Genomic DNA, 136,401 nt, shown 5'->3' with positions numbered 1-136,401 from the left:
CAAGATTTGGCAGATCCCAGTGTGGGTAATGAGCAGTGTGGAGGAACACTCAGGATGGGCTGCAGAGTTTTTGGAGTGCTGTGGATTTACTGCAGGGCTGCTATGAGCAAGGAGCCAGATCCAGCTCTGAAGAACTGGCACAAGGTGGGGCAAGAGAGCAGGATGGAAATCCAGTGCACTGCAAGAACGTTGGGGAATCTCAGGCAGTGACTGGAAAAAGGGAAGAGAAATCCTAGAAAAGTAGTTTAAGTAAAATTTCTCCTTCCAGAATCTCCAGGCCAAGTGCAGGACCTTAGAGTGAGCAGTAGTGACAGCACCAGCGTCACCTTGACATGGAACAAACCTGAAGTTCAAGATGGGAATGATGTGAAAGGCTACGAGGTGGAGATGAGGCCCTGTAACAGCTCCAGCTGGACCAAGTGCTTCACCCTCCCGGCAGAGAGCACCTGCTGCAGGCTCCAGGGGCTCCAGGCCGGGGAGAAGCTGCTCCTGCGCGTGACAGCCCTCGGCACCAGCGGCCACGGGGAGCCCCTGGAGCTCGAGGCTCGTGCTGGAGCTGCTGCTCCCGTGGGTGAGTCTGGGGCTCTGGCCTGGGAATGGGGCCCTGCCCTGGGAATGGGGCCCTGCCCTGGGAATGGGGCTCTGCCCTGGGAATGGGGCACTCTCACAGGATATGGGATGTGGGGTATGGGATGTGGGATACTGGGATATGGGATGTGAGATATGGGATTTGGGATACTGGGATATGGGATTTGGGATACTGGGATGAGCTGTGCTCCTCCTCACCTTGGGGTTATCTGCTCACCCCAGCAGGACAGTCTCAATATTAACTGATATTAGATATGCAGTGCACAGTGTTCAGCTCATTTAGAGACTCCTTTTGATAAAACAACCTCAGAATTCCATTTTCTCCTTGGACTTACATTTTGCCTCCTGTGCAGAGCCACACCACAGTCACCAGACAGAACCCATATGTACTTTACTCCTGCTTGCTCACAATTTTTTATGCTTTTTTTGGATACTTTATTTTACTTTTTAACCGTTTAGTTTGAAAGTTTTCACCATTTTCACTTTTCCATCTTCATTTACAATCTGCAGCTCTGTTTTCTTCCTGCTCTTTGGGAACATTGCAGAATTACAGATATGAGATAATTCTGTGAGGGGTTCCTCTTCCTTAACTTGGATCCTAAGTGAAAATGTCTATGTTGGCATATGCCTGGAGACCCCATTTATCAATAAAGTAAATAAAAAATAAAATAAATACATCTAAAGCAGGTATTCAGTTCCATACTGGAAACACTAAATACAGTTTAGCACTACTGTATTTGGTATTTTTAAAGCAATACTAAATGCTGTAGTATATTGATGAAAAAAAGAAAATATTTTAAATGCTAAAAAATGCTATTTTAGATAAACTCTGACAGCTCTCCTGTGGCTATTCCATGCTGGGTATTGCATGTATATTTTATAATTGTCCATTGGAATTTCCTTTTTCCAGACACCATTTAAACACAAAAGATGAACCCTGTGATGCAATAAAGTGTGGCAAAGGGACAATTCCTCTGTGACTGAGACATCACATGAATGCAGAGATTGTTGTGAATGTATTTTTACATCATTTTCCCTTGTTTAGTCATAGTGATAAATAAATAGCAATGAAATTCGAAAGGTATAAATCTGGGACTGAACCAGGGAGATTTTTCCCTCTGTGAATTCCTTACCAGTCTCTCCCAGCTGGAAGAGGCATCAGGGGGTGGAACACCATGATTGTCACTAGTGACTGCACCAACATCCACCTTTTGGGAGTAATCTTTGTGTTTTCCAGTCTCTCCCAGGTTTCTGATAGATGACACAGTGAAAAGCTTCCTGGTTATAAAAGCAGGGAATCCCATCCAGGTGAAGATTCCCTTTGAGGTGGGTATTCAAGGCTTTGGAGATATTCCCTGCCTGGTTTTATGATGCACTCAATAGCAGACAGGAAATCTGAGACACTGGTTTTTTGTCATGGAATTTTGTCAACAAGTCCCTGGGCAAATAATTTGGCTTGCCTGTGCTGTTTAGACTTTCAGGGTGAGGAAAACAAGCCAGAATTGAGCTGTCAGTCTTGGCATTGGTGTTTTCTGACAATGTGGTCATTCCTTAACCTCTGCAGACAAGGCTCATTGCTGTCCATTATCAATGTTATCATCATCTGGTACTGCTCTGTCAGACTTCCCAAACCAGTGATTGCCCTGTGACTCCCTCAGGAGGCCTTGGGGCACCATTTCCAGCAACACCTGCACTGTGCTTGTCTCACCAAGCAGCAGCACTTGAGCTCTGTGACTCGAGAACTTGGCAGGCACTGACAGAACTCTGCTGTAAGCTTGGAACAACACAGGCTTTTCCTCATGGAAAGTGTGGGCAGGCTTTGGAAGGGGCTGCCCAGGGAGGTTTGGAGTCCGGGTCCTTGGAGGTGTCCAAGGAACAGCTGCATGTGGCACTCAGTGCTTTTAAGGTGGGGATGGGGCATGGGTTAGACTTGATGGTCTTGAAGGTCTTTTCCAGCCTTAATGATTCCATGATCCTGTGAAGTCTGGGATACCAAAGGAGGGTGATGAAGTGTGTGTATTTTCTGGCCTTTCTCCTGATCTCTGGGAGAAGAGACCAAAGATGGCACAATGGAAGTAAAGACTTAGAGGATGCCTTTTCTTTCCAAAAATAACAGATTTTTTTTTTAAAAGCAGAAAATATTAACTCCTGAAGTTATCTGTCCTTGATCTGGCATAACTTGTTTGACAGTTCTGAATGCTTTACTGTGATAACAACCTTAAAGGACAAAAAGGAAAAAATTCTTTAAAGAAACTGTAGAGCAGGTCAGGGCTCTCAGATCCATTGTGGATATTTCTAAACATTACTGTGTCATGGAGATACACATTTAGGGTAAGATAATGAAACTAAAGGCATAAGACACAGTCTGGAGGTGAAACACGTGGCTGTGATGTTGTTTCCAGGGATCTCCTGAGACGGTGGTGACCTGGTTAAAGGATGGGCTCCCCCTTCCCAGCCGGGCTGCCGTGAGCACCAAGGATGGAAGCGCCCAGCTGCTGCTCAGGGCAGCTGAGATCAGTGACAGCGGCACCTACAGCATCGAGCTCGGGGATGGGCTGGGGAAAAGGGAAACCTTCAGCTTCCAGCTTCAAATTACAGGTAACTCACTGCCATCCATACAAATCTACCAGGAACTCAAATCCTAGGGAATGAAGGCACTGTGAGCAGCCCTGGGAGAAGGACTTGGGGGTGCTGGTGGGTGAGAGCTGGACATGCCCTGGGCTGATCCCCCAGCATGGGCAGCAGGGCATGGGGGATTCTGCCTCTGTGCCCCACTCAGGTGAGACCCCACCTGCAGAGCTGCCTCCAGCCCTGGGCTTCCAGCAGCAGAAGGAAATGGAGCTGCTGGAGCGAGTCCAGGGGAGGCCACAGAGATGCTCAAAGGGCTGGAGCCCCTCTGCTCTGGAGCCAGGCTGGGAGAGCTGGGGCTGTTCACCTGGAAAAAGCTCTGGGGAGAACCTTAGAACCCTTCCTGTGCCTGGAGAGGCTCCAAGGGAGCTGGAGAAGGACTTGGGATGAGAGCCTGAAGGAATAGGACAAGGGGGAATGGCTTCCCACTGCCAGAGGGCAGGGTTAGATGGGATATTGGGAAGGAATTCCTCCCTGTGAGGGTGGCACAGGGTCCCAGAGAAGCTGTGGCTGCTCCATCCCTGGAACTGCCCAAGGTCAGGTAGGACAGGGCTTGGAACAGCCTGGAATAGTGGAAGGGGTCCCTGCCCATGGGAGGGGGTGGGACTGCATGAGTTTTAAGCTCCCTTCCCACCCAAACCAGCCTGGGATTCCATGATTTACTGTGAATAGGCAGAAGGCCACAAAGTGAGTTTGCCAGGGTGAGCTCTGATGCAGTTTGGCCGTGCAGGCAAAGGGAGAACCAAGGTACAGTCTTCTATGAGATTGTCTGGGCACTTTGTGATCTCACTTGTCTGCAGGACAGAGCAATCCACTGACTAAAACTGAGTGAGGGAGGTCAGCACAGGCTGTGGGACACAGCACAGCTCTCCCAGCTTCCCCAGGAGGGGAAGCAGCTCAGCTGTACAACCTCCTCTCCCCACTAGCAAGTGCAGATACTGCGCAGCAGCAGCTCAGTTCATAGCAAATGCATTTGTGTGCCTGGAGAAGGAAAGGAATTTTGACCAGGACTTAGCCCCAGACATACAACAGGTTTTTAGGGTTCTGTGCCACTGTCCCTTACAGCTGTGACATTGTCCCTCCCCTGGCAGATGTCCCTCAGCCCCCTGGAGCCATCCAGCTGGAGGAGAATGTGCCCAACACAGTGACAGTGACCTGGGACCCCTCAGCATCTGAGCAGTGGGAGAAGAACCTGTATTACACTGTCCTGAAACGGGAATCCCAGAAGGGTCTGTGGCATGTGCTGGGGGACCTGATCTACAACAACAAGTTCACCTTCACCAGGGTGGTCCCAGGCAGGGATTATTACTTCAGGGTTGTGGCAAAAAATGACCTGGGAGCCAGTGATCCATCAGAGACTGTGCAGCCCTGGAGGATCTGGAAAAAAAAGGGTAAAACATTTTCAGGTATTTCTCTGTGTTGTGTTTTGTTTCTTTCATTGCTTCTAGCACCTCACCCTCAAATGGGTCTCTCCTCCTGGGAATATTCAGTTGCCCAGAACAGGAATGCACAGAGATGCCCTGAGGAATTCCAGCTGGGCAGGGAAGGTTTGTCCTTTTTCTGCAGGGACATTGTGCAGACAGACCCTTCATTCCCAGGTATTATGACATGAAAATTTGCCCCAAAATGAATTCCCAGCAAAGTCTAAGGCTTCAGTATTGTAGAAACCAAAATTTCTGACTTCAAAGTTAAATGCTGGGTAATCCTGAGAAGCAGAAGAGCTTACGATCTATAGGTGCATGGGATCTCTGGCAATTTGCAGAATTCTAGACACTGCACAAACAAACCCCTGCAAACCCTGCGGTGCTGGGAGCAGTATCTGAGAGTGTGTTTGGTTTATTTTTCACAGCTGAGGTTCGAGTGCAAGCACAGAAGTACAGGGGAGTTAACCAGAACCAGCCCCCGAGGTTCCTGGTGCCGCTCAAGTGCCATGTCGTGGTGACAGGCAGCGAGTGTCGCATGAGCTGCGCTGTTGGGGGCCATCCCCCCCCCAAAATCAAATGGTACAAGGACAGCAGAGACCTATCCAGAGATCCCAACTACTTCTGCACCAACGACTTTGGAGTGTGCTCCCTGGTGGTGCTGGGGGTCACCAAGCAGGATGAGGGGGAGTACATGGTGGAAGCCAGCAATGAAATGGGCCGTGCCTTCAGCAAAGCCTTCCTCGCCATCAAAGGTAACTCTGCACTGCTGCTTCCCTGCTGGATCAGTCACTGCTGCCCCGGGCCTCAAACACGGTCCCCAAACAGCTCCACCTGCTGAAAAGAATGCTACATTTGGGCTTACTGAATTCCTAATTATGGTACTCGTGATCGAGTACCACAGAGAATAGAAATGAAAAGGCAGATGGGAAAAACCACTTGATTTCTGCACAAACCAGAGGTTTTGGCTGAGCTTGAGTAAATTTTTTAGAAAGAACAATCCCATCTTCATTAGGTAGGATAATACCAAGATTAGATTTCTCTCCAGTGCAGGAGCTGCAGAATAAAGACCTTGGCAAATGTGCTGAGAAACACTGAGAGAACCGCTGATGTTTGGCCAAAGCCAACACAAGGGAGGAAACACAGGGGGGAAAGAGAGGGACATGGTCAGAGCTATTGGGATCCCGATGTGGATGGAAGGGCAGTGGAACAGGCTGGGGATAGACTCTTGGATATACTTATGGATAAATATTGTTGCTGACTATATCCACTGAAATATCCTTTACTTGGAGTCAGATATTTTTCTTGAAATGCAGATTACCTCACTGGGATTACAGGAGTGGCAAAATGGGTCAGTTAAACCTCTCTCACCCCCTTGCAGACTTTTAGGCCCTGTAACATTTCAGCTCCCCTTCCCAGGGAGCCTTTCAGACTATTTTTGATCTCACTCACTACAACCCTGAGCTGATTCTCTCTTGCTCTCACTTTCAGACTCCTCCCTGTAGCATGGCCCTGCTGAGAACATCCCTGCATGGCTCCCAGGATGAGAAGGTTTGGGTGAGGACTCCTCCATGTGAAGGCTGTGCATTTATGGTCAGATGTTCCTCATAGTCTGAGGGCATTATTTTTCAGATCCAATAATTGTACTTTGAACATGATGCTGCATTGTCATCAATACTGGGAGAAAAAAGCTTTAAGAGCACTGTATTTTATTTTTTTTTAATGATCAGGCTTTCCATGAGACCTTTAAAACACAGCTTAGAAGCTTCACGAACACAGAAGATGAGAGGAAAAATAATTGGCCGAAATGAAACTTTCTGTGGAGAACACAGATGGAAGAGATCATCTTGCCACACCACTCACCCACAACAAGGACATTTCTGGACATCAGGGGTCTCTGGTCCTTTCACATATGCTTTTTCAAGCCAAAACACTCACTTTGGATTCCATGTGATTCTCTGCAGGTTTCCCAAATCTGGCAGAAGCAGTTCTGCATGTGTTCTACTACCAGTAACATCTAAATAAATTATCTAACCCCTAAGTCATTTTGTCTGGGCAGGAGATGAAATCTCAGACCAGCCTGGCATGGGGTAGCTGAAATTCCCATTGCAAAGTGGGAAGGACTGTAAGTCTACAAGCAGTGTGTGAGCAGAGCAACTCCCCAAACCCCCAGCATGTGCTGTACAAAGGCTGTGCCAGTCCTGAACCACCCCCAGCATCATCCTGTGCATACCCCCGTTCATGGCACTGCTGGGAGCCTTTTGCCTTGTGCAGAAAGAGGTGAAAAATCCTTCCTGTCTTACCAGAAATATGAAGGACCCTCAGGAACCTCCTGCAGTGGCCAGGGATTTCCAACACTGGGCCTGGACAGCAAAACGTTCTGCTGGCTATAAGAGGGTGTCACAGCCAGGGCACGGAGGGTACTTGTGACAGGAGAGAGCAGAGCCAAACACAGCTGTGGGGCTGGAATGTTCCTTGGGATTACATGTTGTACAATGCTGTACAGATGTAGCAGCAGTAGATAATTAAATTAAACCACAATTCAGCGAAATCTACCCTGAGTCTGTGTTTATTCTGGAGGAGGAATCCCAGTCAGTTCCTGGATCCCTGTGTGCCGCAGTTTCACATCTGATTGCTGTTCACACTCATCCCTCATGGAATCCTCCAGCAGCTCGTCCTGCTCCTTGGGGCTGGAGGCAGGCGGATCTCACCTGCAGGGCAGATTTGCTTCTTGACTGATAAACACAAGTCCAAGATTGATGGAAATTGGAACTGGAGCTGAGGGACCTCGGGACGCTGCGATTTCTGCAGGTCCCGCTGAGATGTCTGCAGCAATTCCAGCAAATCCTCCGCTGCTGCTTTACCCTGTGAGCTTCGATCCCAGCCCAAGGGGGATCCCCTGCCGCCAATCGCCTCCGGGGTGGAAGGGCCGCTGTTTGTCCTGCAGGGCAGGACGGGGCTGGGAGCACCCCGGTGTGCACCCATGGCAGGGGCTGCACCGGCCCGGGTCTGTGGGTCTTTCCCGGGAGCCCAGGCCCGACCGCGGCTCCGGGGCTGCGAGCGAGGCCCAAGCACGGAGCCCCCGCCCGCAGAGCACTGGGCTCTCCCGGGCTCCAAGCGGGGCTCCCGGCCTGAGGGGAGCGGCGGGTCCTGAGGGAGCGGCGGGTCCTGAGGTGAGCGGAGGGTCCTGAGGGGAGCAGAGGGCTCCGAGGGGAGCGGCGGGTCCTGAGGGGAGCGGAGGGTACTGAGGGGAGCGGAGGGTCCTGAGGGGAGCAGAGGGCTCCGAGGGGAGCGGCGGGCTCCGAGGGGAGCGGCGGGTCCTGAGGGGAGCGGAGGGTACTGAGGGGAGCGGAGGGTCCTGAGGGGAGCGGAGGGCTCCGAGGGGAGCGGCGGGCCCGGAGTGCCGGCTCTGTGCCCCGGAGCGTCCCGCGGCTCTGCCCGAGGCTGCTCGGACAGCGAGCGCTGCTCCGGGCACGGGAAAGGCGCGGGCACCGGCCGATCTCTGAGGGAGCGCGGGACGAGACGGGCCCGGGGGAGCCAAGCACCGCCGGGGAGGGGCGAGAGGGCGGGGAAATAACAGTAAAGAGAAGGAGAAACGGACAGGGGTGGCGGTTCGGGCGTGGGGCGGCAGCGAGAGGAGCTCCGTGACCGCGGGTGGAGCGGGAGCGAGGTCACCGGAGACCGGAGCCAGCACGGCCGGGAGTGCTCAGGGACGGCTGGGGCCAGGCACTGGGCACCGGGGATCCCCTGGCCGGGGGCACCCCCCTCGCCGTTCCCTCACCGGCCCCAAGTACCCCCGGGCCTGGTGCCGCTCCTTGGGACGTTCTCCTGGGGCGGCTGCGGCCTCTCCCAGCTCCGGGAACGGTCCGAGTTCCCCCAGAGCTCCGCGCTGCTGCTGGAGCGGCCGGAGCACCCTCGGGATCTCCTGGAATTCGTGGTGGAGCGGGGATTCCTGCCGGGGGGAACAGCGGCGGCTGTCCCGCGGGCGCTGCACCGGGACAGAGCGGACGGCAGCATCCCCTGGGCCGGGGCACCAGCGCAGCTCCTTGGCTTGGGTTCCAGCACGGATGTCCAGGACCTGCTCCACACACAGTTTGTGGATAAATCTTGGGGATGCTCCCGGTCTCGGGCACTGGGTCCAGCCTGGCGGACAGCGGAGATTCCCCCTTTGCTGAGGGAAAGGGATGAAGTTTTTGGCCAGTGCAGAGGGGAACGGAGGTAGAATTTTCCCCAGCAGCAAGTGGGTTCATTCCTCACCCAGGGAGGTCAGGTCTTTCCCAGGGTCCCACTGTTCTCCAGCACCGGCAGCTTCATTTTCCAGCCTGGAGTTTGTAAACCAGTTAGGTGTGGGGAGAAGGCAGGGGAGTCCCAGCAGGGCAGCTCCTGCATCCCAGGGTGATGGGGTGAGTGTCTGGGAGCATCCACGTGAATCCCACAGGGACAGCGGTGTGTGTCCCATCAGGATCCGCTTCCAGCACCGCCTCGGGCGGGCAGGGACGGGCTGGGTGTCCCCTGCACCCCAGTGGCTGCGTTAGGTATTTCTTCATCCCAGGGGGATGGAACTGGTTGGTCTTTAAGATCATTTCCAGTCCAAATCTTTTTAAGATTCTGTGAGTCTGGGGGGCTGCTCCTCCTTTCAGGAGCTATTTGTAACGGCCAAAGGATGTCCCCTGACCTGTGGCTCCCTGTCACCAAGGTCCCAGTGCTGCTGCTGGGGTGTGGCACTACTGCAGCCTCTGCTGGCACTCGGGATCCTTGGGAGCCACTCCCCAAAATTCCCATCCCATGAGAGAACAGCAGTGCCCCATTAGTGGAGTTTGTGAGCACCCAGGAGAGAAATGCACCCAAGCTGGAAGGGAGGGATGAGCTGAGCTTGGAGCCCCCACCCCGTGCAGGACAGGGTGTGCTGTGATGTGCTGAGCCTCTGCCAGCGCTGGGAGTTTTCCCCGTGTTCCTGGGCTGGGTTTGGTGTCACTGCTGAGGTCAGTGCCTGTGCCAGCCTGGCATGGACAAGCTGGAGAACAGGTTCCAGCATCATTACAGCAAAAACCCCTCTCAGCCCCTGAGTAGTGAGGGTGGATCCTGCTGGGGCAGGAAGGAGCTCCAAACACACGAAACTCCTGGGCTTGGGGTATTTGGCTCGTTTGCACCAATCCTCCCCCCCACACCCCGAATTCCTTTGTTTGGACTCCATCTGACCTTTGGTGACTTGGGGAGCAAGGTCAAGTCTGGCCATGAATCAGCAGGGTTTTCCAGGCTGTTTTCTGAGTGCTGAAATCTCACTCAGGAATGCACTGGACCTTCTTTGCTTTTAAATTTTCCATTCTTAGACCCTGCTTAGGAAAGGCTTTTCTCCATCCAGCATGGTGACCAAGGCTGTGCCTCCTCACCCTCTGCGGATTCCTGTTCTCCATGTGCTGAGAATGTCCACGTCCATGTGTTTGCCCTGTTGAGTTGTGTGTCCCAGTCCCTTCACTCCAAGACTCAGCTCTTGGTGGAGCCTCTCTGGAAGGAGCTGCTGCTGGATTCAAGAGGAGTTTGGATGCTGGTCTGGTTCTGCTGGGAGCAGGAGTGGAGATGAGTGGGGAGTTGTGTGAGCTCATTGGGGAGCCTTTTGTCCCAGAGAGCTTCAGTGCATCCCTCAGTGTGGAGTCCTTCCCTGGCAGGGCCTGGCTGTGTTGGTGGCAGTCCCCAAGCAGCCCCTGACAGTGAATTTGGCTCTTTTTCCCTTTGGGAGGGTAACACCTTTGTGGTGCAGGAGTCCACAGCCCAAGCTCCTGGGCTGGATGGGCAGGACGGGTCCGGATTGACCCTGGGCAGCATTTGGAGCAATGGCAGCCGAGTTTTGCAGCCATCTCCTGGATCCAGATGCCTCCGGATCTCGCAGAACTCGGCAGGGAGCGCAGCCTTTGGAGCAGCTCCACCCTGGCTGCACAGCCCATCCCTCCCCTTCCTCTCCAGGGGGTGGTGCTGGAGCACTGCGGAGCTCCCTGCGGCTTCTGGGTGGGTTTTGCCATGCGGCAGGCTCTGGAATTCAGCTCCTTCCGAGCCTGGAGACGCCTGAGCCCCCGTGAGCCTCGTTTAAGAGGGTTGGCATCACTCACCTGGAGCTCTTTCCTGGCTGAGGAGATTCGGGCAGGAGCAGCTATAAACCTGAGGGTGCAGCTGCAAACCTGCTGAGGGATCCCTTCCTGTGCGACTGGAGAAGACATTAAACACCGCTGGTCCCAGCAGGGCCCCCGAGCAGTCCTGGGGCAGCTGCTCAGGCCGCATGAGAGGAACTCATTTAACTAATTGATTGTATAGCACGGTCTGTTCCTTAGGGAGGTGATCCCAGTGTCCTGGAACACCCACACTGGAAATATCTGGCCAGGGAGGGATGCTTTGTGCTGGAGGAAGCTGGTTTGGAATGTGGCCCTCCTGGGGAGGAAGAATGGGAGCCCAGCGGGGTCCTGGGTTGCTCCATGGCTTGCTGGGGGCAGGGTTTGGAGCATCCCCTCTGCAGGGTCAGACCTGCTTGGTTTGTTCATGGCAAGTGGCAGGAAATGGGTCTCCTCCAGCACACCTGGACAGAATGGGACAAGATGGGGACACAATGGAGCCTCTTTCTGCCCCTTGGCTCTGGATCTGCACTGACTGCCATTCCCTCCATGTGCAGGGATGATGCTCCCAGGGGGGAAGCTCGACTGTTAGCAGCTGCCAAGCCCTTGTTGTGTGTTCCTGTGGGTTTGGATACCATGGCAGTGGGGGTGTCCTCCCTGTGCCCCCCTGGCTGGGGGTCCTGGTGTGAGCCCTCAGAGCTGGGTTCTCTTTCCTGCACAGGACAGGGGATCTGTGGAGGCTGGAGGGGGACACTGACAGCTCACATTCCCTGGCACCCCAAAGGCTCCAGCTGGAAGTGCTGCCATTGGCACAGCAGGGAAGGAGACCTGGACAAGTGAGAGGTGTTCCCAAATCCTCTACAGTGTCCCAGCAGTGGCTCAGCTGTGCTGGGAACCCAGCCAGGCCCAGCTCAGTTAAATCTCTCAAGATTTGGGCAGTGGGTACAGAGCTGCAGCTCCCAGGACACTTCCCACCCAAGGCACTTTTCCTGCAGGGAGCGTGTCTGGATGCAGGAGCTTGTCCAGCCCTGTAGTGGACCTGTCAGAGCTGCATGGAGGTGCCCACCAGACCACGATTTGCTGCCTAATCTTAATTTGGGGGCTGGTGACATGAAAGACAAACCAAGGCTGTGCAGCAGGGTGGTGTCAGCCCTGCCCTGCCCTGCCCTGCCCTGCTGAGGGCACATCTGGGGAATGCAGTGGGGGCTGGATCCCCGGTGTGAGGATCTTCATGGGACACAGCATGGGGGCCACAGTGTGGGATTAAACCAAACCCTGCTGTGCCTGGTGGAGCTCCTGGTGTCCAAAGAGTTCTCCTTGAAGCCAGGATGCAGAAGGCAGCACCAGTTCAGTGAAAGGTGATGGTGTGTGTGACAGCAGCCTTGGGAAGCACCTTGATCCATGGAAAAGATCCTGTTACACCACAAGGAGCTGTTTGATAAGGAAACCATCTCCACATCTGGGTAACTCAGCTGCTGTTTTTGCTGTGTAAAGGGACTTTTCAGTTTTATTGCTCTGTGTCCAACCCTGGCACTGACAGGGGGTCTGCCCAGGAGGGCAGAGGTATCCAAAAACTCAGAGAAAGGAACATGCTGAAATTGGAGCCGTCCAGCGTGGAAAAGGGAGGGCTCTGGGGAGAACCTAAAGGGGCTCCAGAAGTGCTGGAGAGGTTCTTGGGACAATGGCCTGGAGGGACAGGACAAGGGGGAATGGCTTCCCATTGCCAGAGGGTGGCATTAGATGGGATATTGGGAAGGAATTTTTAGCTGTAGGGATGATGAGGCCCTGGCACAGAGAAGCTGTGGTTGCCCCATCCCTGGAAGTGTCCATGGCCAGGCTGGAGCAACCTGGGATAGGTGAATGTGTCTCTGCCCACAGCAGGGAGTGGAATGGGATGAGCTTTAAGGTCCCTTCCAACCCAAACAGTTGTGGGATTCTGTGAAATGAAACGTGAACAATGTCACTGGGAGCAGCAAACTGCCATTGCTTGCAGTGGCTCACACTGGTTTCCCTCAGCCTTCCAGTGACTTGGGCTCCTCCTCGCCCTGGGCAGGCTCAGCCTCTGCAGCAGATGCAGATTTGCATGACAGACCTAGAGGCTCTCACCTGGGAAGTTCTGTTACCCTCCACATGACATTTCCTCTCATTTCTTCGCTCCTGTGTGGGGAAGCCTTGCTCTGACCTGGCCCAAAGCTGCAGTCTGGGTAATTCCATTCCCTCCAGGATGGTCTTGGAGTAGTTGGAGGTTCCAGACATGGTGGCTTGTGCAGCATTTTTTTTTCCTGTGCCCACAGCTCTGCCTTTCTCCCCTCTTTGTCTGTGTACAGCCCCTTGCTCTCTGTGTGGTCCTTCTGATGGGATGGTGCTGTCTCAGAGAATCACAGCATCTCATGAGCTGGAATTGATCCACAAGGACCATCCAGCCCCTGCCCTGCACAGACACCCCAACAATCCCACCCTGTGCACCCCTGAGAGCCTTGTCCAAACACTCCTGGAGCTCTGGCAGCCTCGGGGCTGTGCCCATTCCCTGGGGAGCCTGGGCAGTGCCAGCACCCTCAGGGGGAAGAACCTTTCCCTGATCTCCAGCCTGAGCCTGCCCTGGCCCAGCTCCAGCCCTTCCCTGGGTGCTGTCCCTGCTCACAGAGAGCAGAGATCAGAGCTGCCCCTCTGCTGAGGTTTGAGCTCAGTTCTTTCTCTCCAGCTGAACAAAAGAAGTGCCCTCAGTCACTCCCATGTGATTTCTCCTCCAGACCCTTCCCCATCTTCTGCTCCCTCTTTGCCTGGTGCTGGTGCTGCTCCTGCTGCTGTCACTGCTCAAGGAGCCCCAGGATTGTCTGCTGTCATCCCCCAGAGCTCAGCCTCTTCCCCCTCATCTGCTGCAGGGCTGCTGAGGGGGTTCTGCTCACGCCCTGCCCACACCCTGCTCCTCTGTCATGGCATGGCATGCGCTGCTCTCGGGGAGCAGATGAAAGCCGAGCGTGGTGCCTAATTTATAACCAGCTTGGAAGTCAGCTTTGGCAGGGCAGAGCACGCCAGGGGATGTGGCAATGCCCAGGGAGCTGCGCTCACACTGCTTATCAAAGGATGGTTGAAAGGCTCAGCAATGCAAGGGGAGGGTTGAGTTGCTTCATTCCATCAGAGGATAAACTCCTCTATTACAGGGACACGTGTTTGGGAGAAGGAGCTGAGAGATGGATTTTAGAACTCGTCCAGCCAGGAACTCACAGCTTCTGAAGCCTTGTCCAAAGGGAGCCAGGCTGAGGAGAGGGCACCTGGCTCAGCAGGGCTGCACCACTTCCCTGTGCCACCTTCTGGAAAAGTGCCCAGAGAGCAGCTCATTGCCTTTAGCACAATCCCAAATGTGAGTCAGTCCCGTGCCGATGGCTCCGGGACCTGTGGGCAGCAGGAATTGTGGCCAGCACTGACCTGCTCCTCTGTGCCCTGAGAGCTGAGCCCTGGGCATGTGTCAGGAGCCAGCAGGGACCACAGGTGTGTTTGGTCACATCCAAACTGGTCACAGAGCAGTGTCTGGAGCTTCCCTGTCACCCCCTGTCTCTGCTGTGAGGCACCACTGTCCTGGCTGCTGGCTCTCTGTGCTGCAGGGGATCTCATGGTGCTTGAGGAAGGGATTTGAATGGTCCAGGATGGGAGGGAAGCACAGAAAGTCTCCAGATCCTTTCCCTGCTCCAGTGCAGGATACTGTGACCCCTCAAAAGGGGGGGGTTTCATCTCCTTAAAGGCTCCAGTGCAGCAACTCCATGGGATAAAAGGCACTTGCCTTAAATTATCAGCAGCTTTTTTCTCCCCTCAGACCCCACCTTTTCAGGGATAGGAAGAGTCCAGGAAGTGTTCTCCCCATGAGAACACTAACCCTAACCCTAACCCTCCCGAGCAGCCAGGACAGGGGAGAGTTCAGGTGCAGCCTCCTGCCCACATTGGCTGTGAAAGGTTGGGAGCACAGGGAGCCTTTGGGACACTCCTGTTCCCTGTGGGAATGGCCAGGCACTGAGGGAAGGTGCTGTGCTGCTGCCCAGGCTGTTTCAGCAGCTCCCTTGGGCTTTTTGGGTTTCTGTGGGCAAAAACTGTCCCCCACTGGATCCTCTGCTGGTGGCTCGAGTGTGTGACACCCCTGTCCTGGTGTCCCTGTGCTCCAGGGAGCAACTCCAGCCCAGCCCAGCCTCCTCCACCACCAGCTCCCTCTCCAGTTTTTTCTGAGCTGTTCCACCCAGTTCTCTCCAGGACAAAGCCTGGGGTTTGTGCTATAAAAAGCCCACCTCACCTTCCATCCAGTTATTTCTGACACAGAAAAACCTCTCTGAGAATAATAACTATGTCACCAGCCACCATGAGGGTCTGAGACATGCTCAACCCATGACACAACCTGCTCTGAGCAGGGATGTCCCGAAGCAGGATGGCTGGGAGCCCATCCACAGATGGATGATGGATGGGCCAAGGACCCCAGATCAGTCTCTGCCTCTTGTGATGGCTCTTCCAGTGTTGCTGAGCAGGGCAGACCCTCAGGGCACCTATGGGTGGGTAGGGGTCCCCTTGGCCAATGTTTCCTTGTCCCAGCCACTGGGACAGGACTTCTCACCCTGGCCAATGTTGGAAAAGTGTCCTAGCTGCAAATTTGTCCTCTTTGTCTTCCCACAGCCAGGGCAAATGCTTTGGATGCCATCTGCTGTGCCAAGAACAAGAAGTTTCTCTTCCTAAGGAGGTTCCCTCCTCCCAAAGCTTCTGCTGGGCTGCAGCAGGGGGCTCCTTCCTCTCTTCTTCAGCTCCCCACAAGGGCAGGAAAATCCCAGGACATGAAGCCTCAAGTGGATATGGAGTAGAAGTGTCTGGAAATCTTGTGTTAAACCCCGTTTCTGACCAGAAGGCTCTAAATTTTATTTTGCCAAATCAAGTTAAATCAGAGATTAAAAGCCATTCAGGACAGCTGCTACTCCATCACCTTCCTGGTTCTCCAGAGCAATCATTGGACAAATGTCAGCACAGGAGGAGCGTGAGGCACTTTGATCTACAGCAGCAATGTGAGATTTCCTTTTCAGCCACCCCTAATGAGGTAATTTTAATGGAATTACCTGTGGATTCCAACCTCAGCAGCTGCAGTGTCTGTAAAGCACAGAGAAATTGCTCCTTGGTGCCACAGAAGGGGTGAACCTCTTCTGCAGCCTTGGCAGCTTCCACTGCCCAGCAGGAGCCTTGAGTTTGCAGAAATGGCAAAAAACCACAATAAGCCCCCAAATCAGCCATGTTTTGCTGTCAGGCCCCTCAATCCCCTCTCTCATAGCGGGGTTTGCAGTCCCCTGGATGATGTTTGGAGTTTAAAATGGCTCCACTTGGCCAGTTTTGGTTGCATAATGTTCACTCCTGGTCTGTGCATGGAAGCTCTCTCTAAGTCCCTGGAATTGTTGGTTCATTTGCTTAAACCCCCACTTTTCAGGGAAGACCTTTGGTGCCAGGGGAAACCAAACCCAGGGCTGAGTGAGGAGGTGACTCCAGCCTGGAGAAGCAGAGATTGCGCAGAATTTCCTCAGAGGTTTCCTTATCCATCTGGGGAAGGCCCAGAGCCCTGGAGGGTGCTCTGGAAAAGGACAAGTGTGCAGCAGCTGCAACAGGGACAATTCCAACTGTCCATAAGGAAAAAGCTTTTCCCATGAGAGCAGCTTTAGGATGGGATCTTGTCTGAGAACTTAGCGGGGCAAGGACTGGAGTCACTCGAGCTGGCCTTACTCTGGGTCCTGCTCTGAACATGACCTGGGGCTCAGGACCTCCCACAGCCCTACAGTGACAATTCTCCCTTGGCTTTGGCAGCCTGAAAGCTGAGTGTGGCCCGAGCACCCCCTGCTTTCCCTGCCCCCAGGCTGTGTGGGACATTCCTGCACAGCTGACTGGATCAGTCTTCTCCATTCCAAACAGAGCTGTGTGCTGGGAGGGCAGGGATGCACTCTGCAGCATAATCCTCCTCTGCTTCTCCTTGGCTTTGTGCCACTGTCTTGGGGGTTAGGTGTCCTTCCTTTTGTTCCTTCTCACCTATAGAATTTTCCCTGTTAGTTGGGGGACAGGGGACACCTGACTGCTGGTACTTACTGGGTGTTTGAGAATGCAGAGTTTGGCTGGCCCGGGGAGAAGGGAGGCAGGTAAAAGGGAGGGCTGGGGCAGCTGCTGGGGCTCTTTGGCTTCAGAGCAGCACACACTCGGAGCTGGTGTTGCTTGGGGAAAGGAATTCACCATCACCCAGACAGAGCTGCTGCTTCTCCTTCCTGGTCTGTGGGCCTCACCACCCCTGTCCTGCCGGGATGTGGCAGAGCCACGGAGCTGCTGATCCATCTCAGCCACCGGGCTGGGATCTCAGCTCATCCCTGCTGTTCCAGCTGAGTGTTCCTCAGAGCCCTGCAGGAGCACCAGCACTGCCCCAGGGGTTTGTGAAGCAAAGCCTCTCCTCCATCCCTTCCTGTCTCACTGAGAAAGCTGTCACGGGGTCCCTGGTTCTGTTTTGGTGTTAGTGCTGTAGTTATTGTTGTGTGCCTCATTATACACACTAGTAGAGAACTGTTATTGCTATCCCCAGATCTCTGCCTGAGAGCCCCTTGATTTCAAAATGATAATAATTCAGAGGGAGGGGTTTACATTTTTCATTCCAAGGGAGGCTCCTGCCCTCCCTAGCAGACACCTGTCTTCCAAACCAACTCACATGGTCAAACACCAGACCCTGCCTGAGGATCAAATGCCTTTTGTGCTTCTGACTCCCCTTTGGATTTGCCAACGAGTGCCACCAGCTCCCTCTGCAGCGCCTGGGGCTGCTGGGATGTGGAGCAGGAGCTCAGCCAAACACCTGGGAGATGGAATAAATCCCTAAGGCAGGGCCAAGGGGAGGTCACACCTGCTCTGAGCTCCTCCAGCCAGGGCTCAGAGCCCAGTCAGGCTGTCCCAGCCTGGGCTATCCGTGCTCTGGAATGTGAAGCCACAAGGAGAGGGGCTGCACTGGCAGTGCTCAACCTCCCCTCACACACAGAAACAGGACTGCAGAAGTTCAGCCTGCTGCTTCAGCACATTTCCAACCCAGAGGAGATTCTGCAAGGACAGACCTGGCAGAAGGAATTTGGAAAATCAGCACCAACTGTGCAGGAATGACCTGGATGCTTGGATGCCCCCTCGGATGTCAGGGAAGCTCCTTGTTCATCTCTAGCACTGTTCCCTGGTGATGGTTCAGGTGCCAGGTCACAAATTCTCTTGGAAAATCTGTTTCCCTGTTCAGTTTGAAGGTGAATATGTGGATTCTTGTCCACCTTGCAAAGCCAATCCAGGGTGGACTGTTCCTGGAAAGCAGGAATGAAACAGAGAAATCTGCAGGCTGTGCTGATTTGCCTCAAATGTGATCTCTAATCTCTGGTGCTGGGTTTCAGTGTTAAAATAAAAGATACTCTTCAGTAATCATGTCAGTAACATGATCTGCATACACCTATGGGGTGGTTCAGAGTAGTTTTTATTTAACAGGGTTTCAGTGGTTATTTAGAAAACAGCTTTCAGGTTATCCTGTTCATCCTTTCCTGCTGGAATGATCACCAAAGTCCTTCCCTCCAGCCCTCAGTGGGAGCCAAGGGAGTAAATAAAACCTGGGAGAAGCAGCTCTGCCCCACACTTGGCATCCAGTGCTGTCTTCATCCCCTCCTCCTTGGGTTTGCCCCCAGCACCACAGGACCCCCAGTTTGGAGTGGGATGGAGGACAGGACCCATGGGCCAGCCCTGCTCTGTGTGTCCGACCTTGTGAGAGACCCCAGAGTGATGCTGCCACAGCCCTTGGCATCCGGAGCTTTCCTTGGTGGAAGTTTGGTGCTGCTCAGTTGGTCCTGGGAGTAATTTGGGAATCTGTCTGTGCTCTCTTCTCAACCATCTTTTCTCTTCGTTTTTCCAGGGCTCCTCATAGCAGCAGAGGCTCCTCAGGGATTGCAGTGGGATCCCACAGGATGCACACAGGAAGAGGGAAGTCCCCATCAGCATGAGCTGGTGCACCCCAGGGAGGAATTAGGTGCTGTGCAGGAATTCCCAGTGCAGACAGCAAGGAGGGTGGAGAGGCAAAGTCCTGGAGCAGCTGCTTTTCCAGAGGAGGGGATGATGATGGATCCAGTGATACTCATCTCCCACGGCACGTCCTGGTGGGCAGCAGTGCCAGGCAGTGCTGGGGCCAGGACACGGTGGGCACGGGGTCAGCCCAGTGTTTTCATCTGGCAAGGACTGACCTGTGTTGGCAGTGGCAGAAAAATCTTCCTGGACTTCACGAGGAGGAGGCCAGGCCTGGAGATGGTGTCACTGTGAAGCTGTGATCCCAATGTTCTGCTCCTCCCTGTGACAGGACAAAGTGACCCTTGCAGCCTGTCATGGGGACCTGCTGAAGGGCTGGCATGTCCCCTTGGGCAACCACAAGACCCCAGGCCTGAGGGGGAACCACAAGCGGGCACGTGTCAGACCCAGACACTCAGGGCAGCCTCCCACACTGACCTCCCTGCAGGGCCCACGTTCAGGGGATGCTCTGCAGCAATCCTGGGTAATCGGGCCCCAAGAACAGGCTGCACCCCCTGACCGTGCCACGAGCACAGGGAGTTCCTCCTTGCACCATGTCCTCCCACGTGTCCCCTCTGAGGATGTCACACCCTGCCACGGAGGTGTCTCTGGCACCAAGGAAGTCCCTGGGACAGGGCCAGCTCCAGGGACCCTGAGCTGGGCTCTCTGCAGTGTCCTGGGCTCAATCTGGGTCTTTGTTCCCAGACCCAAACTCCACCTCAGGCTTTGTCCTTGGGCTGCTGGGCCAGGTCTGTAGTAGGGGGGGCTTTGCCAGCAGGGTCCCTAGGTGAGTCTGGGTGTGCAGCATCTCCCCCAGAACTGGGACAGGAGCCAGAGCAGGGGAGCTGCCCTGACTGGGGCACAGCCCGGGCAGAGAGGACTGGGAAGAGATGGGAGATAGCCATGTTCTCCTTGGCCTGTTCTGGAGAGGCTCCTCAAGTGAGATGAGGACACAAGGAGATGAAAACTGGGTGGATTTGCCTTGTCCTGGAGGGGAAGCAGAGATCCTTCCTGCTCCATCGCCATCCTCCCTTCCCAGGACCTCTCTGGGGCCTGCCCTCCCTGGCAGCTGCATGGCCAGTCCTGGTGCCAGTTCCCAGAGTGACCTGCTGACCATGTCCCATCTTCCCTGCTGACCATGTCCCATCTTCCCTGCTGACCATGTCCCTTTCTCCCTGCTGACCATGTCCCTTCCTCCCTGCTGACCATGTCCCTTTCTCCCTGCTGCCAGGCCGACACAGCCTCTGGAGCTTTGAGCAGTTTAGAGTTGTGATGCTGTTGCTCATCAGAGGTGGGACCTGTTTGTCAGGGGATGTCTGAGCATAGGGAGGGGTGGAGGGGACAATGTGTGTCCTCAGCCATGATCTGAATCTGGAATCTGGAGCTGCTGTTGTGCCCCTGCACTCAGCTCTAGGGGTGCTCTCCAAGCCAGAGCCACCCTGTCCTGCCTGGTGTTCCCCTGTCCCCTACAGGGGCAGCAAAAGCAGGGAACATGAGCCCATGGAGGTTCAGCTGACAAGGACAAGGGCTTGGCCTGCCCTGCAACCACAAGGTGGTCAGAACTGGAGGAGACAAAGGAGAGCTGGGCTAGCTCAGATTAGAGAAGGGAAAGTTTGGAGAGATCTTGCAGCTGTCTGCAACCAATTAACAGGAGCTGACAGAGAGGATGGAGCAAGTTCAGAGGCCATGGAGATGGGCTGGAGCCCCTTTGCTCTAGAGCCAGGCTGGGGATGAAGACCTGGAGAGGAGAAGGCTCTAGCTTAGAGTTCCTTCCCCTGTGCCTAAAGGGTCTCCAGGAGAGCTGCAGACACATGTGGGACAAGGGCCTGGAGGAACGAGACCATTCCCAAGGGGGAATGACTTTCCTCTGCCAGAGGGCAGGGTGAGGTGGGATATTGGGCAGGAATTGTTCCCTGTGAGGGTGGGCAGGCCCTGGCACAGGTGCCCAGAGCAGCTGTGGCTGCCCCTGGATCCCTGGCAGTGGCCAAGGCCAGGCTGGGCAGCGCCTGGAGCAACCTGGGTTAGTGGAAGGTGTCCTTGCCCATGTCAGGGGGTGGAACTGGATGAGCTTTGAGGTCAGCTCCAAGTCAATCTATCCATTCTGGAATTCTGTGAAGACAGAGTCACACCTCCTGAGGTTCATGGGAAGAGGAGAGGCAACTGGAACAAGCTGGGACGTGGCAAATTCCTTTTCAATACCTGAAAAACAATTCACCATGAGGACAGTTGAGTACTGGGAGAGAGGCCTGAGAGGCTGTGGAATCTGCACCAAACCTGCACTGGACAATGTCTGGAGCACCTGGGTCCTGACTTGGTTCAGCCCTGCTTTGGGCAGCCCCTTCCTAATTCCCACACTCCACATGTCTGCAGGGAACCCCTCTGTGATGTTTCTGGCTTTTATCTCCCTTACCAAGCCCAAGCTTTCAGCTGGCTGGATGCAGCTGCTCTGTCCGAGGCATCCTTTTGTTTTGGGGAGAAATCAGGGATTTCCTTTCTTTCCAAGCTCCCATACACACTGGGAGATCTCTGGGGCTGGAGAAGTGTCCCTGCTTTGCCAAGGGCCAGTCCATGATCTGCCTGGCACTGTTGTCTTGTCCTTGCACAGCACCACCCCAAAAATCTCTCAGAACCACACGAGTGCAAGGAGTGGAGGGGAGGCTTTGTTCAAGAACAGCCACAAGTCTCAGCAGGCTTCTCACAGTGGAGGCTCCACGCTCCCTTCCAGCTGTATCTGTTGCTCTGTTGGATCTGAGCTCTCCACCTGCCCCTTCCTATGCTACTTTCTGCTCCCACAAAAGAGACACTTTCAAGGCAGACAGAGTGAAACCAAGGTGTCCAAGTCTGAAGAGCAGGTTCCCTCCTGCAGAAACCTTGCAGGGCTCTGGAAAGTCTCAGCTGTGCTGGGGGGAGGATGAGTCACTGCTCAGAAAACAGCATTTTCCTGGGAAATACAAGAAATTCCCAGCACCTCTGCCCCTCCTGGCGACCACCTGCCCAGAGGAAGGGTCAACCCCTGGTGCTGAAGTGGTCCCCAACAGCTGGACTTCCTGACACCGGGGCTGGGGCAATTATTCCCCCCAGCAGAACTGGAGCTCGCCGAAGACACTTCCAGCTCAGGAGCGCCCGACAAGTTCGAACAGGGAACCTGCGCCTCTCTGGGAGCAGCATTGGGCCAGCGAGCGCTTTGATTGCGATCAGGCAGCTGGCAGGAATCCCAGGAACTCGCACAAAAATGCTTTGAAGAGCCCAGATGCACAGGGCGTGTCCCGGAGTGGGTGCGGAGCGTGAGTCAGAGCCGGGCCGGGCTGTGCTGGGCAGCGCCGGGACCCCCGAGCCCCGCCCGCGTCCTCAGTGACACCCACGGCATGGACCCCCCCTCCTGCACATGGCACCCCGGGCTCGGCAAGGGGCTGCGTCCCTGACAGCCCTGTCCTCGCTGCCGTGAGCTCCAGACACAAAGGGAGAAGGGAATTTGCTCGGGGCGCTGCTGGATGACAGCTCTGCTGCTGTTGCTGCTGCTGCTGTGCCGGGTGATGCCCCCCGTGCCCCCAGCCCCGTACCAGAACAGCACTTCGCACAGAACTGCAAGAAAAGCCTTTATTTAAGCACCTTTTGCTCTTCCAGATACTGCTGCGGAATCTGTTGTGGAATCCCGGGAGATCGCCTCCCTTGGGCTGAACCGTGCGAGCTCGTCCCAAGAACGCATCGCATTTGTTTCCTGAAATCCTCCCGAGCTCCCTGTCCGCAGCTCCGCAGCCCCTCAGCCCCGCAGCTCCTGAGCTCCTGAGCTCCTGAGCTCCGCAGCTCCTGAGCTCCTGAGCTCCTGAGCTCCGCAGCTCCTGAGTTTCTGAGCTCCTGAGCTCCTGAGCCCCGCAGCCCCGCAGCTCCTGAGCTCCTGAGCTCCTGAGCTCCGCAGCCCCGCAGCTCCTGAGCTCCTGAGCTCCTGAGCTCCGCAGCTCCTGAGCTCCTGAGCTCCTGAGCCCCGCAGCCCCGCAGCTCCGCAGCTCCTGAGCTCCGCAGCCCCGCAGCTCCCGAGCTCCTGAGCCCCGCAGCTCCGCAGCTCCGCAGCTCCTGAGCTCCTGAGCTCCGCAGCTCCGCAGCTCCTGAGCTCCTGAGCTCCTGAGCTCCGCAGCCCAGCTCAGCAATTCGGGCGAGTTGTGAAAGCGGGGGATGCCGGAGCTCAGCGCCGGGATGCGATAAACAGGCGGCTCTCCCGCGGGGACAGGGCCAGGGCTGTTCCTCGCCCCGGGCCAAGTGACATTACAGGTTTGCGAGAGCTGGCACTTTGTTGTGTAGGAGCCACCTGACGCTGACAGCCTGTCATTGATTTGCGAAAACAGCGCTTGGCATCGATATCGAGCTTTCAGGAGAAACAAGTGGGGCAGGGGAAAACAACAGGCGGGCTCTGCTGCTCCTGCCTGCGCCGGGAGAGCACCCCTGACCCCAGCCGTGAAACGCTCAGGAGCAGCAGGAAAGGAGGGCACCCACTCACTCCATTCACCCCATCCCCCTGGGCAGCACCCACCCGGCCCTGGGCAGCACCCACCCTGCTCTGGGCAGCACCCACCCTGCTCTGGACAGCACCCACCCTCTGGGGCAGCACCCAAGGCTGGCCTTGCCTGGTCTCAAAGTCCCAGCAGTTTGGGTGATGGAGCACAGTAAAGCCTCTGCATCCCTTGGTGAGGCATCAAGAAAAGTGGGGAGAGGGGACCAAAAGCAAATAAATAACCTCCAGTTGCTCTACTCCTGTCTTATGGACAAAATCTGGCTTTCTACTCTTGGGTTTCATGGGAGGAGTATGGAAAAGGACCGTGCACAAAGCTCATCTTTCCCAGGAGCCCCCTCTGTGTTTTCTGATGCTGCTCTTGCTCCTACAAAACGTGAAATGTGGACACAAAGCACCGAGGAAACACAAAACCTGACAGATGGGAGTGAAAGCACCAGGTCAGACCCTGGGCACTGCTGATTCTCACTGGAGAGAAAATCCACACATCCTTTCTCTCTCAGCTGATCCTGGCAGCACAAAGGGCTCTGCTCCTCTGAGTGTTGGCACAAGCAGCCAGGTGGGTCCTGGTCCAGCGAGCCTCTACCCTGGGCATCCTCTCCTCAGCCTCCCTCCTGACGGGGACTGCTCCTCTGCTCCTCTATCAGCCTCCTGTGGCTTGGCAGGAGCTTTGTCAGCACTTGCTGTGACCTGAAACTGGTCACACCAGCAGTGAGGTGCTCGGTTCTCTGCAGACGAGTTGCTGCAGTGTGGCTTGGCAAAGGGAGAGCTCTCTGCTCCATTCACAGCCCAGCGAGTCATTTCTTGCACAGCCATTTTATCTCCTTTTCTTACTAAATGTCCTCTTTTCCTCCCTGCTACCCCGAGCTGTGTGCAGAGATTGCCTCAATTGCCTGATTTCTCCTCAGACAAGTGGGACACCCTCTGGGGAGAGGTCCCTGACTCTCCAGGGATCCTCGGCAGGGCCCTCCGTGATCCCTGGAGCTGGTGCTCTGCAGGAATCCTGCGTTCCTGGGCTCCGAGGGGTGGATTTGCAACCTGTGCTTGCGGAGTTGGGGTCTGCATGGGCACCGTGGCCAGCACTGTTCCTACAGGCGAGGCCATCCCTGGCACCGAGAGCCGGGGTCGATGCAGTTCGGGCTGAGGGAAACACTGGAAGCCAAGAGCAGCCGAGTGGGAGATGCTGCAGCCCCCGGGCAGCCGGGGAGCGCCGCTTCCTACCCAGAGCCACAAAGCCTCAGCCGGCCCTTCTCAGTGCTGGCCATGGGCAGCCCTTGAGCCCCCTGGTGACCCTGGGCCCCCAGAGCCCCCCGGTGACCCAGAGCCCCAGGTGACCCATAGCTCCCAGAGCATCCATAGCCCCCAGTGACCCAGAGCCCCCATAGCCCCCCAGTGACCCATAGCCCCTGGTGACCCATAGCCCCTGGTGACCCAGAAGCCCCAGTGACCCATAGCCCCCGGTTCCCCACAGCCCCCCCGGTGCCCCATAGCCCCCGGTTCCCCATAGCCCCCAGTGCCCCAGAGCCCCCGGGCCGTGGGGCTGGCCAGGGGCTGGGGGCAGGCCCGCAGCAGAGCGGGGGTGTGTGCGGGCAGGGCTGTATATCCAGTCTGGCAGAGGGTGTGCCTCTCACACGCCGGGGAGCCGAGCTGCGAGCAGCAGCCCTCAGACAGCCTGGGCCAGGGCACGTATGGCAAGGAGGGCTCTGGGGGAATAAGCCCAGCACAGCCGGCGCTCGTGGCCTCGTGTTGTCCGTGTGAGTGAAGTGCAGACCCCGTGAGCTCCAGCCATGCTCCACTCCCCGCTCAAAACCGCGCTGGCCTACGAGTGCTTCCAGGACCAGGCCAGCTCCACGCTGGCCCTGCCCTCGGACCACAAGCTGAAAACCAAGGGCACGGGCAAGCAGCGGGTCCAGGAGCAGGTGATGATGACGGTCAAGAGGCAGAAGCAAAAGTCGTCGGTGTCGTCGAGCGTGGGCCACTCTAACCGAGGTAAATGCCGCGGCGAGGGGTCCCTGGGGCAGGGCCGCTGCTCTGGGGAGCTTTGGGGAGTTTGTGGAGCGGGCACAGATCCCTTCGCTCCTCTCCTGCCTCGGGCAGGCTGTGCCGAGATCTCCTGCGCCGGATGAAGGGTTTAGGACAGGACAGGGCTGGATGCATCAACTCTTCCCTGGCTAGAGCTGATCCCGGCAGTGCTGCTCTGCTCCCCATCCCTGAGGCACTTGGACATTTCACTGTGCTGCTGTAACCAATCCTTCCCCACCTCTAAAGCTGGAATAGTTGTCCGGTTTTGCAAATCGTTCCTCTGCAAATGCCCCCTGGCTGGAATTCCCCAGCACCCCTCCTGTGGATGGGCAAAGCTGGCAGAGCTGCCCTGGCAGCCTGCCCTGGGCTGGGCATGGGGCTGTGCTGCCTCCTGAGCGCTGGGCTGGGGCAGGAGGCTGGACACAAACCTCGGCTCAGGATTCAGCTCTGCAGCTCCCAACACATCTCCCGTCTGCAGGCTGGGAACTGTGGAGTCTCTGGGACCCCCGGTGGGAGAGCTTGGAAGGAGATGAGCTGGGAGATGTGTCCCTTTGTTGGTTTCTGGGGGTGTTTCTCTCCGCTTTGCCCGTGGGGTTCCACCTCTGTGCACTGAGTGTGTGCCACAGAAATAAGCAATCAGCCGAGTCCTGCAGCCAGGTGTCCCCATGGAAACCCCTCCTCTTTATTAGATCCAGGCTTCAAATCCTTCTCTCTGCCATCCTTGGCTCTGGGGAACGCTGATCTGGAAGTAAAGCCCAGCTTCCCGCAGCTGTAAGCTGCAAACCCAGGGGATTGTGACAACCTCTGTGCAAAACCTCCTGGCTCTTGATGCCTTTTCCAGCAGCTACAGAGAGCTCTGGCCTGTCTGAGTCCACCAGGGAGAGGAAATCCCTGGGCTTTGGGGGGCATTGGGGTGCTGGAGCTGGGACCGAGTGTTCAGCTGAGTCTGGAGTAAGCAGCATGGAGAGGGGTCCTGGGTGAGTTGGGCAGGCTTTGACACCTCCTTTGTGATCTGTGCCTTGTCCAGCAGCTCTTCCCAGCTGCACTGAGGGTGAATCCTGTGCTGGTGAGGTGCCATGGTCCACAAACGTGCTTGGGGCTGGATTAGCAAGAGAAGCTGGGTGGCTGTGTGGGAGCTGGTGCTTCCACAGGAGCCATCCCTGCTCTGGGAATTGCAGCTGCTGGAACAGAGGGATTGGAGCAGCTCCAGAGCAAGGGCAGGTGGGCTCTGCCAGGAACAAATCCCTGCTTCCTCTGTTTGTGTGGACAGATTCCAACGGCTGAGGGGGGCCAGGGCAAGGAGAGCTTTCCTCTGCCACCAAAGTGGAAAATGGGAATCTCCTCCTGCCTCGGGAGAGTTTATTGCTTAAGGTGTTAGAGTGACAGACCTGACAAAATAAAATACCCATCAGGATGAGCTGAAGGGCTCTGCAGGGACAGGGAAGCAGGCAGAGGGATCCACAGGCAGGAAGGAAGGGAGGCAAAGGAGAAGAGCCCAGGTGAAACCTCTGGGAAAGGGAAAAAACCCAGCACATTCCCAAACTGCCTGTTTTGCTCAACAAGCTAAACCCCTCCTCCAGACACTTTGGGGAATGTTTGGGAATGGGAATTGCATGGAGATGTGCAGCTCTGGTTTCTGTGTCCCAGGGAAGCTGAGTCACATCCCACTCCCAGGAGCTGCCTCTAAGCACAGGGCCCGGCCACCTCTCCCCACCTTGTTCCTACTGGGGTGGTTGGCCAGCAAAGGTCCTGGGGGCTGATTCATCCCAGTGCATTCCTGGATGGAATCCCAGAAGGGTGAGAAGTTGCTGTTTATTCCCAGGGTTGTCTCCTGGTTGGTGTTGGAGTGGGTCAGGCTCAACTTTCAGGTGTTGGGTTTTACTGCTCTTGCCCAAAGATCAGGTGAAAAATCAGTTCTTCCCACAAAGAGGCTGTGTGGGTCTGTCAAGAGTGGATTCTGCCTGTCCAAACCCTCATCCAGCTTCAGCTCCCTGCATCCCCTGGGATTTCTCTGAGATGCTCCTCAGAGGCAACACAAGCTGGGAATTCCCAAAGCCCCTGACAAGTGCCTGAGCGCTTTGTTCCCTCCGTTCCCACAGTCCCAGAGTGGGGCTGGGCAGGTGCTGGGGCAGGTCCAGGTTTGTTGCTGTGTTTGGAGCTGTGGTTTGAGCTTCACCAGCTGCAGGAACCATGTCCTGGTGTGTGTAAGGTGGGGAACACGGACATGGAACCCTGCACACAGCAGAGTGGAGGTGTTGTATCCCATTGCTGGAGTTCCTTTAGGGGTTGACACACACTCCCTCACTATCCCAGTGATTGATGGGGCCATAAATGAGTTGGTGGAGTCCAGCAGGTCAAGGTGCTGTGGCCACTTTGGAGATCTGGTGTCCCCCAGGGCAAGGTGGCCAATGTGGGCCCAGACTGGTGTGCACTGGGGTGGGACAGTGAGAAGGAACCTGAACTCAGCGGGGCCTCAGCAGCTACAGCTGATCCCAGCTGTGGAGTCTGGGATCTGTGGGGGTCTGTGGGGTCTGTCCTCCTTGGGGGTTGGGTCTGTGGGGTCTGCTCTAGGCCTTACCTGTCCTTCTCCCCATGGCAATACCAAACTAGATTGAGTAATGCACATTTCCAGGGAAAATTAATTTCAGTGGCATGGCAGAGGAAAAGGGCAGGCCAAGCTGAACCAGCTCCTTGTAACCATCAACTCTGCTCTGCAAAGTTCTCTGGCTAAAGGAAAGTTCTGCCAGTGATTTGTCAATGAAGAGACACATCCAAGGAGTGTCAGGTCCAGCTGTCCTAAGGCTCAGCTGGAATTGAGAAGTTTCTGTGCTGGCTGTGGCGAAGTGAAGGGTCATTTCAGTGATGGGACCTCACCTGGCTTTGGAGGGGATCAGGACTCTGATATGAAGAGGAGATTTGGGGGATAAAAAGTCTTTAAGTTCCCTCAGTGTGAGATGATTCAGTGAAAGGTTCCACTCTTCCACAAACCTCAGATTATTGGGACACAAAAAAATCCCCAAGCCCATTAGCTCATAGGCCAGAAGGCAGAACTGGAGTTTTGTCATTCCTGCAGGAATCTCATTGTCTGGGATTTCACTGACACTTCTCTCCTAGAAGGCACCCAGGCTTTGCTTTGTGCCTCCCACAGGCCTCTACTCTCCCTGTGTTTTTCCTATGTTTAATCATCCTTATTGTTTAAAGCCGTGCATAGTTTATGATTTACCTTGCCAAGCCTGCACTGCCAGTGACTGGTTCTTGTCTTGCCTTTCCTTGCCACAGATTAATATTTATTAACAGACATTCTTTTCCACACTCTCCACATTTGCTCTGTGTCCAGCTGGCTTTGGGAAAGCAGCACTTTGGACACAGCTCTCTTCCTCCACCAGTGCCCTCTGCAAGAGAGGAGAGTTGCCTTTGAGGAAAGGAAATAACTCATCAAAACCAGCTCCCCTGGGTTTGATGGCAGCCTCAGATTGCTCTGCAGTGATGGATAACAGGGATGGAGAAGGGGATGAGGTCAGTGGGAGCAGTGTAGAGAGGCTCACAGAGATGCACTGGAAGGTCTTGCACTTCTTATCTGCAGTAATTGGGTTTTACCCTCATGAATCCTACTGAAGATAAAAGAGGTTTTCTCTCTCTCATGGGAGAATGATAATTTGGGGAGGGGGGAATCTGAGTAGTCTTCAGGGTTGTTTTCTGACCACATGGTCACTTAGAGGCAGCAACTCATCTGTGTGGTTCTACCACATCTTTCCAGCTCTCTCCCAGCTGTTGAGGGTCCTCTGTCATGAGAAAAAGCTGAGGGAGCTGGGGGGGCTCAGCCTGGAGAAAAGGAGGCTCAGGGGAACCTTCTGGCTCTGAAAAACTCCCTGCCAGGAGGAGACAGCCAGGGGAGGTCAGGCTCTGCTTCCAGGGAACAGGGACAGGACAGGAGGAAATGGCCTCAAGCTGTGCCAGGGGAGGGTCAGGTTCTATAATTCTAATTCTAATTTACACAATTTCTTTGTGGAAAGGGTGGTCACTGCCCAGGGCAGTGGTGGAGTCATCATCCCTGGAAGTGTTCAGAAGATGTGTGGATGTGGCACTGGGGACATGGGTTAGTGGTGAACACGTGGTGCTGGGGAAATGGCAGGACTCTTATCTCAGAGGGCTTTTCAACCTCAGTGATTCTGTGATTCCGTGGTTCTGTGCTCCCTACTCTGAGTACAATGCTTTGAATTGGCTCTGTGTTTGCCCAAGTGCACATGGGCCCTTCAGGGACCCGAACAGGGACACAGACATGTGGATGTAGCCAGAAAAAAAGCACAAGTGGGGCATTTTCCACTAAAAACATTTCCACCCTGGCCCAAATGTGGGGTTTTTTTGTGATTGCCTGGGTTTATTCTAAATTCCAAGGACCTGTAACCAGGTTGTGTGGTCTTTGCTCTTGAGGTGTTTGAAAAGAGGGATCTCTTTCCTGTCCTGAGGGCTGGGGATACAGCTCCTAGCTGTGAGATGAACCAAGCAGAGAAGTGTTCAAACCTGCACAAAGATCAGGTTTTCTTCAGCCACCCCCGTCAGAAAATCCCCAGGTTCTTCCTGGCCTCAAGACTGAGCTCTCCAAGCAATAAATCTCAGTTGAGTGGTGGCAGGAGAAGCATCTTCTCCAACCTGCAGGGTGACTTCAAAATGCCTGGAACATTTGAGGTTCTGTGTAATTATGTGTTTATAAGCTCTTATGTATAAGTTCTGGGAGGTGAAGGCAACCCTTCCACCTCTGGAGAACATAAACTTGAACCAACTGCCTGATCTCCTGAATTTGGCCATGAAGCAGTGAATTTATTGAAGAAAGTTACAGATGTGCCTAAACTGGCTTATTTTGGGTGTCTCCTTCCTCTGCCCCAAAGTCTGGGGTGCATGGCAGGAACAGAGACTGAAAGAAAAAGTGTTGTCCCCAGGCAGGACTGGTCTCGTAAGTCAGGCACAAAACCCCTTTTTACAGCTGCTCACTCAGGAAAATGCTCTAGGTGCTCCCACCTGCAGTTCCAGGATGTTTACAGTTAACAAGAGGATGATGGGAAGAAGGAATTCCCAGGAAATTATCATGGAATGGCTTTACCTTCCTGCTCAGGATTATGGTTATCAGATATATATATCAGATATATATATCATATATATATATAGATATATATATATATATAGATAGATAGATAGATAGATAGATAGATAGATAGATAGATAGATAGATATCAGATATATCATTTCCCGTGTCCTGGGGAATCACCTGGCCCAAACTCAGCACTTCCAGCACGGCCTTGCTGCTGCTGAGTCCCAACACTGATGTCCTGATGTGGAGTTGAAGGGCAGTTCCAGGCTGGAGGGGGAGCATAAGGTGAAGGACGTGGCTGAATCTCCTGCTGCATTTCCAGGGCCACTTCCTTGCCTGATCAGCAAGTTCTGTGCAACTTCACGTGAGGCACCCGGGGCTGGGGAGATCTGATGGGGAGCAGTGCCCAGTGAGTCTCCAGACTTTGCAAAAGGAGCTCCTGTGGTTTCCTGCCCAGGTGCAGGGCTGGGAGCTGACCTGGCTGTTGCCTGCTCTCCATCCAGGGATGTTCTCCAGGTGCAGTCCTGCTGACAATAGAAAGCAAATGTCATTATTTACACCACATCCACAAGAATCATCTTCCTGAGAAAATGCAAGAATTTTTAGCCACAAACCAAATCACCATAACAGGTTCTGGGTGCCTCAGGCAGGGCAATAAATTAGGTTTATTCCAAGGATCAGTGGCTGGAGGAGACCTGAGTGGCTCCGGGGCCTTTGTGGTCGAGCTTATCCAGTTTATCTCAGAGATGAGTCTTATCAAACAATCACAGAGATTAGGATATTTCTGGCATTACCCACCAGTTTAGGTGCATAAGTTAGGACAGGTAAATCCTGATTTTGTACTTTGTTAGACATTCAGAGCTTCCCCTGGAAGTTAATTGGAGTGTAGGGTTTACACTTCCTCATAACGGGACCTGGGATGCCACAATTATTGAGCACTTCTGAAAATGAAACAGAAATCACCCTGAACTCTTTTGGACCATCCAAAGGGGCTTAAGGGAATTCCATCATGGAAAGAGAATGATTCACTTCATTTGGCTTGTAGTGATGAATGTGGCATTGAGTAAAATACTTTCAGAATGGATCCAAAGGTTGCAGTGCCAGAGACTGCTGGGAGAGCTCTTGGAAGGTGTGGGGTAGGTAAATCCAAACTCTGGTTAAAGCACTGAGAAACAGGAAAAATGGCCAATGGCTTCTTCCTGATCTGAGATATTTGCATCTTTAAAAGACATATTTGAGATCCAGTCTCAATTATTCCTCCAGCATCCCAAAAATAATGATGGAGCTCTAGACATTTTCCGGAGAAGAAAGCATAGACACACAAAGTGATCTTTTAGAGATGAGATTGGAATCCAAAGAGTGCAGTGAGGTTCTGTAGTGTTTGACTGGTTTAGATCCCCAGGTGTTAATTAAACTGGATCTTCCTTTAGCCATGCTGTTTGCTAATGAGCATTGATTGATTTTAGCAGGCCTTGCTCAGGCTGCTCCTGCTGTTGGGATTGGTGGGATTCAGATGTGGACTGGTGGAAGGGTCAGGGGTGGCTTTTTCCTTCGGAAAAGGAAACTGTATTTACTACAAGTCTCCCACAGGCAGATATTCTGGGACATGTAGCACAAAATATCATCAGGTTCCTGTCATACAACAGCTTGGAGGCCACAGGTGAGGAGAGGAGAGGAACTCCTCACCTATGACAAAAGTCTGAGAGAGCGGGGATTGTTCAGCCCTAGAAAAGAGAAGCTTTGGGGTGACCTCAGTTTGGCCTTCCAGTACCTGAAGGAACTGACAGGAAACATGGAGAGAGGTTATTTACAAGGGCCTGGAGGGACAGGACACAGGGAATGGCTTCCCACTGCCAGAGGGCAGGGTTAGATGGGATTTTGGGAAGGAATTCCTCCCTGTGAGGGTGATGAGGCTCTGGCACAGGGTGCCCAGAGAAGCTGTGGCTGTCCCATCCCTGGGAGTGCCCAAGGCCAGGTTGGAGAGGGCTTGGATCAACCTGGGATAGGGGAATGTGTCCCTGCCTGTGGCAGGGGGGTGGGATGGGATGGGCTTTAAGGCCCATTCTGGGATTCTGTGGTTCCATGATGTCAGACACTGGCCCCCTTTCTGTTCCTCTGCTTTGGGTTTTATGGCATTTGGTTTTTTGTGCTGCAAAGCTTGGGCTGGTTTATGGGGTCTGTGGTGTGAGGGCTGGAGTTCCCAGCAGAGCCAAGGGCTCCCCTTGCTGCCTGTATTCCCTGTGTTCTGTTGAGATTCAGAACTTTTCTCTAACTCCCTGTTTAAAAAGAGCTCTGTGCTCTGGAAGGGGCCTGCTGGGAATCCTTTCTCCTGGGAATGCCTTCTGATGCTGACCATGCCTTTTCCATTGCAGGTTCAATGTATGATGGTTTAGCTGATGGTTACGGCTACGGGACATCCCGGGGCAGCTACTACACCAAAACCCAGACAGGGAACAGCAGCTGGGGATACCCGGTAAGACTCTCCTTGATCTGGGAATTGTGGCGTGGTCTGAGCTGACCTGGGCACGAAGAACCTCTCACAGTCACCTAAGGAGGTCCCAGTGCTTCAGAAACTCGCCTGAGAGGGATCCTGGCTCTCTTGGCAAAGGATTGAGTGCAGGAGGAGGATCGAGGGCCCCACAGATGTTTGATGTGGGGATTTTAGAGTGGACAAGATTTAGTTTGGATTTGTGGGGTGCTATTCAATGGCACGAGAGTTTGGAAGCTGCCAGAGGGATCAGGGTTGGGTTCAAGTCTGGAGCACATCTTTGTTCCTGTACACCAAAACATGGCTGTGGATGCCATGAATGTGGATCAGGGGATTTACATTAGAGCTGTGGTGCTGCTCCCAACCTCAGTGCTACTGCAGACCCCTCCAGATATTTTCCATGACTGCAAAACAGGGGCTCCAGTTCTTCCACGGTGATTTCCAAAAAATTATTGCAGATTTCCAGAAAAAGCACAGATGGCATTTGTCTTTGTGCAGTGTATCTAGACCTGCCAGAGAGCTCCTGGTCCTTGGTGACAGACCCCTGGCACATGGGAATCACTCCAAGCCATTCCACAGCCCACTGGGACAGCTTGTGCCCATGTTGCCCCTCCATTTCAGGTCTGTGTTCTCTCTTCCCTGCTTTTCATCAGCTCTGAAGTAGAAAGGGGCAATTCACAGATCTGGGATTTGAATATGAGAAAAGCAAAAGGCTCCTTTCAACAACCCTGGGACTGTAAAGCAGCTCCGTGTCAGCCATCAAAGGCTTGAACCAGGAAAGGTTTTGGTGGCTCCAAGCACACAGACAGGGTTGCAGCTTTTCCTGGTGGCTGCCAGATCCTCTGCCTGTTCAGAGCACCAGCATTCCTCAGCTTCTGAGGGATTTATCTGGGTCTTTCCTAATGGCCTTTGGAACATGATGGCTTCAAGGCAGTGCTGTCACTTGCTGAGCTGCATTACTGGGTGCTCAGTAGGAAAACTGTGAGCACTGGAGTGTCTTTGAAATGTTTATTTCCAGCCTGTCTATTGGCCGATTTCAGTGTCCTTTACTGTGCTGGTTAAATCCCAGCCAGAAGGGAAAAGTGTGTTCAGAGGAAGCACCAAGTTGATCAGGAGGATGGGGAATTCTGCTATGGGAGACTGGGAGAGTTGGGGTTGTTCAGCTTGAAGAAGAGAAGCTTTGGGATGACCATACTGTGGCCTTGCAGTACCTGAAGGAGCTACAGGAAAGTTAAAGAGATTATTTTCAAGGGATGTAGTGTCAGGACAAGGGGGAATGGCTTCAAACTGCCAGAGGACAGAGATAGATGGGATATTCTCCTCTGTGAGGGTGGGGAGCCCCTGGCACAGGTGCCCAGAGCAGCTGTGGCTGCCCCTGGATCCCTGGAAGTGTCCAAGGCCAGGTTGGACAGGGCTTGGAGCAGCCTGGGATGGTGGAAGGTGTCCCTGGCCATGGCAGGGGGTGGAACTGGATGAGCCTTGAGGACCCTTCCAACCCAAACTATTCTGGGATTCTGGATGGGTCAGAGCACAGGTCCACACATCCAGGTGTCCTGTCTCCATCCCTAAGGCAGTGGTGGAGTCCTGCAGAGGGTCCAGCCATGGTGACCAGGCAGGCTTCTTGTGGCCAGAAAAGTGCAACTGAGGCAGCTCCTGAACTTGTGAAGCATCTGAGCTTCACAAGTCAAACCATTGGGATGCTTTGACTTGATGATATGTTGCTGTTTGCCTGTTGTGATTCCTGAATGGAGTTTGTGGTGCTTTGTCCAAGCAAGATTGCTCTGTTTCAGCCATTCCAAGGGTTTGTAGATGGGTTCTTTGTTAAAGAGGGAGGAAGCCAAGGCCCAGCTCTGCTCATGCTGGTAAGGTGCTACTGCAGTTTCTGTTGCTGGTGTGAGGTTTGTTGTTTCCTGTTGTTAATTCCTGATCTTGTTCCAAATCATTGTGGCAGCTGGACAAATGCTGGGTAGGTGGGAATGTGACTGGTGGTCTGGCAAACAGCTGGAGGAGGTGATGAAGGTGATGAAGGTGAGGACCTCCATTAGACACCAGAAGCCTGTAGACAGAACAGTTCAGTCCCTTCAGGCTCACCCAGGGTTTAGGCAGCTCTGTCTGTTCTCTGAGAGACTCTTCTGCACTTACTGAGGAGGGAAAGTCTTTCTCCAACTTTAAGTGTCATGCAAGTCTTTAATTCTAAATATTTTTGATAAGGGTCTTCAGGATCTGGGTTACTTTAGCAAAAAGGACTGGGACCTGTGGAGGATTCACAGTAAAATTTGTTTTATCTAACTGAGTCTATCTGAGAATCAGCCATTTAGCCCTGACAAGTCGTCTGACTCCTCCCCTGGCCAGCAAAGACAGAGGTAGAGGCTGTGATTCATCTCCTCTATCTGGGAGATCTGTCAGGTCAGGATGAATCAGCCCCCCTGGATCCCTATCTGCTGCCACTGGAGCTGGCTGGAGCAGGGAAGGAGTGCACAGGAAGATGACTGCACTCAGGGGCAAGCAGTCCCAGCTGCCACTGGCACTTTGGAACACATAACCTCCAGCCTAAATGTGCTTAACAAGCTGCACACCAGACTCCCCAGCCACACTGAGCAGCCTCCTCCCTTCTGCTTTTCCAGAAAGTGTTAAAGGTTCCACACATCTACCACCAGCCTCCAGCTTGGGATAGTTTCAGCTTTTGTCTACACACCTGTTTGAAGTCTGTGGAGGTTCTGGGCTTCCTAAAAATTGTTTCCTGTTTGTAATTCCTGGGTTGTAAGACACAAAACCAAAAATCTGTTTCTGAAGGAAAAATTGCTGGACTTATTTGCAGCTGGAGCTGGTGTTGTGAATGTGTGTGAAAAGTGGCAAAGCCCTTTGAGGTGCACAGCCAAACTCAGGTACCTCAGGGAAGTGACCCAGTGTAATACTGAGTGGAATGACTGACTCCCAATCCCCCTGGAGTTAAAAAGATGTCCAGGGAGTTCATGTCCAGGGTGTTGCTCCACAGCACAAGCACCTGAGACACTGCCCTTGGAGTGCCTCAGACAGTGACATTAAGGGTGTTCTGTCCCACCACAGCTCTGGAAAGCTGCTGTCCCTGACTTCCTCCTTTTGTCTTGTTTTGTGTCTTCTTAGAAATGTCAAACTTTTCACTCCTGTGGTTTCTTCCCAACCTTGTGAGACTGATGTTCAAATATTAGAGAAATGGTGGATCTGGAGGAAGAGCTCTTTCTGGATCAGTCAGTTTGGAACAGGCTGCCTGTGGCAGTGTTGGAGTTCCCAGCCCTGGAAGTGTTCAAAAACTCGTGATGTGGCTCTTGAGGACATGGTTTAGGGTGAATGTGGCAGTGTTGTGTTAATGATTGGACTCTTTGATCTTAGAGGGCTTTTCTAATTTAGAATTCTTTGGATTAAACCCTTCAATTCACCCATTATAGATTATTTTCTGTTAATTCCCCTTGTGGATGCCTTATTTGCAGCACCACTATTCTCACTGCCAGTGCAAGGAGCACTGGGCCAGTGTGGCCACCCCACCTGGGGGCACCTGGAGGGCAGGGGGTGCACTCTTGGCTGCAGCTCTTCCTTGGCTCATGCATCAGGGGCTGGCACAGCCCTCAAGGGTGTTCAGCCTTGGGGAATTCCTTTGCTCAGACACCACGGTGGGATGCAGGAATGGGAGGACCTGTGACTGCAAACCCCTCTGTGCCAGGGTGATGCCTCAACCCCGGTGCTGTGGAGCCTTGGGGATATTTGTCACCCTACTGTGAGCTATGAGTGGCCAGCAGTTCCCAAAGCCCTCCAGCCTCAGGAGCTGTGTCCTGCTGTGAGCAGCACCTCAGGTCCCACAGGAGGGGCGGTGGTGACCCTGATTTACAGAGATGAACCCGGGGGAGGGTTAAGGAAGCTGGGCTGGGTACCTAGAGCAGTGCAGTTATGGCAGAAGGGCTCAGCATGAGCCACAGCCATGTACCCTGACAGCTCAGGTCACCCCAGAAATGGAGTCTCTCCAGAGTGTTCCAAAGCCACAGCCACATTTGGGTGGTCTGTGGGTTATAGGGACCTCGGTGCTCACCCCAACTGTGGGCACAGCTTTGGAGAGGCACAACCAAATCCCAGACACACCCAGTGGGGTACTGCCAGCAAACACCTCTGAGGTTCAGTGCCCACCCTGCTCCTGCCTGGGTCTGCTGGGTTGGCAGGTCCATCACTGGCAGGGAGTCAGGGCATTCCCAAATCCCACTGCACGACCAGGATGAGGCAGGAGCAGAGCAAGGGACAGAACCCACCTTGCTCTCCATGCTGCTGCTTCCACAAGGAGGAAATCCCCCACGTGATGTGGATGTGTTCACAGTGTGTCCCCCCAGCATGGCCCCCAGCCAGAGCAAACAAACCCTGGATGTGATGCAGAGGAAATCTCAGATGTGTCTCCAGCAGATCCTCATCCCCACAGAGCTGAGCTGGGGCTGTGACACAATCACAGGATCACTGAGATTGGAAAAGGCCCCTAAGATCATCGAGGCCAACCTTTGACCCATCACCACTGAGTGCCAGGTCATTTCTTGACCATCTCCAGGGACAGTGACTGCACTGCTGCCATGGGCAGACCATTCCAATGTTTAACAACCATTCCCATGAATAAATTCTTCCTCATGTCCGACCTGAACCTCCCCTGGCACAGCTTGAGGCCATTTGCTCTTGTCCTGTCCCTGTTCCCTGGGGGCAGAGCCCGACTCCCCTCTCCTGTCAGGGAGTTGTTCAGAGCCAGAAAGTCCCCCTGAGCCTCCTTTTCTCCAGGCTGAGCCCCCCAGATGCTCCCTGAGCCATTCCTGGTGCTGCAGCCCCTTCCCAGCTCTGTTCCCTTCCCTGGACACGCTCCAGCCCCTCAGTGTCTCTCTTCCAGGGAGGGCCCAGGTGTTATTTTAGCAGCTCTTCTGGGAGCAGCCATGTCCCCAGACCAAGGAATATTTGGCTGGCCTGGTGGTGCTGGATGAAAGCAGTTACCTGTAGTAATTACATCCGTTATGGCACTAATGCGAAACAGACACTGCTGATCCCTCTGCACCAGAGACTGTAGGAAAATTTTAACCAGAAGTCCTCTGTGGGAGGAAGTGTCAGAGCTTTCTCTCCAAGAGCATTATCTGACCTAGAGATGATCACTGTTGTCCCTGCCTGCCTTTGCCTCTTTGGACAAAACCTCTCATTGTCACTGAAAGCTTTGTTCCATAAGGATTTCAGGTCAAAATTTGTTGTTTGCTGTGACGATACACCCAACCTTAAAAAAACCTCAGAAGAGAGAGGTTTGAATAATCTTGCCAGAGAAAACAGAGGTCACTGCACGTCATGGCTTGGTCAGAGCCCGGTGTCCCTGGGAGGTTTGCATGAGGCTTCAGGCTTTGGAACAGCAAGTTGGACATTGTCTTTCTTGGTCAGAACAAACAGAACCAGTAAGAATAAATCTCAGCTGAACGAGAAAAAAAAGAGATGAAAAATCCTAGGAAAGGCAGCTCCTGGGAGAGGTGGGAAGGAGCATTTCAGAAATAGATAAACAATGTATTTGCTGGTTTTGCAATTTTTTCTCCCTGCCATGGAGGGAGCAGCACTTGGAGGGTTTCGCAAGGAGCGTGAGGAGCTCTCCCCACCCAGCACTCAGGGTGGGACCTGCTCAGGTTGCATCTCCGTGCTTTGCCCTCCAGCCTGGGAGAAACCTGCTCCTGACGTGTTTATACGGAGCCCTCACTTCTCTGTCTGCTGCTCTAGAAACAAACAAATTGCAAGGGAAAAAACATCCAGGCAGGTAATGAACTGATGGCGTCCTCAGATGCAGAATCAGAACCACCCAGTTCTTTGGGAGGGCTCTGACGTGGGAAGGCAGAGCTGGATCCAGGCACAGGCTGCTGCACCTTGCTCCATGCTTCTGCTTCTCTGGAAAATAGAGGGAGGACAGAGACTTTTCCTGCCAAGCCAAAGGTTTTATGGAATAAAAAACCAGTAGAGGACTTATGGGTGATGGCTGGGAAAATGCCATTTTGACTTTCTCTCTATATGCAGTTTTTTTCCAGCTGAAATAAGAGGTTAAACACATTTGTTTACCTGTCTCATGTGTTGGATATTCCACTTGTCATTCCTAGAATATACTGCAGGCTGAGAACTGGAGATCCACAAATGCTCATTAATTTAAAGGCAGATCTGTGCTGCTGCCAGGAAGGGAAGCACTTCCCCCCTGGGCCTGACAGGAGCACCAGTGCCTTTCCTTCCTCCCTGCCTTCCCTGTCTGACCATGAATGAACAGCTCCCAAGCCTGGCCTCATACAGACAAGACTCATTTCACAGTGGGGAGAAGTTCAGGCTGAAATTCAGAATATCAGATGGCCTGGCTGCACCTGCCTCCTCCTGCATCCTAAAGCCACAGGGGACTGCCAGGGCCTGATGGAATGGCTGGAATCAGAATCATAGGATCACAAAATTGTTTGGGTGGGAAGGGACCCTAAAGATCATCTCATTCCACCCCTGCCATGGGCAGGGACTCCTTCCACTGTCCCAGGCTGCTCCAAGCCCTGTCCAGCCTGGCCTTGGACACTTCCAGGGATCCAGGGGCAGCCACAGCTTCTCTGGGCAGCCTGTGCCAGGGCCTCACCACCTTCTCAGGGAAGAATTTCTCCCCAAAATCCCATCTAACGCTGCCCTCTGGCAGTTTGCAGCCATTCCCCCTTGTCTTGTCACTCTAGTTCCTGATGAAGGGTCTCTCTCTATCTTCCCTGAAGCCCCTTCAGATCCTGGAAGGTGCTGTGAGGTCTCCAGACAACCTTCTTTTCTTCAGGCTGAGCATTCCCAGTTGTCCCAGCCTGTCTCCACTGGGGAGGTGCTCCAGTCCCCTTATCAGCTTGGTGGCTTCTTCTGGACTTGCTCCAACAGTTCCGTGTCCTCCTTGTGTTCGGAGCACCAGAACTGAGTGGAGTATTCCTGGTGAGGTGTCCCAAGAGCAGAGCAGACAGGAGAATCCTCACCCTCCCTGCAGCCCACGCTGGGGGATGAGCCCAGGACATGGATGATTTTCTGGGCTGCCAAGGAGCTGTGTGCTGGAAGCAAACACCTTCCAAGCTGCTACAACATCTCAGCTCCCCTGGGAAGTGCCTCAGTGACAGCCTGAGCCCTTCAGATCGTGCAGTGTGGAGGGAATCACTGCCTTCTGGATCCACCCCACTCTGGGGGAATTCCTGGTCTTTCCCAGCATTTCCCCACACTCCTGAAGGGCAGAGGTGTGGATGGCACACCATACACACACCCATGGGAAGTGGGCAGGTGCAATCCACGGCATTAGGAAATCTGGGCACTGCTGAGGTCTGAAGGGCAGATTGTTTCTTTCCTTTCACTGCTGCTCTTCTGCACAGGGAGAGCTCCCTGCACACAGGGTGGCATCAGCATAAGTTGGGAGATGTTGTCAGGAGGCTCTTTAAACCACAGACTGTGTGACAGCATCGCCTTCCCCCTCAGAGCTGGCATCTCTCCAGACACACAGTGCTTCCCTCCTTCCTTGCTGGCCATCCTGGCTCACTGAATTGGCTCACCGATGGCTGCAGGGAATTCCATTCCCTCGGCCACGTTTGCTTCAGTGCTGGAAGTGACGGTCCCTGCCTTAGCTGGGTCAGCATCCAGCACAGGGATTTGGGTTTTAGTGTGGGGAAGCTGCTCCAAGGCACAGACAGGGCACTTTGCCAGGAACAGGAAGGGATCAGGTCAGTCCTGGCCATTCAGGGATTCACAGACTCTTGGGCAAGGTCTGAGGTCTGCTGGAGCTGGCAGGAGAATCCTCATCGATCTGGGGCCGTTGGATCAGGCTCCTGCTGCAAAAAGGAATTCTGAGATACCAATTAGGTCCGTGCCACTTGAAAGAGATTAAAATGGGCTCAGCCAAGCATCTGGTAGAATCAGCAATAAAAGTCATGGACTGCCTTTGGTAATGAGCTTCACATCACACGGGAACGATTTTCCCATGAGTTTGCAAAAGGCTCCCCCGCCCTGCCGGGACCTGCTCGGACTTGCAGCCCAGGGCTCCTGTGTTGCAGAAAGGTGTCTTTGCAAACAGCTTCACCCATCTCGGGGCTGCCAAGGAGGAGGACAATGCTACAGCCACTCTAAAACCCAGCAGGAAATCTAGAACCCATGATTGTGTCTCAGTAAACAGAGATGCACTCCCCCCTCCCCTCAGTGAGTGCACTGCAGAGCAAATCTCAGCTTTAGATAAACAACAAGTTCCTCTTCCAGGCTTCCCTGGGTTGGTTTCAGCAGATGCCCAGGGGCTCCACAGCTCTGCCAAGCTTCTGACAGCTCTACAGAATAATCCCAGCTTAAACTGACTCATAAAGAAAACCAGCCAGGCTCACATCTAACAAGCTGCTGTCTGTCCTGCAGCCGTTGTCAGCGGCTCCACTGAGCACAAAGTGCACCCTGTCCATCACACTGCAGCCCTGTCCATCCCTCACTGTCCCCAGGGTTCCTGAGCCCAGGAAAATGAATTGGAATGAGGATGGTATCACCTCAGAAGGGTATCTGTGGTAGATCATGATTTCATTGGAGGTCACTTTGCTGTTGCTGTGTGCTGCGTCCCAGGCAAACCTGGGATGGAGAGAGCCGTGTGTGTGTGTGATGTGTATGTGATGTGTGTATGTGATGTGTGTGTGTGTGTGTGTGTGTGTATGATGTGTGTATGTGATGTGTGTGTGAGATGTGTGTGTGTGTGTCTGTGTGTGTGTGTGTCTGTGTGTGTGTGTGTGTGTGTGTGTCTATGTGTGTGTGTGTGTGTGTGTGTGTGTGTGTGTGTGTCTGTGTGTGTGTCTGTGTGTCTGTGTGTGTGTCTGTGTGTGTGTCTGTGTGTGTGTGTGTGTGTCTGTGTGTGTGTGTGTCTGTGTGTGTGTGTGCGTGTCTGTGTGTCTGTGTGTGTGTGTGTGTGTGTGTGTGTGTGTGTCTGTCTGTGTGTGTGTCTGTGTGTCTGTGTGTGTGTCTGTGTGTGTGTGTGTGTGTGTCTGTGTGTGTGTGTGTCTCTGTGTGTGTGTGTGCGTGTCTGTGTGTCTGTGTGTGTGTGTGTGTGTGTGTGTATATATATGTGTGTGTATATATATGTGTCTGTGTGTCTGTGTGTGTATATATATGTGTGTGTGTGTGTGTGGCCATCCTGGATTTTATCCTGGGCAGCAGAGGGCTTGTCCCACTGCCAGAGCCCCCAAGACTCATCACATCCTGTGATGTGCCTCACCCTGGCTCTTCTTTACACCTGCAACCTGTCCTTCCCAACCCCAGGAGCTGCAAACCTGCCCCACTCAGCCCAGGTTTGTTCTGTGTCCTCTGGAGAGGACTCAGAGAGAAGCTGCTCCCCTTTTCTCCCCTTGCAGCAATTCACCTGTTCAGATGCACATCTGAAAGTCTGAAAACTACTCAAATAAGTGATCTGGGCATCAGGAGAGCTGGATTAAAGGGTTTAGTCCCACCCAGGTGGTTCCAGAGATTTCAGCCTCTGCAGCTCTACAGGGACACAGCCAAGAGGATTTCCTGCATTCCTGAAGATCAGTTTGTTAATGGAAAAATTTGGCTTAATTAATTAACGTAATGACAATTCTGCAGAGTGTTGGAGGCAAGAATGATGCTGAGTGTGCTGGGGCTGGGATGGAGTTAGGGCAGAGCTGAGGAACTTGGGGTGAGCCAGCAGAGATTCCTATTTCTCTTCCATGGGGTGTTTCTAGGTTAGGAAATTTGGATTTTTTTTCAGTGACATGAACTATTGCACCAGGCACAGGCTTTTTACAGTTCCAAGGAAATTATTAGCAGCCAGTCTTGACTTTTCTCTTCCAGCCAAAGGGACCCTTGGGTGGCCTTTGCAGAAAATGTCACCCAAAGTGTCACTGCTTAGACCTGGATGAGAAAAAACCACTTTGATCCAATAGGAGACCATGGATGAGCTTTCCCAGGATAATCAGAGGGGGATGGGGCAGGCAGTTTTATTCCTTAGTTCTTTTTATCTCTGTTTGCTGTATGTCTTGGAGATCTCCTTGCCAGATTGCTGAGGGGATGCAGAGCACAAACTCAGCATTATGGGGCAAACAGCACTAAAACAGTTTAATTTATTTTCCTTTCTGGAGTACACACCTGAATGAGTTGTCTCTCATTTGGACATAACCCTGCAGGCTCCCACAAGCCAGCACTGACATCCCAAAGGTTTAACATTGCAGAAGAAGATTGAATTCAATTCTGGTGTGGCAAACTTGATGCAAATCTGGATGACTTCTGGTGAAGTGGTGAAGGCATTTTGAACTGACAGCAGGGCAGCTAAAGCCATCTTTTTGTTTTGCTAATTGTAGATGGTTTATTTTACCATCTTTTATCCCCTCATTTTTACATCCTGTCTTAGTCATCTCAGTTTTTATTGCACATTCCCCATTGTTCCCAGAGCATCCCATTATCTGAGCAGATACTACACGCCTTATAACTCATAAGCAGATATTCATTGTCTCCACTTGTTTCTTGGCAGAGTTTGATTCAAAAATCCCTTCTTACTCATTTTTCACTCCCTTTACTCCCTTTCTAAGGAACTAATAGATGGGAGGGGAAGAAAAGAGCATAAGGAAATTAAAAATAAACGCAGGCAGTGCTGGAAGGGGAGAATGGGGCATCAAGCTCCACGGCGGTGAGAGATGTGCAGTGCAGTTACAGGGTGGGTTAGACGGGAATAAAGCATTGTCAGGGTCAGCTTTAAAGCTCCTGGATCCCACCTCAGCGTCCCTGATATCCAGGTGGGGTTTGTCTCCTTTGTGAGGGCTGCAGGGTGGATAACCTCCGGTGGGAATGCGGGGAGATGCCGGCAGGGTGGGCCCGGCGGTGCCGAGCGGTGCTCAGGCCTCACCCGCTGTGTTTGCTGTTGGCAGCTCTACAACGGGACCCTGAAGCGGGACGCGGAGAGCCGGCGCTACAGCTCCTACAGCCAGATGGAGGGCTGGGCCAGCCGGGCCCACGGCAAGGCCCTGTGCAGCCCCCGCGCCGGCAGCGATTACTGCTTCGTGCAGAACATCAAGAGCAGCCGCAGCGAGCCCGACCTCTACTGCGAGCCGCCCCGCGGGACCCTGCGCAAGGCCCACGGCGGCCGCGCCGAGCACAAGGCCACCCTCAACCGCCAGAGCATCTACAGCAGCTGCAGCACCCAGCAGGGAACCAGCAGGACCAGTAAAAAAATGCCAGCGCGGGCCCTGTCCTGCCCCTCGAGCAACAAGGCCGACGTGGTGTATGCCCAGCCCGTGATGAGCTGCAAGCAGGACGGGCTCTATGGACAGGCCCAGTCCGGCTCCAAGTAAGTGCTCGGGCCCTGAGGGAGCGCGGGCAGTGCTGGGGGCTCTGTCTGCCAGAGCCAGGCCTTCAGCTGCCTTACAGCCACTGCGGAGCCCTCAGCAGCGCATCCTGCAGCAAAGTGGGGCACATGAGTCATTCCTAAGGCCTTTATTTTGTTTCCTGGGCTGTGGAGGGGAGTCGATAGGACTGGCTCGCTGCAGGTATCTGCTCTGTGACATTGGGCAACACGATCCCTCAGTGTCTGTGGTGGCATTAAACCACAATGGTGTGAGGATGGGGAGGTGAAGAGCAGAAGATCTGGCGTGCAGTCAGGGTGTCTCTCCTGGCTGTTCTGTTGCTTCAGTCTGGCAGAAAACTTACCCAAAAGAAATCCTCTTTGTGAAGGACTCAGTCCCTGAGGGTCTGACTCAGAGCAGAGCTGAGAGCCTGCTAAGCAGTGATGTTTCTCTCTCTTCTCTCCACCCAGCCCCTGCTTCATTTGCCCAAAAGGTCTGAATTGGGTTCCAGAAAAAAAATGAGTTATAAATTGAAATAAATATCCTAATTGGAATAATCTGACTAATCAGGAAAGAGGAGCCAGAGCATCCAGTTCCATTTGGGGTAGGAAATCTATAGAGGTGGAGGATGGTCCATCATGTTTGAGCATCAGATCTCTTCTTCTAGATGTTGTGTACAAACACAGAGCACATAAAACACAGCAGTGAGCTCAGACCCTCCCAAGGATGCAGCTGTGAATGGAGCAGAGCTCCCACTGACAATCACCTGGTTTGGGTGGTGACAACACTGCCCCACTGCCCTGTGCTACCTCCAGCTCTGGAAAACCAGCCATGTTATGTTCCAGTCTTGGGAGAGACTTGGTCTGCATGAACCACAGTCTCCAAAGCCTTGGAAGACCATGGTTTGCTTGTTTTGAACTGCAAAACATTGCAGTGAGAGCTGGAGAAGGAGGGGCTGCAGCTTCCACAGGAGTGCCCAGGGCTGCTGCACCATCATGCAAGAGTTGCTCTGCGCCAGCCCAGAAGCTCTCACAACTCCTTGACAGAGGGAGAATTTTGTCACACAAACCCTAAAAGCTCCCAAACTCATTCCTGGTGGTCCCTGGTCCCAAGGAGAAATTTCCCACTGGAGGATAAGAATGAGACTGCTTGCCAGGGCTCACAGGCTTTGTCACAACTCCCACCAAAGGCCTGAAACTCTTGAGCTATTGCCCCAAGGCATGATGGAGATACTGAGAAAATTCCTGTCAGCAGCGTGAGCCAAACCATGCCTGTTTCCACATCTGAATGTCCCAGGTTACTCTGGCTAAGGCTCCCTCCTTTGGGATTGAGTAGGAGGTTGTGTCCCAGAGCATGGATGCCAAGAAACGTTACTGCCCCACCAGAATGTTATCATGAGCCCTTGGCTGCCTGTGTGCCCAGTTACCCCATGTTTGACACAAGCCAAATTGGCCTTGGCCAGCCCAGAGCACTGGTGGCCTTGGCTTGCTGCTGTCAGGAGCTCTGTAAATCCTCTGGAATGGGAACCAGAGATGTTACACAAACTGAAAGTGACTTGTTCCAGAGAATTTCTTACTGAAGAGCAGAAAAGTGTAGTGGGAAGAGTGGCAGAATGATGAACTCAGGGCTGCAGCTGCCTTCTCCTAGGGAAGACACAGCTTTGGAGCAATTCGGCAGGTTCTGGCCAAAGTCAGGGGCTTGGTTATGACTTTGGAGAAGTCACTTGGAGAATGATGGCATTTTCTAAGAGGAGACCTACTGTTGTGAGAGGGATCCTCTCCAGTTTTGGCTGCCCTTAGTTAGGGAGTGGCTCCATTTACACACGCCTGGCTTGGGGCATAGCTCATCTGGCAGAACTGGTTCTGCTGTGGAAAGTTGGCTCCAAGTTGGCTTCAAGTTGTGGGCTCAGCTGGGGCTGTGTCCCCTGGGTGAATCTGATGTGGCTGTGGCACAGCCCCTGCTCTGCCCCAAGCTTTGCAGAGCTGGACTGGTGCAGGGGTTGTGCTCAAAGGGGAGGAGATTGAGAGCAGCTGTCCTTAAAGCTTTGGAGATATACAAAGAACTTGTCCTCTTTGGAAAAATTACTCCTTTGGATGACTCGTAGCCCTCAGAAGTGTCTTGCAGAGCACTGTTGGCCTTGCCCTCAGTGTGCTTTTGTTGGGGAGGGGCTTCTGAGGTGGGTCAGGGGCATGTCTGGGCTCTCCTTGCTGTGTAGGGCTGTTGTGTCAGGAGGATTCTCCATCTGGAGATTTCAATCTTCCCTTGGCTCCCCCGATGTTGAGTAAGGAGAGCTTTGCTTGTAGGTATCCCATAATTAACCTCCAAATGCAGGGACAGGGCTCAGCTGGGTCACAGCTGCTGCCAGTTCCCAGTTTGGGGCTCTGTCCTTCCATTCAAGCCATTCTCCAGGTGGAGTTTGTGCCTTTGTGACATGGTGAATTCTGTGTTCAGGTTTTGTCCTGCAGATCTCCTGTTTCAAGATGTGTTGGATGTCTTGTCTGCAGGTTTGCAAACAGCCTGCAAGTCCCAGGGGAGGGCTGGATGCTTTCCATGCTTTCTGGGGTGATCCATGGGATGATTTGAGGTGATCCATGGGGTGATTCCCATTGCTGTGAGAGGGATTGCAGTGGGACCTGTGATCCACTGGGTCTGTCTGTGATACAAAACTCCATCATGCCCATGGGTGGTGTCAATACTCAGGAGTGGTGCTGCTCAGGCATCCTCTGCTGTGGAGCTCATCTCCCTGGATGGTGTGAGAGGAAAAATGGGTCACTGAGTGTTCTCAGGTGCTAAGAGGGGTGTACAGGTATCAAAACTCTGAGTGTGCAAGAGCTGCCAAACTGTCTGTGCTGAGCAGTCCCTCTGCATTTGGTGACAAAGTTATTTAATTTCTGCAACTCTTCTTAATCCTATGATTGCTGCCACTTATTGAACTGACTTTTGCTGTGTGAGACAGGGCAGAACTGCCTCTGATAACTGATATCCCTCAGAGCCCTCCCTCTTCCAGCAGCAATTCTGACCAAAGCCCCTTTCTTCCAGCTGCCTGATGAGCAGTGTAACACTGAACTGTTTTTCAGGAAAAGCCATTCTGTGATTCCCTGATAAACTAAATCATGACACAGGGTTTTACTCACCCCATGCTGTTGGTTCTGGTGATGAAATCTGAGTTCTGCACTGTTTGTCAGATCAGGAGATTGAGCACAATTGAAAACTCATGCTCCAAGTTTATTCTCCTCCCCCAGCCCTGTTGTTGTGATTCTGCCTCAGTGGGCAGAGAGGGACCTTCTCATGTCCATTCCATTTCTGCCATGAAGAATTTCCTCACAAAAAGGGTTGTTAAACATTGGAAGAGGCTGCCCAGGGAGGTGGTGGAGTCCCCATCCCTGGAGGTGCCCAAGGATGTGGCACTGAGTACTCTGGGCTGGATGACAAGACCATCAGCCAGGGGTGGACCTGATGGTCTCAGAGGTCTTTTCCAACATCAGGGATTCTGGGATTCCAGACATACTTGTCCCTAACCACTCAGAGACTTGAGTCTTGGTAATCATTATGTCATCTCTGGATCAACATTTCCAAGCTCAGCACCTCTGGCCTGGGCTCAGATGTTCAGGGTTGTTCCAGCAGCTCCTGCCCAGAGACCACTCTCAATGAGCAGCACTCATATTTTGCCAAAATTTCTGGAGCCTGGTAGAACTGGAGGAATTTTCTTGGTGTCCAAGACTCCCTGTTGTCAACAGAACACTTCTCCTTGTTGATCTCTGTAACATCCCCCTGAGCTGCAGCATTTCACCCTGGAGGCTGTAGCACCAGTGGCTTCAGCAGCTGGTGGAGACCACTTTTAGTGTGGTATGTGCCCACTTTTAGCCATTTCCCCTGCTGGGTGGCACTTGCAGCATGCTCAGGTGATGAGGTAGCACCCTGAGCAAACAGCTTTTGGCTAAATCACGTGTTGCAATGCTGTTGGTGTTATTGATATTATTTTTGCCCACTCAGGATAAAAGTTTCTCCATCCTGCTGGGTCATTGCTCAGGGAGCAACGATGAGAAGTAGTAACAAACAATTGGATGTTTAATTCTCCTGGGAAATTCAGAGTCTTTGTGCCCCTCCAGCTGGAGCCTGGGGTACAAGAAACTGTGTCCACCAAGGACTGACATTGTATTAGTTCTGCTTAGAGCTTCATGGGCCACATGGGACAGACAGGGCTGGGCAAGGTGGTGTTAGTGGTGTCTGTGGCCCTGCAGTGGCCTGAGCTGGTCACACCACGTCAGGAGACGCCTCTGTGAGCTGAGGTGCCCGGTGGCCAATGGGGCTGAATTCAGAGACAGCTCCCTGAGTTACCCCTAACAAATCCAACCTCTGGCTGATCTCAGGGAACCCCAGATGTGTGAGCTGGAGACATGGCTGAGAGCCCAGACTCATCCCACCCCTGGAGAAGGATTGGGGGTGTTCTCCTTTGGGAGAATGGAATGGGGAGCTGGGTGTCTGCAGAGACTCTCAGGGTGAGGGTTTACTGATCTGGATCAGGAGCCTTTAATGGCCACCTGCAAACCCACACTTACCTTTGGCCCCGTTGGGAGATGTGGAGTTCTCCCCTTTGGAGTTCTCTGGGAGTGGAGAAGGAGACTGGAACACCTCATTAGAGATGATGTGGCAGCGAGTGTCTCTCCAGGTACCTGGGGATCCCCAGCATCTTGGAGTTGCTCAGTTACACGTCTTGGATGCCTCAGCTGGCAGTTGTGGAGGTGGCAGTAAAGTCTGGGGCAACCCTTTGGGATTTCTGAGTGTCACATTTGGCTCTGGTGACCCTGACGTGGCCCTGTGTGAGCTCTAGCAGCCCCTGTGCTGTGGCTGAAGCCCAGGGACAGTGTGTCCCCTGCAGCTATTCCCTCAGCTTCCCTGCAGAGACAAGACAGGAGTTAGTGAAACAGGGAATGTACCAAGGGTGTTTTCTGATCCATCTCTTGTCTTTTGGGGTAATTAAAGGTGATCAATATCAAAACATTAATTCTTCAGGGCTAAGCCCCACAGTGAAAGCAGAAGTGAGCATAATGAACGACACCTTCACTTTGGTTTGTTTTTATTTGGGATAGAATGCTGGGATGTGCTGAACACTGTTTGGAGAGTCTCTACTCTGATTTTATTAATGAACAATGGAATTTGTTAAGAGTTTTCTGGCTTCCTTCTCTCTTGAGACTTGTAACACTAACAAGCAGGACAGAAACTTAGATGGGAATTAACACAAAACAATCTGCTCAGGAAATCTGAGGCAATTTGCCTTTTTTGATACTGATCCTCTTCAGTATTTGTTTCCCTTTCTTTCCAGGATCTGATCTTTGTCTCCATTGAATCTTTTCCAGCTGAGGTCTCTTCCTAGTCTGCTTCTTTCTTGTGGAAGAACAACCTTTGGAGCTCTTCCCACCAGTCACATTGCCCAGGCTGGAGATGGCTCAGTTCAAGGGTTTGTCTTGGAGCAGGTTGTTGTTCCCACAGTGTGGATCTGGTTGGGAATATCCCTGACTGGCTGAGGAACAATCTCCCCTTTGCTGGACTTTGCCAGGGTGGTTTTATTCTCGGGTAGGAGAAATCCCTGCTGCTTCCTGGGCAGTGTGACTGGGCCTGACCTGCTGTGAACTTCTGCTGAGGAGACAGCAGGGAAAAGGGAACCTCCCCCATCTTCTCCCACAGAACTGCATCTGCATCCCCAGCTTTTCCCAGCTGGAGAGGGTTTGTACTTCTGTGTAGTGGATGTGAAGAGAATTGCCTTCCTTAAGCAGCTGGACATCCTTCTGTCTCAGAAAAAGCACATGATTCAATAAGAAAAAGATATTATTCAATAATTACAAAGAGAGATATATTACTATGGTTACATGGCCACTGACCTGGTATTTTTACCAATCTACCTCTCTTCACACACCTCTAGCCCAGGTTCCAATAACCAAAGAAGCTCCTCCCTGGCACAGGATCCATCAGTCCTCAGCTCAATTGTCTCAGGAGCATGAAAAAATCCTGAGAGCAAATCACATCCTGGATCCAGCCCAAGGATTTCTGAGGCTCCATAATTTTTAGTTTCCTTTGTCTTTCCAGTTTTGTGTCTCCATGGTGCGAGTTTAATGGAAGTTCCTCAGTGCCAGGTTTTGATAGAAGTTCAAACTGATGAAAAGTCTTATGAGGAAGTGATGTTTTATTGCAGTGTAGAAATAGAAGTTGAATGAGGTTCACCCAGCCTTAGATATGGAATGTTTAAAGTCCATCCCCAGACTGTTGCCTCTCATTCCTGCATACCAAGAGAGGCAGAGGTGTCTTCAGAGGGCAGGACTTCCTTTCCTAGGAAAAATGTCCAAGACACAAAGGCAAGATGTTGGAAGTACTGATTTCTTTCCACTGACTCCACAGATGCTTGAATGAGTGATGCTGGCTGGCTGTAACTTTGTGCAGTGAGGGCAGTGGAGACCAGAGTCCTTCATGATGCCTTTTGTGTGAAATTGTGCATATTATTCCCTGCTCTGTGCTGTGTGGAGGGGAACCCTTGGATTCATAAGGATAAATGTTTTATCTGACTCTAAGTGCTGCTGGTAGTGACCAAGTGTCCTTTCCACACCTTTATTCTTTACATTTCTTTGGCACAGTCAAAGCAACTCTGTCCATCCCATGTCTGGAAGTGCTGCTGTCTTGTGGTGAAATTTAACTCTTCAAATGTCATGGGTTTATTTAAAGAACTTAGTAAAAATCACTGTTCTATTGGACTGTGGCATTGTCTGAAGGTGAGCAGTCCCTTTACAGAGTCACTCCCTGGAATTATGTAGCAAAAATGTGTTTAAATAAATGTGGTTCAATCAGGGACTGATCTCCTGATCTCCAGGTAAAGCTCCCCATCAGTCCCAGGGAACATCATCAGCCAGGCACAGCCATGACTTCACTGGCCTGGGAAAGCCCTCACACTTTTGGATTCCATCCACTGCTAATGAAGCCTTTCCCATTTGTATCCCATCACTGCTGACAGTAAAACCAAACAGGAATTTGGGTTTGACTCTCCTCAGTCCTGGACCTTGCAAATTAATGCAGCCACCACTGCCACGAGCTGAGATCCCCATGCAGCCTCTGCAGGACTCAGCTGCAAGGATGCTGAGAGGAGACAGGAACTTTCAATTACATTAATTCCTATAACTGGAAGCACAGACAAACTTTGCAGTTCAGACCTCCTGTATCAGTCTGAAAGTTTGGACCATTTTCTCTTTTGATGTGGTTAAAACATGGTACTGAATAAGAACAAGCAAAAAAGAGCAGGACCTTCAGATTTCTAAACAAGTGGAAGAACCTTCAGATGTTTGTATTTCTCCTGAGGTTCCAGTCCTGCCCCAAGCCAGAGGAATTCATATCCTTCCTCTGGAGTTGCAGGCACATTATTTACCTCTAACAGGGATGATGACAGTGATCAGCTTTTATAAGAGCTTAGAGACAGCAAGTGTGAACATCCCCTGGGAGCAGGATGTCTCAGAGCTCTCATTAGCATTTCATAAACTGCCTATTTGTCCATCCCATCACTCCAGACAGGCCTTTTCTTGAGGAATCTGCCTGAGCTTCCCCAGACCATCAGCTGCTCTCACATTTCTGCTTCTACCACCTCTCACATCAAAGGATCCACACTGTGGGAAAACCACCTGCTGTGTTACCTTGTCCTCATGATCTGGCAGATGGTTTCACTCCTGTCCACTCATTCCTTTATTTGGGGAACAGTGAGCTGGGTCTCTGTTCATTAAATTTGGACATGATCAGACATCTACCACCTCAATCCAGCTTTCATTTCCTGTCTCCTTTGCTTGTGGATAGACTGGATCTGGAATTTATTACCCTTAGTGCTCTTCACTGTGTCTTTTCCATCTTTTACCTTCTCTTTTTTTGAGACAGAGAAATCCACTAGAGGTGCACTGTGTACTCGGTGTGGCAATGTGATTTTATCATTGATTCCTTCCCAATAACTCTCAGTGCTGACACAGCAGTCTTGGCTGAGCACTCACAGGGCTCTGTTTGTCTTTGAAACAGGATCTGTGGTGACGAGATAGACACTGGCACCATGACCATCCAGAAGGCCATCCAGCTCCTGTGCTCCTCTGATGACAAGTACCAGGCCATGGGGGCTTACTACCTGCAGCACACCTGCTTCCAGGATGAGTCTGCCAAGCAAGAGGTGAGCACACTCCTGCAGTGCTCTGCTGCCACACCAGGGCTCACGCTACAAGAGAGGGAAGGGACTGCTTTTCCTTGGTGCCAAGGATCCATAGGTTCCTTTGGTTTTCATGAGGGTGTTTTATTAGTCAGGCTCAGGTATTAATTAAGTAGATTTTTCAGCTGTTAATGCCCACTTTCTCACAACAGCAGCTGGTCAGGATTTAATGCCTCCTGGAATAGTTTCTGGGTAGAGGAGGATACTGTTCCTGTTGTCATCACGAGCTGCTGTGGCACAGGGTGACAGGGTTTGACAGTGTGGAAGCTGCCATCCAGTGTGCTCTCCTGGGGGCAACTGCACCCAGTTCCACATCAGCCTTTCACTATCTCAGAGCTGCAGGGTCAGAGCCAGACAAAGCTGCTTTAAGTCTCACTGTGACCTTTTCTGGGCATTGGTCAGTGACCCTGCAGCCCTTTGCCAGCCTTTTTCCCAGCCCTTTTCCAGACTGCTCCAGCCACCTGAGCCAATGGATTAATTAGTGCTCATGTACAAAGGTAATTTTGCACATTCATAGTAGTGGCTGCCCCATCCTGGAAGTGGCACTTGGAGCACCCTTGAATAGTGGAAGATGTCCCTGGCCATGGCAGGGGGTGGGACAAGATGAGTTTTAAAGTCCTTTTCCACCCAAACCCCTCAGTGATTCTGTGATACTTGACCACAAAGAAGCCCTTCTTATAGCACAGGTTATTTTTTTGATGCTCTTACTCCTCAATTCCTTTGCCATTGTGGAGCAAAGGAGGCAGACTGAAGGATGGATCTGCTGCAGCAGGGATGTCACCAAAGTTTATCCCCACCCTGGGTTAGATGCCAGCCCTGTCCTGGCACAACAGAGGAGCTGGAGGTGCTGGCCTGGTGTGGCTGTGTCCCTGTGCACTGGCTGTGCCTGGGTGAGTGCAGGTGCCCAGCCCACATTCAGGTGGCCGATTGTGGGGTAGCCACACCCTTTGTTACCGTTGCAAACCCTCTGTGAGCACTGGGCCGTCCCATCCTTCCCAGAAAGATGTGCCAGAGCAGGTCTGTGACTCATCCCAGCACACGCTTGTTTTCCTTCCCTCCCGAGAGGCGCTCGCTCGTTGTCAGCAAACCTCAGCCGAGGGGGTGTTTGTGCCAGGATGGGCTCCAGGCAGGATCATGGCCAGTGCAGAGCACATCCCACAGCACCAGCACCCAGCATTTGGAGAGGTCAGCTGCAGGGATTCACCTTCAGAGCTCCCTGTGCTGTGTGTGGTGTCCTGCAGGTCTGGGCGCCCTCCACTGCCTCTGGCTGACCTCGAGAGTGGTGACACTGGCCATGACCTGCCTGAGCCCAGCCTGTGATCTCAGGGTGCAGATAAATGACTACAGCATGTCATTAGATGATCTCTGGCACACAGGCAAGGCAGCATTTCCACTCGCTGCAAACTGTGGAGGTGGGTGGGAGTTTGCAGGAGCACATTTCCATCAGCAAAGGATTCTGTCCATGGCCATTACTCACAGACAACCACTCCTGCAGTTTAAGCTTTTGGCTCCAACCAAAGGAGGAGCTCCTCAGGCCAGGAGCTTTGTGCCCATGACCTATGGCCTGAACTAGACTTGTCATCCCTGGCCCTGGTTCCCTGGCAGCTCTGCTTCTCCAGCTCCCCCAGCATGGACTGTCTGACCCCTGGCACTGCAGGGGCACTTCTGGTTGTCCCTGTCCCAGCAGTGTCCTGTGCTCTGTGCTGATGGCCCGTGTCTGTCCTGGTGCAGTGCTCATGGGGGAGTCTGTGCCAAGGCTCCAAGCTCATGTCCTGTGTCTGTGCCAGGGCTCCCTGCTCATGTCCTGTGTCTGTGCCAGGGCTCCATGCTCATGGCAGTGTCTGTGCCAGGGCTCCATGCTCATGTCCTGTGTCTGTGCCAGGGCTCCATGCTCATGGCAGTGTCTGTGCCAGGGCTCCATGCTCATGGCAGTGTCTGTGCCAGGGCTCCATGCTCATGTCCTGTGTCTGTGCCAGGGCTCCATGCTCATGGCAGTGTCTGTGCCAGGGCTCCATGCTCATGGCAGTGTCTGTGCCAGGGCTCCATGCTCATGGCAGTGTCTGTGCCAGGGCTCCATGCTCATGTCCTGTGTCTGTGCCATGTCTCTCCTGGCCAGGTCTATCGGCTGGGGGGCATTGCCAAGCTGGTGGAGCTGCTCCGCAGCCAGAACCAGAACGTGCAGCGGGCAGCAGCCGGAGCCCTCCGGAACCTGGTGTTCAAGAACCCCACCAACAAGATGGAAACCCGGCGACAGAACGGGATCAGGGAGTGTGTGAGCCTCCTCCGCAGGACAGGGAACACTGAAATTCAGAAACAGCTCACAGGTACCCAGAGTCTGCTCAGCCCTGCCAGGGCCCTGGGCTCCATAGCCTTGGTGCTCCCCTAGCACAGAGAGGGGATTTCCTGCTCCTCCTGCACCAGAGGGTGACCTAAACCAGAAGGCACAGGAGATCCTGGCCCTTCCATGTTCTCTAAGGGTTCCTCACTTCCTTAGTGCCTGTTGGGGAAGTACCTGCCCCAGGTCCCCCTCCCAGTTATGGTCACCCTGCCATTCCCACCTGGCCCCTGCTATTCCCAGGGATGGCCAAGGGAGCTGCCAACCCCAGCAGGGCTGGCTGGGTTCCTCACTGGTGCCTCACCTTTGCCTGAGGAATTGATGGGTGTTTTTTGGTGCAGGTCACCCTCAGCTGTATCCCAGGTTTTATGTGCAAGCCTTTCCAAGATCCCTGGAGAGATGCTGTCCCCTGCAAGCGAATGGCAATAAACAGCAATTCTGGAAGGAGGGAGGATGCTTAGATGCCCACCTCCACGTGGACCCATCCTACCTGTCTCCCATAGGGTTGGACAGGGACTGGGGTTTTGGGCAGCCTCTGCACCCTCAGCTCAGAGGAGTGAAGGGAGGAAGGATTTTGGTGCTGGAATCACCCTGACCTAAACAAAGTACATAATGCACACAACCCTGTGCTTGAGTTTGTGTCCCACCTCCTTCCTAGGACTGCTCTGGAACCTCTCCTCCACTGATGAACTAAAAGAAGAGCTGATACAGGAGGCTCTGCCCGTGCTGACAGACTGTGTTATCATCCCTTTCTCGGGCTGGTCTGATGGCAGCTGCAACAGGACACGAGAAATTATTGACCCAGAAGTGTTCTTCAATGCCACAGGGTGTTTGAGGTGAGTCACCAGGCAGGGACTGACTGCAACTGTGTCTGTGGGCAAAAGCTGAAGCCATCTAAATCCTCTTACAATGAGCTGAATTCATGCTCATTACAATTGTGTTAATGAAAAATTCTCCTTGAGAAAGTGCTCCTGACTAGGAGAAGATGCAGAAAAAAATTACATGTAAAATACTTTTCTAGTAGCTTTCTATTTTTAATAATTTTGTTATTGCTAAGTCCCTTCTCAAAAAATATGGAAGTTGTTTTGTGCACCCATCAGTGAAACCCATCAGTGTTTAGCTCAGACCAGGAAACTGGACAGATTTTGCCAGTTTTGAGGCTTCCAGAGAAAACAAACTGGTTTGGGGTTTAGGTGACAAAATTACAGAATTCTCTATGTGGGAAAACCAAGCATTTTCCCACTTCTTTTGATAAGTGTTTTAGTAGAGAGCAGTCCCATTGCCCTGGACTTTTCCAGGCTCATTTCATGAGGAGACGAAACAGGAGGTGCAGACTGAGCCCAGAGTCATTTATTTTGTTCACGGGAAGCCAGAGCCCTTTTGTAGAGGATCTTCGCCCTGACTTGCTGTTTCTCCTACCTTCCTCCTCCACTTGGATGTGAGCTCCTTGTCTCAATGGGAACAAGTGGGGCAAAAAACCTGCCCTGTATAATGAGGTGCTTTCATCAAGGGAAGCTCTCCCCGAGGGAGGCAGTGCCAGCCGCGCCCTTCCCAGACATGCAGCTCGCAGGAGCTGGAGCTGCTTATGAAACAAGAGGCTGATCATGGCAGGGCCTTTGGAGACCTGATACCATCGGCTTCTGTGGCTGGGAACCGTGTCTGGGAGATAGGGAGTGCTGCTCCCTCCTTCCCTGTCCTGGAAGGCAGCTCCCCCGAGCAGCTGCAGCTCGGGATGTGCGGGGTACGATAGGTATGAGCTGCTCTGCTCTAAGGCCATCCCAGCCTACAAACACCATAAAATATCCCATTAAAACGGGGGAAAGAAAATGGCAACAGCTTGTAAAGAGCCCCTGGAGTTTAGCTGAAGGTAGGCTCTTCCTCCTGAGATAGATCCCAGCCTGTGGCAGCAGTGCCCAACAGCCCAAAGAAGACTGGCAGCTGCAGGTCAGCCAGGGAGCTGCAGAGGCCTGGGGGAGCAGGACTGAGGAGCAGGGAGAGTGAGGGAAGCTGGGGGTTGGATTCACAGCCCCTGCTTCCAAGGGCTGAGCCAGGACTGCTCTGAGTCACTGCCCTGCCACATCAGAACACAGGGATGAGAACAGCCCTGGCTTTGCCCTGGGCCCAAGCCATTGCTGCTCAAGCATTTCTGGATTGCAGATGAATCCATGGTAATGAGGAGGCTGCAAATCACAGTGAACATCAGATCCAGTTCTGGAGTGCCTGCAGTGAATATCTCACAACCACTGCCAACCTCTCTTTGTTTTTCATTTGCAAGCTATAAGGCAATAAAATAAGGAAGGAAAAAAAAAACCAATAAAAAACCAGAACAAAACAACAAAACCCATATCTTGTTAGTGGAAAAACTCCCCTGTCCTGACAGCCACCAGTGTCCAGGAACCCATTTTGACCTCACAGGTGTGTCATTCCCTCTGGCCAGAGCCACTGCTGTTCTCCAGCATCTCCACCCTGTTTCCCACACAGACCTTGCTGCTGACCTTAGGTAGGTCTGTGCTTACAACCCTGTGCACCTTCCTGATGATCACAACAACTCCAGATGTCATACTTTAGCCAGTCTTCCCTCTGGAAACTCCTCTCAGGAGGCAGTGTCTGTGTAGTAGCACATGCAAAGCCTCTGAGGCAACCTCCTGCTGGTGATTGTCCCTAGGAGGGTGTCTTCTCTACAGAGCTCCTTGCAGGACATGTTCCAGGTGAAATCAGTCCTAAAGAGAGCCTCAAGAGAGCTGTGCACTGGTGCAGTCCCACCAAAGGCCTCCAGAACAGGAGCAGATGTTCAGCTGAAGCTGCCAAAAAATCCCTGAGTTCAGTGGCATCCATGTGCAGAACAGAGTTAACACATCCTCTCTCCTTCCCCTGCTGTCCACGGCTTCCTCAGGAACCTGAGCTCTGCAGACATGGGGCGCCAGACCATGAGGAATTACCCCGGCCTGATCGACTCTGTCATGACCTATGCCCAGAACTGTGTGGCCTCCAACCGCCCTGATGACAAGGTACCAGCTGCTTCCCTGCTTCCAGCCCCACAGTTAACACCTGCAGCCTTGGGAATGCCTCAGCATCCTTTCCAACAAACACCAGAGGTGGCTGGACTCTCTGGCTGCCTTGTTCTGCCAAGCCCCAGTGGGATCTGTTGGAGGGCTGTGTGTCCTCGGCTCTCTGGGCCTGAAGTAGAGCTGGGCTTTACAATTTACAATTTTACAGAGGAACAGTAAAATACTTTGGTTCCTGAGTCACCAGGATCCTTCCCTTCCCCTTCCCTGGAACCTTCCAGCATCTTCACCTCCATCTGTTGCTCTTTACCCCCCACATCTCCTCATCCAGCAGGACTCAAGTGTATAATCCCCAGTTCAGCATCTTTCTGCCAGTCCCCTGACTGTGACTGATGGCTGTGTGTGAACAGCACTTGCCTTGGACAAAAAAGTGTTTGCAGACACCTTTTGGGTGTAACCCTCAAAGTTACCAAAGTAATTTTGAATTCTTTCCAGATTGAGCAAACCCTCCTTTGCAGGGAGCCCCTTTCCAGGGGCACACACAAAACACAGCTCTTTGGAAATGGAACCAGAAGTTCTAGTGTTGGTTATGGGTATCCAGCCAAAATTCTCCCTTGTTCTTCCCATTGGGCACTCAGGCATCCAGGGAAAAGAGGCTTAAAGCCTTTTCTTGATAAAAAGTGTTACCTGATCTGTAGCCGTGACTCAGAGAGAGTCATTGGAAATCACCTGGGGCAAGAGGGGGATTTCAAGGTTTGGAATTTCATAGTGTGATCCAGCCACTCTCACATTGTCTTTTCCTGTTTGCCAACTTGTCTGTGGCAAGTGAGGCGTCCCAAAGTTCTCTGGGTCAGCAGCTCACTGAGATCCTTTCTTCACATCTGTTCCAGCTCCTTCCCTCCCATCCCTCACTCCCTGAACCAGGCTAAGGAGCATCTGTGGTGCTAAAAAGCTGATTCTATTATTATATAAAGCTGATTAATATTATTATTATTATGGCCCAGTCCATGTCCTCTCTGGTTCTGCCCCATGGTTTTCTGCCTAACGTGATGTTTGCGTTTTTCAGTCTGTGGAGAACTGCATCTGCATCCTGCACAATCTCTCCTACCGCCTGGATGCTGAGGTTCCCAACAAATACACCCAGCTCAACCACATGGCCCGGAGTGTTTACATGGACAAAACTCTCACGGGCTGTTTCAACAGCAGGAGTGGGAAAATGGAGGTAGGATGTGCCACAGAGGGGTTGGGAATGTGGTGTTCAGCCACAGGCAGGGGCTGCAAGGGAAGAGCAGGATGTCAGCTCCCTGTTTTCTTTGCAGAATGATGAGTATGGGGTCCCTCTTCCCGAGGAGGATTTCAAACCCAAAGGCCCCAGCTGGCTGTACCACTCAGATGCCATCCGCACCTACCTGTCCCTGATGGATCAGAGCAAGAAGGATGCCACCCTGGAAGCTTGTGCTGGAGCTCTGCAGAACCTCACTGCGAGCCGAGGGCTGGTAAGAGCTTCCCTCCCCTTCATGTGTGCACCAAAATGTGTCAGCAGCTCCATGGAATCAGAGTCAGGAAGGCTGGGACGACCTGGAGGTCACTGATCACGATCACTTCTCAGCCATGAAAAAGGGAAATGTCCTCCTTAAACCTCAGGGCAGCACAGCCAGTCTCTCCATAGTGTTTGATCCAGTGGGGTGTTCATTAACTCCAAACTCAGGGTCTCATGGGGGGCTACAATCTGCATGCCAAGGATCTATCCCAGACCCATACAGCGTTTCCCCAAGTCTGTTGGTCACATTGCCAGCAGCTGCTGGTGCTGGCACCCTCCCCCAGGGCAGCAGTGAGGGTGAGCCCAGATGTGCACCCATGGCCAGATGTGAAGAGAGGCAGGGGAAGGAAGGGCTGAGCCACCACCCGTGCTGTGCTCCAAGGGGAGGTGGCTCTAATGACAGGGTGGCTTGTGCTGTGGATTGTGGCCTGTCCACACCTCAGAGTTGCCTGTAAAATAGCTGTGACATATGTCCTGACCCGTGGGCACGCAGCGTGGAGGTGCCAGGGGCTGGCTGATGCTGTGGCACCGTGGGGGACACGTCACAACCGCGGCTCTGTGGGCCCACGTCACTGCCCCGGGCACGTCCTTGCAGGCTGCCTCCCCTGGGACAGCCCCTGACTTGTCTGTTTGTGCCCAACTCCATCACTCCCAGTTTAAATAAGATGGATGGGGAGATAAAGAGATAATGATTCCATAGGGAGGAGAGGTGTGTCACGTGTGGGGAGTGTCCCACCCAGAGACATGGGTGACTCACTCAGAGCCTTCCCTGCTGGCATGGCATTAACCTGCCAACTCTGATGGCCTTTTGTCACAACCATTTCCATGCTAAATAATTGGGAACCTTGACTTTTGGCAATTTAACTAAGCAGCAGCACAAACCAAAAGGTGGAAAGAGGCTGTCATGTATGGGTAGAGCTGGTCAGAGAAATGGGGCTGGAGTTTTGTGCTCCAGGGGGAAAAAATATTCAGCAATCTGCAACATTGCACAAGGGACAAACAACCAAACCCAACTCTGACAGTGCAACTTAATTCAGCCTCCTGGAATGGAATGGCTGAAATTTGTCTGGATGTGCAGAAGTGGCTCCTCCCCTCAAGAGTCTCATTCCAGCTCAGAGCTGGAGCTGGAGTTGCTGAGTTTGCTGTCGTTTGATGGAAAGGGAATCTGGAGATGAGCTTCCACATTTTAATTGTTGACTGGAGCATTCCTCCACCTCTTTACACACCCCAGTCCTGCTGGTGTGAATGTGAAGCAGGGCACATGTTTTCCAGCCTCTTCTCTCCATTCCATGTCACTGTTACTGGCCATGTGTCTCCAGCAGCCTTTCTGGTGGGGCAGTAGCTGAGAAGTTCAGTTTAAGCACCATCAACAAGGGCAGTTTACTCAGGGAATGTGCTTGAACTCATCTGCCCTGGCTGTAGCCCGAGATCTTCTACATTTACAAGCACAAGATCACATCTAAGTTGGGTATTTTTGGTCCTCAGGCTGTTTTTTAAAGCCATCCACTCTCTGTTCCTGCTCCCCAAGAGCCCATTGTGGCATGGCAGGGAGCTGTGAAGGGCCAGGGCAGGGAGCTGCCAGGGGGTTGTGAAGGGCAATGTGGACATGAAAGCAAAACTTCTCAAGCTTTTGGAATGTCACCTGAGTGATCAGCTGCTGCACTGGGGCTCCAGAGGACAGCAGAGCCAGCTGCATCACAGCAGATGAGAGGCTGACTTTTCAAATGTCCCAGCATAATGGAATCATTAAACTTGGAAAAGCCCTCTAATATCACAAAGTCCAGCTATTCAGCCGTGTTCACCACTAACCCATGTCCCCAAGTGCCCCATCCACATATTTTTTGAATATTCCCAGGGATGGTGACTCCACAACTGCCCTGGACAGCTGTGCCATTGCTTGGCAACTGCTTTGGTGAAGAATTTCCCCAACATCCAATCTAAAGCTCCGCTGAGGCAGCTTGACATCATTTCCCCTTGTCCTGTCCCTTGTTCTCTGGGAGCAGAGCCTGTTCCCCTGCTGGCTGCACCCTCCTGTCAGGGAGTTGAGGAGAGCCAGAAGGTCCCCCTGAGCCTCCTTTTCTCCAGGCTCCCATAACTGTGGGGGAGAGGTAAAATTGACAGAGTAAGTGGGATTGTGGCAGCAGGAGAAAGTGCAGCGCTCGTTTTATGGTACAGTCACATTCCTCCAGCCCTGAGCATCACCCAGCTGTTTCCCCCTGGCACTGCAAGTCATGGGCATCTCTGCTGTCCCTCAGATGTCCAATGCCATGAGCCAGTTGATTGGGATGAAGGAGAAGGGGCTGCCCCGCATCGCTCGGCTGCTCCAGTCCAACAGCTCCGAGGTCGTGCGGTCTGGGGCCTCTCTGCTGAGCAACATGTCCAGGCATCCTGTGCTCCACAAAACCATGGGTAAGTCCTTCCCCCGTGCTGGATCCCAGCTTTCAGCTCCATGGGGTGTGCCCAGCTCGCTCCGTGAGCCCCACGAGGAGACAGCCAAGCTCCAGGAGTGGGCAGGGCAGGGTCATTTCCTCTGGCCCCGTGACAGTCAGCAGTGCTGTGGGACACATGCTGTGCTTCACAGACAGGGACAAACCTGCAGGACCACAAGGTTGACAGTGTTCTGGGAGCTGATTGGACTGGAGTGCTTGTGGCCCTTCCAAAGGCCTGCAGCCCTCGTTTTGTCTTGGAAAAATCCCCCCATGATGCCATTGCTCCAGTGGCTCCCTGCAGAGATAACTCTGCTTGGTGTTAACACAAATAGCATAATTCACTTGTGGCAGATTGTGTTTAATTGTTGATTGGAACATTCCTCCACCTCTTTAGCTCACCAGGTGCTCCCAGATGTGTCCCGTCTCCTGTCGTTCCAGTCTGGAAACACCAGCAGCTATGGAGAGATCATGACTTCAGCTTGTTACACTCTGAGGAACCTCATCATGTCCAACCCCCACCTGGGAAAGTCTTACCTGTCCAGCAACTTGCTAAATAATGTAGTGAGCCTGTGCCGGAATGGGTGAGTGTGGGGCACAAGGCAGGGGCAGGGACAGAGCCAGGCTGACCCCAGAGCCTTCCAAACACCCTCTGGAGCCAAAACAGAGCATTATTCCTTCCTCATAAAGAAGCTGGGCATGTTGGTGGGCAGAAACCCTCAGCACTGGTTTCTTGGAAACAGGCAGGAGCCATCAGAGTGGGGTTTGCCAAAGGGATGTCTGCAAACTTTCTGGTTGAATTTTAGGAAATTCTGAAAAGAACTGAAGCACCAGCATCTTAAAGTCTTTTAAAATTAGTACTTATTGAGCTTATAAAAGAGAAAAGTGACTTTTTACATGAGCAGATAGTGACAGAACAAGGGGTAATGGTTTCAGACTAAAAGAGGAGACATTTATACTGGATATTAGGAATAAATTCTTCCCTGTGACAGTGGGGAGGCCCTGGCACAGGTTGTTCAGGGAAGTTGTGGCTGCTCCATCTCCAGGCCAGGTTGGATGGGGCTTGGAGCAGCCTGAGACAGTGGAAGGAGTCCCTGCCCATGGCAGGCTGTGGGACTGGATCATCTCCAAGGTCCCTTCCAACCCAAACCATTCTGGGGTTCTCTGATCTGTGAAAAATTCCACCCCTCAGAACAGGGGATGTCAGTGACTTCCTGGCTCCTGGGCCTCTCTCAAACCTTGTCAGGAGGGTCAGGTCTGAGGTTCAACACTGCAGGTACACAAAGACTGTGCTGGACTTTTATGTGCAAATCTGTTCATCTTTTTGTTAAATCATCCTCCTCAAGATGCAGCTCTGGGAGAACATACACAGGAATTATTTTAAATACCTCCCTGGTCTACTCCTGTATTTTACACCAGCTGAGCAATCTTATCATATTTTACCTCTTTCTATTTTAGGACTTGGTTTTCTGTCCTGTTTGTTATCCACATTCCCTGCAGCACAAGCCTGTCAAGCCTTGCCAAGTTCTGTGTTCATTTCTGGCCAAAGTGATGTTAAACTTCCATTATCTCTGACCATGTTCTCTCCTTCCTAGGCTTTCATCTCTCCTGCCATCTGTCTTTGTTTTAAAATGCCTTAGACAAGTAACCCATTGTTTTCTGTTGTGAAAATCCATTTGCATGCCTTCATCATCCTTTGATAAAGCTCTTCCAATCCACCCCTTGTTCCAGGTCAGAGACACTCTCAGTCATTACGGGGCCTCCTTGTTTAGTTTGGGCCTGGGCCAAGGATCATCACTCTATTTGCTGCTTTTATTTGCTTCCACTCTCCAGCGAGCCCAATTACCATGAAACCCAGCCCTCTTCCAAGCCCTCCTTGTTTTGAATGGTGTTTGCTGGTGCTGGAGTCCTGCTGTGGCTCCCTCAGAGCAGTGCTCAGTAATTTGCTGCTCCAGCACAGCCTTGCACAACCTGGGCTGGGAGCACTTTAATTGCCTTGGCTGCTGGGGATGAGCTCTGTTGGAGGTGAGCACTCACTGAATTCACACACTGAACTGTGAGGAATTACCAAGCTCTAGGGGTGTCTCTAGTCCTGCCTGGATCACAGAGTCCTCCCAAGGAACTCCCCAGTTCTTACAGTGTCCAAAACTTGAGCTGTTCCTTTGCCTCCATCATTCATTTTTGTCCCCAAAGATTTTTATGCTTTTCAATTCGTAGGGAAAAAGAGAATATCCACCCAGGACTAATCTGACTTGTCCCAGGCCATCTTATTTTAGGCTGCTCCAGTAGAGCAGATGTTGGAGAGACTTTCAACTCTTGCTGCATCACAGGGTGAAAATAAACACGAAAAGTTAGGGTGGGATTTGTCCAGTCCTACATCAGAAAGAACCTCTCCCCTCCACAGTGGAAATCAGTAATTCCCCACCTCTCCTGGGGGCTGGCTGAAGCCCCCAGAGCCCCACTGAGGTTCTGAATGTGTCACACATCATCAACCTCCTCCTCCTTCCCAGCACAGGCAGCAGAGAGAGGGGAGCTCAGGGGTGCCCCAAAGCCAGGGAGGGCCCAGGGACACCCTGCACCTTGTCAGGATTTTGCAGTTTTCTCTGTTAGCCTGCCTCAGTTCCCTGTGGACATTCCCTGACCCCCAGGCTGGGGTTGGTGTCTGGGTGCTCTCTCCCTGTGTCTCCTCTGCCCCCCTCAGACCCTGCCCTGCCTCTGAGCTGGGCTGTCCTTGCAAGCCAGGAGCTCCACCTGCTCAAACAGCCTCAGGTCAAAGCTTAGCAAGAGACTCCAGGCTCCAGCCCAGGGAGTTATGGATCTTGACCTTTCCCATGTTCTCCTCCCTTCCCACGTTTCTTTCTCCTCATGTTTCTCATAGCTGGATTCTGACTGAAAGGCAGAAAGTATTCAGCAGTTTATCTGATGGATGTGGTTTATGCTTCTTCCTGGAGCATCCCAATTGAGGTACTGTGTCTCCTACAGATGCTCTCTTCCATGGCATGGGGTTCATGGACAAATGGGGTTCCCTCACTCCACATCATTTTTAATCCAAGTTGCCAAAATATTGAATATTTCCTTCAGTTTTTGATGGCGTTTCTGAAAATCAAGCCACTGGATCTGATTTATTGGGGTGTTTGGCTTCCTTTTCGTTTTTCTTCTACAGCTGTCTGAAAAACATTTCTCTACTCATTTTCAAGCAACATAATTTCACTAATTAAATTAAAATCCTCCTCATTAATACTACTGGCTGCACTCAAAGCTTTTTTCTCTCTCCCTGTGCTTTAGAGCATCATCTTTGCAGTTCATCCCTTTACCATGGATTTAGTTCTGTTTCTTATTGTTCCTTCACTTTTCACACCTTTACTACTGCAGTTTTATTTTGCAGTTCAACTCCACCACAGCATTTCACCAAAATTAATATTTCGAGGAACTCATGTTTGCTCTTGATTATTCCCTGTGCAAGAGAGTTCTTCCCATCCACACATTCCAAATTTCCCATTTCTTCCAAAGACTTTATCAACTTTATAATCTCTTCACAATCTGAAGAAATCCTTGTTGTGGGAATTCATTGTCATTCTCAGTGACACACATGAAGTTCTTTGTACTTTTGTACTCTGAGGAAGGATTATTTCTCCCCATTATTTGATATTTATGGATAAGATTCTTGTCTTCTTTGCCCCCATTCTGTTTCTCCCCATTCCCCACCATCTCCTGCCTGTGTCTTGTTTGTTTTGTTGAGTCTGCAGCTGGGTGACTCCTGCCATCACCACCAGGGGACATCTCCTTCATTGCCTCTCCACAATTTCTCATGAAAAATTCTATTTGTAAAACACAGACTGTACTTAAAATCAACTTTGTTTTTCAGGCAATTTTTTATTAAGGAATTTTTCCCCCAGATCACCTGTCCTTGATATTCTGCTCTGTTATCCACTACTATATTCACACTCTTTTGTTTGGGATGTGCTACTTTATCACATCACAGCTCCACCAGCTCATATTGAGCTTCTCAATATAATAATACCTAAATTAGAGCAGTCAGTGCTGTAAGAAACAGTCAGTGCCAGACCTTCAGATGAAGAGTTCAGAAATTCTTCTGCCTGAATTCATAAATGACTCAGGTAATGATGCTGGTGATTTTGGCTTGAAAATACAAAACTTCTGAGCTGTTCTCTAAAGTCATAGTGGCAAAAAGTACATATTTAGTATCATTAGAAGTAAATTTTTTCAAAAATAGGAGAAAATTACTCTGGCTTAGGAAGAGAGAAACAACTTGAACCTACAAATCATTGAGAGTTCAGTTCGTGCTTTGCCCATCTGATCCCAGCTACCCTTGGGTTTGTAGGGATTTAATGGCTTTTTAGCCACAGACAACATTTCAGCCAAAAAATGTTTTAAAACATTGTCATTCTGTAGACAGAGCATAACCAATCTCTGGTTATAACCAGAGATTTGGCAATAAAACCTGTTTTTTCTGTCCCAAAGCATTGCTCACGAATTTCTGTCCTCCAGCCCTCTACACAACACCAGGAGCTGCTCAACACCTTTGAAGTTTAACTTAAACCCGATCATTTCTTCGGTAACACCTGCTGTGTATGTCCCAGAAATGCCCCAAACCTTGCTGGATGTGTTCCATCCCCATCCTCCCACACTCCAAGTGTGGAGCTGATGTCCCAGATTCCTCACTGGCCCCGTTTCTTGCGGGCTTTGGGACTATTTTGAGGATTATTTTGAGGACACAAGGTTTTGTGGAGCTGTATCAGACAGGGAGCTTGGTCCTGTTCCTCACCATGGCCCTGGCTGGGACAGGCTGGGGCTGCTGCCCTGAACCCAGAGCAGAAGTGTCCCACAGCCAGGAGATGGGAATGGGAGCCAGCAGGGAGGGGATATCTGGGTATGAAATGTTCCAGAGCTGTGAAAGGTCCTGCAGTGAGTCACGGTTTCGAGCTGTTACGTGAGCAGGTATCTGTTCCCTTGTGCTGACTCAGGGCTCTGGGCTCCTTGCAGATGTTGTTGCAAAGGCTCCCATCCCTTGTCCTCTGCAGGCAGCTCCGAGCCCGCTCCTCTGCCCCCTCCCAGAGGATCCACCCACACTGTCCCTGCAGACTCCAGCAAAGGGCTGGCACCGTTTCCCTTCTCTTTCATTTCAGACTCAGCTCAGTTTTATGCTCACTTTCCCACTCAGGTCCTTCTCTCTCTTTTGTTTGCCCTGCTCTGGTCACAGTTGTTGTCACACAATATTGCTGAGGGAGCAGGAGGGTGTTACACTCCTGTTTGTGGCTAGCCAGGCTCCCAGCTGGGGCTGGATTTGTGTCAGCAGTGTCTGTGGGGTGCTGCTCTGTGCCTGCCATAATCCTCCTCTTGCTTCCGTCTTCCCAGCTCCTGTCCAAAGGCTGCTGAAGCTGCTCGACTTCTCCTGACAGACCTTTGGTCCAACAGGGAGCTCCAGAGTGTGCTCAAGCAGGTGAGAACAACATTCCTGCTTCTGGGAGTCAGGAGCAGCCCTGGGTTGTTCACCTGCTAAAGTGGGGATCTGCTAAAGGCTCTGATCCAGCAGCGAGCAGGGCAGGGCCCAGGAGGAGCCTTGGGCACCCGCCTGGGACCTGAGCAGGTGCAGGGGGGCACTGCTGGAACCCCCTTTGGAAACAGAGCAGGTGGTGACGTGTCTGTCTGACACCTTCCTCCCTGGGATGGTGCTGGAATGGTCCCCAGCACTGTCCCCTCACTCTGGGCTGGGACTTGCTGGGTGTTTCACCCTCATTCAGGGGATTCTGTTCATCACAGCCCATCGGGTCCCAGCAGGTCCCTCCTCTCTTTCCTCCCATTTTCTTCTGTGTCCATAACCCTGCCCTGTGCTTACATCCCCCTGCAGTCAGGGTAAGCTTTCAGACCAAGAGGAGAGGAGGGTTTGGGATTTGCTTTGCTCCCTGCAACGGAAGCTGGGAAAGTGCAGAGCCAAACATGCACTGAGCCAGCTCCAGCTCCAGGTCCCACCTGTAGCTCCCAGGCGCAGCTCCCAATTCCCAGCTCCAACTGCTCCCAGTTCCCAGCTCCTGGTCCCAGTGGCTTTCTTTGAACAAGCCAGGATTTTCCAACTCAAGAGCAGCAGCACCTGCAAAGAGTTCAGGGCCAAATTGAAAAGAAGGAGGAATCCCCACAAGAGGAGCACCTGGAGCAGAGCATCCAGGTTCTGTTTCCACATTGACAGTCAGGGACTCTCTGCACAGGGGCTGGGGTAGTTCTGTGCCAGGCTCTGCTCACAGCCTGTTCCAGCTCATTTTGGTGTGACTGAGTCACTCTGGTGTTCACACAGAGGTTTATTGCTTAAGTAAACATCAGGGGTGGAGGATGGGAGCCTGCAGGTGTACATGCATCATGCAAAGACTTCTGCTCTTTTTCCAGGGTGAGGAACTAAATGAAACAATACTCAGTGAATGATTAAATAAAAGTTTCCTCCAAAACCCTGGAAGGGTCCAGCTCTGGGTTGATGGAAGGCAATGCAAGGAAAATCAACCTGGTCTGGAGGAAGATGTCCCTGCCCATGGCAGGGGGTGGAATGAGACGAGCTTTCCCTTTAACCCAAACCATTCCATGGTTCTGTGGTTCCATGGAGTTCATCAGTGAGGGTGACAGGGCTGACAGAGGAGGTTGGCTGAGAATGAAGCACACTTTGCTCAGTAGCTGCTCTCAGTGTAGAAACTGATACACACTCACTGCACCTCATGTTTCTGCTTTTCCAGCAAGGCTTTGATAAGAACATGATGGGATCTTTAGCTGGAACAACCTTCAGGACTCTGTCCTCCAGATTTTAGAGCCTCACCATGCACATTCAGGCTGCAGGTAAGAACATGGCCCTTGTGGTGGATCTGGGGCACAGGAATCCTTTGAGATTGCTGTTACTTTTGATCACCCCAAAAGTGCATTTGTGAGATTTTCATCCCAAATCTTCCCAGCCCAGTCTGTTTCTATGAGAGGTCAGAGGCTGTGCTGTCCCTGGGCCCAGATGTTGCCCTCTCAGCCCAGCTGTGCATTTTGGAGATGCTCAGCACAGATGTCACAGGACAGACAAAGCTGCTGGGCTTGGCTGTGCCTCTCCCTTCCTTTGCCACACAATCACTGATTCGGTGCATTTTTCCAAAAGCTGGTGGGTGAGGCTCTGGGATTCTCCCTGGCAGTGCCCTCACTCCTGAGCTTTGAGCAGTGTTATCCAGACAGTGCCAGCACATCCATGGCTTCAGCCTCAGCAGTTGTTTGAGACCTTAATCCGCCTGTCAACCTCAGCTCAGAACTGAGAACCACATTCTGCCAACTGAAAATCCCAATAGAGAATCCTGGGAAGAGAAACCATGGGCAGAACTTCCAGGGTATCATTATGGGTTTATATTCAGTGTGAAATGAGGATTTAACCCATCTGGCACTTTTCATTCATGATTCCCACTGAAGGGAAAGCTTTAAGCACTTTGAAAATACCAGAGGTCTCTTGGATAGTGTCCAAGATGATGCAGAGGGAATTATTTGCTCCCTTCTCCAGCATGGTCCTTGTGATCAAAGCAAGAGAAAACAGTTCCAAAGCCCCTTCCTTCCTTCCCTCCCTCTGCCCAGGAACAGATTCCACCTCCTGCTTTGTGGGGATGTTTTCACTGGGACTCTGAGGAGAGTGGAGGTCCAGGGTAAAAAGCTATGGGCAGTTGAGAAGCTGCAGTCAGGCTCAGCTAAAAGATTAAAAGTTGGGGTTTGCTGTAATGATCTCTTGAATGCTTTAATTATCTGGGGTTTTGCTTTTTCTTTGTTTTATTTTTTTTTTCCCTTTCAGAATTTGGAGTTAGTTCATGTCCAGGAAGAACAACACTTCCATGATTCCTTTAGGATGTTAAAGATGTAGAGTTTCTGAGTTCAACTCAACTGTAAAGCAAACCAAACATGTGGATTTCATGTGGATGACACTGATATTTTTAAGCATTTTCTTCTTTTTAGGGGGGAGAAGGGACTTTTATATACTTTCTCAATGTCAATAATTATTTTTTTGCCAAGAGTGTGTCTGTGTAACTCTGGGTGTGATGTTGAGGTGTGTGCAGGCAGCACACACAGAGCACACGTGGGGAGCAGGATCTTCCTCCAGCTTGGTCCCCTGTTTCCCACCCAAAGTCAGGGTGACTGTGCAGTTTAACCCCTTGCAGGGTTTTATTCCAACTCCACCCTATCCATGCACCAAACACTGCCATGCTAAAAAATTGTCACAACGTGTTTTTATTCACAAACAAAAAATGTCAATTTTAGGTCGAGTTTCCCCTTTGCACCTGTCCATTATTAACAGATACACACAAGGATTCTCTTCTTTCCAGGGCTGGTTATTCCTCACAGTTATGAGCAAGGGCTTCTTCTCTGCTTAGGATTTTTCTCTGATAATTGTTAGCATTTTCTTTCCTGTCACATGAACTCTATCTCAAGAAACAAACTGACACCTGCAGATTCTCTCCCAAGCCTCCATCACCCTTCCCTGTTTGTGAGAGGACACTTGGGACACAGCTGCAGAGCTTGAACATTACCAGGTCCTGCTCCATTCTGAGCATCAGAACAATTCCAGTTCCTGACTGTGCCTGGACAAAGGTGGTATTTGAGAAGCTGAGCAGGACAGACCAAGTGTTCTGTCCCTGGAATCACTGACTGCCACAGGAATGAAAGAAGGGAGGGATGTGGCCTCTTTAATCATATTTTGTTTTTATTGATCAGTGTAAAGAACTGGTATTAATGTGCAAAGGAATGTGAGCACTTGTATGATGTCAGGTTTGGAAATGTTTTATTTCTCGGGATCTTGAATTGCATTAATCTGCCTTGATACTGAGGCTGTGATGAGGAACTGCTGAGCTCATTGCAGAGCAACTCAATTCTCACAACCTTCCTCTCTCCAGAAGAAGAATATCCTTCCCCTGGAGGGGCCACAGCTCAGATTCACAGGGAGTGAGGAGCTGAGGCTGTGTTTGCTGCCTGGGGTGGTTATTATTCCTCAAAGGGTGGAGGGGAACAGGGCCCTGCTTTTCAAACATCAGGGGCTCAGGAGGTGCTTGGGAAGGATGGATTACAAGTTTGGAAATGGAAAAGCAGTCTGATGTAAAGTGTCAGGCTCCTGAATTGGTGGGACTCAGGACACTCAGTTGACATCCACGGGGTGATTTGTGCCCACTAAAGAATCCCCTGTGAAGTTCAGGTTTGCTCTGCTGCAGGTCCAGGTGAGCCCTGCTCGTCCCCATTTGGAGCTGAGGGAGCTGCTGCCCGCACAGGGAGATAATTTCCAGCTGCTTTTCCTCCTGGGCTGCCAGGGGAGGCTCCATCCTCTGCCCTTCAGTGAGCAGCCCCTCTGCCCACGTTCAGTCAGGAGCTTTCTGTGCTGTGCTGCAGCCAAATGAGAAAGGGAGGAAAGCCCCTCTGAAGTGGAAAAGCAGAACCAGGAGAATCCAGTGGGACACAAATGTTCCAGGAGGGTTTAAACAGAGCAAAGAGCCCCAGCCTGGGGGCAAAGCCCTTCCACCCCCCAGTTCCCTTGCTGAATGTGGATTCCCAGATGCAAAATGTTTTAAATGCTTTGGGCAGGGCCCATCTGTGGATGTCCCCAAGGGCTGCAGCATCCACAGAGTTGGTTCAGTTTGGGTGCAAAGTGCTCTGTGCAATTCTGCATTCAGGTTTGTTCTGACACATCCAACACAAGTCCTGGGAGAGAAGGTTTTTTTCTGGAAAACTAATTGGGGAAACAGAGCTACAAAATGGAATGATGGAATATGGAGGAAATTCACTCTAATTGGCTGTGATTTAGGCTTTATTTTAAAACAATGCAGCTGCTTTCATCCCTAATGCAGTTACTGAGTCACTGTACAGGCACAAAGAGCTGTAGCTTTATGATCATCAGCTCACAATTAAATTTACAGGTACTGGAGATTTCATTAGTGAGTACTGGACTCCAGGAGACAGATTCATCATTCACATAAATTTTATTACAAAAAAAAACATGGTTACAGTTGGTTTTATTACAGTTTTTTTTCAAAGCTAACAAAATGATAAAAAGAAAATCTGTCTCCATGCTCAAAGTTCTTCCAAATGTGATTGGGCAATCTCACCTGGCTGAGATGTTGTCCATGTCCTGAGCTGGGGACACCAGAGAGGTTCTTCCCACTGAGTTGTTTTTAGGATGCTGTTTGTCACTGCTTGCCAACCTTAGGGCAGAGCCCACTCAGGAGAGTCATGGGCTGCAGGAATCAGAACCATTCTGCCATTCCAGGGCTGTTCTGCAGCTAGATCTTCCCCAGAAAATTCTCTGATAGCCTCTGTTCTCCTCTCAGCCTCTCTTTAAAACCTGGACCCCAGACTCCACCCAAGTCAGTGGAGTGACTTTGGTGCCCAGCTGTGAGAAGTGAAGGGGAAATCAGACATGGACTAACTGGTGTTGCTCACAACCAGCTGTTCTGGGGGCTCAGGGAGCTTCTCTCCAACACAAGTTAATGCTGTTTTCACCTCCAGTATCATTTTTTTTTCATTCTGGGGAGGTATTTTTTTTAAGGCATGATTTTAACAGTGACATCTCTCTGATGAGCTGTTCCTTGCTCCTTGAAGAGCCAGGGTAGGACCCACCCCCAGGACAGGGCCAGAGCACATCTGTGACACAGGGATGGAGAATTCCTGAGGAGGAGGAAGGGGCATGGCCAGCAGCAGCAGCAGGACACTCAGCCATGTAAATAAACACCACCCTCATTGTCCTGGGCACAGCAGAGCTTTTTTTGCTCTATTTTCTTATAAATGCTTTGTTTATTTTGTGTGTGTACAATCCCACCCCAGCATTTCAGAGGCCTCATGGCTTGTCAGAGACAGTTTTACTCCTTTCAGAACACACACCAGTGTGAGACCAGCTCAGCCTAACCAGCCCATAGCTCTATAGTGTATTCTGTAAGATATAGGTATGTGAGAAAAATGTCTCAGAGTTTTGTTTTGGCTGTACTGTATGTATTTGCTTCATTGGAAAAGCTGAAATCAATAAAAATTGCTGGAATTTCTTCAAGCTTCTTGGTTTGGATGGTTTTATTTTGGTTGTTTTGCCAATGTTAGGAAAGCAGAAAGGTCTGAAAAAAACCATGTGACCCTGGAGCAGGAATCAGCTGGGACTGCTCTGCCTCATCCAACGGGAGTAAGGAAGCTGAAAATGCCATTTCCTCCAGCCTGGCACTGCCCAGGCTCCCCAGGGAATGGGCACAGCCCCAAGGCTGCCAGAGCTCCAGGAGTGTTTGGACAAGGCTCTCAGAGGTGCACAGGCTGGGATTGTTGGGGTGTTTGTGCAGGGCTGGGGTTGGACTCAGTGATTCCTCTGGGTCCCTCCCAGCCCAGGATCTTCTATGATTCCATGATTTCATCCTCAGGAGGTTTCTCTCCCAGGAGCTTTCACAGCCATCACTTCAGTCCATGAAAAAGTTAATTACCATTAGTGTCACTTGTGTCACTGCTGAAAGGATCCAAAGGCTGTGGCAGGGAAAACCCCTCAGTTTCTCCTGGACCTGCCACACCTGAGCTGTGGTTGAAGTTTCCTGGCTCTGATATTTAAAGGTGTGCTGGGGGATCCTCCCCAGTTTCTCTCTGGGCCAGGCTGGGCAGGCCCAGCTCAGAGAAGTTCCTCACACAGAGCCAGCAGCTCCTGGCACTCAGTGACCCCCTCTGCCCCCTTCCCAAGAGAATGAATTCCTTCCTCTCTGAGGAGCCCAGAACAGCACAGGGCAGAGCATGAGTGACCCCAGGCTCGTGCTGGGACATCACAGCCCTTCCTGGTCTCTGCTCCAGCCCTACCCACACCTGATATTCCCCTGGAGTCTTTGTTGAGCTGTCACTGGAATGGGCTGGCTGTGAATGTCACTTCCATGCCCATCTCACAAAAGAAAAGATTCTTTCACCCCACATGTATCACTTAACATTTCACTGGGCTGGTGTTTGTCATTTACCTGCCTTTCCTTTCTGGTCTCTGTCTCCCCAAAATTCCACAGAGATTCCTCCCCCCTCAAGAATGTCACTGATGTGTCAGGTATAGCAGCTTGTAGGAATCCTCCCCATTTCTCACAGGCATCACAATCTGGAAAAGGTAAATACCTGCTCTTCTCTGCTCCTCTCCTTCTTGTGATACCCCAATCCCCCAGCAGCTCATTCCCTCTGCTGGGAGATTCTCTGTCCTTTTTGCTCACTCTGACTCCACATGGTTGTTCCTTCAACTGTTTTTGGCAGGTTTGGTGTAGTGCATGTTGAACTTGTAACAGGAGACCCTTGGGATTTCTCCTGGCAGAACAGGAAAATCAGTCCCATAGATTTTCCTGGGGCTTAAAGACATGCTCGAAAAATGTAAAGGGAAAAATTGGAGATTATCTTTGCTATTTCTGTCTTAAGCTGTTTGAAAAACACCTGCTGGTGTTTTCTTCTGCTGCTGCTTCCCAAGGTCAGCTGCCTTCTGCCCTTCCTCAGGGAATTCCTCACTGCTGGGATGTGCTGGGATTGAGCTCCAGGATGATGAATGCAGCCCACATTGCCTGGAAACTTTAACTCTCTCTTTCCTTTTCCCTTTAAAAGTACCTCCCTCTAAGTTCCTGTTTTGGAGGATGAGCCTGTGGTGGTGGATTTAAAGGCTTTTGTTGAGCCCAGATTTTCCTGCTCATCAGGACCAAACTGGAAACTGAATCTGCACCCTTTGGAGACTCCCAGCCTGCTCCATAGAATTGCTGTTGACAACATCAAAGATTTTGGTCTTTCCATCAGAGCCTGCAGGAACATGAGCCCAGTGCTCTCATGGAGAGCTGGAGTGCAGGAGGAAGGAAGGATTTTGTGTTCCCAGTGCTGGGGAACACTGGGCTGTGCAGGCACTGGAGCAGCCTCACAGACAGAGTAAGGAAGCAGAAGACTCTTCAGAGCAGATGCCTGGCAAAGGGGAATGAGCTCAGCTCTGAGCTGTGTTTGGTGTTCAGTCAAGGCAGGACTGAGGAATAATCCTGTGCCACTGCCAGGAACTCATGAGCAGAGGATTTGCACCCCATCAGACAGGCTGGGCACACTCTGTGAGCCCGGGTGAGGGACAGGGGACAGGAGCCACTCCCTGCACGTGGCTCAGCTGATTTCCAGGAGCTGCTCTGCTGCTCTGCTCAGGCTGCTGAAGGGTGAGTGGGCATTAAAGGATTAAACACAAAGGCAAAGCACCCAAACTCAAATGTCTAAACTGGCTTTGGCTGGACCCAACAGCCCTTCAAAACCTAATTGCATTTCAGCTGTGATCTTTACTTCCTCAGAATGCTCAGATGGATGGATGATGGATGGATGGATGGATGGATGGATGGATGGATGGATGGATGGATGGATGGATGATGGATGGATGGATGGATGATGGATGGATGATGGATGGATGGATGGATGATGGATGGATGGATGATGGATGGTGGATGATGGATGGATGGATGATGGATGGATGGATGATGGATGGATGATGGATGGATGGATGGATGGATGGATGGATGATGGATGGTGGATGATGGATGGATGGATGGATGGATGGATGGATGGATGGATGGATGGATGATGGATGGATGATGGATGGATGGATGATGGATGGATGGATGGATGGATGATGGATGGATGGATGGATGATGGATGGATGGATGGATGATGGATGGATGATGGATGGATGATGGATGGATGATGGATGGATGATGGATGATGGATGGATGGATGGATAGATGATGGATGGATGGATGGATGATGGATGGATGATGGATGGTGGATGGATGGATGGATGGATGGATGATGGATGATGGATGATGGATGGATGAATGGATGATGGATGGATGGATGGATGGATGGATGGATGGATGATGGATGGATGGATGGATAGATGGATGGATAGATGGATGGATGACGGATGGATGGATGATGGATGATGGATGATGGATGATGGATGGATAGATGGATGGATGACGGATGGATGACGGATGGATGGATGATGGATGGATGGATGGATGATGGATAGATGGATGATGGATGGATGATGGATGGATGGATGGATGATGGATGGATGGATGATGGATGGTGGATGATGGATGGATGGATGGATGGATGGATGATGGATGGATGATGGATGGATGGATGGATGGATGGATGATGGATGGATGGATGGATGGATGATGGATGGATGGATGGATGGATGATGGATGGATGGATGGATGGATGGATGGATGGATGGATGGATGATGGATGGATGGATGGATGTGACTGATTCATTCCTCCAGTGACTGAGGCAGTGATAGGCTGATGGTGACTGTGGGATGGGATGGGATGGGATGGGATGGGATGGGATGGGATGGGATGGGATGGGATGGGACGGGATGGGATGGGATGGGATGGGATGGGATGGGATGGGATGGGATGGGGTGGGGTGGGGTGGGGTGGGGTGGGGTGGGAACCACCACATTCCTTGTGTCTCTGACAGGAGCTGACACTGCTGCCAGCCCAACAAAGGAGGTGAAACCACAGCAGCTCTGCAGTGCTCCTGCAGTTTCTGCTGTGCCTGAGGGGCTCCCACCACCTGCAGTGCTGCCAACTCCTGTCCTGCCATCCCCATTCCTCCTGCAGCCATTACCTGCAGAAATTCCCCTCTCCTGCAGTCATTACCTTACCCAGGACATTTGTTTTATTTTCTTTGCAAGCAGAAGTCTTCAGAGAAAAGCTTGGCACACTCAGCACCACCCTTGTGCTGCAGGGTAGTGCATCTTTATGGCCAGGATTAAGAGACTTCTCTGTAAATCCAGAGTGCTCTGACTCACGTTCATTGTGCTCAGCCTCTGTGGAAATGCTTCAAGTGCATTTCCTCGGCGATTTGTGGCTGCTTTCCCTATCTCTGGTCAGGCACAGCAGTGCAAGGAGAGGCTGGGTAGCAAAGGCAGCTTCACCTGACTGTCCAGCCCTGCCTCTCACGGGGCTCTGAGCCAGCACTGAAATGGGAGCTGGAAATTGGGAGCTGGTGCCAGCAGCCACAAAAGGCAGTGAGAAGGAGATATCTTGTTCCCCAAACAAGGAATACCTTTAATTCATCCCAGTATCAAGGGATAAGAAGAATTAATCATTTCTGTCCAGCAACACCAGGAAACAAAACTCGAAACAGTCTCTGGGAGGGTGAGTGCTCAGCTCTGGCTCAGCACAAGGAGATGGTATCAGTGAACCCTGCAGTGAGGAGCGAGCCCTGGGAGCAGCTGGGTATTTAATTCACATTTATGTTCAGGCCTTGCACGTGCCCAGGGCTGAGGCTCCCACTCAACAGGGCCTGTTCCCACAGCCAGGGCTTGTGGTGTTCCTGGAGCACGACCAGCCCAGCTGGAGCTGTGCAGGGTGACCAGGACAGCCCACCTGCCATCTCTCCCTAAGGCACAGATGGATATTTCTGCTCAGGAATGGTCTAGAATTCAACAAGAGGCTCATTTTGCATGTGAGACCATTTCAATGGGGCCAGCAGAGGTGAAGCACCAATTCTGACACACAATTCCTTGGAGCAGCCCAGATCCCTGCACACTCCAGCTTTTGAAGAGCCTCTGGTGAGGTCCCAAACTGCCAGGAGCAGCACCAGTGCCCAGCCATGCAGCCAGAGTTGTTGAAGCTGCTGTGGTGCCCAGAGCAGTGGCCTGGCCAGTTCTCCTTTGCAGACACATAAACAAAACTGTCAGTACTAATTCTGCTCTTTGAGACAGGCACACAAGAGCTGCTTCATGTGGACAGAGCTGATCAGAACTCCTCACTCAGAGCCATCCCCAGCTGCTCATTCATGGCTTTCTTGACTGCTTCATTTTACTCCTCTCTATAAAAATCTCAGGTTCTCGGATGCTGAACTTGACCCTGACCACTCCTACATCAGGGTAGAAATTGTAAAAACCCCAAACTGTCTTCAATCTCCTCTTTTGTGCCTGAGTGGAAACAAGGAGAAAGAAGATTGAAATTAATGGCCCAAATTCCAAATTTCCAGGTGTTCTCTCGGAGTAAGGTTAATCCTAGAGCGGTTGCTGATTGCCTGGGCTGGGATGCTGAGCCCTCCTGTTCTGCCTGGCTGGTGTTAAAGAGCTTTAGACTGAAGAGTCACTGAGGCTTGAATAAGAGAGAGAGAAATCAGAGAGCTGGGGGTGTGGAAAGATTTTAGTGCTATTCAGCATCTCAGGCTGAGCCTGGACTTCATTGCTCTGTCACAAAAAAAGGATTGCAGATAATGAGCTAATAACACTTCACTCTCCCGGCCTGCTTTGCATCTTCAAAGTCTCCACAAGAACAAATAATTAACTGTCCAGAGCACAAGCTCATAACTAAGAGCTGAGAAACCAAGTGAGTCAATGTGCTTGCAACAGCTTCTTGCAGTTTTCAGTAAAAACTCATTCTGGAGGAAGGGCTTTACTGGCCCAGCTGGTCGCTCCAATCCACATTCCAGGGACAGACCCAGCCCAGGAGAAGCTCCAGCAACTTCAAAAGAGCAACACCTCGACAGGAATGCCCCAAACCCAACCGTGTGGCTTCCTGCTTTTAATTTGCAGGCACGGGGTGAAACTGCTGAGCTCACGTCCCTGTGCTCAGCTGGGCTCCAGGGAGGGAGCCAGGCACATCCCGCTGCACACAGCCAGGCTCTGGCTTCAAACAGCCTCTTCCCAGGACTATTAATTCCAAATGAACTCCATTCCTCTGTCTGCTGGTGCAGAATTAGCTTTCCTTAACGTAACTGTGGGTGCTACAAACTCAGCCTTGGAGATTCACCTCCAGCTCCAGGAGCTCTGTTAAGTCCCAGCTCTTATTCCTTGCTTTGGGCAAATTTTTAAATGCCACAAGAATGTGACTTCTCTTGTGGGTCCTTGGCTTTTGGGGAATGTGGGTCACATTTACCTGTGCAAAACAGAGATGAGAACATTGTTTTTTTACATGGATAAATGAATTCAAAGCCTCAACCCTACGGAAGAATGTAGAGATTTCAGGCCAAGAATTTTGTCTTGGAGATTCTTGCCTAGCTGTGTGTATTTCCACCAGGGAACATCCCTGCTCTGTGTCTGAAGCAGAAGCTTGAAACATCAGCCCAAATTAAACCCAGTTTCCCCAGACCCACAGCAAATTCCAGCCCACAGATTGGTGGGGAGGAAACACAGCTGTGGGTCTTGCTCAGGGGCAGGAGCCTTTCCAGGGGAGATGCCCAGTTCCAGGACAACTTTCAGGGATGCCAGGCCCCATCTCACAACCCCTAGTGATCCCAGGGGTGCTGGATTTCCATGGAACCCCTGGCTGGAGCAGGGGCACCCATCCCATCCAGCTGCAGGATGCTGAGGATGCTGCCATGATGTTCTGGCTGTCCCTCTCTGCTCCCTGAGGCACTGGAAAGCCCCAACCAGGGCTGCAGCTTCCCCTGGAGGAGTCAGCTAACATTTCTGCACCTGGAACCCTCACACCCTGAGGCAGATCCTATGGTCCCAGAGCTTTTCCATGGAGCACCAGGAGAGATTTCCTAAACACCTGTCTCAGACACTGGGGTCTGGAACCTGCAGAGGAGTTTTGTGCCCGTGGGAACCTGGTTCTTCAGAAACCATCCAGGGATGGGTTTTATGCTGTACCCACCTGCCTGGAGCCACCCTGGTTCCTCACCTAGTTTGTGGGCAGAATCCCTGGGGACATTTGCATCACCCTTCCTTCCTCCCTCCCTGTTTGTGGCTCTGTGTCCCAAGGGCTTTCAACTGGGATTCCCAATCCCAAAGCTGCAATTGGGATTCAAGAAATGCTAACAATTTCCAGAATCCTTTATTTGCTCCTCTCAGTGATGCTGTTTGGAGGCTGCAGTTAATCACAGGGCTCAGGAACATCCAGGACTGATTTCCCCATCCAGCAAACACTCAGGAGCTATTCCCATCCTACCCCAGCGTGCTCCTGCCAGCCAGGACCCAGTGCAGGCTCTGCCCTGCCAGTCACACAGCACTGAATCACCCTCTGGAGATGTTCATCTTTACCCACAGCCAGGAGAGACCTGAGATCAGGCCATGATTGGATCTGCTAAGAGAGCTGGGATGGATCTGGAGCTCCTGTGCTCGATCCACTCTGAGTGGCTGGAGAAGTGTCAGGTTGAGCCTTGCAAAACTGGTGGTGTGCAGGGATCAGCTCCAGTCAGAGACATTTGGAGGCCAGCAATGCTCAGAGCTCCTCCTGCTCCACCCTGGTGCAGCCAGCCCGCCGTGGCAGCCTCGGGGATGTGCCCTGGGCAGTGAGGAGGGACATCCCGAGATGCTCAGCCTGAGGGACCAGACCTGTCCTCCTCCAGCAGCCAGAAATGCTTCTGAATCTTTGCCAGGATGTAATTATATTGAATTTATATAAAACAAAACAAAACAAAAAACCCAGTTTGTGGAAAGCCTCTCAAAGCCAAAAGTTCCTTTTCCAGGATACACTGGTCCAAAAAATTGAGAATTTGAGAATGACAGGACTTAATTGATTTTAATATTCAGTTAAGTTTCCTACTCAGTTGAACTTGATATTCTGTTGAATTCCGTGTCCTGTCAGTTTTCCCTGAGGTGTGGCAGGCACAGCTGGGGCAGGGACAGCCCGTGTGGCACACTGAAATGTGCCGATAATTGCTCTATTTTTACAGCTAATCAGCAGCATCTGATTCACAGGAGACATCAAAGCGCTTCCCGGATCAAAGTGTTCCCTCCTTGTCAGGATCTACTGCTCTGCCAGGGCACAGCAGAGTTTGTTGACAGGGGAGGATAAAAGGTGTGAGTGGCTCACAGCCCTTCCCAAACCTGGAGCAGCCAGGAGAGCACAGGATGGATGATGGATGGATGATGGATGGATGGATGGATGGATGATGGATGGATGGATGGATGGATGGATGGATGATGGATGGATGGATGGATGGATGATGGATGGATGGATGGATGATGGATGGATGGATGGATATCCATCCATCCATCCATCCATCCATCCATCCATCCATCCATCCATCCATCATCCATCTATCCGCTCCTGCAGAGCCTTGGGAGCTGGTGAGTCCCAGATCCATGGGGTGACCCCCAGATCCATGGGATGAGTCCCAGACCCATGGGGTGAGTCCCAGATCCATGGGGTGAGTCCCAGATCCATGGGATGAGTCCCAGACCCATGGGGTGAGTCCCAGACCCATGGGGTGAGTCCCAGATCCATGGGGTGAGTCCCAGATCCATGGGGTGATCCCAGATCCATGTGCCTTTGGGAGGGGGGGTGGGTTGGGAGCTGGGGCTGAGCAGGAACAATTCCCTGAAGCGCTCCCAATGTCCCTGTGCCACCCCTTGCCAGAGCCACCATTGCAGGGATCACTCTGGGCCTCAGCACCAGGTCAGGCCCACGGGGCAGCACCACTTTCACCTGGGAGGGACCTCAGGGTCCCAGTGAGGGGTAAAGGGTGGATCCCAGCTCCAGGCAGGACTCAACCCCTCGGTGCTCCTGAGGAGCAGAGTTTACACCCAGGCCCCACACTGAAACCAGGGCATGAGAGCACATGCAAAGGCAGTGATTCACATCACCACTAAGCTCATTCTCCTTCCATCAAGTGCCAATAAAATGCTTCTTCCAGACAGCAGCCAAAGCCTCTTCCTTCCATTCCAGGGCATGGCTGCCTGCTGTGTCAGCGGGGTTGGTCTTACGGACACGGGGCATTGTGGCAGTGCCAAACCCAAACCGCGCTTGGGCTGCATTAAACACTTCATTGGTGATTTAACACATCTGTGGAATCAGCAGAAACCAGGGGTGACTTTAACCAATTAAAGGCCATTAACTGAGACCTGTGAATGAGCTGCTACGGGCAGTGATTTACAGGGCTAACACTCAATGAAACTGGAAGTTTTATAAGGCATTTAAAAACAATCATGAGAAACTCGCAAACGTCAGATGTTTGCAGGAACAAATGGAACTGCCCTGCAGGGGCTGTGTGAGGAGGCCATGGCAACACCAGCCCTTGGGACTCTGAGGGTGAGGGCTCCACATCTGAAAGGTGTTGCAAAGTTCAGCGTTTATGTCCTTTTTCTGTCTTTTAATCTACAGGTGGTTGCTGGGCCTGACCTGTGAGAAATCCAAGGCTGTACTTCTCAATCATCTGCAGTTTGTGGTTGTCATTTGGCCTTGGCTTGAGCTGGAGGCTGGGCACCCACATGTGGGGACAGTGGCACAGTGGATCAGGACAATACTGGCACCCTGTACATGAATTCACTGCTGTTGGAAGCTGCAGATTCCACAGGACACTCCAAAGGACGTGCACTGTCAGCTGCTCACAGTGATGGCAGCCAGTGCCACCTGCCCCGAGCTGCCCTGCACGCCCTGGATGGCCCCAGAGCCATCCTGGGCAGTGGGGGCTGTGCTGGCCCCAATCCCCCATGGGCACAGGAGTCAGGGTGCGCTATCCTGCAGTGCTCTCCCCCTCTCCAGCCCCACGGGACCCAGGTTCCCATTTCTGCACCACGAGTGGGGCAGGGGGCTCTCAGAGCAGCCCACCCACCAGGGATGTGTCTGAGGGGGAAACAATTCCTCAGCATCCTCCTGCTTGAGCAGGGAGGTGGGACTGGATCACAGAATAACAGAATCATGGAATGTCCTGGGTTGGAAGGGACCCACAGGGATCATCCAGTCCAACCCTGCCCTGCACAGACACCCCATGAATCCCACCCTGTGCACCCCTGAGAGCCTTGTCCAAACACTCCTGGAGCTCTGGCAGCCTCGGGACTGTGCCCATTCCCTGGGGAGCCTGGGCAGTGCCAGCACCCTCAGGGGGAAGAACCTTTCCCTGATCTCCAGCCTGAGCCTTCCCTCGGATTCTGTCGCTGCTCACAGAGAACAGAGATCGGAGCTGCCCCTCAGGAGGAGCTGCAGTCCCTGGAGAAAGGTCTGGGGCAGAGCTGCTTCCCAGCACCAGCACAGAACCAGTGCCACACTCCAGCCAACCCCGGCTCCCGAACCACCGCAGCCATCCCACAGGCAGCGCAACACCTGGGGGGCTCCCAGTACCTTGGCAGACCCCAGCGAACACCCCAGGCTGCTGGGCCGTGCCCCAGAGCTTTGCAGCAGCTGCTCCCACTCTGCTGTTTCTGAGCAGGGCAGCAGCACCTGGGCACTGGGAATGCCGGGCCAGGCCGGGCGCTGACTCAGCCGTGGGGCCTAGCGCGGGGCCTAGATCTGGGCCTAGCTCGGGGTCTAGCTCAGGGCCCAGCTCAGGGCCTAGCACAGGGCCTAGCACAGGGCCCAGCTCAGGGCCCAGCTCAGGGCCCAGCTCAGGGCCTAGCTCAGGGCCTAGCTCAGGGCCTATCTCGGGGCCTAGCGCGGGGCCTAGCTCAGGGCCTAGCTCAGGGCCCAGCGCGGGGCCCAGCATGCAGCGGGCACATGGAGGGAGGTGCTGGCAGTTTCAGGCCCAGCGCAGGGATTGGGCTGGAGCGGGGCCGGGAGCTGCTGGGACAGGCAGCGCTGTGGGAAGCAGGGAGTGCCCCGGTACCCCCGCCCTGGGCGCTGCCAGCCCCAGGGACGGGCAGAGCGGCTGCGGGGCATCCCCACGGCCCTGCCTCCGCCTTCCCAAAAAGCTGTGAGAATGAACCTTCAGAAGCTGCAAAGGGGACGTTTTTTCCAAGGCAGATGCAGCTGGCTGCCCCCAGCTCTCCTGTCTCCTGTTGCTGGGCATCAGGCAGGCTGGAAATGTCACATCCCAGCACTGCCACCCTACCCAGCTCTCCCCTTTGCCCTCCACACCTCGGTTTTGAGGAGGCAGGTGGTGGGGAGCTGGTCCTCCATTTGTGCCTTCTCCATTTGTGATTCTGAACTTCCCAGAGCCTTATTCCCCAAAACCTGGTGGTGTTGAAGTAGGGAAAATAAATCCTCATCCAACAGGGAGAAACCTGCAGGACACCCCCACACCAGCAGGCAAGGGATGGGGAGGACAGGCAGCCCCAGCAAGGGGGACACAAAACATCTCACCAAGCAACAAGATCCTCCACCCTGTGCATCCTCCCATCCCCACTGCTCTGGGAAAGGCTCCTTGGAGGCTGTTTATCAACAGCATGGGATAGGTTATGATAACAGGGCAGCAAAACAGCCCTTCAGGACCTCTTGGGCTGGCTGCCAGTCCAGGTCCAGATCCATATCTAGAACCAGATCTAGAACCAGAACCAGATCCAGATCTAGAACGAGATCCAGAAACAGATCCAGAAACCTGGCCTAGAACCAGAACATAATCTAGAACCCGATCTATAACCCGGTCTAGAACTGAATCCAGAACCCGATCTATAACCCAACCTAGAACAGAATCCAGAACCCGATCTAGAATCTGATCCAGAACCCGATCTAGAACCGGAACCCAATCTAAAACCGGGTCTAGAACCCGATCTAGAACCAGATCCAGAGCCAGGTTCAGATCCACCACAAAGACTGGAGGGCCTGCAGGTGATGTGTCCCCAGGGACCGCACACATGTGAAGTGCTGCAGATGGAAGAGCTCTGCCCCCTACAGCACAGAGAAGCAGCCCCCCCACATGGCTTTATCCCAAGGCTTCATTGCATGCTGTCATGCAGAGGAGGCAAACACAGCTGGTCAGAGCCTTCAGCAAGAGCTGCAAATAGGAATGGAAATAGCCTGGAAAGTGAATTAGTGTCTATTCCATGGACCAAGAGCTTTGGAAGCGGTGCCCCTGTCCTTGGTGTCCCCAGCTGTGACCAGAGAGGAGTGAGTGGGGCTCTGGTACAGCAAAAGCAGAAAAAAGTGGCCATGACGAGGATTGCCCAAAGTGCAGCAGGAAAAGCAGCTCAGACCACTGAGGTCTATCACCAAACCTTGCAAAGGACTGTCGCTGAGATGATGTTGGGAGGTTCCTTGTGGGGTCCTGGGTATTTGCTGTGACCTCTCACAGCCTGGGGAGCAGGTGGGCAACTCCTACAGCTGTGCTGTGTTATCTGGGATCAGAGCCTCAGGATGGAGACCACACCTGCACCCCCTCATCACCTCTTTATTTACAGACACAACAGCACTGGGGTGTGAAGATGGGAACCTCGTGAGGCCTCTGCTCCCCAGAACCCCCATTCCTGCAGCCAGGGCTCTGTGCAGCCACTGCAGCTCCTGGGGCTCGGCCTCCTCTGTCCCTGAGCCTCTACTTCCTTCGGCTGCCCACCATGGTCTTCCCACGGGCACCCTTGGACCTGCAAGGGAGGAGGAAAAAAAGCACGTGCAAAAAGGCATCAGTGACCACACAAGGAGGATGAGGTGGGTGCTGTCAGTCCTGCAGACTTTTCCAGTTGGAAACTGCCCTGGGGGCTGACGGTCTTCACTGGCCCCAGGTAAATCTTGGAACCCCAGTCAAAGTGTCTGGGGACTCTCTAGGAACAAGCTCATACAGTTACCAGGCGATTCTATGAACCCAGCATTTCCCTCATCTGTTTCTCCCCCCACAAGAATCATTCCAAGAAGAATTGACAAGTTGCATCTGTAGCTGCAGAGGGATAAAAGCAGCTGCAGGATCCTTCAGGACCCAGCCAATGGCTCCCCTTAACCAGTACAGGGGGAGCAGGCAGTGCTTGGCAGCACAGAGGAGGAAGAGGTTTGGGTGGGAAGTGAAGGGCATTTCTGGCTGCCAGACCTTGGGATTGCCTTGTCCCTGAGCCCTGCTGCTGCCCTGGGGTCCTGCAACACACATGGAGTAGGACACACACAGGACAGGTACAGGGACACACAGAGAACCTGTGCAGGGACACACCAAAAACACACACCAAAAACACACACCAAAAACACACACCAAAAACACACACCAAAAACACACACCAAAAACACACACCAAAAACACACACCCCCCAAACACCCCCCAAACACCCCCCAAACACCCCCCAAACACCCCCCAAACACACCCCAAACACACACCAAACACACCAAAAATACACCCCAAACACACCAAAAACACACACCAAATACACACACACACACACACACACACACACCAAACAAACAAACAAACACACACACACACACAGAGCACCTGTGCAGGGGGACAAACACAGCCCTCAGAAATGCCTGTACTCACCCTTTGCTGCAGGATCACACCGTGGTGGGGCAGGAGAGAAGAGAGATTTGGTGTAAGCGGGTGGGAGATGCTGCCCCTGGCTCCTGGGGTGGGCTGAGAACCTCCCACACCAGGGGGAAGTGGGACGGGGATGTAAGAGCACCACGTGCTGCTCAGAGCAGGGGTTAAACACCCTCCTATGAAGGGCTCCCCTGCCACATGCAGGAAACGTGGGCATGGGACAGGTTCCCCTGGCCTTATGGGCCTGCACAAATCCCACAGCCCATGGGATATCCCCTGCTAGACAAGCTGGGATCTCCAGCAGCTTCCCGAGATGCTGGGCAGAGCCCCTGCAGGGATGGGGTGGCTGGAAGGACCCCACAGGACACACAACTTCCCATGCAGAGGTGGGCTCTCCCTGGGGCCCATCCCCTGCTGAGGTGTCTGGGAAGGAGGAACTGGTGACAGTGGGAAGCCATGGAGGTCTGTCAGGAGCAGAAGAGCAGGGACTGAGGTCTCTGGGACAGACCTGCAGGTTCAGAACCCTGGGCACCAGCAAGACCAGAGGCAGGAGGGGGAAGGGGAGGAGGTGGTTTAGCCAGGGAGATCCATAGGGAGGGAACTGGGGAGGAGGGAGCTGGAGCTGGGAGGACAGGAGATGGAGGAGGGATATAAAGCCACTTACACTTTCTGGTGGTCGCTGATACGGTTTCGAAGGACATTGATCTGCAAGAAAAAATGGTGGCTGGTGAGGTCTGGCAAGAAAAACCTGCAGGTGACAGTGAGGTCTGGCTGTAAAAAGTTGCAGGTGGATGGTGAGGTCTGACAAGGTGCCCCAGGCTGGGGACAAGGGCTGCGTGAAGATGCATCACTGATCTCTTTTCCCCAGCAGTTTTTCTGTGGGTTTTAGAGTCCCAGAATCCCAGGACAGTTGGGGTTGGAAGGGACCTTCAAGCCCATCTCCTTCCACCCTCTGCCATGGGCAGGGACACCTTCCACTGTCCCAGGTTGCTCAGGGCTCCATCTTGCCTGGTCTGTGATGTGTTTGCTCTGTGGTGGTGCCAGGTACACATCCCCAGGAGCTGGGAGATCACTTGCACACCCCAGCTCATCCCCTGGCTGGGGAGCAGAAGGAGCAGTCAGGGACACAGAGGGCAGACAAATCACAGAGGCCCTGGGGCTCACCTCATACTTCTGCCGCTTGAACTTCTCCTGCAGGTCAAATTTCTCAGCCTCCAGATCATGGATGTTCTGCCACAGTTCCTTGGCCTTGTCCCTGCAGGGAGAGCCAGCGGGACAAGTGCAGGGAAGGGCTGTGGCTCCCAGGAGCTCAGTTCAGGGATGGGACACTGATGCCAACCCCTCAGCTGTTCCCCGGGATGGGGCTCTGGAGACTCCCAGACAGGGATGTGTTATCCAGGCAGTGAATTCAGGGACAAAAGCCACGGGGAGGTCAGTACATGTGGGGACACACCTGTCCCACCTGTGTGTCCCTGGCTCCCTCTCATGGCTGGTGCCTTCAGCCGCAGCCCAGCCATGGTGGCCCTGCCCAGCCTTGGGGCCGTGTTCCCCCTGGCTGGGGTGTCACCATCTCCAGCTGTGCCATCCTCCCAGGCTGGAAGCCCCATGGAGCCGTCCCCAGCCTGGGATCCTGCCCAGGAGCTGGGACCCAGCACAGGCCTGCCCTGGCCATCCCTCCCGAGCCTGTGGTTACCTCAGCTTGTCCTCACTGAGGTGGTCGATGTTCAGGGGCTTCCGTCGCTCACTGAGGATCTTCTTCTTCTTTTCCCGCTCCGTTTGCTTCTTCCCGCCCTTTTTCTCTGACTGAGGAAACCATCAGACCACTGGAGAGAAGGAAATCTGCCCAGCCTTTGCTCTCCCCCACCCTCAGTTCTGCACCCAACACCCTCAGTTTTTGGGACTCCAGAAGCACATGAGATCCTCGGGGCCATTTTGGCAATAGTGGACAAGATACCTTGTCCTTGTCCCCATCCCCCTCCCTGTCCCTGAGGCAAGGTTGCAGCTGCACATCTGCAGAGGAGAGCTGAGCTTGGGGCAGCTCTGAGCTCACCTTTGTTCCAGCACCCCCTGACTCAAGAGAAGCTCCCTGGCCTCTCCTGTGTAAACTCCACAGGGGCACGTGGATGAGGTCAGCCCACGGCCAAGCCCTTCCCAGGGGCAGCAGTGGCTCCACCACAGCCCCCTTGGAAAGGCTCCCACCTTCTGCATGTAACCCCCGAAGTGCAGCATGTTGGAGAAGGCCTTCTTCTTCCGCGCCTCCTCCTCCGCCCTCTTCCGTGCCTCCTCCTCCTCCTTGCGAGCTCTTTCTTCCTGCCAGGGTCACAAGCTGGTCAGCAGTGGATGGATGGATGGATGGATGGATGATGGATGGATGGATGATGGATGGATGGATGATGGATGGATGGATGGATGATGGATGGATGGATGGATGATGGATGGATGATGGATGGATGATGGATGGATGGATGGATGATGGATGGATGGATGGATGGATGGACACACAGATCATGTCCCCAGATTGCCCAAGACCATCCCAAGCTGCATTTCCAGAGGACACTCACGGCCATGCGGGCCTGGCGCTCCTTCTCCCGCTCGCTGCGGATCCGCTGCTGCTCTGCCCGCTCCGCTCGCCGCTGCTCCTGCACAGGGAGGGGACCTTGGCTTGGACACTGCAGGGAATCTGCGTCCTCTCTGTTCCAAAGGACATATCCCTGACCCCGAGAGCCCTGAGGACCCCAAGGGAGCCTGGGGACAGTGACCCTGGGCAGAGGGGCATCTGCATGAGGCACCACAGCAGCCAGAGCAGGGGCATCCCAGTGACCAGGGAAAGGAAGGGAAGGGCTGGAGCTGTGCCAGGGCAGGCTCAGGCTGGAGATCAGGGAAAGGTTCTTCCCCCTGAGGGTGCTGGCACTGCCCAGGCTCCCCAGGGAATGGGCACAGCCCCGAGGCTGCCAGAGCTCCAGGAGTGTTTGGACACTGCTCTCAGGGTTGGAGTGGAACGGTTGGGGTGTCTGTGCAGGGCCAAGGGTTGGACTGGATGATCCCTGTGGGTCCCTTCCAGCTCAGGGAATTTTGTGGTTTGCAGGTACTGCGGTACAAAACCTGGCTCAACCCTCAGGCTCTGTCCTGCAGGGTCAGGGATGTCCCAGGTCTGCCAGGACTGGGGAAGGGGCAGTGGCTGAGTGCCCACAGGGACAGGGTGGCAATAGCCAGAAAGGGGAAGGCTGAACATGTACAATCCTGTCCTTGAGGGACAGGAGCTCCTCTTCCTCCTTCTTCCTGCTCTCAAAGTGGGCTTCGATGAGGGCCTGCAGCTCGTTCAGGTCCTTCTCCATGCGCTTGCGGTGAATGTCCTGCACCAGACACACACAGCCAGAGCCTCCAGCGGCTGCCAGACACTGAGCGGGGCAGAGGGAGGGCAGCACCCCCAGGGCTGGGAACCGGGGGCACAACTTACATCAAAATCCAATCTCTCTCCATCTGGGATCTTGGGAGGCACCAGGTTGGGCATGAAGACCCTGCAGTGGAAGGGGAGACGGAGCAGGATGGGGCTGCAGCAGATCTGGGGCAGCACGTGCCCCTCTGAGCCCCGCAGCCCCCAGCAATGCAGAGCTGGAGGACAGGGGGTGCAGTGCATCCTGCTGGAGGTGCCAGCTGGGCAGCCACACAGGAAGCCCTGTGGCATTCCCGGGAAACATTCCAAGGTGCTTGCATGGCTGGAATAACTCTGCAAGCTGCAGACAACGTGGCCAGGGCCCTTTGCCAGGCCCCCTGAGCTGGCAGCCACCCACTGCTCTCCCCAAAGGGCACCGTGTGCTGGATGTGACCTGGCACAGGCAGCTGGATCCTCTCACCCTGCGGGGCTCTAGGGAGGGCAGGAGATGCTCAGCAGGGGCACAAAGGGATGAGGGGATGATGACTGAGGGCAGATCTGCCTCCCACACTTCAGCACTGCAGGGGCCCAGGAGGACCCCAGGTTTGTGGTAATGGTTCACAGTCCTGCTCCCTCGGGCTCAGTCCCTGGAATGCTGGCACTCCTGGGAAGGTGTGCCTCATGCCAGCCAGAGCCTGGACTCTGGACCCCAGCCTGGGATGCTCTCTCTCTCTCACACATACACACACACTTCAGCACCTGCAGGGTCACAGGGCAGCTGAGCTTCTTCCAAGGAACATACAAAATGCTTCAGAACTGCCTAAAGACCTCATTCTCAGGGTCCCCTTCATGGTGCATGTTTTGCTGTCTGTTTCTCTCCATGCCCCAGTCCCACCCTGGCTCCATGCTCCAGAGCTCCCTGTGCCCCTCATGGACCAGCCTCTGTCACACGGAGCCTCTGCCCTGGCACAGCCCAGACCCAGGGAAAACCCTGCCACACTTACTTGGGTTTTGGCTTTGATTCACCTGCAGGAGCCAGGAACAGGACAGAAAGACAAGGTCAGTGTCACTGAGGGGCTTCCTTTCACACTTTGACCCAACCCACACCCTGAGCCAAGCCCTCCCCTCTCCCAGCAGCAGGGGCTCCACAGGGATCATCCCCCAGCAGCCCTGTGCCAGGGGACACGTTGTGCCTGAGGCACAGCTGGTGCTGCTACTGAAGCCTTAAGTTTTAGCTTTTGTATTTTTTAGACTCTGAACTTCATAGAACATGTCAGCAAGTTCTCCTCACAGTTTAGTCAGACAAAACAATCCTTTCCCAGCCCCAGAACCAGGGATACTGTTGCCCCAAGGATGGGACATCATAACCTGTAATTGGACAATTAACCCCAATATGGAAATGGACCAGAACTTAGAGAAGTGTGAAAACTCGTGACTGTGTGTCCATCCTGGGTGGAGCCAGGCTCTTGCACTGCCCAAGGTGAATCCTTTGAAGGCCTTTTTAATGCCCTGTTTATTCCTTTAACTCTGCCCAGCCTCTGTTCAAGGTAACCTCCCAAGGCATCAGTAGCCCCCAGTCAGGCAGAAGAAACGAGGGTGGTACCTCACCTTCCCCAGGCTCCTGCTCCCGCTCTCCCTCTCCACCTGTGGAAAACATTCTGCTTTGTGTCCCCATGGCCAGTCCTGCCCAGGGACACTGTGGGGCAGCTGTCCCACTCTTTCCCATGCTTGTCCCCCCTGCAGAGCCCAGCTCCATCCATCCCTGCAGGATGAATGGGGGGAGAGCAGGCCCCTGAGGGACACCCCTCACTCACAGGGTGGCCAGGAGAGCCCCAGCTCCTCTCCAGGAGGAATCCAGACAAGTTCTGCAGGAGCTCAGGCTGGAAAAGCAGCAGTGCCTCCCTCTCCTGCTGTATTTTGCTTACCCAAAGCAGCACAGATCCATCCCTCCTGCTGCCCCTCTCCTGCTGCCCCTCTCCTGCTGGGGCACATGGCCAGGGCAGCTCTGCCCCATTTACCACAGATCATTTGGCAGCAAATAAATTCAGCACCAAAACCCTGTCACAAGGGCCCAGTGTCTCCAGGGACTGGGATCAGGACTGGAACGGCCAAACCCATCTCTCCTCTGTTCCTGCTTTACCTTCTCCTGCTGCTTTTGTTTCATCTTCTTGTTCTGTTTAAAAGCAATGGGAGAACATGAGCAGTCCTGGGTGAGGGCAGTCACATCCCCCAGCACAGAGGGGCCCCAGTGCCCTGGTTTGGGGTCACAGCTGGGGTCTGAGCCTGCTCCAGCAGCAGTGACAGGGTCACACACCATGCCCATAAGCCACCTCATGAAATCCAGTGTTCTTTTGCTGATCAGACACATCAGAGCTCAACCCCAGCTCTAGAAACCTCCCTAAGGCCACGGACCCCTTGGAGAAACAGCTTGGCCCATTTTTGGCATTATTTCAGAGGGCTGGGCACAGCCACCAGCAGCAAACACCATCGTCCTCGTGCTTGTAGGGCCCAGACAGAGCAGGGAAGGGCATCTCAGTTTGACACCCCCTTAGTGGACACCAGATCTGGGGGACAGCTGCCCCTCTCTGTCCCCCTGTCACAGCCAGGCTGGGACATCCCAGTCCCCAGCTGGTACCCCTGGAGCAGAGCAGGGCCCAGCCGAGCCAGGGGAGCCCCCTGGCAGTCCCCACTCACCTTCTGCCTTGGTTTCTTTGGTCTCCTCCTCCTCCTCCTCTACCTGCTCCTCCTGGCCTGTGGAACAAGGGGCAGGGTGAGCCCAGCAGAGCCATGCCCTGGCTCCCTGCAGCTCCTGGCTGGGGACAAGAGTGGCACAGAGCCGAGAGAGGCTCGGGGGAGCCGCAGCCACAGGAAAGAAACAGCGGCTCACGAAGCAAAGGGCTCCTCCCTAATTTTACCCCAGGGCTGCTCTGTGCTCTCAGGGCAAAACCCCCTAAAATTAATGAGATTGAAGGATTTATCCCCACCTTCTTGTCCCTCATTCCCTCACACCCCAGGAAGGAAGGAGGGATTTCTATTGCTCTGCTCTAGCAGTGAACTCCAGGAGTGGCTGGGGATGTGCCTCTGGCACCTTCCCAATCACATTGTGACACTGCTGGAGCCTTTTTCCACTGGAGGGAGCAGCGTCCCCACAGGAATCCTCCACTGGAGCCAGGGTGATGCTGTGCCCTCAGACCTGGGGACACTCGTGGTGCCACAGCCAAGGGGAGAGACAGAGGGCAGCAAAGACAGCAAACCACAGCTGGCAGATATAAGAGACAAGGCACAGACAAAGAATGGACACACAGCACAGCAGGGCACGTGTGGAGTGCAGGAAAAAGAGAGAGAAGTGGAAGAATGAAAGAAAAACCATTCCCCAACCAGGGAGAGGCAGAAGACATCAACCCACGACTTTTCCCAAGAGCAGAGAGAGGAAATAATGAAAGGTGCAATAACTACCGTCGTCTTCCTCTATCCATTCTTCCTCTTCTGGGCCAGGGAGGAGGGAAGGAATAAGCAGGGATTAGTTGGGTGGCACAGAGCTTTGGCATGCGTGAGGCGAGGCCTTGACCACTGCACTTCCCTTTGCTTTTACACTCAGGGTGCTTTGCCTGGCAGTGCCCTGGAGCAGCCAGAGCTCAGCTCAGCCCAGCTCAGCTCAGCCCAGCTCAGCTCAGCCCAGCTCAGCTCAGCTCAGCTCAGCTCAGCCCAGCTCAGCTCAGCCCAGCTCAGCTCAGCCCAGCTCAGCTCAGCCCAGCTCAGCTCAGCCCAGCTCAGCTCAGCTCAGCCCAGCCCAGCTCAGCTCAGCCCAGCTCAGCCCAGCTCAGCTCAGCTCAGCTCAGCCCAGCTCAGCCCAGCTCAGCCCAGCCCAGCCCAGCCCAGCCCAGCCCAGCCCAGCTCCCAGCTCAGCTCAGCTCAGCCCAGCTCAGCTCAGCCCAGCTCAGCTCAGCCCAGCTCAGCTCAGCTCAGCTCAGCCCAGCTCAGCTCAGCTCAGCCCAGCTCAGCTCAGCCCAGCCCAGCTCAGCTCAGCCCAGCTCCCAGCCCAGCTCAGCTCAGCTCAGCCCAGCTCAGCCCAGCCCAGCCCAGCCCAGCCCAGCGCAGCTCAGCTCAGCTCAGCCCAGCTCAGCTCAGCCCAGCTCCAGCTCAGCTCCCAGCTCAGCTCCCAGCCCAGCTCTCAGCTCAGCTCAGCTCAGCTCAGCCCAGCCCAGCTCAGCTCAGCCCAGCCCAGCGCAGCTCAGCTCAGCTCAGCTCAGCCCAGCTCCCAGCCCAGCTCAGCCCAGCCCAGCTCAACTCAGCTCAGCCCAGCTCCCAGCCCAGCTCCCAGCCCAGCTCAGCCCAGCTCAGCCCAGCTCCCAGCCCAGCTCCCAGCCCAGCTCTCAGCTCAGCTCAGCTCAGCACAGCTCAGCACAGCTCAGCTCAGCTCAGCTCAGCTCAGCTCAGCCCAGCTCCCAGCCCAGCTCCCAGCCCAGCTCAGCCCAGCTCAGCTCAGCTCAGCTCAGCCCAGCTCCCAGCCCAGCTCCCCAGCCCAGCTCTCAGCTCAGCCCAGCTCAGCCCAGCTCTCAGCTCAGCCCAGCTCAGCCCAGCTCTCAGCTCAGCCCAGATAAGCCCAGCTCCCAGCCCAGCTCCCGTGCCAGGGCTGTGTCTCCAGCAGGCTGAGGCAGGTGGAAGTTTGAGCTTGGCCATGACTCTCACATGTTCAGCAGAGGCTCCAGCTCCCTTTGGGATATTGGGATCACATCTCTGCCAACACCCATGTCCAGCATTGCCAGCCCTGCTCTGAGTCAAAGGATCACTGACAAAAGAGATCCTGAGAGAATTCAGACTAGTTTTGATCCTACTGATGTTTCAGGTGCAGGCTTCTCAAACACAGTCACATCTGCCTTTCCTGGACATGATTTGCCCATTGCAGCCCAGGAGCTGATCCCCAAACCCCCAGCAAAACACTGAAGCCCCAGGATGTGGCTCTGGGTCCTTGTAAAAGCAGCTCCTACCTTCCTCCACGCACTCCTCTTCACAGAGCACACAGGCCACAGACAGAGAAAAGGGAAAGAAACCTCAGGTTATTGGAGTTGCTCTGATCAGTTTTTGGCAGGCAGCTGCAGGTGCTCCATGTCCTCTTACCTTCCTGCTCCCTGCAAAGCACAACAGGGATTTACAGAGTTTTACACTGAGTTGGAAGGGGGCCCATCAGGGAAGGGAGGCTGAGGTGAATTTGGGATTTCCTCAAGGCTGATTCCCCGTTCTCACAGCACAGGGCCAGGGTGGCTGTCAGCTGGCACTGAGGACAGGGACAAGCCCCAGGTCACTCTGCAGGCTGTGGAGACCAGGGGCTGAAGGTCTGGACTGGCATTCCAGCAGTTGTCAGGGGACCATTTTGCAGCATGAGAAGATGAGTGACCTTGGCCTGTAATCCCAGAAATGGGCATCTCACACCCCACCTTTGCCCCCAGGTCCTTCCCTGACCATGGGGGAGATGCACAGCCTGTCCCAGGGGGATTGGTGACACACATGAGTCTGGCACAGAAACACCAGAGGATTCAGGTCCCCTTTCTCTGCTGGTGGATGAGAAGTGGGAGCTGTGTTTGAGCTCACCCCTATAACCCCAATCCCATCTCCTCAGGAGCTGCCTCCTGGCCCAGAGCCTCCATCAGCAGAAGCTGCTCTCCAATCTGGGCCTTGGGGAGCGATGTTCTGGATGTGGCAGCAGGACCCCAGCAGCAACAGGCTGCTGGCTTTTCCCATCTCTGTCTCACAGATTTCAACTGCATATTTTTAATGTAGGAACCATCCTTGTCCTGCCCATGGGTGTGGATACAGCTCCCACCACCAATTCCCACTGCTGGGGTCCTGCCAAGGCTGGGGGTCCTTGCTGGCTGCTGGGGTAACAATGAGGTCACTTCCAAGCAATGCTGCAGTGGGAAAGTGGGAACAGGGAGAAAGAAAAGGGATTAAAACCACCCCACTTACTGCTCATACTCCTCGGTGACCTCCTCCGTGTCTGACATCCCTGCTTCTCTGGCAGAGTTGGAGGCAGATTGGAAAAAGGGAGGGTTAGAAGTGAGATAAGGGCCAGCACAGCCTGTCCCTCAGCACCAGGCCAGGGGCACGGAATGCTGCTTCTCTCCAAGGCACTTGGAGCTTCCAGCTGTCCCCAGCCAGGATGTGACAGCGTTATCTCAGCAGAGATAAGGCTCCTGCCCCCCTCCTGTTCCAGGATCAAGCAGGAGGCAGGAGATTGGACACAGCCTCCTGTCACACTGAGAACTGTCAGGAGCCATGTCCAGGGCACTCAGCCCCCCTGGCCCAGCCCTCTCAGGGGCCGTGTTTGCTCAGGGGACAGGAAAATCACCCCATTGCAGTGTTCAGCTTGTTTTGGTCCTGACTATTCTTAGCTCAGGGACGACCCTTCCTCTCAGGTTTGCAGCCCTGCACCAGCACAAGGCCTCAGCAAACCCTCCCAGCCCATCCCTCCGAGTGTAGAAATGCTGGGAAAGGGACAGCCTGGGATCAGCGGGACCATTTCTACCCTGTTAGCTAAAAGGAATAATCTACAGCCTGGTTTAGTAATTTAGCCCTGGTTTTAGGGCTAAAACCTCTGCAGAAACAGCCTTTCATCTTCCCAGCACATCTGTCTCCCAGCTGTGCTCAGGAGGACTTTGCTCATCATCTCACCCCATTTGACCTTCACCCAGCACTGGGTGAGATCTGGAGCCACCAGCCCCATCCCTGGGCACCCCAGAGCACCCCAGAGCACCCCAGAGCACCCCAGAGCACCCCAGAGCCCCAGCCCAGCCCTGCCCCTGCTCGTGCCAGCCTCAGCAGGGCTGAGATGCCACAGGACACAGCAAGGCAGCTCTGGAAATAACTTGCATGTGCTGAAGCACCTGTTCTGAGAGCAGCAAGGCTCCCCTGCTCCTGCTGCCCCAGCTCTGGGAACAACTGCTCCTCTCTACATCTGTCGAGCATTTATTACCCGGGATGGGTGGGACAGGCCTCAGGAGTGTTTGTTCAGGATGCTGGATCCTGCCTTGGAATGCTCAGGCATGGGACAGGGCCATTCCAGGAGGGGAACCTTGGCATGACCAGGGCTCCAGAGGGTCTCTAATCTCACTGTTACTCACAAAGTGCTTTTTGGAGACAAATAAAGGCACAACTCAGCCCCCTCTGCACCGCCTGCTCCTGCCGTCACTGCTCCCTTTCCTGTGATGGCTGCAGGGCTGGGCTCTGCACCCCCTCCAGCAACATCCCCAGGATCACTGCTGCTCCAGGAACATCAGTTCCCACTTTTCCCCAGGCTCAGCATGCTCCTGCTGCCACAAGTTTGGCCAAATCATTTGTGTGGCCTCTGAGCAGCCAAGGCTTCATGACACGGGAGAAGAGGGTTCCCAGTCCCAGCAGTGTGAAAGCCTCTCCCTACATTCCCATTTTCCTTCTCCCTCAGTCACTGTTAGATCCCACAAAGCTGAGGGAACAGAACAAATCCAGCACTGTTAAGAGGGTGCACAAGAGAAAAAGTGGCTCAAGGAAATATTTATGTATCATCTGCACAGAAACACAAACCTTTTCATTAAAGCTTGGAAATCTTGATTTGGTAGAATTAGGAGAACCCAGCAGACATTACAGAGATAAAGAGGAAATATGCTCTGACTACAGCCAATCTCCCAGAATTTGCTGTGTATGAAACAATCCTCACACTCCTTGAAATCCCCCTATCCTTTATCTCAGGGCTGGCTGCTCACAGGCAGGCTCAGAGCAGGCACAGGAGCATCCCAAACCTAAGCCAGCCCTGGGCTGCCAGAGGCAGGGCCAGGCTGGCCATGGCATCACATCCCTGCTGTCTCCTGCAGGAACAGGGAACTGGAACATTTCCCTGAACCAGGGCAGCCAAAATCCACCTGAGCCACCTGAGCCACATCAAGGTGCCTCAAAAGACAAACTGCAAATATGCAAATGTGCTGGAGAGGGTCCTGATGGTTTATGCATGAGCATGGCTCCAAGGAATAAAACACCCAGGAGAGAGCGGCTGGGGGACACCCCAAACCCTGAGATGGTTCCCTCCCCTCCCTGGGCTGGATCCAGCACATCCCACCCCTCCCTGGGCTGGATCCAGAGCATCCCACCCCTCCTGGGGCTGGATCCAGCACATCCCACCCCTCCCTGGGCTGGATCCAGAGCATCCTACCCCTCCCTGGGCTGGATCCAGAGCATCCTACCCCTCCTGGGGCTGGATCCCGAGCATCCCACCCCTCCTGGGGTTGGATCCGGCACATCCCACCCCTCCCTGGGCTGGATCCAGAGCATCCTACCCCTCCCTGGGCTGGATCCAGAGCATCCCACCCCTCCTGGGGCTGGATCCAGCACATCCCACCCCTCCAGGTGCTGGATCCAGCACATCCCACCCCTCCTGATGCTGGATTCAGAGCATCCCACCCCTCCCAGGTCTGGATTCAGAACATCCCACCCCTCTTGGGGTTGGATCCAGAGCATCCCACCCCTCCCTGAGCTGCATCCAGTGCATCCCACCCCTCCTGGGGCTGGATCCAGCACATCCCTCCCCTCCCAGGTCTGGATCCAGCGCATCCCACCCCTCCCAGGTCTGGATCCAGCACATCCCATCCCTCCCAGGTCTGGATCCAGCACATCCCACCCCTCCTGGGGCTGGATCCTGAGCATCCCACCCCTCCTGGGGCTGGATCCAGCACATCTCACCCCTCCTGGGGTTGGATCCTGAGCATCCCACACCTCCAGGTGCTGGATCCAGCACATCCCACCCCTCCTGATGCTGGATTCAGAGCATCCCACCCCTCCCAGGTCTGGATCCAGCACATCCCACCCCTCCCAGGTCTGGATCCAGCACATCCCACCCCTCCCAGGTCTGGATCCAGCGCATCCCACCCCTCCCAGGTCTGGATCCAGCACATCCCACCCCTCCTGGGGCTGGATCCTGAGCATCCCATCCCACCTGGCACCCCCAGCCCTACCTGAGCTGCGGTGCTGCCGGGAGCTCGGGGAGCCGGCGGGTCTGGGGAAGGCTCTTTGTGGCAGGAGGCTTTAAGGGGGCTCCAGCGCCCACCCCGGGGCGGGCAGCGCCGCAGGAATGTGCCCGGCGCCCAGCGAGGAATGCAACACTTGTGAGCTGCTATTTCGGCAGCCACGGCCCTGGCCCCCTCTGCCGCTCCCCCTTCCCCCCCAGGAGCCCATATAAGCCCAAGCTATTGTGTGGCCTCAGAGATTTGCTATTTTAAACCCTCGGGCCGGCGATACGCGAGTGCCCGAGGGGCTGACACAAGCCAGCCCAGCTGTCACCGGGACCTGATAAAGCAGGAGCAGGGACCGACCCTGCCCGGAGCTCGGGATGCTGCAGCAGGGGATGGCTCTGGTTTTAACCTCCCAGGACACATTTGATTCGGGGTTTTCCCTTTTTTCCCCCTTGTCGGGAGAAGGGAAGTTTCCAGTCCCAGACCAGCAGCCCGTGACCAGCAGTGTCTTAGAAAGAGAAACTTTTATTAGAAAAAAAAAAAAAGCACAGAGAAAGCCAAGTCCTTTCCCAAGCCCTACAAGCAGGATCAGCCCCAGGGGCAGCAGCAGGTTCCCACGCTGGATTTGTCACCACAGTGGTGGCTCAAAGCACAACCCAAACCCAAAGAATGGCCCCAATAAGAGAGTTTGAGCCTTTTGTCCATGGTACCCTAAAGGCCTCAAGTGAGCATCCCCTGTCCCTGCTGGGGACATCCCACAGGGAATGCAGGATCAGGGGCTACACAGCAAAGGGCTCAGGAAGGCAGGAGGGAAATGGGGCCCAGCACAGGGCACTCAGCTCCATGACAAGCCCCACACGGGGCTGTGGCCACAGCCAGGGCCAGCTCACCCTCCCTGCATCACTGCATGAAGAGTCACTGCCTGCAGGGACAGGGACAAGGAGCAGTCTCTGGTTCAGCTGCGTGTGGAAGGAAGCCCCAGGGCCAAGCTCCCCCTTCTTCTGTGGGGCGCCTCAGAGCACTGGTGTGACTTCATGAACATCATCCTCTGCTTGGGTCACCCTGGCAGTGACAGCCTGGCCAGGGGGTGACACCGCCTGCCCCACCTGCCCCAGGCAGCAGGGACGGGCACGGTCCATGGAGGTGAGGCTGGAACTCCCTTGGCCAGGCAGGTTCTCGCCCCACTGACATCTTCCAGCTGCCAGGGCAGTGTGGGCAGTTCTGGGGCACGGGCAGAGATCAGGAACAGAACAGCAAAATGTGGTGGGCAAACAAGGCAGGAGTTTGTCTTCAGCATCTGTGGGGAGCCTGGTGGCCTGGACACCCCCAGACAGGCAGTGAGTGGGGACTGGGGGCACAGGGACACTCTGCCAGGCTTCTTCCTTCCCATCCCACAAGCAGAGGACCCCATGACCTGGTGCACCCACACGTGGCACAGGGGACTCGTGGCAGTGGCTTTTGGACGGTTGGGTAGGGCTGGGCTGTGATCTTTGGAGCAAACCAGTTTTTCCCAGATGGTTTGATACCACAGCTGGTATTACTGCAGCTGGAAAAGAAAGTGGGAACCACTGAGGCTGTGCCTGAGGCTGAAACCACCCCACCAGCAGCTGCTTTAACCAGGACAGTGGCTGTCCCCAGCAGGGGATGGGGCAGGATTAGTCCCCTAAATCCCATCACAGCCCACTTGCCTTCTCCTCCCAGAGCAGAGTCCTTCTCTCCCTTACAGATGCCTCCAGTTGTCCCCTCCTGATGACTCTCCAAAGTCACAGAGACCCCCCACGTCCCCTGTCCCCCATATCCTGCCTCTGTCCTGCCTCAGAGGATGCACCAGGGTTCAGAGCAGCTCCATAATTACCTTGGTGTCTCCAGAGGTGTCTCCAGGCTGCTTTATCCAGACATCTCTCTTTGCCAGGCTGTTGATTCTCCGGATTTCCTGCAAACAGGAGAGTCAAAAGTGACAGGAGAAACCTTTCTCCATGCATGGTGTGCAGCACTGCCTTGGTCTGACTGTATCCAAACCTTGAGGCACACACCAGCTTTGGGATCCTGGACCTGGGACACTCTCAAAGTCAAGTGCAGCTCCACAGGAGCAGAGCAGGGGCTATTGAAGGAGAAGTGATCGAGGAGCTGCAGGCTTTCCCCAGCAGGGGCTCCAGGAGCAAACCCTTTGCTGGCACAGCTGCCTGCTGCAGGCACATCTGGGCAGTGTTGATTGCCCAGCCCAGCCTGGACTCGCCTTCCCTGACTGCAGGGCTGGAGCTGCACCTCCTGGGCCAGCTGGCTGCCACGAGCAGTGGCCAAAGCCCTCCCTGTGTGAGCAGTGAGACCTGCCCAGGACCCGCTGAGCTCCTCCTTTCCGAGAACACCAAAGCACCCTGGGGCAAGCAGCTCTCTTGTCCCTCTCCTGCACACGTCAGGGAGTAGTCACAGTGACCAAGTGATGACCTCTGAGTCCCCTTGGCCAGGCACTTTGCACCCACAGCCACAAGACCCCCTATTTTTGGGGTCTGGTTTCATTCAGGGGTGCAGATGACTCCAGACATGCACCAGGACCTCTCCAAGCACACACAGGTCTCCAAGCCCCTCAGAGCTGAGGGGCCAAGCACACAGCTTCTCTCCCACTGGTGTCCAGGCAGAGCTGCTCATCCAGAGGAGATGGGACAGCAGAGATGGGATCATGCTGGGGTGCCGGGGTCAAGTACGTGTCCTGGGAAACCCTCCTGCTCCCTCCTCAACCCACCAAGGGGTGAGGAATCTGTCCCTGCTGTCTTAGGAGTTGTGGGCTCACAGTCAGGACACAGCAACAAGCAGAGCCCTGATATGTCATCATGGAGCTCTGAGGTCTCCAAACCTGCCTAAACTGCTCTCAAACCCTTCCATAGGTTCAGCCAAGGGTTCATCCCCGCTTCAACCCCACCCCGAGGAGCAGCACCGTGTCCTGTGGGGCTGCCTGGTCTCAGGGCCCTCACTTGAGCTTGACACAAGCTGGTACCTTGGTATTTTCCTCCTTGGCAGGCTCCTGAGCCCGGCTGATCCACAGATTAATGCGGGATGTCACTGATCCTGGGATCTTCAGGCTGTCCTGTGGCACAGAGAGGGACACTGGGGTTACAGCCCTCCCTGTGCACGAATGTAACCCAGTCCAGTCCCCAGGGCATGAGGATCCCGAGCAGAGCTGCAGGCACAGCCCAGCCCACACACTGCTGGCTCCATCCCAGCTCCTCAGATTGCAGCCCTGTGCCCAAACACAGCCCTGGCACCCAGCGCCAGCCCAGCCCTGCTCAGCCTGCCAGCCTGAGCCCGAGAGGGCAAGATTTGTCCCAAAGGCACAGCACAGAGCCACTGGGAGCTGAGCCCAGGGCAGCTCCTGCCTCACCTTCCTCACCACCGCTGCCTCTGCCTTGCCGGGAGCGCTGCCCTCGAAGAAGTTGCGCTTGCTCGCCACCCCCTCCGAGGAGAGCAGGCGACTCTTGTGGACAGGCACGGAGGATTTCACCCCCTCTGAGCGCTGGGGGAGAGAGGGGCATCAGCAGGGCCGTGCTGTACCCCGAGGGATGAGCAGCAAAGTCGGGGTCACACCCTGAGCCCCTTGGGGTCTGGTCCCCCCCACCATCACCAGCTCACAGCCCTGTGCACTGTTTCCCCCAGTGGACCCCTGCATCCCCAGGCCCTCCCCAAAGGCCATCCCCTCCCTGCAGGGCCATGCAGCATCCCCAGACCCTCCCCAAAGGCCATCCCCTCTCTGCAGGGCCATGCAGCATCCCCAGACCCTCCCCAAAGGCCATCCCCTCCCTGCAGGGCCATGCAGCATCCCTAGACCCTCCCCAAGGGTCCCTGCTCCTAAAACCCTGAGGCCAATCCCTTTTCCTGCCTGGGACCATCTCCATCCCCATCAGCTCCGGTATTTGGGGCAGGCTCAGGCCCTCCCCTCCCCACTCGGCTTCAGCCCACCCCTCTCTGTCTCTCCACACATCTCTCCCACCCCTGCCTGGCTCTGCCAAGGGCCTCTGGTACCTGCACAGCCGAGTTGTATTTTTCCAGCTTCTCCCCAATGGTGCTGTTGCTGCCTGGGATCCTCAGGCTCGCACTGGTGAAGAAGAGAAGAGCTGAAACCCCTCAGGATCTCCTGGGACCCAGCCAATCATCCTGGGGAGCAGGAGAAGGCTCTGTCCCCACTCCTGCATCTATCTGCCAGGTAAAGCGAGCAGTCCATTCCCTGCTGCTGACTGAGATCTCTGCGTGTCACCACCTTCCCAGAGCCACACTGGAACACTGAAACATCTCAGAGCTCCTCAGCCTGCCCTGGCTTCAGCTCTGCCAGCTCTGAACTGCATCGCCCCCAGTGTCAGTGTGCACCTGCCCAGAGGGGTGGAGGATCCCTTGATCTGGTCACCAAAGCCAGATCTGGCTGCTCATGGACCTGTTTTGATTTCCCCATGGACAGGAGCTGTGCAGACACAAGCACCAACACGGACCTACGTGACTCAGGAGACACTGGGGGCTTGCTGGGGGCTATTGAAGCAATCTGGGAGAGTGGAGAATATTCCTGCCCATGGCAGGGGGTGGAATGAGATCTTCAGGGTCCCTTGGAACCCAAACCTTTCTGTGATTCCAGGATCTCATTCAGATGCAAGCTGCACGTTGGACATTGTCCCCTGCCAAGTCCAGCACCCTGGGGACCAATGTCCAGCAGATCTGTGCCAGGCCAGTCAGGCCCCATCACCTCCTCCTCCTCCCTTGGAAAACAAAGGATGGCGATTCCTGCCCAGCAGGACCAAAAAAAGCAACATGAGAGGTGCTGACCTCCTTGTGAGAGGGCTTGGGCTCTCTTCTTTCTGCTTCCTGGAGATGATCTGGAAGAGACAAGGAGAGGAAATCCTGCAGTGAACTTTGGTTCTCCAAGATAAGCATGGGAGGTGCTATCTCACTGATCTGCCCCAGGAAAGATCCATTTGCACCCACACCAAAACTTATCTCGTATCTCAAAGCTCCCCAGACTGTAGACACTTTATGGTGATAACAGTTTTATTCCCAATAAAGCCTCATGTTAGTCACTCAAGTGTAGCCAGTCAGCCCTGACTCAAACAGGGAGGATCTTGACAGCTCCTGGTTTTCCCAGCCTCTTCAATCACTTTATTCCAGAGATCTCTTTTGAAATGAAATATATTCTCAGACTGTAACATGGCATGAGAGGGAGAATGGGTGTTATTTTTATCCTGTGCTTTCACAGAAGACTGGAAAGGCTGGAAGGTGGATGGTAATTCCTGTGGCTCTGGAAATTCTGAGGACAATGAGCTGCCTGTGTTCTCATCCCTTCCCCTGAGTTTTCTAGCCAGCACAAGGTGTATGAACTGGACATGCTCACCCCACACACCTTCAGCCAGACATGGAGAAGGAAAACAGGGGGAAGAGGGAAGCAGAACTGCCCAGAGCAAGGGTAAACTGTGAACACACTTCTGAGAACAGGTTCTGCCCACATAATCCAGAGGCCAAAGCAATCCTTCCTTCCCCCCAGCCTCCACTGGGCAATAGAATTCTTTCCCCAGCTGCTTCAGCTCTTACCCTAAAGGAGACAGTTCTTGGGCTGGCCCGTCGGATGGAGCTGCTGAAGGTGATGTGAGTTGGAGAAGGGTCTGGCTTTTCTGCAGGCTCATCTCGGGGAGGGAACTCCTGGATTACCTGCTTTGAGGGGTTCCTGGATGGCTGCTAAGGAAAAAGGAGACCTCAGATGCATCCCAGGAGAGAGAGAAGATGGAGGTGCAGGAGCTGAGCAGTCAGGGTGGGAACTGGGCTGGAGGTGGGAGTTTGAGATCAAAATCCTCCAAACCTTTCCTGTCTCAGTTGGACACACAGAGTCCCAAACAGCCCTCCAGTGCCACCACGATGACAACCAGAGAGACTTGATGGAGAAGGCGATCAGGACAGCACAGACCAGGGAGGGGAAGGAGGTGCTGGGACCCTGTCCACCACCTCGTGGTTTGCAGCTCTCAGAAAAACCTCCCCCAGAGTCCTTCAGGTCCCATTTCCCTCCTGGTACTTTTGGGCTGTCCCTCTCTCTGCTCCTCCCTAGGCCTGGTACCTCCTCCATTCCTGCTCACCTGCTGCTCTGGAGATGAGGTGACAGCCGAGGTTTTCTCTTCTGTGCTCCGGTTTCCCACCCTGGTGAGGATCTTCACCTCCCGCAGCCGGCAGCTTCCCACCTCGGGTGGCTCCTTCCTCTGCTCCCCCCGAGGAGTCCACACTCCCTGCTCCTTGTCCTGGAGCCGTGCCCTCACCATCCCCTTCCTCTCAGAGGCTGGCTCCAGGTTCTTGTCTCCTGCTGGGTCCCCTCTGCCCTTGGCTGGCTCCTGGCCCTGCTCTGCAGCCCGGCCGCTCTCCTGCCTCCTGCGGGGCTGCGCTCCTGCCTCCGGGCAGCTTCCTCCCACCCCGGGCTCCTTCTGCTCCGGCTCCTGCCTCAGCTTCTCAGACACGGCTGGGAGACACCTCGTCCTTCTCCCTTCTTGTGTCTTCAGCACCTCCGAGAGCTTCTGCTCCTCCCCATCCTCCAGGGACTGCAGCTTCACCAGGGACGGAGGCCTAGGGACAGCGACAATATGGAATGACAGCTTCAGAACCTGGGGCTAGAGGGGTGGATTTCATGCAGCAAGTGAGGCAAAAGGCTCTGGGGAGGGGCACAAAAATCCCACTGACATCCTGGAGTCCTCCCTGCAGACCAGGGCTCTCATCCCCATCACCCCAGCTCAGCTGAGAAAAACAATGGATTCAAAATCTTCTTTTCCTTTTGACATAGAGATGAATCATTTCCGCAGCCCCATCCAGGACACCAGCACCCAGCAAGTCCTGTGCCAAGGAGGTCCAGGCTCAGGGCAGTGTGCTGGGGCTGCTGCTGGGTAAGAGGTGCAGCTGTGACTCTTCACCAGAATAGGAAAAATCCCACCAACTTTAAGTGGGAAATGTTGGTTGGGATTCAATCTGCTGTGCAGATCCACGCATGGTACCAAGACAAACTGTGAAAAGCTGTTTCTCTCCCTGTGCAAACAGGCACAAGGTCTGGCAGGCTGTGTCTGCACACTCCCAGGATTGGGAAGGAGATGGGATAACACTTGTCCTCCTCCTGAGCTTCAATCACCACATGGGCAGCCTGTGTCAGCACCAGGGAAGAGGAATTTGTCCTTCCCAGCTGGTTCATTTTAGTCATGTCCAGCCCCCACCCAACCCAAGGGTCCTAACTCCATCCTGTCTGAAACACAGGAGCACCTCTGGAGTGGGACTCTCACTGTGGACACAAACCAGTAAATACTGGACACTGCCAGGATCAGAGAGTGGGGCAGGTTGTGTAAGGCAGCCTGGTCCCAGGGCACCTCCAAATGCCAGCTCCCTGCAGCCAGGGACTTTGGAAGCACCACTGGGAAGCCCTTGGGTCAGATCCCAGCTTCAGCCAAGGTCCCACAGCGTCACTGTGAGGTTCAGAGGGGCAGCACAGGCAGCCAGACTCTGCCTGCTCTGCTCTCCTGCCCTGCAGAGCTGAGCAGCCCCTTCCTGCTGCAGATCCCACCTGCAGCCCCCAGCAGGGCTCAGCCCTGGCACCAGCCCTGTCCCAGCACTCCTGGGCCATGGGGAGCCCACCCAAAACATCCTCACCCTGTGTTGCTCGTCTGGAGCCCAACCAACACATCCCCCTTGTCCTCCTGGGGAGCCCACCCAACACATCCCCCTGTGCTCCTCCTCTGGAGCCAACCCAACACATCCCACCCTTGTCCTCCTGGGGAGCCCATCCCAGCCCACCCAACACATCCCACCCTGTGCTCCTCCTGGGGAGCCCATCCCTCCTCCCAAGGGCTGTTGGTTGGAGCACAGCTCTTCCCACAGCTGAGCCCAGCCAGGAGACATTCCCACCACCTGCAGCAGCTGCCAGGGCTCGGTGTCAGGGGCCAGTGTGGACCCACAGACCTGCTGGAAGCTGGGCTGGTGTCTTTGGCAGGGCTGGCAGGTTCCTCATCCATGGATGTGGAGGACAGAAGGTTCCGGTGCCTTCGCCGGCGCTCTCTCTGCTGCTCCTCCTCATCCTCCAGGGTCCTCTGCCTGGCCAGGCTGTTTGGGAGAAAACATGAGTGTGGTAGTGCACATTTCTGGGCTGTGTCCTGCACGAGGCCCTGCTGCCACACAAGAACTGCTGTACCCTGGGCAAGGCCAAGGGGCTGCCAGGAGTCACCTTGCTGGAGGGGAGCGAGGCCAGCACAAGCCAAGTGTCCCAAACGAGTGCTCTCACTCCACCCAGCTGATGCAGGCCCTTCCCAAAGCAAGCACTTGACTTCCCAACTCCTAATTTCTCCTGCTGGGGGGAATGCTCATTTTCTAGAAATCCCTATGTATGTATAACACAGGATATTGAACCTGTAACTCAGCCAGAGCAGAAGCCTTGAGCTGCCACACAGACCTCAACCACACAGACTGGAGGGGTGACCACTATGGCACAAAATTCTAGGCCAAAACCAGGTTGTGGGAATGGCAATTTAATTTTTATAGAGCAAAAATTCTCAGACACAAAAGTATCAGAGGCTGAAGGCAGCTGCTGAGAGGTTTTGCCTGGGGATGGGGCTAGCAGGGCTCCTCTTCCCTCCTGCATGTGCCTGGACAGGGAATTGTTTATAATCACAGACTGAGCCAAAAAGACAAAGTTTGGAATCATCTTTGACCATTTTAATTTTGCACAAGCCAAACTTGAATTGTTTTTGTTTGTTTTGTTTTGTTTTGTTTTAATAAAACAACACTCAGAATAAAAAGTAGTCTGGAAAACACCAGCTCTGCCATCCTTTCCCTGTGCCGAACCTGCCCACCTTCTGTGCTGGTGCATGGACTGTGATGGAAATATTTTTATTGGCTGGGTGGAGCTTTTCAGAGCCAGGTCCATCACCCCCAACATAAACCCTCGATCAGCCACAAACACTGCAGGGAATACCATGGAGCTCCAGGCACCCCAACAGAGCCTCCTTGCGCAGGATCCATCCCAGGACCTCATCCCAGCTCCTTATCCCAGGATCTTAACCCAGGACCTCATCCCAGCTCCTCATCCCAGGATCTTAACCCAGCTCCTCATCCCAGCTCCTCATCCCAGCTCCTCATCCCAGGATCTTAACCCAGGACCTCATCCCAGGATCTCATCCCAACTCCTCACCCCACCTCCTCATCCCAGCTCCTCATCCCAGTTCCTCATCCCAGGATCTCATCCCAGGATCTCATCCCAGGATCTCATCCCAGCTCCATCCAGTGTCAGCCCTGCTCAGGCCCTGTCCCCAGTTTGACTTTTAGCGACAGTCAGAGTGGCAGGGCCGCGTTACAGCGAGGGCTCGCGGCTGGCTCGAGGTTACTGAGTAATCCCAGCCTGTGATAAATTAAACCTCTTTACCCCCTGCCAGCGTTTGAGTTTCTGTTCTTCCTGCTCGGGGCAGGGGGAGCGGGGCCAGGGCAGGGCAGTGCCCGCTGCTGCTGCCCTTCCCTCCCACAGCACAGCCGGGAGCTCCGGGTGCTCCGCGTTCCAAACCGGGAGAGATCGGCTGGGGAAGGCTGGGAAGTGCCCAGGGAAGGTTCAGGTTCTCCAGGTGTGCCCCCTCCATGTGCCAAGGCTGGGAAGTGCCCAGGGAAGGTTCAGGCTCTCCAGGTATGCCCCCTCCATGTGCCAAGGCTGGGAAGTGCCCAGGGAAGGTTCAGGCTCTCCAGGTGTGCCCCCTCCGTGTGCGCAGCCCGCACAGAGACCCCGGCACAAACACTGTGGGGATGCAGATCCTGGTGCCTCTGCACCCCTGTGCTCTGCTCAGCACTGAGCAATAACGCTCAGCATGACGGGCACTTCTTGCATTTTACAGTCTCCCTCCAAGTGAAAAGGGATTTTCCTGCTCTGAGGCAGCACAAATCCTGGCACTACCCACAAAACTGCCTCCTCGTTATTTCTAATTAAGCCATGCACCCATCAGGCTATGGATTTCCTCTGCCAATCTTCCCCTCCTCTTTTCAAAGAGGGATTTATTTTTCACTGTCTTACATTTTTTAACACAAAGACATGAGTAAGAACTTTGGTGAGTGTCCCTGCCTTGTCCCTCCTGCCCTGTCAATGATTAATACAGAGATTTCTGACATTTCTGCTCTCTCAGTGCTGCCTCATCTCAGGAGAGCTCAGGAAATGTCTTCTGGGGTGCAGGACCCAGCTGGGCTCAGAGGAGATGGATCTGGATGGGGCTGGAATGGCTCCTGGATCTGTCCCACCCTTGGCAGAGGCAGCTGAGAGCTGCTGGCCTCCGAGCAGTGGGGTCTCCACTAAAATAAGGAAGTTTTTCGCAGTGAGAGTGGTGAGGCCCAGGGTGCCCAGAGAAGCTGTGGCTGCCTCTGGATCCTTGGAAACATCCAAGACTGGACAGGGCTTAGAGAGCAACCTGGGATAGTGAAAGGTGTCCCTGCCTGAGGCATGGGGTGGAATGGGATAAGCTTTAAGGTCCCTTCCCACCCAAACCTTTCTGGGATTCTATGAAATGCCCATTTTTACACCCAGTACTAAGATTTGGTCTCAGAACTGTAACATCCACTGGGGCCAGAATTCCTGCTCTGATTTGTGGGACACCGTGGCTCTCTCTCCGTTTCCATCACGGCTCCTGCACAGCCAAGGCTGCCCTGGGGTCTGCAGGTGGTCAGGGCTGATCTCATCGTGCTCCAGGTCCCCTGACCCACCCTGGGATCCTCCTCTACTCTGGATCACTCTTTGGGAAGCTGCAGGAATTGCTCAGGGATTGCTCAGTGACTGAATCAGGCCTTGCTCAGCACAGCACGGGCTGCAGTCAGGGCAGAGCAGGACACACACACCCAGGGGTTGCCTGGCCATGGGGGGACTGGAGATGCCCCCAGCCAGCTCAAAGCAGGTCTGGACGCACAGCCCAGACAGTTTGTTCCCCAAGGAAAGGCAAAACAGACCCAAAATGTACCCAGCACAGGGCGAGAACGCTTATCCAGGTAATGCTCCTGTGCCTGGCTCAGCTTCCCCAGGCAGCAGAAACAAAACCTCCTGTAACCTTGCCCAGGCACAAGAAGCTCTCGGTGGGGCTGGCATTCACCTCTGCCAACAACAAACACTCCCAGGGCACTTGCCCATCGTGCCCAAGCCCCTTTGGCCACCAGCAGCCCACCCTCTCCTCTCCCTGCCGGCGGTGGAAGGGGTTAAGCATTAACCCACAGCACTTACCTGGACAGATCGGACCAGTTCCTCCTGCTAAGGGACATTTTCGCTTCCTGGGTGTTTCAGAGAGCCCCCAGAAGCCGAGCAGGCATCCAGAGCCAGCGGGGATCAGCGCTGCCCCGAGATTCTGCTCCCCGAGGACGGAGAGAAGGAGAAACTCCCTGCAAGGTTATTTCCCTGTGCACCTTCACCCTGCCTGCCACCCTGTCCCCAGCAGCTGCATCACATGGCTCCTTATCTACCTGACACAGGCTGTGATTTGTGTGCCACAGCCGCCCTGCCCAGCAGTGCCACGCAAAACCAGAGCCCTCCTCTGTGCCAGGCTCCGAGCCGGGAGCCGCAGCTCAGGCCATCCACGTCTCCCAGGCTTTGGGAGACAACTCCCTGCAGAGAACCAGTTCTACCAGCCACAATCCACCAGTCAACAGCTGCTGCAGCCCGGCGGAGGAGGTGAATTTCCCCGGGTGAGTGGGAGGAGGTTGGCTCCCGGGGATCCAAAACAGTCATTAAAACACCTCCGGCTGGGCGCAGTCCAGCCCTTTCCAAAGAGCTTGGGAGGGTCCCCTGCTCCTTCCAGCCCTTCCTGGAGGTCTCGGATGGAGCTGTCAAAGGCTCCCCTTATCTCTCTTACGAGCCTTGCTGCAGCAGTGAGCACTCCCAGTTTTGGGGAGGGGGCTGGAGCATGGGGGTACCCAGTTTTTGTGTGCCAGAGAGGCCGTGTGCCCGGGCTCACCCCACACCTGGACCAGCCATCAAACCCATCCTTCCCTCTGGCGATGCCCTGAGACCCCTACCCTTCCACAGGGCAGGTGCAAAGCCACGGCAGTGCTGCCTTTAGTGGGGATGGGATTTGTCTTAGGGGCAGGTGGAGGGCCCAGGCACAGCAGAACTGAGTCCCAGCCTGGATTTTCCCACAGCATGGCCCAGTGCTCCCCCTGCTTGGGCAGCCAGGCACTATTCCCTGCAGGAAATGTCATCCAGGACCCCCTGAGGACCTCTGCTCCCAGTGAGATCATCCAGGACCTCTGGGCCCAGTGAGATCCATCCCTGCACCAGCCCGAGGAACTGGTTGTGAGGCTGGGCTGGCCCTGAACGCCTCCAGCCCACAGGGGTGTGCCATGACCTGAGCAGCAATTTTAATCAAAGGCTCCTGATTAAAATCCCATTTCTAGGAGATAGCCCTGTCAAACGAGCCGCCTGCTCCAAGCAGGGCTCGCCTCTCTTCTCCTCTTTCTTCTTGCAGCAATCAGTCGTCTTTCAAGTGTTTTCATATACACAGAGAATTCAGTCAGTTATGGCATAAGGGAAAAAAATTACTTAAATAACCTTGCAAGCATCCTGCTAATTGCTGACAGACTATATATAGCAGTCCAGCATCAGCAGCTCCTCTAGAGCAATAAAAGCTCTGTGATTAATGCACGGCAAGCACGGCGCTCACAAAACTCATTGCCAAAGGATAGCACTGGAGCACAGGACTTAGCAGGGTTTTCCAAAGGATTAGATTGAACGTGGCAGTGAAAGAACACCCCCAGCTAGGATCTACACAGCAAAGGAATAGAAAACCTCCCAGTCTGCAATTCCTCTGGTTATTAAGTTGAAGAAACTCTAGACGGGCATTTAGTGCCTGGGGATTAGGCAGAGGATGAGCCTGGCTGACACTCGCCCCCTCGCTGACACTCACCCCTTCCCAACAGTTGCTCCTTCCCAGGGCTTTATTTGCAGCTCAGAAACCTTTGGAGCTGAACAGAGTTTCCTCTTTATTCGAGATTCCTCAGAGGGTTTCTCCTCCGTGGGTTTGCCCCATTTCCCTCAAACCCAGGAAAACGGTCAGTGGAGAAAATATCCTTCAGCAGGAATTCCCAGGGGCTGTTCCCCACTGCTGGAAATCCCCTCCTTTATCTCAGCTCCTGCTGGCACAAAGCATTCACCTCTCATGTCTGGAGGTCTTTGCTGCCTTGGAGCTCCTCTTCTCCCTGATGTTCCTCACATCTTTTCATGTCCACCATAACCCCAAAATTTCACTTCCAAGGAGGTAAAGCCAGCCCAGAGCCCCTCATCTCACAGATGAAATCATGCTGGAGTTTTTCCATTTGTCACTTCGTACCCCTCTAAACCTCCTTTGCTACTTTATCCCCAAACTCCAAGTGCTGCCAGATCTTTCTGAATGTCTGCATCACCAGTCTTCCCCTCTGCTGATCAAAATCTTCCCCTCCTCTGTGACAAAATCGCAGGAATTATCAGCAGTTTATCTCACTACTGTTTTCTCTTTGCTGGTTGAATATTTAGCTCTGTTTGGACTTTCCCTCTGAGCTGTGCTTGACCTTAAGGTCCTTGCTTCTGGAAACCCAGGCAAATGCTTGTCTCCCAGGTCACCCTTATCCACAGGCTCATTGATGTCCTCAGCAAACAACAGCCAGACCAGATTTCCTTTAACAGAGCTATTTAGGCCACCCTGAGCTCACCCTCAGAGCACAGGCCACGCTGCAGGTCCCCAGAGCCAGGGGTGATGAAATCAGGCAGAGAGATGAATCTGTGAGGGGAGGGATGGCCAGAGAAGCAGTCTGATGTTTATCCAGACCCTCTTCATCCTTTAGGCTGTCCCATCTGCTGTTCCAGCCCCACAGCCCCGAGGGGAAGGCTCAGTGCTCGTGGCCGAGGGAGCAGAGCTGCAGGATGTGCTGTGAGCAGAGAAGCTCCAGGGACAAGCCCTTCTCCCCTGCTCAGCCCAGGGGAGCTGCACCTGCCCGAGGAGGAGCCCAGAGCTTCCCCTGGTATGATCAGCAGAACTCATTAATGCCCTCTAAGGAGCTGGACCGGTTTCAACAGGGCTGGTTTTTCCCTTGGGAAGAGTGTTCTGTGTCTCATCACAGCGTAGAGCCTGTTTCTTTGGCTACAGGGTGGTGGAGAGCTCCCAGTTTCCACAGCTGTGTTGGAATAATGGCATTTCTCAGCTTCTCCAGGGTCCAGCCGTGAATCCTCCACCTCCATCCCTTGTGCTGTGCTGGTCCCTCAGCCTCAGCTGTCTCCCTGTCTCCTGAGGCTCATCCCTGCTGCCCTGCCATGATGGAGCAGCATTTGCTTTCCAGGCTTCCCTCCTGCGCTGGGACGTGGGGCTCCATGACCAGGAGAAGGGGTTTCCACTCTTGCTCGGCTCCATCCCAGCACTGCAGTGGTGCCACAGCTCCCAGAGGTCCCACCAGCATTTGAAAGCTCTGGGAAGAGCTGGAGGTCTCCCTGCATCCCTGGGATGGTGCTCTGCAGGCCCTGGAATGGTCCAGGGCTCTCCTTCCCCCTAAAATGTATTCAGCTTTTGGGGGGATGTGTGTGATGGTACAGAGGGCTCTGTAGAAGGGTCTGGAACTGGTGCTTGCTCAGAAGTTGAACCAAGCCTGATCACAGCCTTTTCTAGGAAAGGAAATATTCTTAGGAAAGGAATATCCAGTGTCTGAACTGCTTGGCAGCAGCTACCAGAGGGTTTATTTTCCTTTAGAATTTAGCTTTTTATTAAAAAAAAGGAGAAATCTTGCGTTGGATGGTGCCTCACTGTCCTTCAGGCTCCCACTCCATTCCCTGCAGACTGGCCTCCTCATCAGATGCCTCCCTGTTACACTCCAGATCTAATGATGGCAAACATCCCCAAAAGTGACATCTGTGCAAACTTCAGGTGCTGGACAGGCCTGGCCTGGCTCCCTGGCAGCAGCTCTGTGACCACTGCACCCTCAGAGCACAGAGTGACAGAATGCCAGGGTGGCTGGGGCTGAGGGGACCTCTGGGAACCAGCCAGTCCAAGCCCCTGCCCAGGCAGGGTCACCTGGAGCAGGGGACACAGGGACACGTCCAGGTGGGTTTGGGGATGTCTCTGGAGAGGGACACTCCACACTCTCCTTGGGCAGCTGTCCCAGAGCTCTGCCCCCTCCAAGGAGTGAAGTTCTTGCTCCTGTTGAGGTTGAACTTGTTGTTTCAGTTTGTGGCCATTGTTCCTTGTCCTGTCCCTGAACTGGTTGTGATTCCTGAGGAATCTCTGAGCAGATGAAATCATGCTGGAATTTTTCCATTTGTCCATTTGTGTGAGGGACAGGGGGCTCAGACTCAGCAAGGGAAGCTGGACAAGAGGGACATGCCCTGCTCACCCTGAGCCCTGCTCCTTCCTGCAGCTGCAGCACCTGGGCCTGGGAGGCTCCCAAAGGGGAAAATCCCTTCCTGGTTTTGCCACAGGGGACACAGGGCACACAGGACACACAGGGGACACAGGGGACACACAGGGACACAGGGGACACAGGGGACACACGGGACACACAGGGGACACACAGGGGACACAGGGGACACACAGGGGATACACAGGAGACACAGGGGACACACAGGGGACACAGGGGACACACAGGGGACACACAGGGGACACAGGACACACAGGAGACACAGGGGACACACAGGGGACACAGGGGACACACAGGGGACACAGGACACACAGGACCAGCTGTGACTGTCCCAGGGGTGACAGGGGGTTGTACCATGGCCCTGCTGTGGGGGCAGCAGAGCCCTCAGGGGTCCCGGGGTGATGTTTCACCTTCACCTGCAGCCATCTGCAGAGGCCATGGAATGAACTTCACCACTGACCTTTCTCCATCCTCCCTTGGCAGCTCCAGCCTCCAGAGGAGCTGCGAACATTCAGGGAAACATTCAGGGAACCATTCAGGGAAATATCTGGGCACAGTTCAGGTGTCTCTGAGCATCACTGGTCACACAGCCCCTCTAACTTGGAAGGGACCACGTTACAACCAACAAGGAAGGAGGTTTTTGGATGTCTGTGTCCTGATGATATGATTTTTCCTACTGTCCAATTTAATTTGAGTAATTTTAAGGTTCTAGTGCTTTTCTTTGCTTTCTTTTGGGGGCTGCAGTGGAGCAGACTGCAGGACAGTGAGGCCTGGGCTCTGCTCAGCTCATGGAGACAGGGCCAAGCTTCAGTTCCTCTAGAAAGAGTCCCAGTGACTCCTCCACCATCAGTGTCTCTCCCTCAGCTTGGCCTTGTGAGTCCCCCGCTGGGGCTGAATTTTCAGTAAAAATGTACTGGAGGGTTCCTTTGTAATTCAGTGAGCACAAACTGAGGTTGTTGTCACCTGGGAGGGAAACACCCGTGGGACTGCAGAGGGTGAGGAGAGCCAGGTGAAAGGCTCAGCCTTCCCCTTTGCCTTGGGGAGATCTGGGATCCCAGCTGCTCAAGGACCACAGGAGCGGCTCCAGAGCAGGGACAGAGAGGAAGAATTGGATCCCAGCTCCTGATCCAACCAGGAGAGCTCAGAGCTGACTGTTGCATCTTCCCCTGGAGATTCAGTCCCACTGAAAGAGCTCTTCCCCCCCTGCCCTGCACTTCTTCTGTGTTCCTAATAAATCTGAAATCTGTAAAGCTTTGTTTGCACATGTCAGTGTGTTTTGCCACCAGAGAGGGATGAAAATGGGACCCAGTGACTGGGGAACATTCTACCTTGAAAAAGAAGGGAATCTTGAGGGAAAAGTTCTGGGTGTGGGTTTTTCTCTCCCCCCTCAAAAACACAGGGCTGTCCCACAAAGCCACCTGTAGCCATGACAAGGGCATGTGAGCCCTGGGACCTTGCTGAGCACACCTGGCTGCTTTTGGGGCTGCAGAATCACCCTGGGGATCCCCTAGGCTTGGCTCTGCAGCAGTTTTGGGTGAGCAGGATCTGAGGGTAAGCTGGGGACAGGTACAGACACAGGGACAGACACAGGGACAGACACAGGGACAGCCTGAGTGGGCAGCATTGAGCAGGGCCTGGTGAACAGCACCCCTCATGGCCTTTCATCTCCCTTCCATCCCTCCCCACCCCACAAACTCCACCCCTTTTTTTAATTACCAAATTAGCATAATTGCACTAAACTGGAGAACTGTTCTCAGCCCCTGCTGTGCCATTTTCTGCTTCTGTTCCAGGCCTGAAGAAGGCTTTGTTTCCATGAAACCTCTCTTGCATTTTCCAGCTCTACCAGTTGGTCAGGTCACAGTTATTAACTTTCCCTGCACATCTTTCTTCCTCTGCCAGGATCTGTGTGAGTTCCCTCTGGGGATTCCCGGAGAGATCCCAGGATCTCAGACCTGGGCACTGCTCCCACCTGGGCCCTGAGCTTGGAGGGTGAGCTGCTTCTCCCCCAAACCTTCTGCCTGCAGTGTGGGGCAGGCACGGCAGAGCCTGGGCTCTCATCACAAACCATCCCTGGTCACCTCTGGGAGCTGTTACCAGCGCTGTCCAGGACAGAGACACTTCCCAGGGCTGGGCCTGCCTGGAGCGTGTCCTGGGGGCTGGAATGAGGACAGAGGAGTCCTGGCACCTGCCAGGCTGCAGCTGTGTGGCCAGATTAAGCTTGAAAAGATAAAAAATGGGTGGGAAGGGCTCTATGTGCCATGCAACTGCCCCAGTCCTGCAGGAGGATGCTGAGGGGATGGAGGGTCAGGTGGAAGGACAAGGACTGAGCCAAGGGAGAAGATTTCCAGTGGCAGCCTCCTCTGGTCCATCTGTGGTTTGGGGAAGAGTTTGCATATGAATTTTGAATCCTCCATGAAGGAGCTGCAGGGTGCTGGTGGCCAGGCCAGAGGAGAGTCCCCAGTGTTCTCCCTCACGCTGTGCCCAGGGACAGTGAGCAGCTTGGCTCAGTATCCCTGAGCTGGCCAAAGGAAGGGATGTGATGCCAGAGGAGTTCAGCTGTACTGGAGACAAACCCAAACCCGCTTCCTGAAGCCTCTCCCTCACTCCTGCTGCCAGGCATGAGTCTGCTGGGGGAAGTTCTGCAGGAGCCACCTGCATGGAGCCATCCTTCCCCATTCCTTTCTTTAGGGAATGCAGTGTTTTCCTGGGAATGTTGATCTCTCTTGGAGCCTGCACACTTTTTAATGCTGTTTCCTTCTAGCCCTGTCTGGGACCTGCCCTTTGCTCCCAGTTTATTGCATTTTCTGCACTTTACAGGCTCAATCCAAAGTGATGTGGGGGTGCTGCAGCACACCCCAGTGTGGTGTGGGGTTGAACCTGTGAATGTTGCAATTCCTCTGGATCCCCTGGGAACACAGACTAGGCACTGCTGCATCTACCAAGAGCATGCTCTATGTGTGTGGGCTGAGCATGTCCTGCAGTGCCCCCAGCCAGGAAACCCCATGCACCTTGAATTGTCACTAATTCACCCTTCCAGCCCTGCTCCAGAATGAGCTGACACATTCCCAGCTGCAGTTTGGGGGACTGTGACACAGGAAATGGTTGGGCTGGGGGGGGAAGCTTGGGATGTTTGGCCTGAAATATGGATTCATCCCTGGAATGAAGCCTGGAAATGGGGCTGCCCCAATTGCCACAGCCCCAGCTTGTGGTGGGCAGCTGGTGAGGGAGTTGGTGTCTGGAGCTCTGAAGGCTTTTCCAAAACCAAAGCAGAAGTGAGGCTTGGAGAACAGGCAACTCTGTTCACCCAGCCTGGTGGCTGGGAAGCTGCTGCACCCCTGAGACCCAGCAAGGGTGGCCCTGAACAGGGCCAGGGGGCTCAGCAGGATTGGTGGGACATGAGCAGGGATGAGCCCTCAGCCTGTGTGACCCCAGGGTGAGGTGTGTGAGTGTCTGGGGACACTGCAGGGTGAGCTGGCCCTGGCCCTGGGCACAGTTCCCCCAGTGAGGAGCCCACACAACCTCGGCCCAGGTCCTTTAATTCACGCGTGGCTGCACGGGGACATCTCAGGGTGACACATCTCGGGCCAAGCCAGGCATGGGGGAGCAGCAGCTGCCCCTGGGGTGTCTCTGCAGGGCTGGGAGGGGATGAGAGGCCGGTGGCCCTCAGGCTGACGATGGGGGGACGCTGTGCAGGAGCAGGGCTGAGAGAAGGAAGAAGCTCAGGTCTCCTTCCCACACCGTTGTCCTTGTGTTTCAGCTTAGTGGGAATTCAGGGAAGGGCACAAAGGGACAGAGGAGCAGCGAGGGCAGGCTGGCAGCAGGGATGGGGACAGTCTTCTTCCCAGTGTTCCTGTGGGAAAGAAACAGCAGAGGGGCAGAGGGGGGGCTTTGGCTGCTGCCAGCACCTGAGGGTGGTGCCAGGTGGGTGCCAGGTGGGGTGAGGGCGGCACGGGCAGCACACCCAGAGGAGAGCACCCACGAGAGGAGGAGAGGGTCTGGCAGGGACCCCGTGGCAGGGAGGCGTGGGACAAACCCCCAGCCAGCTTTGGGGTGGGATATGGGGATGGGTTGCCTTTTCCTGTAGGGAGTGGGGGCATTTCTGCATCTCTCCAAGCACAGCCCAGGAGGCTGAGGGAGCACAGGGGGATCAGGACCCAGCCCTACCTCTCACTGCCCCGTGGGGGATTTGGCAGCGTCGAACATCTTCTTCCTCCCCTCCATCCCCGACATGGCTTCCACGTTCTTGCGCCAGTCGCCCACTTCTACAGGGCGTTCCTGCAGGGGGAACAGGGATGAGGCTCTGGCAGCCCTGCCCCGTCTGTCCCCCTGCACAGAGCCCTCAGCTGGGGGACATAGCTGCCCTTTGCCAAGTCCCTGGCCCTCTGCCACGTGTCCCTGCAGAGGAGCTGGCTGAGGAGGTGGCAAGCAGCGGCCTGATCTCCACAGGGAGATCTGGATCCATGTGGACACTCCCCTCCTCAAAGCCTGGCCGAGCTGCAGTCGTGCACCAGAAGGCTCAATAATCCCAGAAATATTTCTTTAAGAGGAAGAAACCACATGGAACTTTGGGTTTACATCAGCACAGGGGGGGACAAACGTTTTTACAAAAGTTAAAAACACTTCCTGCATTGCCCTCTACCTCCACCTTCTTGAGCCTTTGGCAGGGACTGGGGTTGTTGGTGTGTCAGTGGGAGCCTGGCAGACACTTCCAGAGCAGACAGGGGAGGTGAGAGCAGCTCTGTGAGTCTGCTCTGCCACTCCCCAGCATTCATAGATGACAAGCTGTGCCCCAACACCATCTCACCACATCTAGAACAAACCCAGATCCATTCTCCACCTGGTGCCCAGGGCTGTAAGCACAGTTTTCTGCCCAAAGGGATGGAAGAGTGCCACAATATGGGGAGAAAGGTAAAACAGCTGAAAATTGAGATTCTCATCCAATTCTGCTCATCCAATTCTCATTCAGTCTGCTAAAATGGAATGAGCTGGTGAAACTCCTCTGGAGAGAGGGGATCCCCAGCTGTGCCTGGGTCCCACAGCTCCTGGTGCTGGGGCAGCTGCACACCCCAGGCAGGTTTGGGCATCGCTGGCATCGAGACTTTCCCTTCTCACACCTCTGCCAAGCTGGTGGGAACTGGGCCACTTATCTCAGGCCAAGTGCTGGGCTCTCTGTCTTATCTAATCTGGGTCTGGGAGTTCCCTGGGAATTTCCTGGGTGTGATTGTGCCCAGCAGGAGCTCTCCTGGTTCCCTCCAAGATCAAAGATCAGACTCTGCATGTGCAGCTCAGCAGTGGTGCCAAGGGGGCTTGGGTGAGAGACCCCCACACACCCTGGGAGGGAAGAGCAGCACAGACATGGCCCTAAATCTCACATTTCCATCCACCAGGTGCCTGGCCCAGTCAAACTGGTCCTACATGGTCCCACAGCATCCCACAGTGGGAATGGCCTCACGAGTCTCTTCCCAAGCTGACAAGGGGTGAACACAGGGTACCCTGGAGAAGGACAAGGGCACCCCTAGGAAGTGTGTCCATCTCCAGCCTCCAGAGGAGTCACCCACCTTCTCCGTGTCCTCCTTCTTGACAGACTTCAGGTTGGCCCTGAGATCCATGGACACCTTGTGCTTGGAGCCCAGCAGAGCCCTGAGCATGGCATCGGCCGAGACACGAACCCTGCGCAGGGGAGGGCGCTTGAACTTCCCTCGGAGATCAAGAACTTTGATTTTCAGATCTTTGATCTGCAGGGGCAGGGGAGAAGGAAGAGTGGGAGGTCACTGCTCGGCTGCCTTGCACAAAGAGCCCCTGTGGGAAGCTGTAGGCTCTGCCAGCACTGAGCCCAGCGGGGTCTGCACCTCTCCTGCAGGACCATCCCCACCCATGCTCAGAGCCAGGCCATGGGCTGCACAGCTGTACCACAAGAAGCTCTCAGACCCACAGGGGTGACCAGGAGAGCAAGGAACCTCTCTGTGGACCCCGAGGACAGTCTGAGTTCCCTTGGGCAGGAACGAACCTTGCTCTGAGCGGTGCCTTGCCGAGCAAACACCAGCCCTGAGATAATCCTGGTGCCTGTCCCACATCCCAGCTCAGCCTGGTCCATGGCACATCCCCACCAGGCCAGAGCTGCCACTGGGAGGGAGTTTCCAGAAGGAAGGAGCCCATCCTCCCTCCTACCTCCCGGGTGTTATGGTTGCATTTTGCTTCAATGTCGTATCTCTCCTCATCCACGATTTCCACCTTCTCGTGCAGCTCCCTGCACAGGTCCTGGGGGCCAAGGAAGCAGGAGAGCAGTGAGCCAGGCCCCTGCATGCTCCCAGGGAGCTGGATTCACCCTCCAACCTGAGGAGTACCTGGAGCTGGCTCAAGGAGAGCCCACTGGTGTGCAGAGGAGTGACCCGCTCAGACAGGTACCTCTCCTTCTCTGCCTGCTTCTCCACAATCTCCTGATCCCACTCCTCCTTGGCTTTGGCCAGCATCAAACTCTGGGAGCACAGAGAAATGGCAGATGTGTGAATTGAGCAGGCCCCTGCTTCCCCCTGAGCCACTCACACCACATCTGTAGGATGGGAGAAGCTGTCACACCGTGTGCCAACCCCCTCCCTGCTGTCCCCAAACACATCAAAGCCTCCCCACAACCCCCTCCCTGCTGTCCCCAAACACATCAAAGCCTCCCCACGGCTTTGGAGTGGGGCCCTGGGGTGGGCAGGGCCAGGCCCTGGGGGCTGTGGGGGCTTTGGGGGTTGTGGGAGCTGTGGGAGCTGTGAGGCTGTGGGGGCTGTGGGGGCTTTGGGGGATGTGGGGGATGTGGGAGCTGTGGGGCTGTGGGGCTGTGGGGGATGTGGGGGCTGTGGGGGCTGTGGGGGCTGTGGGGGCTGTGGGGGCTGTGGGGCTGTGGGGCTGTGGGGGCTGTGGGGGCTGTGGGGCTGTGGGGGCTGTGGGGCTGTGGGGGCTGTGGGGGCTGTGGGGGCTGTGGGGCTGTGGGGGCTGTGGGGGCTGTGGGGCTGTGGGGGCTGTGGGGGATGTGGGGGATGTGGGGGCTGTGGGGGCTGTGGGGGCTGTGGGGCTGTGGGGGATGTGGGGGCTGTGGGGGCTGTGGGGGCTGTGGGGGCTGTGGGGCTGTGGGGCTGTGGGGGATGTGGGGGCTGTGGGGGCTGTGGGGGCTGTGGGGCTGTGGGGGCCGTGGGGGCTGTGGGGGGGGGTTTGTGGAGCTCTGTTAGGACTCTGTGGGGATGTTGGGGGCTCTGGGGGCCCCGGGAGCTCTGGGGGAGTTTTGGGGGCTCTGAGGGGGCTCTGGAGGCTCTGAGGAGGTTTGGGGGGCTCTGGGGGGGTTGGTTTTGGGGGCTCTGTGGGGGCTCTGTGGGGGTTTTGGGGGCTCTGGGAGGGCTCTGGGGGCTCTGGGGGGGTTTTGGGGGCTCTGGGGGGGCTCTGGGGGCTCTGGGGGGGTTTTGGGGGCTCTGGAGGCTCTGTGGGGGCTCTGGGGGCTCTGGGGGCCGTGGTCCCGCCGCCTCTGCTGGCACAGGCCGTGTTTATCCCGTGTTTATCCCAAGCCAGAGCCCGGGGAGCTCCCAGGATTGTGCTGGAGCACAAACGGGCTGAGGCTTCAGAGCTGGAGGTGTGGGGGTCTCTCCCCACCCCAGTGAAGGGGAGGTTTGTTTGCACCACAAATCCCACATGAATGAGAAGAGAAAGGTGGGGTGGGAGCTGCTCCCCACAGCCCATCCAGGAGCTGTTCCTCATCCCTGTCCCACCGACCACACGCTCCGAGCTGGCTCCTTTCCCCCAGCAACACAAAGCCCAGGGAGTTTCCAGCCCTCGGGACTCACCTTCAACAAGAGTTTTCGTGAGGCTGTGATCTTGGATTTTCTCTAGGGGAAAGGGGAGGGAAAGAAAACACCCTTTGAAAACAAACACCCAGCAAATGCAGAGCAGCACCAGGTCTCTCCCAAAGGGAAAGGCACTTACCTCCCTGCAGGCAGGTGAGCAGCCGGGGAGGAGCAGAGAAAAACAAAAGAGAACAGGGCATCAAGGAATGAGAGTAAAAAAGAGGGGACAGTCAAGGAAAGCATCTCGTGTGGTTGCAGTCGGTTCCTTATTTCTGTATCTCCCAGCTGGCACCAGCCCGTGAGCTAGGTCTGAGGTGGAGCTGCCCTCTGGAAATGCGGGGGGAGCTCAGGGCCACAGCTGAGAAAGCCAGAATGTCCCTCAGGTGTGACAGGTGAGCTGGCACCATCGTGCCAATCCTGCGGTTCAGACACCCTCATTCCCCCAGTGCAGCTGGCACATCCCCATGCCGTGCTCCAGGAAAGCTCTGCAGGGAGTTTCTCCCTGCTCTGTTCTCCAGGGGATGTGTTGTGTTTGTACAATGTGCTACAGAGAGCAAATCCAGAGGTGTCGCCCCCGCCCCACCCATCCGAATTTTGGGATCTAGGAAAGCCCCGAGGTTTGAACTGGGACACTGAAAGGGCGAACAATTTTCATTTAAGGAGGATTTTTGCAGGGGGAATGGCAGAGCAGCCTGAGGCAGGGCAGGGTCTCTCTCCCCGGGGAGGCTTTGGGGATGCAGCTACTCACGGCTCTGGCATCGCGGCGTGCGCTGTTCCCTGCCGGAGAAAGGGAGAGAAGCTGAAGGGAAGGTTCAGCCCCAGATGCTCCCAGGGCCAGAAGGCGATGCCGAGGAGCGCTGCTGCCCCGCGCTGTCGGAGCGGGGAAGCGGCTCCGCAGCCTCTCCATCCCCCGGGTACACGGGAAAAGCCGCTGGGCTCCGGGAGAACCTGCCAGCGTCTCGGGCAAGCTGCAGCCGGCCCTGCAGGGCTCCCGCTCCTGCTCCTCGGGGCCTTTCCCAAGCACCGAGCTGTTCCCCCGCTGCTCGCTGTTCATCCCGGCTCGGGGCAAGGGATGGAGGCTGGAAACCTCGGGAGAAACGGAGCTGCCTCGGGGGTTCCCTCCCTGTGTCGGCTCAGGGAGTCCTGTCCTGCACATCCCGTGGGCAGCGATGGGAGCACCCAAACCCATCCCGGGAGTGCCAGAGCAAAGGGCAGCCCCTCTGCTCGGGAACCAGGCTGAGAGAAGGATCCAGGGACAGCCGAGAGCCCCTTACAGCCTAAAGGGGCTCCAAGAGAGCAGGAGAGGAGCTATGGGACAAAGGATGGAGAGACAGGACAAAGGGAATGGATTCCCACTGCCAGAGGGCAGGGCTGGATGGGATAGTGGGGAGAAATTCTTGGCTGTGAAGCCCTGGCACAGGTTCCCAGAGCAGCTGTGGCTGCCCCATGCCTGGAAGTGTCCAAGGCCAGGGTGGACAGGGCTGGGAATAACTTGGGATCGTGGAAGTGTCCCTGGCAGGGCAGGGGTGGGACTGGACGAGCTTTAAGGTCCCTTCCAACCCAAACCATTCTGGGATTCTCTAAGTCAGAGCCCACAGCGGAGCAGGTTCCTTCAGCAGCCACATTCCAGGTGAAACACTCAAGGTTTCCCATTTTACATTTGCTTGGTGATCCCAGCCCTGGTGGCTGCTCCAGCCCACTCTGCTCCCCTGGCCCTGCTCTGACCCCTCCTGTGCTGAGCAGCTGGGGCACCCTGTGAGCCCAAGCTGCAGAAAAATGTGGGGTGAAATACCAATCCTTTGACATTTATTTTTTCCCCCTCGAACAGCATTTTTCAGGCATGGCTTTAGTTCTTTTTCTTAGCAGTGAAATGGACAAACTGGGATTTTTTTGCCTTGATCCTTTTGCTTCTGCCAAAATTTGGAAACTGCTTTAGACCCCAAAGATTCCTGCTGGGGGAGATGAAAAGCTGGTCTCAAACAGTTGCTCCCAGGTCTGTGTGGAGCCTGTGCCAAGCAAATCTCAGGGCACCTCCTGGCTCTCTCCCCTTGTCCCTATTCCCTCCCCATTCCCCCACAGCTCAGACATGTCCTGAATAAATGGAATTTGGGGGGAGGGAGGAGGGGATGTAATAAAATCCCAGCAGGAATCTTCTCCTCCAGAGCCTCCCAATCCAGATCCCTGGATTTACAAGGAAAAATCCCAAGAGCAGGAATTTCTTTGTCCTCAAACCACATTAGATTAATTTTCCTGCCTTTGTGGAGGTTTTTGGTGCTGTGACAAACATCCCAGAGGACACCAGGCAGCACTGGTCCCTTGAGCAGGCTGAGTCCCAGCTTATTAAACCCCCAGTTTATTTCAGGGGTGGCAGAGGAGCCTTTCTCTCCCTGGAGCTGATGAGGGCTGGGCACAGCTCTCAGCATTCCCATTGTCCCCTGCTGGACCAGAGCCCGGCATTCCTTGGGGTGGGATCCACACCACACCTCGAGCTCATGACCTCTACCAAGGTCAGTCATGTTTTAGGGCCAAACAGTCCTAAATTGGCTTCCCAAAGAACAGCAGGGACTCAGCTGTGCCAGTGAGACATCCCCAGCAATCCCCAGTGCCAGGACTTTGGGACTCCAGCTGGATCTGGAGCATCCATGAAAGGCTTCACTCCCTGGTGGGGATTACAGGGTCTGGATAAACTAATTCTGCACTGTTTGCACTGACTCAGCTGTGAAAAGCTTATAAAGCCTATTGACCCACTGGATCATGGAAATACTTAAAATAAATAATCCCATAAACCCAAATATAGTGAATCCTGATATCCTTCCCCCTCCCAGGAGGCTGGAAACAAAGCACAAGTGCTCTCCCAGTGACCACAACTCCACACTCTGAACCTCCCACCACTGAACCAGGCTGGAACACTCGGCCAAGTGCCCCCCAAACAGTCCTGTTTGCCACGTTTTGGAAAAAAAACAGGCAAATATCAGCTCCAAAGTCTTTGTCCCCATTGCAGCCTCACCAATCCTCTCTCCAAGAGCAGAGGAAATGTCTGATCAGCCTCAGAGAGGGGGAGAAATTCAGGCAAATTCACGTGCTGGGGGTTGCTCTCTGTGCCATGCAGTTGCTGGGGGTCTCGTGTCCCTGTCACCAGCAGCACCCCAGGGGACACAGGGCAGTGGCAGTGCCTTACCTGGCTGTGCAGGAGGGAGGTGATGCCTGGCCCTGGGACAGCCGCGCTCTGCCGGGGCTGTGCCTCAGGGGGGTATTGAATCCCAGCCCTGCCTGCAAGTGGTCAGTAAAAATAGCACAAATCCCCTCCTCTGCAGGCATCTGCTGCAAGCCCCGGGAGGGCTGGGACTGCTGCTCACACCTGGGGCACTGCCTGGAGCACAGGGACACACACAGGTCACCCGTGTGTCACTGCACTTGTGGCACAGGGCACCCACAAACCCCCCTTGCTTCAGGGAATCCCAGGGTGGTTTGTATGGGAATCATCCCCCACTGGTTTGGGTGGGAAGAGACCTTAAAAATCATCCAGTTCCACCCCTGCCCTGCCAGGGACACCTTTCACTGTCCCAGGCTGCTCCAAGCCCTGTCCAGCCTGGCTTTGGGCACTGCCAGGGATGGGGCAGTCCTGGGCAGCCTGTGCCAGGCCTCACCATTTTCACAGGGAAGAATTTCTCCAAAGTCCCTCCCCAGCTCTCCTGGAGCCCCTTTGGGCACTGGAAGGGACCCCCAGCTCTGCCAGCAGCTGCTCACACGTGGCTTGTTGGGGACACACAACAGGCTCAGGCTGAGCAGTGATGCCGTGGGGATGGGGTGGATCCTCCTAGCACCTCTGCCTTGCGTTTGTCCAGGGTGACAGAGCTCCAGAGATGCTGGAAAAGGCAGGGGAGGGGGTGTGAACAGCCTTGGAGCTGCTGAGCCCTGCACGATGGGGCACACACAGGGCAGCGCTGGCCAAGGGGACTCCTGGGGGCCAGCAGAGCCACCAGAGCCACCAGAGCCACCAGAGCCACCAGAGCCACCAGAGGCAGACAGTGAACCAGGCCAGGCCACACTGCTGAGGGCTGATGGTGCAGAGCAGCAAATGTGGAGTCACACTTCAGGCCATGCGGGGCGGGGACCAAGGAGGGCACAGTCCCCTCTTTAAGGAGAAGGGGCAGCCCCCCTCACCCAGCACAGCTTGTGGTGCTCAGGCAGCTGCCAGCCCCTGCCAGCCCCTGAGGTTTTCCCCCTGAAAAGCAGTGAAAAAGCTGCTCTGTCCCCCCTGCTCCCCACAGAGCCCCTTGCTCAGTGTCCTTTGTGTGACCAGCACTGCAGGGCAGGCAACACCTGTTCCCCAGGATATTTTTAGGGACAAATTTAGGAGCAAACAATTCCCAAGATGGGGCCCAGCAGGGAGAACACACACATTAATCCTGGGGCTTTTATGGCCGGGAGGGACACACAGCTGCAGGAGTGGGGCAGCTCTCATGGTGGGGAGCACAGACACCCCCATCCTGCAGAGCCCTCCCAGCTCCTGCCCATGCCCGGACACCGACAGGAGCTGCTGGGACATCGGGGACAGCAGCAGAGCCATCCTGGAGTGAACTGCACCAAGCAAATCCCAGTGGCAGGGGAGGAACCCCCTGCGACCCCCGGGACCCCGGCGAGAGGAGGATCCGCTCTCAGCCCCGAGCAGGAGGAGGAGGAGGAGGCTCCCAGCAGCCCCGTTAGACCTTTATAAGGAAAAGTGCCCGCGGGGCCAGGCCTCCAGCATCTTTCCTCCCGGATGCCTTGGGATTGTTTTGGGAGCACAGAGGAGCCAAAATTAGCCCGTGACAAAGGCGCTGCATTCCCGCAGCTCCGGGGATGGGGCGGGGGCTGCTCCGGATGCCATTTGCTCCAGTCTCAGGTTTCATCCTCTGCTGGACCCGGAGTGAGGAGGAGGAAAGGGCAGGAGAAGAGTGGGACCCCCAGATTTGGGGTTTTCCCGTGGGTTTCGAAGGCGCGGCTCTGCCATGGGGCAGCACAGAGGGGCTGGCAGGGATGTCCCATCCCTCCTCCCCTGGTGACAGAGGGGACATTCTGAGCCCCCATCCCTGGCTCACAAACCACAGGGAGCTGTTGTTTCACCAGGTGCCACCTGGGCCTCGACACCTCTCTGAGCTGCTGGGGGTGGGAAGGATCAGGCTGGAAATCTACAGGGAGGAGCAGTGCTGAGAGCAAATTCAGAGCAAAATAATAAAAATATATCTGGGATTGGCTCCACTGGTCAGAGCTGGGTGCTGATAACAGCCAGGTCATGGGTTTGATCCTCGGTCATTTAAGAGCTGGGCTCAATGATCCTTGTGGGTCCCTTTCAAGTCAGATTATTCTGTGTTTCTGTGACTGTCCATGTGCTGCAAATCAAATATCCTCCTGGTACTGGGAGCCACTGGCTGAAGGGGAAGGTTCCCCATGGGCTGCCACCAAGGGGATGGATGCCAGCAGAAAATTCCCAGAGAGCTGTGTGGGGAGGTCAGACCCAGCCAAGACCAGGTCCCCAGGGACAGCTGCTGGTCCCTGAATGTCCCTGTGACCTGCAGGTCACCCGTGTTTAGTCTCTTCTAAGTGGCCCCCCAGGTGTTTACAGGGGTGGGGCATTTCCCCCCTCTGCACCTTCCAGCCCCTGGACAGTGTTGGTGCATCAGCCCCCCACCCCTGGCAGGGGCTGCCAGAGCTGCCCACTGACCCCTGGCTCCTCGAGCTCTTGGGACTCCAAAGGTACCTGACTCCTGTGAGCAGCTCAGCTGCCCCACACGAAGCCAACCTCCCTGAAGAAATGGATTTGAATCTGAATGGATCTCTTCCCCTCCTCTGGAACCTTCCCACCCCAATGTTCTCACCCTCTCCCAGCCACCATCCTCATTCCATCAACCCCAATGGAATTCACAGAGAAAACAGCTCCCAGAGCATCCAGGACAGACTTAGAAATGACAGCTGAGCCTCTGGTGTCCTTTGGGACTCATCCTCACATCCATCCCCCTCACTGCCATGCTCAGAGTCCAGCACTGGGGGGTGACAGGAGACCCCCAGGACTGGCCCAGATGATGCCCCACAGACTCACCACGGTGTGGGAGAAGGTTTTCCTTCTGTGGGACAGCTCAGGGAGCAGGGGACAGCGAGATCAGCCCCTAGGCCAGGTGATTGCAAGGCTGCAGGGTCAGCTGGCAATGAAATCTCCTCTGTGGGTGTTTCACCTGCAGACCGCCCAGCAGCTCTCACCCCTCCTGAGCTGCCAGAGGAATCCAACCAGTCCCACTTGCCCTGTGGATTGGTGACAATGCAGTGGAAGCTCCTGGGATGGTTCTTCAAGAGCTGATGCCTTCTGCAGCTCTGGGGGGAATTTCCTTACCTGCTGCATCTGTGAACAAATCTCACCAAACCTGAGGGATGCCCCAAGATGGAAAGGGGGCCAGAATTTGGATAATCATCACAGCCTGGCCTGGGAAGCAGCACAGCCCCAGGCCAGACCCCAAATATTCCCCATATTCTCAGTGGGGCTCACAGACCTGTCCCAGCTCATCTTCCCCTCTGATCTGCACCCCATTGAAGCAGCCCCACCAGGACACCCCCATTTTGTGGCAGGGCAGAGGTTTCTCATCCCTTTGGGATGTGCTGCTCCATGTCCTGCTCCTGCCCCTGTTCTGGGAACCCCCTGGGCCTGGTGCAGCTCAGGACAGGCCCATGGCAGCCCCTCCATCCATGGGCACAGGACTCCCCACGGCTACAGAGAGCAAAGCCCTTGGAGGCAGCTCTGGGGCTGGATGCCAAAGCAGGACGGTTCTCCCAAAATGCAAGAAACACCTTCCACTTCTAGAAATATCATGGACAGTTTCAAAGCTTGAATACTTTGGGGAGCCCTGAAATGTTTTCAGAAGGTGCCAAAGCTGAGGAGGGTTCCCCAAAAGCCAAGGGGCCCTTTAGGAACAGCTCCTGCCTCGTTCCCCTGACACATGGAAAAGGTTTTGGTAAATCAGGGGGAATCACCTCCTTTGGGATAATGGAAAGACATTATTGAAATGGAGCTGAGCCACCCACTGAAGACTTTAAGCTTTCAGTGGCTTTGCCAGTGACACATGAAACCTTCCAGGGCTGTTCCTGTGGGCTCCTGTCACCAGGAGGGGGATTTGGGCTGTTCTGTGCCAGTGGCAGCCGTGGCTCAGCAGCAATGTCAGTTTGAGTCTCACAAAGTCCAGGTTGATCTCCAGCCTAGGCAATATATGTCAAACAAACAAACAAAAAAAAGACTATTCCAAATAATCCAAAATGACTGGTACAGGCAGGGACCCTGGCAGAGGTTTTGGACATTTTTAGGGTACTTGCAGACCTTTACAACTGTGTCTGAGACACATCTCAGTATCCACTTTGGGCTGGGCCATCCCCACCCCCAGAGCTGCTGGGTGGCTCCTCTCAGGGACAGGGGGGACAGACAGATACTGGGATGTGCTGGTTGTTCCCTCTGCAGCTCCAGCAGTGGCTGGGCTCTGGCTTTGTTTCTTCCTGGTGAGTCCCTGCCCTTCCATGGGCTCCCAACCTCAACTCCAGTGCTGGGGAATGTCACAGCCAGTCCAAGGTACTCCTGCAGGAGCCTGTGCTTGGGGAATTTATGTGTAATCCCTGCAACCCCTACCACGAACCCCTCAGCACCCCAAGATCTGTGCTACAAGGACAGTTATTCCTACAGCCAAATGCAGGAGGAGGCATTGGAGTGCTGGGGACATCCTGGCCTCTGCTCTCCTGCTGCAGGGACACACAGACACAGCAGAACTCCTGGCATGTGTGGGGTCCCAAACCAAAATCCATGATTTAGGAATTGTAATTAAGGGTGCTCAACAATGAAATCATTTTAGGAGCACCTGGAGGAAGCTGGACAGGTGACCTAAAGCCAAAAAGCAGAAGGTTTCTTCTTGCTGCAAGCTGGGGTGGGGTTTTTTTGGTTGTTTTTTGACTTTTGTTTGTTTGTTTTTGGGGGCTTTCTTGTTTGTTTTTGGGCGGGGTTTTTTTGGGGGGTTGTTTTTTGGGGTTGTTTTGTTTTGGTTTTTTGTTTGTTGTTGTTGTTGTTTGTTTTTTTGGTTTGGTTTGGCTTTGTTTTTTAATCTGAAGAGGAACCACCTGCAAGCTCAGGGATGATCCCAGGAGAAGCAGGGCAGTGCCAGGCTCTCCTCAGGGCACTTGGTGATGGAGGAGGTCCCACACATGGTTCCACCTGACAAAAGCATTGGCACCCTCCCTGTCTCAGCACTGTGACCCCACTGCCCTCCCTGGCACCCAGGGTGTCCAGCCAGCCCCAGACTGATCCCAAAGCCACACCTGGGATGTCACCTGGTGGAAAAACCCTCCTCTCCCCTGCACCCACTGCACCCTTGTGGTGCTGCAGGAAGGTGCCAGTCCCTGTGGGTGCTGGCAGAGCTCCTGGCCAGGGCAGCCCCCCCGAGCAGCCTCATCCCCGGGGCACCCCCAGAGAGGAGTGGGGAGGGCTGCTGGAGGCTGGGGCACCATGGGCTGGGACAGCAGAGCTGGATTTTCAGGCTCTGCCTTTGAACTCCGTGTGCTCAAGGGCATCTCTTTCCTCCCTGGGGCCTGGGGGGCCTGGCCAGCCCCTCCTCACCACTGCAGCCCACGTGTTGGAGGTGTTGGAGGGGCTGAGGAGCCACAAACCCACCTGAGGCCTGTTGTGCCTCAGTTTCCCCACCTCTGGGGGCATTAGAAATGCTTCCTGTGGGTCCTCTCCTGCTTTCCAGGCTGCCTGGGAGTGTGCTGGCACCGTGTGCTGGGGGATGCTCCAGCCTCTGGCCCTGGCCCTACTCCACTCCCTGGCTGGGTCTCTGGGATGTTGATTTGTTTTTCGGGGTGACTTTTCCTCTGCAGAGACATTCAGCCCTCCCAGGGGCACACCTTCCCCACCCTCACTCTGACCCCCAGCCCCTCAACCCACTGAGAGTGGATCAGGCAGGTGTGGGTGTCTGCTCGGAGGAAAATCCCAAACCTGGAGGCTTGGGGAGCTCTAAAGTCTCTGGGGGATGTGGGGTCCAGGCTGGGACCCTGGGTGTGTTTTGGTCTGGATGAAGGGCTTGGGATGGGGATGGAAAACCTTGACTTTCCCTGTACCTGGACCTGAAATACTGACAGAGGGATTTGTGTTCTCTTATTGTCCTTCCCTTCCATTGACTGCCTGAATTTCTCCCCAGCTCTCGGGAACCGTGGTCTCTCTGCTGCCTGATCATCGGTGCCCAGGGATGTGCCACAGCCAGGGCTGGTGCTCACACTTCTTGATCACCTTCTCTGCCAGTTCCTTGCTGGCAGCTGGAGAACAAAAAATATCTATTTACAGGGAGCAAGAGAGCAGAAAAGTTGTAAAAAAGGAGTCACACTGGATAAAACTGGTAACTTTGGGAACCCCTTGCTCTCCCCACCATGGCACCCACCATGGCACAAGCTTGGGATGCTCACCCAGCTTTGATTGAGCCTCACTGAACCCCCTGACTGAGGGAGCTGGGGATTTAGGGGAAACCCCAGGACAATGATCCTTGCCCTGGAAATGCAGTGTGAGCACCAGCACCTTCCTGAGCACCCCATTCCCTCCTGACGTATGCAGGGACCTGCAGGGGCTTGTCCACACAGGGCACCACACCTGAAGCATTTCCTGTGGATGGTCCCACCACCCCTGCAGTCCCTCGTGTCCCTGCCATGACACTGGGATGGTGCAGTGCTCCCTTTTAGCAGGGTTTGGGTTTTGGCTCCATCTGCACTCCCAGCCTGGCCCCCTCCCCTCCACTTCCAGCCGGGGGTCTCGGTAAATGCAGCTCTGAGAGCCCGAGGCAGCTTGGCTGGGTGGAACCCCCAGTGCCTGTTCCTGCAGAGCTTGCAGGGTGAGCCTGGCCTTGCAGGATGAGCCTGGCCTTGCAGGATGAGCCTGGCCTTGCAGGGTGAGCCTGGCCTTGCAGGGTGAGCCTGGCCTTGCAGGGTGAGCCTGGCCTTGCAGGATGAGCCTGGCCTTGCAGGGGGAGCCTGGCCTTGCAGGGGGAGTCTGGCCTTGCAGGGGGAGCCTGGCCTTGCCACTGTCCCCAGAGCCACCCTGGCAGGGGGACAGGACCCCAGGGGATGCAGGCTGGGATGCAGGCTGGGATGCAGGATGGGATGGAAGCTGGGGTGCAGGATAGGATGCAGGATGGGATACAGGCTGGGATGCAGGATAGGATGCAGGATGGGATGCAGGATAGGATGCAGGATGGGATGCAGGCTGGGGCCGGCTGCCGCCTCCCGGGACATGAGGACACCGTGATTCCCACGCGGCCGGGAAATCTCCGGCCCCGGGCCGGGCTCAGGCTCCGCCTTGCGCTGCTGGCTCCGGGCGCTGCCGGCTGCGCTGCCTGTCGGGGCAGGGCCATCCCTCCCCTGCCGCAGAGCCACAGCGCTGCTCCCGCTCACCGGCACACACAACACCGTGGGAACCCCTGCGGACACAGCGGGGTCGGTGACGAGGGGGCCTCGGGGTGCCTCGGGGGGCTTTGGAGCCTGACTGGGGGATGCTGGTTTAGGGGTCGTGACTGGCAAAGCTCTGAGCAGGATTTGTGCACTCCTGTACCCTGTGGGGTCCCACAAATCAAAACAACATCAGGTTAAGAGGCTGGAAGTCCTGTTTAGGGACATTTTTGGTACAGGGAATTGAGGTCCCCAGCATTCCCCAACAGCCCAAGGACATCCCAGGGTGAGACAATGTCCAGCAGCACGGATGTGTCACCATGCCAGGTTCAGTGCCCTGCTGAGGGGTCCCTGCTGCAGCAGCAGCTCTCCAGTCCCTTTTTAAAACTGGGACCCGGCCACATCCATCTGTCCCCGTGTCACTGTCGCTCGGGCAGAACTCCCTGTGGCACGGACCCTTCGGGCACAGCCTCACCCATCCCCTGTCCTGCAGGAGAGGCCTGGGGTCCCCACCAGTGCACAAGGTCCTGCATGTGTCAGCCGAATGAAGGGTGGTGGGGCCCCAGGCAGGGATGTCACCTTCTGTGTCCCTTGCTGTGCCAAGGGGAAGTGGCTGTGCCAGCCCAGCTCCTGTGGTGCCTCTGTCCTGCCCCGGCACGGGGAGAGCCAGCACCAGCACCGGCCTCCCCAGGGCCACTGTCCTGTCCCCGGGCTGCACAGCGGTGACCTCATTTGCCCGCAGGGATCCCGTTCTCCCCAGCACCTGCCGAGCCGAGGGCCATCTCCATCTCCATCCGACTCCTGGGAAGCTGCGATTCCCTGGGCTGTCCCCCCGGGGCTGTGTCCAGCTGCACCACTGCAGAGAGAAGGCTCCTGTCACCCGTGGGAGCTGGGACATGGGGTGTCTTGAGGGGACTGGGGCAGACACCATCCCCACCCCATCCCACGTGCAAGATGGCAAAGGGTCCCTCGGGCCACCCCAGACAGAGGGAGGATGTTAGAAAGTCCCTGTCATACAGAGAGACACAGAGGGATACGGAGATGAAACCTATGGTGCAGCCCATAGGGGGACACGGGAACATCAACCTGCAGATCCACCCCGCTCCGTGGGACCTTTGTGATTCCCCAAAGCACTCAGGAACGGGAACCTGTGGCCAGGGACCTCATGCAGGGCTGGCTCTGCTCCCTGAGCCGGGGTGGCTCCGGTACCTGCTCTGCAGCTGTGCCGGGCTCGCACCTCCTGCATCGCCTGCTGGTTCTTGAAGCGCACCAGCCCCATGGTGATCTCGGCGTTCCAGCCTGGGTCCTCCTGGGCACAGCGAAAGTCGATCTCCAGGCTGTCGTCCATCACCACCGTGAAGTAAATGTGCCGCTCCTTCCACTCCACGCACTCCACGGCCTTCATGCGGGCGAAGCTCAGCTCCTTGCGCCGCGAGCCCTTGGGCTCGAAGAGCTGCAGCCCCTTCTCCGTCAGCAGGCACCGCTTCTTCTTCCAGAGCTGCAGCAGCCCCCCGCTCCGCTTCTCCAGCACCCCCTCCCTCAGCACCTTCTCGGGGGTCATCGCTGCTCCCCGCCCCCCCGGGACCCTCAGCACGTCGTGCGGGCCCGGCCGGGCATTACCCGCGGGGGGACCCGCAGCTCCGGAGCCGAGCTCCCCGGGGCCGGGACCGCGGCTGCCGAGCCGCCCCCGGGCCTCCCGCTCGGGCTCTCAGAGCGCCCGAGCCGTGCGGAGCCCCATCCCGGCCGCCAGCCCCGAGCCGGGCTCCGCTCCCCGCCCGAGCCGCGTGTGGGATCCGCGATGCCGGGAGCTGTCGCTACTTGCCCGGCCGCTCTCCCACTCGCATTCCTGCCGCCCCGCCTGGCCCCTCCTGCGCCCCGGCTCCCTTCACGCCCAGGCGAAGCCCGGCCAGGCCCGGCGCAGCCCCGCTTCACCCGGGAGGAGCTTTTGGGGTGCCCGAGGGCAGGCGTTGCCTCAGGGTCTCCGTGTGAACAGGCAGGGTGTGGGATGGGGCTGCATGGCAGGGGTGCAGGGGGTGGGATGGGGGTGCAGGGGGTGGGGTGCAGGGTGTAGGATGGGGCTGCATGGCAGGGGTACAGGGTGTGGGATGCATGGCAGGAGTACAGGGTGTGGGATGGGCTCGGGGACTTGTGCACGACAGCCCAGGGTGCAGGGACATGTTGGAGGTGCAAGAGCAGCTCTGGGGGGTGCAGGGACAGATGTTTGAGGTGCAAGAGCAGCTCTGGGGGGTGCAGGGACAGATGTTTGAGGTGCAAGAGCAGCTCTGGGGGGTGCAGGGACAGATGCTGGGGGTGCAAGAGCAGCTCTGGGGGGTGCAGGGACAGATGTTGGGGGTGCAAGAGCAGCTCTGGGGGGTGCAGGGACAGATGTTTGGGGTGCAGCCCCACAGGCACAGGGCTATAGGGTGCAGGGCTGTGGGGCACAGTGAGCTGTGGGGCACAGGGCCGACTGGGCAGGGGGCTCTGTGTAAAATGCCACCAGGCAGGGGTACAGAGTGCAGTGCCACCGGGCTAGGGGGGCTCTGGAGGTTGCAGTGCCAGCCAAGAAGGCAAAACGGGCTGTAGTGGCAGGGCAAAGGCTTCTGGGGTGCAGTGGCAGCTGGGACAGCAGGCTGTGTGTGCAGCACCAGCCGGGCAGCGGCTCTGCGGGCCCCGAGTGCAGCCCAGGAGGGGAGACAAAAGCAGAGAACAGACAACAGCAATGGGGACAACCCCTGACAGCCACCCGCCTCCCCAGCCACTAATCCAAGGGTGCTGGGCCATCCCTCAGCACACAGAGCTCCCACCCACCAAAGCCCCTGTTCCCAGCAAGGAACAGAATCCCGCAGTTCGTGTGAGCTGTGCAGGGGGAAGGAGCCGTGGAGCGGGGCCGGGGCAGCGCAGCCCGGTCCTGCCTGATCCTCCCTCCCCTGCAGCCAAACACCGGCTCCTCTCCAGCCCGTCTGTTCCTGTGCCAGCGCCTGGCACCGAGGGCTTCCCCCCTGCGGAGGGCACAGCCGGGGGCTTGTGCTGGCCGTGCTGCCAGGGCGGGGGACGGTCACAGGCGGCCGGGCAGCCGAATGTGTCCCTGCAAACGTGAGAGAGTGGGTCCTTCACCCAGGCGGGGTCTGCAATGGGAAGAAATCCCCCCGGGAATGTGCCGGAGCCACTGCCAGGGGCTGGATCAGCAGTGCTCCCAGCCGCTGTCCCAGAGCCCACCCTGCTCACGGACCCCTCACAGAGCCCGACCCGGCCGGGTCCCTCCTGCCCCAGCCCCTTCAGCGCTCCCGGTCCCTGCCGGGGGCTTTGCCGGCAGCCGCCGTGGCCAGGGGGCAAGTCTGCAGCGCTGATGAGATGCAGCTCATTATCTCTCATTAAGAGGGCAGGGCGGCTGGCGGAGCCAGGAACTGGTTCGTGCTCCCTGGGGCCAAGCTCGGCACGCTGGCAGAGATCCCGGGTGTCCCGGGAGAGCCGGCTCCCGACGTCAGGCGGCCCCGCGGGTCACCCCGAGCACCCCAGCACTTCAGAAGGAGCAGAGCGAATGTGTGGGTTCCCCCAGCAAGGCTGTTTTCCCACGCGCAGGTAGCGCTCAGCTCCGGGGGTGCTGAGCCCCGGGAGCTCGGGGAGCTCGGGGGTTTTGCTAAGCTGGGATGTCCATGGACAGATCTGGCTCACCATCCAGCTCCAGCTCCATCCTCACAGCCCGGGGGAGAGCCAAGGGCTGCCAACCCTGCCTGAGACCCCCCCTGCTCTCTGTGCTCACTGCTTCCACCAGCCACCGAGGAAAGGCGATGGTCCTGCAGCCCCGTGTGTGTGAAGGAGTTTGTCCTTCTCCACTCCCATGTCCCCAGCTGCCCGTTCCCAGACACACCAGGCAGGGGTCTCATCCTGCCAGGCTGCCCGGGGGGCACAGAGCAGCTCCTGCCCTGCAGCAAAGCCAGCAGGACTCGCTGTGCCAGGCTGTGGGTGAGCTGAGGGCTCTGCTCCATGGGCTCATCCCATCCCCACAGGCCCCTCGGGGCAGGTCGCAGTGCTGCCAGGCTCAGCCCTGCCCCGAGGTGACATCCCCACACAGCTCGGTGACAGGGTGACATCCCCTCTCACAGCCCTGCTGGCCACGGGGCTCGGAGGCTCCAGTCTCACCCCTCAAGTGGTGCCATCACCTCCAGGCTCCAGGGTGCTTGGCCACAAGTCAGCCCTTGGTTTGTCCCTTCAGGGACAGGTTTGGGTGCCACAGCCCCTTTCCCAGGCTGCAGCCCCCACAGCTCTGCTGCCTCCAGGGGAAGCTGGACAACACCTGGACACAGGTGAGCAGACACATCTGGCTGGGCCCTGCTGTGCTCACTGATCAGCAGAGGGTAGCAGATGTTCGGAGCTGTCCCACCGCAACTCGGGCAGGAAATGCCCACAAAGCACCTCTAGTCCCACGCTGCTTCTCCTGGGCCATGTCCCAGCACCTCCTCCAGCCCCCCTCATGCCTCTGTCGAGATGTGCAGCCCCCATAACCCCATCCTGGTGTCCCCATGGTGGTCTCTGTCACCCCCTAAGCCACTGAGTGACCAGTCAGCAGGTGTGTGGCACCCAGGGCAAACCCTCAG

General features: G+C 54.6%; 7 protein-coding genes across 14 annotated transcripts in view; 2 read left to right on the top strand and 5 right to left on the bottom strand.

The window, feature by feature from the left end:
• Positions 1-7,188, top strand: part of IGFN1 (immunoglobulin like and fibronectin type III domain containing 1) — a 39,057-nt gene extending 31,869 nt beyond the window's left edge. For 2 of the 3 annotated variants that reach the window (XM_086862258.1, XM_086862259.1), the window contains 6 exons: positions 269-571; positions 1,826-1,914; positions 2,991-3,186; positions 4,308-4,607; positions 5,066-5,392; positions 6,129-7,188. In XM_086862258.1, the coding sequence (XP_086718384.1) occupies positions 269-571; positions 1,826-1,914; positions 2,991-3,186; positions 4,308-4,607; positions 5,066-5,392; positions 6,129-6,142 (1,229 nt within the window). In that variant the 3' untranslated portion in view covers positions 6,143-7,188. The remainder of the gene's footprint in view (positions 1-268; positions 572-1,825; positions 1,915-2,990; positions 3,187-4,307; positions 4,608-5,065; positions 5,393-6,128) is intronic. The other variant, XR_015279098.1, reaches the window with a different exon arrangement.
• LOC111939617 (uncharacterized) overlaps positions 1-10,910 on the bottom strand; it is a 15,510-nt gene extending 4,600 nt beyond the window's left edge. Inside the window, exons 1-2 of the mRNA XM_086861556.1 lie at positions 10,742-10,910; positions 6,941-8,277 (exon numbers count right to left, since the gene is read on the bottom strand). Coding sequence (XP_086717682.1) covers positions 7,283-8,277; positions 10,742-10,910 — 1,164 coding nt within the window. The 3' untranslated portion in view covers positions 6,941-7,282. The remainder of the gene's footprint in view (positions 1-6,940; positions 8,278-10,741) is intronic.
• A 13,578-nt stretch (positions 10,911-24,488) lies between these two features.
• PKP1 (plakophilin 1) lies at positions 24,489-72,785 on the top strand. Its single transcript, XM_023941905.2, has 14 exons — positions 24,489-25,295; positions 32,787-32,887; positions 43,804-44,222; positions 52,258-52,402; positions 54,555-54,762; positions 55,432-55,609; positions 57,667-57,781; positions 58,845-59,000; positions 59,098-59,274; positions 61,574-61,727; positions 62,142-62,328; positions 67,121-67,205; positions 68,482-68,581; positions 69,555-72,785. Exons 1-13 carry the CDS (start codon positions 25,094-25,096, stop codon positions 68,551-68,553), a joined length of 2,199 nt encoding a protein of 732 aa, XP_023797673.1. The 5' UTR covers positions 24,489-25,093; the 3' UTR covers positions 68,554-68,581; positions 69,555-72,785.
• Positions 72,786-84,397: 11,612 nt separating this feature from the next.
• Positions 84,398-94,243, bottom strand: TNNT2 (troponin T2, cardiac type). 3 transcript variants are annotated; one of them, XM_086862256.1, is made up of 15 exons: positions 94,191-94,216; positions 92,659-92,688; positions 91,897-91,953; positions 91,343-91,375; positions 90,811-90,846; positions 90,207-90,228; positions 89,287-89,347; positions 89,066-89,182; positions 88,391-88,468; positions 88,029-88,139; positions 87,523-87,632; positions 86,994-87,084; positions 86,494-86,534; positions 85,830-86,353; positions 84,398-84,954 (listed from the first exon to the last, which is right to left on the bottom strand). In XM_086862256.1, the coding sequence occupies exons 7-15, from the start codon at positions 89,338-89,340 to the stop codon at positions 84,692-84,694; spliced, it is 1,389 nt and encodes a 462-aa protein (XP_086718382.1). In that variant the 5' UTR covers positions 89,341-89,347; positions 90,207-90,228; positions 90,811-90,846; positions 91,343-91,375; positions 91,897-91,953; positions 92,659-92,688; positions 94,191-94,216; the 3' UTR covers positions 84,398-84,691. The 3 variants fall into 3 exon arrangements, with proteins under 3 accessions (XP_086718382.1, XP_086718383.1, XP_023797738.2); XM_086862257.1 differs by lacking the exon at positions 92,659-92,688 and having other exon boundaries at positions 94,191-94,243; XM_023941970.2 differs by lacking the exon at positions 92,659-92,688 and having other exon boundaries at positions 84,819-84,954; positions 85,830-85,835; positions 94,191-94,243.
• Positions 94,244-98,682: 4,439 nt separating this feature from the next.
• Positions 98,683-110,046, bottom strand: LAD1 (ladinin 1). 2 transcript variants are annotated; one of them, XM_023942118.2, is made up of 10 exons: positions 109,405-110,046; positions 106,128-106,268; positions 104,276-104,753; positions 103,740-103,883; positions 102,981-103,030; positions 102,192-102,264; positions 101,554-101,685; positions 101,170-101,259; positions 100,033-100,110; positions 98,683-99,723 (listed from the first exon to the last, which is right to left on the bottom strand). In XM_023942118.2, exons 1-10 carry the CDS (start codon positions 109,440-109,442, stop codon positions 99,715-99,717), a joined length of 1,233 nt encoding a protein of 410 aa, XP_023797886.1. In that variant the 5' UTR covers positions 109,443-110,046; the 3' UTR covers positions 98,683-99,714. The 2 variants fall into 2 exon arrangements, with proteins under 2 accessions (XP_023797886.1, XP_023797887.1); XM_023942119.2 differs by having other exon boundaries at positions 103,740-103,880; positions 109,405-109,833.
• A 7,026-nt stretch (positions 110,047-117,072) lies between these two features.
• TNNI1 (troponin I1, slow skeletal type) lies at positions 117,073-124,604 on the bottom strand. Of its 2 annotated transcripts, XM_086861931.1 has the most exons (8): positions 124,548-124,604; positions 122,114-122,146; positions 121,370-121,411; positions 119,897-120,028; positions 119,721-119,810; positions 119,111-119,287; positions 117,717-117,827; positions 117,073-117,402 (listed from the first exon to the last, which is right to left on the bottom strand). In XM_086861931.1, exons 4-7 carry the CDS (start codon positions 120,020-120,022, stop codon positions 117,720-117,722), a joined length of 501 nt encoding a protein of 166 aa, XP_086718057.1. In that variant the 5' UTR covers positions 120,023-120,028; positions 121,370-121,411; positions 122,114-122,146; positions 124,548-124,604; the 3' UTR covers positions 117,073-117,402; positions 117,717-117,719. The 2 variants fall into 2 exon arrangements, with proteins under 2 accessions (XP_086718057.1, XP_023797948.2); XM_023942180.2 differs by lacking the exons at positions 122,114-122,146; positions 124,548-124,604 and adding an exon at positions 121,509-121,592.
• A 4,806-nt stretch (positions 124,605-129,410) lies between these two features.
• On the bottom strand, positions 129,411-133,492 carry PHLDA3 (pleckstrin homology like domain family A member 3). Of its 2 annotated transcripts, none has more exons than XM_086861929.1 (2): positions 133,044-133,492; positions 129,411-132,662 (listed from the first exon to the last, which is right to left on the bottom strand). In XM_086861929.1, exons 1-2 carry the CDS (start codon positions 133,365-133,367, stop codon positions 131,988-131,990), a joined length of 999 nt encoding a protein of 332 aa, XP_086718055.1. In that variant the 5' UTR covers positions 133,368-133,492; the 3' UTR covers positions 129,411-131,987. The 2 variants fall into 2 exon arrangements, with proteins under 2 accessions (XP_086718055.1, XP_023797671.2); XM_023941903.2 differs by having other exon boundaries at positions 132,004-132,662; positions 133,016-133,408.
• Positions 133,493-136,401: the final 2,909 nt, after the last annotated feature.

The sequence above is a fragment of the Cyanistes caeruleus genome, chromosome 24 (assembly GCF_971803275.1).
Source record: "Cyanistes caeruleus chromosome 24, bCyaCae1.hap1.1, whole genome shotgun sequence".
Taxonomy (NCBI): Eukaryota; Metazoa; Chordata; class Aves; order Passeriformes; family Paridae; genus Cyanistes; species Cyanistes caeruleus.
Note: the sequence above shows the minus strand (reverse complement) of the source record. Positions and strands in the feature narration are given on the sequence as shown.

What these genes read in the sequence shown, in the direction of transcription:
- PKP1 (XM_023941905.2), top strand. Translation starts at nt 25,094, where the DNA reads ATGCTCCACTCCCCGCTCAAAACCGCGCTGGCCTACGAGTGCTTCCAG. An exon ending in ACAGCAGCTGGGGATACCCG is followed by an intron (nt 32,888 to 43,803) that starts GTAAGACTCTCC and finishes TGCTGTTGGCAG; the next exon opens with CTCTACAACGGGACCCTGAA. An exon ending in TCACTGCGAGCCGAGGGCTG is followed by an intron (nt 59,275 to 61,573) that starts GTAAGAGCTTCC and finishes GCTGTCCCTCAG; the next exon opens with ATGTCCAATGCCATGAGCCA.
- TNNT2 (XM_086862257.1), bottom strand. Translation starts at nt 89,340, where the DNA reads ATGCCCAACCTGGTGCCTCCCAAGATCCCAGATGGAGAGAGATTGGAT. An exon ending in GAGAGAGATTGGATTTTGAT is followed by an intron (nt 89,183 to 89,286) that starts GTAAGTTGTGCC and finishes TGTCTGGTGCAG; the next exon opens with GACATTCACCGCAAGCGCAT. An exon ending in GTGTGATCCTGCAGCAAAGG is followed by an intron (nt 84,955 to 85,829) that starts GTGAGTACAGGC and finishes CCTCCCTTGCAG; the next exon opens with GTCCAAGGGTGCCCGTGGGA.
- LAD1 (XM_023942118.2), bottom strand. Translation starts at nt 109,442, where the DNA reads ATGTCCCTTAGCAGGAGGAACTGGTCCGATCTGTCCAG. An exon ending in AACTGGTCCGATCTGTCCAG is followed by an intron (nt 106,269 to 109,404) that starts GTAAGTGCTGTG and finishes TCTCCCAAACAG; the next exon opens with CCTGGCCAGGCAGAGGACCC. An exon ending in ACCAGCCCAGCTTCCAGCAG is followed by an intron (nt 104,754 to 106,127) that starts GTCTGTGGGTCC and finishes CGCTGTCCCTAG; the next exon opens with GCCTCCGTCCCTGGTGAAGC.
- TNNI1 (XM_086861931.1), bottom strand. Translation starts at nt 120,022, where the DNA reads ATGCTGGCCAAAGCCAAGGAGGAGTGGGATCAGGAGATTGTGGAGAAG. An exon ending in TCTCCTTGAGCCAGCTCCAG is followed by an intron (nt 119,811 to 119,896) that starts GTACTCCTCAGG and finishes CTTGGCCCCCAG; the next exon opens with GACCTGTGCAGGGAGCTGCA. An exon ending in AGAAGGAGGACACGGAGAAG is followed by an intron (nt 117,828 to 119,110) that starts GTGGGTGACTCC and finishes TTCCCCCTGCAG; the next exon opens with GAACGCCCTGTAGAAGTGGG.
- PHLDA3 (XM_086861929.1), bottom strand. Translation starts at nt 133,367, where the DNA reads ATGACCCCCGAGAAGGTGCTGAGGGAGGGGGTGCTGGAGAAGCGGAGC. An exon ending in ACCAGCAGGCGATGCAGGAG is followed by an intron (nt 132,663 to 133,043) that starts GTGCGAGCCCGG and finishes TTCTCTCTGCAG; the next exon opens with TGGTGCAGCTGGACACAGCC.